This window comes from Pygocentrus nattereri, chromosome 1 (assembly GCF_015220715.1).
Source record: "Pygocentrus nattereri isolate fPygNat1 chromosome 1, fPygNat1.pri, whole genome shotgun sequence".
In the NCBI taxonomy this organism is placed as follows: Eukaryota; Metazoa; Chordata; class Actinopteri; order Characiformes; family Serrasalmidae; genus Pygocentrus; species Pygocentrus nattereri.
This window is the reverse complement of record NC_051211.1, coordinates 19,433,170-19,564,305: the sequence shown is the minus strand read 5'-3', so window position 1 is coordinate 19,564,305 and position 131,136 is coordinate 19,433,170. Positions and strand designations below refer to the sequence as shown.

Genomic DNA, 131,136 nt, shown 5'->3' with positions numbered 1-131,136 from the left:
TACAAAATGTCTTTAAAAACTGATATTTCACATTTTGGAATTAAACTCTTCAAATGAGCTTTGTTTGATGTTCCTAATACTCTTGCGTGCTGTACTTTCACTCCTTTTTTTAATGGATTTTGCTGTTCTGAAATTTTTTTTTTAATTTTGCTGTTAGACAAAGCATATGTATAAGAGTATAAGCGCGTGTTCTACACTATCATTGTTTATCAGTAAATAAATGGAATTAATAGAATAAAAATCATGTGCTTAATGTTGGTGAGCAGAGCTCCTGTCTCATGATTTCTTTTGATCAATATATCTGTAGTTTCCTGATTTCTGATTAAGGTTCCTTTGATGAATATATCCACGTTTCAATGGTTTAATGATTATTATTTAGTATACACGGTATTAGAATGGGGCCTGCTTAGAAGGTTGATTTGGAAGAAAGTGCTATTTTAACCTTGCTTGGACATCCATCTTGATTTGGACAGAGTTTCCAGGACTTATTTATTTATTTTACTTTATTTAATTTCATGGGCAATGTTCTGACATTTTTCACTAATTTGTTATTGTCAATGAACTACTACAGTTATTTGACATGAGGCTTGCCAGAAATGTTATGATTCACAGTAATTTAACTGGAACTCCCTCTGAGTGTAAATTTTCTACATATACATATTTTCTTTTTATACAGTACACAGAATTGCAAGGGTGTAAAAGATAGATTATTTTTGGGTATTCACGGGCATAGAACAATTTATAGCCATTATACATAATCACTATACTGTTCATAGTCAAAGAAAAAGAGCATAAAACAATTTTTATGAAACCTTTTATATGTAAAGTCATAACTAATAGTCATTAATAATTATCTTACTTTGTTAAGTAAGATTTAACAAAATATTCAAAGGTCAACAGAGAATGAAATACATGCCTAAATAAATAGCAATCAAATATAAGATGGTCTGAGAATTGCATGTCCAACTGCTAAGAATAATGTATTGTAATGCATTCAAATAAAGAAAATACTGAAAAAGAGATTCAATTTTACCAGTTGAATTACTTTCCAAAGCAAATTCTAAATTAGGTCAATGTTCAGTTTTGTTTATATATATATATATATATATATATATATATATATATATATATATATATATATATAAGAAGGCCAGTATACAATTTTATTCCAAATCATACCTGTATAAGGATATGTTTTTGTACATCACTTACATGTAGATGTATTTAGACATTCCCATAATTGCTGCAACACCTCCAGCTAGTCCTGAAAACACTCTAATGGACAGTTCCTGAGGACCTATGTAGTGTGCAACTATCAGCCCTGCAGCAGAGCCTACTGGAATGCCCAGGAATTTTATCCTGGCTGCACACTTATGATTAAATCCCCTGGCAGCCCAGCTTAGATTTGTAAAGGTTACTTCCCAAGCTTTTCCTGACAGCGCTCCTACTACTTCTGCAGCTAATCCTGTTAGACACCCATGACCAAAATTCATAACATCTCCAGACCTTTTATTCTGCATGTTAATGCATCCTATGGCTACAATCAGAACTAGACACACATACTGTGGCTTAATTTGCAGAACAGCCTGAACTGTTCTTTTAAAGTGTGCTGTGAATGCATGGGCATAGAGGAACATCTCTAGTGTGTAGCAGCTGTTCTCATTAGCAGACACCATGGTGTCTATCTTCTCCAGTAGCTCAGTCACCTGAGCCCTGTTTGATGGATCCTTATTGTTAAGTACATGGTATCTCCCACCACACTCTTCTACTAAGTTGGAGATCTCTCTGTGTTGTTCAATCAGCTGTTCAACCGAAGCACCTTGAACCTCGTCTCCATGTGTAAAGAGAACGATTGTGTATTTCAGGGCTTCCTTGCCAAATGTCTGTTTATATACAGTCAGCACATCTGCATCCAGCTTGGTGTAAGTGTCCAGTGTAAGAACCAAAAGCAGTGCGTGAAGTCCAGGAGAAGACGAGCGAAGTCCCTTCTCGACTTCCCCGTGAATGTCAGGGCAGGATGAATTAAAGAAATTTGGTGTATCAAATACTGTGAGTCTTCTGTTTGCAACAAAAGCAGTTTCGCCTTTACATCTGAGTGTCACGGAAGAAAAGCTTCGCGCTGACTGGAACAGGTTGTGTCCCAGTAGAGTGTTTCCAGAGGCGCTCGCTCCAGCTCCGGTTTTCCCGATGACCATCAGCCGGACCTCATGCCTATCAGCAGATTCTGTAACATGCTCCATTACTGGTCAGAGAGAGCTTTCACCTGAAACATAAACACATCCTCAATTTATGTTTGAACTCTGCAACTTTCAGAGAGTCTCTGTGAAGTGACGTCATATGGATGTAAGTATCAATTAGGAAGTTTAGAAATCTTAAGGCTTAAGTTGTCCTTCGGTGACTGGATGGACAAACGCACCTCGCCGTAGCGAGGCTTGCAGGTCTTCAGCAAAATGTCGATGGTCTTTCTTTCACTTTCACTTTCACAAGCAGAGAGCAGACGGGTGGCGTATTCACTGCTGCTCCACTGTACGGAGGTGTTCTTTAAACAGAACGGTTTTATTTTTCTGTTTTATCTTTAAATACTGCAGATGTCTTTAGTTGTTGTGCTTTTCTGGCTCGGTGCTCCATTCCTGCCAGATCACGTCATCAGATATTCGACTAACGTCCTGTCACAAATTCTGTCATAATAAAAGCCCGTAACCAAAGTAGCTGCAATCACGTTTTCAGTCTCAAATCCAAAAATTACCACAAAATGCCAAAAGAAAAAGAAATTAGCAACAGATTTCTTTCTGCTACACAAAATAGCTTTGTGCCACTGCCTTTCCACCCAATATTTAATTATTTTCATAAACCTAATATCTCTGAAATCAATCCAGATTGGGATTTTGGAAAACAAGAAAAAGATTAAAACAAAAAAAAAGAGAATATGTTACGACTCAGTGGGTCATGATATACATTATTGTGTGTTGTTCTCAGATTTTATTTACATTTTGCACAGTGTAACAACTGTTTTTTGCAAACGGGTTGTACATACACACCCCTGGGGTGGTTGCCCTGCGATGGACTGGCGACCTGTCCAGGGTGTATCCTGCCTTCCGCCCGAAGACTGCTGGGATAGGCTCCAGCTCCCCCCCGCGACCCTGACGGAGAAGCGGCTTGGAAAATGGATGGATGGATGGATGGATGGGTTGTACATACACACCCCTGGGGTGGTTCCTAGCCTACACCCCCTGCCCCCTTTCCAATCAGAGTCCAGAAGAAAACATACCCAGGGCAATACTGCTTGAGATCACATAACTCTTACATCTAAAACTAACATGGCAAAACATTTCTTAGCTAGATTTCGCTAGGTTATTTTTTAAATATTGATGTGAAAATGCGTAACTAGAGATTGCTGTTTTAAAACTAAATGTGTTAAATGTAGTCATTTGGCTCTACCTGCTTAATTAAACCAAGTGTGGTGAAATAACTTACCCCATGCTCATACAAGATGGGATCAGTTTGTGCTGAATTACTAAGGAAACACACTGTGGAATTATAAGCAGAATTATAGAATGGGTAAACAATATTTATAAGAAATGTATAGACCACAGAAAACAATGCAAAAGTGTATACAAGTAGTGCATATGAATAATCTGAACGATGATCTGTGTCACACAACAGAACCCTGAAATATCAGCCTACTCCCCACAGGTCTGTTAAGACGGCAAAATAATACAAACTCTCATTTTGCTACTAGCATATTCATATTTGGACCATCCCAACAAATTATTTCAAACTGTACAAAAAAAACCCACAAGTAAACAATGAAGCAAGACTCTAGATATTTACAAGGATTATTTTATGGTCTGTTTAAACCCAAGACATTAATTGAGATGATAATAAGTTTGCATATACACAAAACCATCATTTTTTAGCATACTTTCTATTAGGAGGTGGCTGTCCCAAACCATAACCCATAAACTTCAACATGTGGAATTAATACTCACATTTTTTTAATGTTTCAATGTTATTTTTAAAAAGATAATTTTGATTTCTTAATTCTAATTGAATTTTCTAAGTGATTAACGATTTAGATTTATTATGAGTCAATTTTTTAAATAAAAAAACTCTGTTCCTTGCTTTCTTGTCACTACAGAAGTACAGAATTTTAGTCCATAGGCGGAGCCTTATTTTAGCCACACCCCTGCATTTTAAAGCAGGAAGTGAGACTGTATCCATGTCCCTCATGGCCACATGATGAAGAGTTAGATGGCATTGTTGAAGCAAATGTGTCCCAAAGTCTGAAAAAAGAAATCTCTACTGAAACACATATTTTATGCAGTTAAATTAAACTTAAGTGAAACAAATATTGCATATAGTCTCTTAGATTCATGATATGGCTCGATATTCCCACTGTCTACAACCATCCACCTTTCCTACACTTAGTGTTGAGATTGAGATTTTCACATGCTCCAAAGAAAACATCTGTTCCTTCTCTTAGATTCAGTTTTTTTTTGACTGCACAATTATGTCTGTCTCCAATATCAGACACAGCCTTGACGGTCACTTGTTCATCATACTAGTGATCATGTAATTAAATGTAGGACAATTTCCTTCAGAAACTCTTTGCTGTCTTAGAAGAAGTGTTTTTTTAGTTATCTCAGCTATTTTCAAACGTAGTTTAGTCAAAAGCTTATTCAAAAAAGTGAATGTAGTGGAGTCCTTTTAAGCTGAAATGTTTTTTTTTAACAAGGTTACAACCTTTAATTTGCCAATAATTCCCAACCACAGGTTAGGACTTTATTAAAGCACAAACAACGCTTTCTGTCTATGAGCATCAATAACAAGTTGGAGCACAGGTCACAGTGTTCTGAGTAAATGTACCTTTTCATTCTTTCTTGCATATATTTAAATAACTCTTTAACTTGAAATTAATGGAAATATGGCACGTATGCATGTTAATATAATTTTTTTAAGCATTAGGCAGGCAAACTATACTGTTTGTATTCTTGCCTAGCTGGATGAACAAAATCTTTAGGCAAGCTGTTTTTCTATTTTACTATGCTACTATCTACAAAATATTTCATTGTAGAGTACATTATCACATATAAGTTGACTATACATGTTTTGGGAGTATAATAAATGTAAATAAACCTAACCAGGAATGGTAATTGCTGAGATCTTGTATTTGAAATGTAATTTTATAAATATATTCCATATCTGCTTGTCTATGCTACTGTTTCTCATAGAAAATAAATTCCATAAAAAAGTTTATTTTGAAAGCAGTAAAAAAAACATGTAATAAACTCTTCGGAAGTCGGCAAACTCAGAAACGGCTTGATGAAGCCTTGGTTTATTCCAAAGCCCTTGAATTTTGCTACTCTATAAATCTTTTTATGCCAGGTGTGATAATATCACACATTTTAATGGAACAGCCATAATGCATATCTTATGTCTTGTGTTTATCAAAATAAAAATGGATGCAGACTTAGGTATATTGAGAATGATATAACAGGCCTGTCTTTGATTTCTTTCTTGTAGACACCAACTGTATTTAATTCAGCATGTAGTTTCCTTAAGATGTTGTGTTTCCTCTCTCGACTACAACAGGCTACTCTCACTGACCATGAAGATAAGACACAGTTCAACTCAAACAAGCCTTTGTGTACCTCTTTCCTTTTCAGTACCAGCTTTAACATGCCTTTATCCGCTTGGCCTTACCATTTCTGCTTTGGTGTATTATTGTCGCCATCTTAAGGGCCGTTCCATTATTACATTACCTTAAGTGAAATGTGTTAGATGAGCCTTCGGATGACTAAGGGATAAAAAGAACACAAGTGGCAGACAAAGCTGTTTCAAAGCCATAGCAATAACATACTTAATATGTCAAAACCGTAACATTTGATTTGGGGGCTTTTGGTTGAAAGGATGGTAAAGCCTATATGGCTAACAGCAACAAATATAGATAATGCACCACTGTTTAAAACAAAAAACTACAGTCAGACAAAATTATCCAAAAACTTTATATGTTCACAAAAGTTAAATGCAAAGTTTGAATGGCTAGCTGATTAGCTCATTGAGGCTAACCTTGCAGAAAACAAGTTTTGACAAAAAAATCGCTTCCTCCACTTGTACTGTGAGTGTCCAATGTGTAACACGGGTGTAATGCACCTCTCAGTGGTGACTTTCTTATTCCTTCCAAAAGACAATGAAAAAAGAACCAAACAGTGAAGGTAAGAAGACACCATCTGTGCCAGGAATGGACTTTTTTGGTATAAAACAATTTCTCAGGCATCAGGCAAAGTATCTGTAAGGACTTCATGAAATAACTGTCTGTGAAGGGACATTTAGAGGCATTCAAATCTTTGAGTGTCAGGTTCCTCTCATGACCACTATAAACAATTTGGACTCAGTAAGTTTCTCTAGGACAGAGCATTTCACATGAAATACACTGTGAAAACTGCAATTTTGAAAAATCTGTGGAATTTCCCTTTAAGATATGATCTTGAGTATTGCTACGTTTACTGGTTATGTCTAACCTCAAACCTTCTCTGTACTGACTTCAGAGGTTCAGAGGGGCCGGGCATTGTCACACAACTCTCTCCCAACCCCAACCCACCTTTTGCCTGTTAAAGTTAAACGTCTAGATTTTTAGATATTATTATTATTATTATTATTATTATTATTATTATTACTACTATTATCATTGTTGTTTTTATTATTACTGTTTAAAACTAATACATTTTTCTCCACTACTTTTGGAGTTGTGTCATCACCCCTGCCTCCTTTACAGCTCCATATCACTCTTCATATTCCACAGACTGGCAAGGTTTGTAGTCGCAAAATGCATTTAGCCAATGAGCACAACTGCTGGCCGTGTCTGGAAAGTATAATGAAACTTGGCTTATTTTTTATGCCTACCCCTTGCTTTTGAGTATCACCTCATCCCTTGGAATGGACTTAAGGGGTAGTGGTTGAAATCTTTCCCTATAAAATGGGACAATACTCAGATAAAATGAACATTAATTCATTATCAATTAACTTCAGCAACCTCGCTGCTAATGTGTAATTAAATTTAGGGCATCACAGGCCTTCAAAGAGGGGGGATGCAACAATTATTTATTACTGCCCACCCCTAATTCTTCAGTGATTTGAAGCTGAATTCAGATATTCACCAACTTCTTGCTCAAATTCTCCTGTTCCACCTTAAATGGCACAGCAGCTACATTCTGGTGCTTCAGGCATCAGAACTGCTGACTGCTTTAATGTGGAACAGGAAATGAGGCTAGCTAGCTATCAAGACATCAGCAACTACTAGAAATTTTTTTTGCTTGAAATGAAGAAAAGGACCATAATACATTGAAACGACACTAAACTAAGATAATTCAATGCTCAGCGTGTTGATTGTTTCTTGGTTGCTTGTGCAGCAATCTTGCACCTCCGTTTGGAGGGCCATGTAGCTCTAACACTTCCTCCTACCCCTCTATCTCAGCAAAAATTGAGACACCCTACCCTTGGTGTGAACACCCAAAATAGAGGGGCATGGCTAAATGGTAAAAGCAAGGGGTGAAATGGGATTGGGCCTTAATAAGGCCATGGGCCACATATCAGGTAAAATCAAGGAGCGAATCAATGATTATTCATTAATTTAACTATTAGTTGTGCCCTGTCCTGTTGGTATACACTCTGTATACGTGAAAATATGCCAAAAAAAGTTTAAAAATTATATCTAAAAGTCCTGCATCAGCAGTGCAGTTATTCTCTAAGAGTGCTGAAGGGCTACTGGCAAAAAGTAAAATAAGAATAATAATGCTAACTTTCTTTATAAAACATTTTTATACCAGTGGCAAGTCCATAAAATTAAAATCATATAAGGCAACAGATCAAATTTTTAAAATTAAATACCAATGACATGTAGAATTTTAATTAAACATTAAATTAAAGAGAAACTTTTTCAATTGTTTCTTAAAGGTGCACACTAAAAAAGCACTCAAACTAGGTAATCCAAACCTAGTAGTTTCAATAGGCAGACCAGAAAGTTATAATACAGGGGTTGTCCAGCCCTGGTCCTGGAGATCTAACCCCTGGAGAATTTGAATACAAATACCTTTAATACTCCTGACAGCATTACCTAGATCAGATGTGTTAGATAGGATTGGCGCTAAACTCTTTAGTAGATAGGGTAGTAGATCACCAATACCAAGATTGGGCATCCTTTGATATAATAAGAAGTGGCAGGAGCACTCGGATACTTGCCTGATATGTTACAAGTCACTTTTCTTCACATTCTTACAGTTAACAAGACTTGAATCCTTTAAAAAATAAGGCTTGTTATTCAATTACTACAGTGAATTCAATGCAAACAGGTTGAGCTATTCTTAGGTTATAGGTTATAGGTTATAAAACCTTTGGCCCGCTGGTAAGCCGATTAGCCTAGTAAATCATTTAGGGAGCGCTGCAAAAATGAAAATCTTACAGCCAGAACATGCTAGTCCATAGAATACTGCTGATCTAAATGATTTTTTATTTAATTAAACATTTAGCCAACTATTTCTTCAATTACAAAGTCGATTGCTAGCCTAGTAAGCCTTGTTAGCACACATCAAAGACTGGCAAACTGCTTTTGATTGGTCGTACAAAGACAGCACTCACAGAAAACAAATCAAATTTCATTGTCTTAAAAAACGCAGCTCAAATATTCTTTCTGCATTTGAGGGCCTAGACCCTCTCACACTTTTGGACTGTTTGTCATTTTTCAAACTGTAATATTAAATAGAGACAAGAAAAAAACAATTTTCAACAAGAATTTAACACAGGGTGAACAGGAAAACTGCACTGTTTTATGAAACACACTGAAAGATTGTAGGTGACTTAACTGTTTGTACTTTGTGTACTTCTATTTAAAAATGAAGTATTTGAACAAGATGTGATGTAAGAACTGCAGAGAAGGTGGGACATTGGACAATTGACATTGTGCCTCACACTAATGGTCAATAATCACATGTTCATCAAAACTGCCCAATCTAAACAGAGCACTATATGGAAATATTTCAAACATAACAATGACAAATTTGTACAATATAATTTGTGTGAAGACTAAGGTTATGAAAACAGGAAAGACTTTACCACTGATGAAAAGATGTGGAAATGGTTTATAGCTTTTGCCAACTCAGATCAACAACAGAGACAACAACAGACAACAGAGGATCCAGCACTCAAGAAATATGACACAGGATGGCACTCGGCAGAACAATGAACTGTAATTACAAAGAAGGACAAACAACAAACAAAACCAGGCAACCAGATCCAAAAGTGTAAATACAAAATCAGAGAATCCAGAGAAAGTCGGAATATCACAAAATGTGGTCAGAACCCCGGCTCAGTAGTTTTCTCGAGAAGAAACAATACCTCACAAGGAAACTAGTCTAAAACCCTGAGCTTTATACTAACTACATCTAGTCATGTGACAACAAGAACAAGGGAATCAGATTAGTATTCCTGTGAGTGAGAACGGTGACTGGAGTGCTGTGGAGGGTCGGCAGGCACGTGATCTCCCAGAGGATTCTAGGAGAAGGATTTCATAGAAGCATTAGAGCTGGAGGGATGGTGTTGGTGAACAAATGAATGGGTCTTAGACTAAATCAGGCCTTATCTCTCACTCAAAGTCCAGATGAGCAAACTGAAGCTATCTTACTGTGGACATATTCTGAAAAGAACCAGTTCATTGGAAAAGACCATCATGCTTGGAAGAAGAAGAGGATGGCCAGCTATAACGTGCATGTATACAATCAGAGGAATCATGAGCCATTGAGAAGCTTGAAGACCCAAACAGAAGGAAAATTCTAGAGAAACACTGTCCATATAGTCGCAAGGAGTCGGAAACGACTTGACGGCACTTAACACTAATAATAAAAGTAATAAATTGTGTGAGTTTAGACATATACTCATGAAAAGTTCAGAAATTAAGATATAGTTTCCAAGGAGAAATTTGGAACGATTTTAACAGGAACCTGAAAAATTCTGGTACACTGAAACTAAAAACATTGACTAAAACACAGGAAGACATGCAATCGCTGTGAAATGATTTAGTTCACTGAGCTCAACTGCTTTGCAAATGTATTAGACTTCCAAACAATACTGCTTTCCTTGGATTTTGCCTTATTTCTTAAAAATCCTTTGCTTACCATAGTTGAAAACATAAGTCTGGGAGATATTGTTTGAGACTCCCTTCAACAATAATTATAACTAGATGCCGTTCTAAAAACTCTAACTGGCGATCAGTTGTGTTCTATCTGACATATACTGGTTCATGATTGCAATTTGCAGTGTAACTTATAGTCTTTCAGCTTTCAGTGGTTTCAGCAGTCCCCTGAAATCAACTTGTCCTACAAGTTTAGACTTTAATTTCACACAAAAAAGAGGAATCTGATAATCTTAGTTGCAAATAATGATAATTTACAAACATTAACCTATCATTCGAAAAACTACTGAAGAAATTATTTATGCAAAAATGAAAGAACTTCACAGCTCACAAGACTACTTCTTCGCATTTCTGAACTGTTAGTCAATAGCCACGTTTACATGCAGCCTAATAATCCGTTAATAATCCGACTAATAGCTCAGTCGGAATAAAATATGTCCATGTAAACACCTCATATATTCCGATTGAGGTGTTTACATGGACGTATTCTATTCCGATTGAGGCCATTCACAATACAATTTCTATCCGACTGACCGAGGTGGGTAAACCTCTAAATCCGTTAAATATTAGAATAATATCCGTGTAAACGCCTGAATCGGATTACACTCTGATTCTGCGCATGCGCGGCGCGTCATAGCGAAAGGTTTATACCGGTCAGCATGGCGGAGCTGAAGCTGGTCAGCAGAGGAGACGAGGTTTATACTCTGAGCTTTAAAAGACGGCGGCGGGACGGACGGCCAGCTTATGAGTCTCAGTGCACGACGTCTTCCTTTATAAGTGCACGTGAAGGACGTTTCTCTGAGTCTGACGTCAGTTTAAAGCCATTAAAAACACAAGCGCGCCAACTGGAAACTCATCTCACGCGGACTGGACCTCACGTGATGCTCGCTGTCATGGTAACGTTCACTCTCAGCGCTGCTCCGCATGCGCGGCATTCTGCATCTGATTACTTCTAGTGGGCACGTAAACGAAGATTTTCATCAGATTGTTGAGCAGAGGCAGAATAAACACCTCAGTCTCAATCTGTAATCCGAAAATCTTTGTATGAAAACACAGCCAGTGAAACATACAAGAACGGTTCAAATCACAGTTTTATTCTCACTGAGGTCTCTACAAGCTTTCTGTTCAAAAACAACAAATTCTGTGTTGCACTGCAGCAGCCAGCCTTTTAGACACCCAGGGAACACGTTGCTACCATAACTATAGAGTAGACTGCAACTGTTAAAAAAATACAAACGGTAATTTTCTTGAAACGGTTTTTGTTAATAAAGTTAAGAGTTAGAGTTAAAGAGGTTTCATTCCACTACATTTTCACACAATGAGCGCATTTACATGGATTTGTATTGATCAGGCTTTGTTAGGAACAAAAAAGCAAGATTCGGAGGCCCAAAACACACAAAAATTTATGGCAGTAAAATCCAAAATTAAATAATGATAAAAAAATTGTATCCAAGATAAAAAAAACAGTTGATTCACAGGAGAAAAGGCTCAGGATGCCAGTAAGACACTAATAATGCTTTAATAAGAGGGGAGAGTTTTAGTAAGAAAGCTGATGAGGGGGAAAGGAGATGTATACGTGATTGAATCATTGCTGAGGCAGCGGTTAATATTTAGGGGAGGAAGACAGGTCTAGTGGACAGGTTGGGAGCTACACATGACAACACAGCATTAATCCGATTTGACTCATGTGGACCCAGATTTTTCTCAGTATCTGATTACTAAAGTGCGTATAAATTAATTAAACAAATTACTGCATTTAACAGATTATAAAGTAATTTTGAGAAAGAATACAAATTAGATGTTACACAAAACCAATGGTGTCCTGTAATTAAGCAGTATCACCCCTCAGTGTACCCCCACCCCCTTTTGTGCAACCTCATGTCTAAAATCCTTGACAGTCCGCTGATCAACAGGGCCTGGTAACACAAGCTGGCTATAACAAAGAACATTGTGCTTATTAAAATTAAAAATAAATTATATTATGCACTGTTTTCACAGAACATTGTTTTGGCCAAACAGTGAGGTAGTCAATGTTTAAATAAATGAAAATGCATAATGTTAATAAGTAAGTATTAAATATAATTAATAAGCAGCATCTACTGTGCATATTTCATAATAGACTGTGTGTGTATGTAACTGGCATAGGAAGCTCACAGGAATGCATCAGTATACATGAGTGAGTGAATGCCTGAAGTGGTAGTTTAAAAAAAGTTTGTTTGTTTTTTTTTGTTTTGTTTTTGTGTTTTTCCAGTGTTTATATGATTTTTTTTCTTCAAAATAACAGCAAATAGAAAGTACAGTAACATAAGGTTTACAGTCCAGTAATATTTTAAATAAATTGTTTCATTCTCGATTCTGTTGTCTACATTCTCGTCTCTGAAGACTTTAGAGCAGAACACATTGGCCTTTTTTAACGTCTTTCTCAGGCGTTTCACTCATGCTCGATCTGGGTGTTTTTTCTCTCCGTTTAACTCGGTGCTTTTCCATCAGTTCTGATATTTCATTTTCAAAGTGGGTTTGTACATCATTAAGCAGCTCAGCCTGCTCTCTGGCTTCCTCCTCATATTTGGTCTTCAGTTCATTCATTCTTTTCTCAAACTCCTTCTTCATTTCCTCACGCTCTTTCTCCTCTTTCTCTCTTCTCGCTCTGTCCTCTGCTTCTCTCTTTCTCAGCTCCTCCTGCCATTCTCTCTCCAGCTCTAGATCCTCCAGCATTTTTCTTTCCTTTTCACTTCTTTCATCGTCTACACAGACTTTTCTCTCTTTTCCTAGTTCCTCAAACTTCTTTATCATCTGTAATTCGCTCTCCTTGTGTTCTCTCTCTCCCCTTTCTTGTTCCATGCTTTCTACCCTTTTGTACTGTTTTCTCTCCGGCTGTATTTGAATTCTGCCTTGCTCAATATTCCTTTCAAACTTTGCTATAATTTGTTTCAGATTTTCTCCTGGTTCTCTCAGTTTTTCAGAAGGTCTCAGGAAAGTACTCCTGCGTTCCTTCTCTCTACCTCTTGTCTGCTGCGTCCACTCCATTTCATGTTCTATCTGTTTTCCTTCTTCCCATTGTTCTTTTTCAAAATGTGCTTTCTCCTCTGTACTCTGTCTATATTTCTTCTCTTCTTTCATCTTATGCTCTTGTCTCAGAGATCCTTCCCTCTCCTCAAACTCTTTTTCCCTTTGACGTCGATCTTCTTCCACCTGCTCTCTTTCACTCTTCATATGTAACTCCTGCTCTTCCAGCTCTTTCTCATATTGAGTCTTCAGAGCTGCTTCTCCTTCCTGAATCTCTTTCTCCTTCTTTCTCAGTATCTCCTCTTTTTTCCGCTGTATGGTCCTCTCTGCCACCTTCAGCATATTGTTCGTAAAGTAATTGTTCCTGTCAAAGTGTATCATTTCTTCAATCTTTCTGAGTAGGCCACTCACTTGGGTGTGGTCCTGTTCGTCTTTGTTATTAAACATGTGAACTCTGCCGCCACAGTCCAGGATTAGCTTATTCATGTCTGCATGACCACTTCTTGTGATGTACTCTTCAATCGTCTCGTTTCCCAGATCATCTCCTCTGGTGAAGAGAACTATGCTGAACTCAGCAGCCTCAGGGCCAAAAATGTCCTTGATTAGATCCAAAGTGTCCATCTCCTCCTTTGTAATCCTTCCAACACTCAACACAATGATGAAAGCATGAGGCCCAGGGGTCGACAGCTTGATACACTCCACAATTTCTTGTGTTACTTCTTCACTTGAGAGTGTGGTGTCAAAGAGGCCTGGAGTATCAACCACAGAAACAGATTTTCCCAGAACTTTACCAAAAGTCTTCTGACACTTTGTGGTCACAGAGGTCATGCTAACACTGGATTTGAATTCATTTCTTCCTAAAATTGTGTTCCCTGTTGAGCTCTTCCCATTCCCAGTTTTCCCAATTAGAACTATCCTCAGACACTCAGAGCCAGAGGCTGCATCACCTAAAAAAGATATTAATGTGGTTACATGTTGCTGAAGTTACATGCCTGAAGAAATTCACTCTTACAAATGGTTATTTAAGGGTTTTTAAGTAAAGGCAGTGGTTATATACAGAACCTCAAACAGTCAAAGAACCATCTGAATGCATAAATAGTTCTGGTTAATTTGTTATTTTCTATGAAAGAAAACATGGTATATAAGTTATATATGTTACATATTAAAACTGTTCATTATAGCACTAAAAAGCATACAATTACAAGTCAAATAACCCATTTTTGGTATTATATAAAACCCTTTTTTCTAACATTGTAGAAATGAGCAAATATACAATGCACAGACAACGTCTGGACCCACCTGATTAAATGTATGTTACATCTGAAGGCTTATGCTTTAGTGCTTGAAATGTAACTCTAAGGCAGACATAAACATACAGTACTGTGCGAAGGCACATTTTCAAAATCTATTTATTTGTGTAGTATGTGTTTATTCACTGAGAAAAGTGTTTAAAAAAAAATATATATATAATGAATATACTATATATTTTGTAAATTATATATAAATTTAGTAAATTATATATTATTTTTTATATACATTTATATAATAGTGATTTTATGGATGTTAGTATGTTTGTTCAATCATTTCCAAACCTCTCCTCGAAGAAGCCCAGTATTACAGTATTATATGTAGTTAAAATGCAGGTCCTGGTTTGACCAATCAGTGCTTCAGTAAATTGAGCTCATGATGTAATTGATGATATTACCAAGTCTCTGTGGCGGCTGTGGACGGTGTCCAGGAAAAATATGGACCCAAGAAATTCTTGTTACTCTTATTGTTTTTATGTTTATTTGAATTATGAATAGGACTTTATTCTAATATATATTGTGCTAAACTCACTGCTGAGGTCAATTGTTTAAAGATTTGCTCAGATGCCTAAAACTTTGGCACAGTACTGTATAAGGGACTTTTAACCTTATATAAATATTTTTTAAATGCCCCCTCAAAAAAAAAAAAAATAAATAAAATCTGTTTGACACATTTATTATGTATAAATTTAGTTTAGAGTGGACTGACAGAAACACTTAAAAAATTAAACCTCTTTCTTAAATTACATTAAAAAGAGCATCTTAAAGCTTGTTGGTTATATCATTTTTTGGAAAAGGATAGTTTTGTCAAGTTTAGTTTTGATACTGTTATTCTAAAATGTGTAAAATAATATAATATTGTGAAATAATTAAATAAAAAGAGTTGAGTCCAAACTTTTGATGAGTGCTCTATCTTGATGATGCCTTTTCATTAGCAATTAAAATGTTTTGTTGTGAAATGTAATTGTTAACATACTAAACTTTACTAAAATTCAAATTTAAAAAGCCTCTAAATTGATTAAGTAGTCAACTTTGTTGTTTCATATTACTCACATGTTTGTTCTTTTGTTTTCAGTTTTCTGACTGTGTTCGTTTGATCTTCACATTCACCCTGTGGTCTACATCCACCTCTCTGGGCTTTGCAGGGTGAATAATACTTGCTGCTGGGTACCATCTTCACTACTTCATCAAGAAGTGCTGGCACCGATTTCAGGTTTCCATTTTTCATTTTCTCCAAAATTTTATATCGGCCTTCACACAACCTGAGAATTTGCTTTGTTTCTAAACTTTGCTCTACAAACTCAACTGCAGCTCTTTTGTCAGTGTTCCACTCGGTTGTGAACAGGACTATGGTGTGCTCGTTCACCCTTGAGCTGAAGATTCTCTGGATCTTCTCCATTTCTCCTTTGTCTTCATCAGTGAGAGGACCAACAGGAATGATGAGGAGAAAAGCATGAACTCCAGGATCACAGAGAGAGACACAGCGGTGAGTCTCTTGCATCACTTCCTCCTCTGAGAGCTGGGTGTTGTAAAGAGCCGGCATCTCCACCAGAGTGACCAGACGTCCACACACTTCTCCCTCCCTCCTCACACACACTGAGCTGGACTCTGGACTGAGCTCTCTCTGGCCAAGTTGATGTTTAGAAGTCTTTTTGTCCAGCAAGAGGTCTGATAAGGAGACCTTTACTACTCTATCCCTTCCACACAGCACAAAGTTCAGTTTCTGTGTCTTAGAAGTGGAGGCAGACACATCGGACACTAAAACATATGAACAAAAAAATAAAAAAAGAGAAATTGGAAAAAACGGACATTTAGATAAACCTGATTTTAAATTCTGATTTAAATTTCAGTTTATGTAGCACAAAGATCTTTTGTTTTCATCTTAAATGTTTTAATGCCTTAGAGAAAGCCCTTAAATAGAGGTTAGCAAAAGTTTCTTACCAGGTTTTGCTGCACACTGAGACTCCCAGATAAGGTGACTCCCTCCATTCTGTTTGACCATCTTCTGCATCATCTTCAAGAGAGCAGTACGATTATATCCTCTCTTTAAGTTGATGTGACTGTTGCTGTATTTAGCGATGGTCTCCTTTATCATTTTCTCCTGAACAGAGTCCGTGTCACTGGAGCCTGACTGCAGAGTTTGTGTTGTTAATATCAGGGTGTATTTATGAGGCTCATCAGACAGAGAGTAGAGGATGTGATACAGTCGGTCTCTGTCTGTCTCTGTGAAGTCATCTGGCTGTATAACCAGCACTATAACATGAGGTCCAGGAGCACACAGAGACATGCACTCTTTAACCTGAACTGTGAGCTGATCCAGTGAGAGACAGGGGTCAAACAGGTGTGGAGTGTTGATGAGGGTGATGTTTCTTCCCCCCACATTTTCTCTGGCCCTCTCACTGAGCTGCTCTAGTGAAGGAGGAGGAACTTTAGTATCAAACACATCTCTGCCCAGGATGAAGTTTCCCACTCTGCTGTTGAGGCCTTTCTTCCCCAGTAGAACAATCCTCAGTTCATACACTGGATATAGAATTGAAACAAAATCATTATTATAAGCTTTCATTATTTAGCTAGTATTGCTGTTTGCAAGTCAATAGTTCTTCTTTAGAGTCCAATGATTAAAACACATAGATAATTGCAATTTAATTTGCTGTTGTTTTGCACGAGATTGACCAACTATACGACTTGTTGGAGCTTTAACTCTGAAGGCCAGGCTAAAGAGACCAGGGGTGCAACTGGCTTGCGGGTGGGACTTCCCATTCTCTTCCTTTACTCCTGCTTTCCCTCTCTCCAGTCTCAGTTTCTGTGCTTGTCCTGTCTAAGGCTGTGTTTACAGTACAAGCCTTATTGCTCAAATTCGTTTTTGCTCAAATCTCTTTGATATGATTGTTCACACTCAAAAAGGGTCAGTGGAAAAAAGCACATGCATTCTAATCTGAGGCCCTGCCTCGAGACACTGGATTCTCACTCAGTCTCACCTTCAGAAGTCCAGCTGGTTACACCTGTACCTTCCAGGGATTAAGGTCCACCTCTCTGGGTCTTTTGCACTTGTTATCATGGGTTTCCCCCTGGCAGCATTTACTCATTATCACTGTCAGTTTCATCTAATTTTTTACTCATTAATCAGTGTATCAGTGCTTTAGTGTTTTTATACATATTAATTAGCCAAGTTTGCATAAAATGCATCTCATGCAATAAATAATTAGCACTTCATTAATTATTCAGCAACAGTTCATGATAACTATACACATAGAATGACATTGTTTAGTGTATTGCTGTAATAACTTACTGTTGGGGGGAGGGGTTATGCTTCTGTTCCTTGTCAAGTGTGATGGATCTGTGAGAAAAGTAAGCTGCATGTTATTGTTATGCTTTCTTATATTTCATAATGCACTGTAAGCTACACTACAGAAAAATGTCAAAAAGAAGAAAAATAAAACTTTAACTAAATGTTAAAAAAGTAAAAACAATATTGTGCTGTAAATTTCCTTAATGTCTGAAAATCAGTCAATATTTTGTTGTTTTAAGGCACTGAAGCTAGATTTCAGCAACACAAATTTAATCTGATACAGTGATAACATAAAATTAGCAATGTTTTAAAATTATTTTAAGACTACAAAGCATGTTTTGATATTTCTTCTGTCATAGTGATTAACTATTTTGTCTACAACCCAATTCCAATGCAGTTGGGACGTTGTGTAAAACATAAATAAAAACAGAATACAATGAATTGCAAATCCTTTTCAACCTATGTTCAATTGAGTACACTACAAAGACAAGATATTTAATGTTCAAACGGATAAACTTTATTGTTTTTTGCAAATATTCACTCATTTTGAATTTGATGCCTGAAACACGTTCCAAAGAAGTTGGGACAGGGGCATGTTTACCACTGTGTTACATCAATTTTCCTTTTAACAACACTCAATAAGCGTTTGGGAACTGAGGACAATAATTGTTGAAGCTTTGTAGGTGGAATTCTTTCCCATTCTTGCTTGATGTATAACTTCAGTTACTCAACAGTCCGGGGTCTCTGTCGTCGTATTTTGCACTTCATAATGCGCCACAGGTTTTCAATGGGAGACCAGTCAATGGCAGGCCAGTCTAGTACCCGCATTCTTTTAATATGAAGCCATGCTGTTGTAACACGTGCAGAATGTGGCTTGGCATTGTCTTGCTGAAATAAGCAGGATGTTCCTGATAAAAGACGTCTCTTGGATGGCAGCAGATGTTGCTCCAAAACCTGTATGTACCTTTCAGCATTAATGGTGCCTTCACCGATGTGCAGGTTACCCATGCCTTGGGCACTAACACACCCCCACACCATCAGAGATGCTGGCTTTTGAACTTTGTGCTATTAACAATCCAGACAGTCCTTTTCCTTTTTGGCCCGGAGGACATGACGTCCATGATTTCCAAAACAATTTGAAATGTGGACTCATCAGACCACAGGACACTTTCCCACTTTGCGTCAGTCCATCTCAGATGAGCTCGGGCCCAGAGAAGCCGGCGGCGTTTCTGGGTGTTGTTGATAAATGGCTTTCGCTTTGCATGGCAGAGTTTTAACTTGCACTTGTAGATGGAGCAACAAACTGTGTTCACTGACAGTGGTTTTCTGAAGTGTTCCTGAGCCCATGTGGTAATATCCGTTACAGAATGATGTCGGTTTTTAATGCATTGCCGCCTGAGGAATCGAAGTTCACAGGCATTCAATGTTGGTTTTCTGCCTTGCGGCTTACTTGCAGAGATTTCTCTAGATTCTCTGGATCTTTTGATGATATTATGTACTGTAGATGATGAAATCCCTAAATTGCAATTGCATGTTGAGTAACGTTGTTCTTAAACTGTTGGACTATTTGCTGACACAGTTGTTCACAAAGTGGTGAACCTCACCCATCCTTGCTTGTAAACGACTGAGCCTTTCAGGGAAGCTCCCTTTATACCCAATCATGACACTCACCTGTTTCCAATTAACTTGTTCACCTGTGGAATGTTCCAAACAGGTGTTTTTGAGCATTCCTCAACTTTCCCGGTCTTTGTTGCACCTGTCCCAACTTCTTTGGAACGTGTTGCAGGCATCAAATTCAAGATGAGTGAATATTTGCAAAAAACAATAAAGTTTATCTGTTTGAACATTAAATATCTTGTCTTTGTAGTGTATTCAACTGAATATGGGTTGAAAAGGATTTGCAGATCATGGTATTCTGTTTTTATTTGTTTTACACAATGTCCTAACTTCATTGGAATTGAGGTTGTAAATATGAAGTGTAGTGTAGATAAAACTTCTAAAAGCTGAATAATCTTATACATACAAATCTAGTCTAGCCTGTTAATCCTTAAAAACGCAAAATATTTTGTTAATATTCAAGAATTTCTGCAATGTATATGTCCAAAAAACTACCCAGACCAGATCCATCTGCAGAACCTAAACCTACAAAACATTCCAATAATAAAAAAAGCCTCTTAAGTAAACGCTTTAAACTGCAGATTAGACAGAAAATTCTTTTCACTCAACTATTTGGACACAGGTATGATGTCAGGGAGCCCTTATCCTGGCCCCAGTTCTTCCTGTCTCCTCTCCAGGCTTGTTTGTATAGTAGTTTCTTTCTTCTCAGGTTTAATTGCTTTGTGTATTTTTATTTGATCCTTACTTGCACTCATTCACCCATTCCTTTCCTTCTAGAAGGCCTGTCTGCTGTATGGCTGCAGTGAGTCTGATCACCAAGTCCATGAAGATAAACTTCTCACTACTGAAAGATGGGTAAATAATGGATCTACGCTTTCTTATGACACCCGCTCAATGAATATGATTGTGAACTTTGGACTTGAAGTGGTTTTATACTGCAATGTTTAAACACTTAAAGAAGCTGTCACCAGCAAATACTGTGAAAGTAGTGCACATGAGCTCTTTTCTCAAGCTGTCTTTCATAAATGTTGTCATGGAGAGTGTTCTGACAAAACACTATAATCATATATGTTCTATTCCTCATTTTAGCTTATATAATCAGAATGCCAGTAAAATTCCAATGTAGGAACTGCAATAAAGTTGGTTTCATATGAGACAGTCATTAGATATGAAATAAACTACAGTCCAGTTTCTCAAATGTTTCAACAGGTTCTTCTTGTCAATTTTGCTAAAATAATTCTTCAGAAAAGCAGAGCACTAGCATTAGCACTAAAGTGGACACAGTGGACAGTAGCTTTACCACAGATTTATTAAAAGAAGTAAAATAATGAGGAATATCACTTATAGCAGAGAAGGAAATCTTTTAAATCTTTCAATTTCTGATTCACATGCCTTATTTTAATGAATATTTATTAATATTCTGTCTTGTGGTAATTAAAATGGCTTCCAAGCATTTCAGCTGAAATACAATGTTGAATTATAACTTAAAAATGATTTAAAAATAAAAATAATCTTAAAAATTAAAGGAAGGTTAAAATCGAGCTTCCAGATCTGTTGTCATAAACATTTCCATCTAAATATATTGCACTTACATTACTGACAAAGAAGCATAGCTCAAAAACCCAGGGACCTCCAAAAAGGTGAGAATTGCAAAAAAAACAAAAAACATAAAAGGCTTCTTCTGGCATTCCTTCAAGCCTACTTCAACATACTATTAACTCTGTAACATTATATATATGGCATTATATATATCATCTGGGTGTCTATCAAACAGTACATCTGTTAACTGTAGTCACAATTATTTTTAGGACAGAATAGCTTTTTCAACTAAAACTGTCCTGTAGTCACTCTCTTTACAAATTATAGCTGTTTACCATCACATTACAACTCATTTTTCCAACTAAATAATTTTTTAAGACCAATCATAACTTATTATATCCTCATATCTGGTTGATGATGCAGCTTTAAAGCCCAGTCATTAATATATGTATTGATATGTGACAGTTTTTATATGTGAGACACTCAGTTGGTGCAAAATCCCAATAGCTGTAACTCACCTCAGCTCCATGCAGCAAAGAGGAAAGTGATATTCCTCTATATTAATTTTCCAAGTTTAATACACCCTACTATGAATTATTTTGTGATAGCCCAGTAATTAGGACTAAAACAAGAACAGCGTAGCCAGCAGATATAAATATTCAGCAGCAGCCAAACAGCACTGTGGAATACTTACAAATATCAGACTCCATTTCACTCGGGATTTTTCCACATCCAGATTAAGATGTTAAATCACTTGACCAGGTGTTTGAACAGGTATCAGGTGCTTCTCTTCAGGTTTTTGCTATGTGTCAGAACTCACTTTGAATAAAGTTCATAAATGTACAGCAGTTCAAAGATCACAGTTGCCACACCCTTCATTCCCAGCAAAGAACAAAGAGCACTTCCCTACGTCAATATTACAATATTATAAACCAAGCTTTTAAAGATAAACTTTATCAAATTTATTTTGAATCATTCCAGGTTCTTGGTTTACTCTGTTACTGTTTTGGACCCCTACCACACTCACCAGGCACCAAAGTTTTTATTCTCTTCATCAGAATAAAAGTTGTCAATTAACCCAAATGCAAAGCTATTGGACCAGGTCACCTAATACAAAACCCAAATAATCACAACTCCAGATCCTTATGAATTATAGAATTATAGCCAGTCCCTTTACAATTGGGTGGCTAGGTTAGACCTAGAGATTATACTGAGGTGGCAAAAGAAAAAATAAGAGTGGTTAATGATGTTTATCAGTGCTTCATTGTTAAAATAAGATAAAGATACATTGAATTTACTCAGCACATTTATTGCTGCAAACTGAATTGATATATTCTATTCATTCAAGAGGAAGTTATGTACACATTTGTCTTAGTTAAATTCATCACTTTTTCAGTGCATCAACAGTAGCTGCCCTCACTACAGGTTCCTCATGAGTTTAATGATAAAGCAGATAGTATATCTTTATTAGTGAATAATGTTTGGCTGGGTGACAAACCAACTTATATGATATTGGTTCAAATCCTCTGAAAAAATGTTCTGCTGCCTCATTTATCAAAATGATCAAGACCAGCATTAAGGTTTTGACCAGCACTCTCTCTGGTTTGCTCAGCAGAGAAGTTTATCACAACAAGTCTCTCACACAATCAGAATCAGGCTTTATTGGCCAGGGATGCTTAGACATACAAGGAATTTAGTTTTGGTTACAGGAGCTCACAGTGCACAGTATCAGACAAACATTTTACAGTAGTAAATAAATAAAATAAAATAAAATAAAACATGCATTCAAACCATCAGTCACACATACACACACAGTCATACCTTGTTTGTTTGTTGTGGTTTAGCTTTTCAGCACTTTGGTAAGCCCTTTGTAGTACTGTTGTGACTCGGCTGTCAATGTCCGCTGATGGGCCTTGCGTCCACCATTTCAACACCTAGCACCACATGTGAATGGCAGGGAAAATTTAATTTCCCATGTTGTGGTCCCTTAAAAAATCTAACATCCACCTGTTTTCCTATTTCAGAAATATTTACTTGCTTTTTCTACCACAGCAGGCTGTAAATGAACTACATTACTTATTCAACAAAACTTTAAAAAATGTTATGCCACTTCTACTACTACTACTACTTTTACTGCAATGTCCCCTACAGCATCCTTTCAGCCATGAGAAAATAAATCTAACACATGGACATATTTCTGCATCATATACTGATATTTATTTGTGATATAATTTGTAGATGCTCCCTAAACTCTTAAGCAGTTTACCAGTCCACATTGACCAAAGTGGAAAAGTGTCCTGTGGTCTGACGAGTCCACATTTCAAACTGTTTTTGGAAATCCTGGACATTGTGTCCTCTGGGCCAAAGAGGAAAAGGACTGTCTGGATTGTTGTTGGTATGGGGGTGTGTTAGTGCCCATGGCATGGGTAACCTGCACATCAGTGAAGGCACCATTAATGCTGAAAGGTACATACAGGTTTTGGAGCAACATATGTTGTCATCCAAGCAACGTCTTTTTCAGGGACGTCCTGCTTATTTCAGCAAGACAATGCCAAGCCACATTCTGCACGTTACAACAGCGTGGCTTCGTAGTAAAATAGTGCGGGTACTAGACTGGCCTGCCTGCAGTCCAGACCTGTCTCCCATTAAAAATGTGTGGCGCATTATGAAGCACAAAATATGACAACAGAGACCCCGGACTGTTGAGCAAATGAAGTTGTACATCAAGCAAGAATGGGAAAGAATTCCACCTACAAAGCTTCAACAATTAGTGTCCTCAGTTCCCAAACGCGTGTTGTTGTGCGTGAGTGTTGTTAAAAGGAAAGGTGATGTAACACAGTGGTAAACATGCCCCTATCCCAACTTCTTTGGAATGTGTTGCAGATATCAAATTCAAAATGAGTGAATATTTGCAAAAAACAATAAAGTTTATCTATTTAAACATCAAATATCTTGTCTTTGTAGTGTATTCAATTGAATATAGGTTGAAAAGGATTTGCAAATCATCATATTCTGTTTTTATTTGTTTTACCCAACGTCCCAATTTCATGGGGGTTGTACATTGAGCCAGTGACTCAGTCTGGTTGATTTGCTTCTTGAATCACAAAACTTTTAGTATTAGTTCCTTGTCCTTGGAATCAACGATGACAACAAGAAGTTCTGTCATCCTTGGACTTGGGCACTATTTATTTTTGAGGTAACCATTAAACGTTGTGTTTTGTTTGAATGAAACACTTAAAAATAAAAGATACGCTTACAGCTCTCACTGAGTATTATAAATACTGTGATAAAAGTGCTTACATAATTGTCAATCTGTCAGTCATAGCTTTGTAAAATTATTGTGTTCTTGCCTTGAAATGACATATTAGGACTAATGATTTTTTCTGTTTAGTTTTTTCCCAGTCCTTAAACCAGAGGATGCAGTTTCACGCTATCACAGAGTTCTTCTAGCAGTGGAAAGTGGGAAGACAAAAACAGGCATACAGATGTGTTGGTGTGAACAGGAACACCATAGTTGACACAGCACCTCTTGCTGAATTACAAATGAGGATCTAGTAAACTATGGCGCTCTTCGCTCCTCTTTCAGCAGGTGGTCAAAAAGGGGAAACACTCTATGATTTTGCTGATAGATGCAGGGCAGTCATCCAAAACCCACCTGAGTTAAAAATTAAATGTGATCAGCTGAAACAGGAGGGCAAGTTGCTGGATATTTTTAGTCGTTAGTAGTAAGACGTCAGTAGTACAGAGGGCAGCAAGGTCTTGTTAAAGGGAGCATAATACTACTTTTTCTTTTCTTTTATTTTTTTTCCAATAAAATCCACATATAAAGGTTATATATAACATTTTCCCCTCTCTGTTTATTTAGAATTAAACAAGCTGTTTTTGTTACCAAACTATTTCTGTTCTGATCTGACATATCTTCTTCTTTAAAAGGAGTTACTGACATGTTAGTGGGCTGAATGGCTGGGGCTAAATTGTCATCACAATGTAAATTTGTAACATCACAAAAACAGTGTATTTAAGAAAAGCGTTGTTCTATTTAAAACTATTCTATTAGAATTGATATTCTACTGTTATGTTTCTGAAGAAAGTCCATTTGCCTTTGCATGGATCCTTTAAGTTTTGCTTAAGTTTTACATTTTGCGTATTGTATATTTGTGTTTAAAAAGAAGATAAAGTGCTGTGTTCTTAGTTTTACTTTTTTTTTTTAAAATTCCAATATTTTTTTCTCTGTAGACTTTTGAATGTGCAAATGTTTATGCATTTTGTATTTGTGTTTGCATTGTAGAAAGTTACAAAGAAACACTGAATCAAAGAAACAGAAACATTCCCCTCTTATGTTTTTAATAAAGAAGTTGAATGCGTCCTGATTTCTGTTTGGTTTATTGAGAAAAAAACATGTCAATTGTTTATTTGAGGGGCACAAAAACAAGTAAAGAACGTTAATGTTAAACGTTAGTTCATATTATAATTAATGGAAAAGGTTGTCACTTTACTTTGAGGGACACAAAAGAAGGAATTAATGATTTAACTAAGAGGAATTTAGGAAGTAATTAATGATGTAACTAAGAGGAATTTAAGAAGGAATTAATGATTTAACTAAGAGGAATTTAAGAAGGAATTAATGATGTAACTAAGAGGAATTTAAGAAGTAATTAATGATTTAACTAAGGAATTTAGGAAGGAATTAATGATGTAACTAAGAGGAATTTAAGAAGTAATTAATGATGTAACTAAGAGGAATTTAAGAAGGAATTAATGATTTAACTAAGAGGAATTTAAGAAGTAATTAATGATTTAACTAAGAGGAATTTAAGAAGGAATTAATGATTTAACTAAGAGGAATTTAAGAAGGAATTAATGATGTAACTAAGAGGAATTTAAGAAGTAATTAATGATGTAACTAAGAGGAATTTAAGAAGGAATTAATGATTTAACTAAGAGGAATTTAAGAAGGAATTAATGATTTAACTAAGAGGAATTTAAGAAGTAATTAATGATTTAACTAAGAGGAATTTAAGAAGGAATTAATGATGTAACTAAGAGGAATTTAAGAAGGAATTAATGATGTAACTAAGAGGAATTTAAGAAGGAATTAATGATTTAACTAAGAGGAATTTAAGAAGGAATTAATGATGTAACTAAGAGGACTTTAAGAAGGAATTAATGATTTAACTAAGAGGAATTTAAGAAGGAATTAATGATGTAACTAAGAGGAATTTAAGAAGGAATTAATGATTTAACTAAGAGGAATTTAAGAAGTAATTAATGATTTAACTAAGAGGAATTTAAGAAGGAATTAATGATTTAACTAAGAGGAATTTAAGAAGGAATTAATGATGTAACTAAGAGGAATTTAAGAAGGAATTAATGATGTAACTAAGAGGAATTTAAGAAGGAATTAATGATTTGACTAAGAGGAATTTAAGAAGGAATTAATGATGTAACTAAGAGGAATTTAAGAAGGAATTAATGATTTAACTAAGAGGAATTTAAGAAGTAATTAATGATTTAACTAAGAGGAATTTAAGAAGGAATTAATGATGTAACTAAGAGGAATTTAAGAAGGAATTAATGATGTAACTAAGAGGAATTTAAGAAGGAATTAATGATGTAACTAAGAGGAATTTAAGAAGGAATTAATGATTTAACTAAGAGGAATTTAAGAAGTAATTAATGATGTAACTAAGAGGAATTTAAGAAGGAATTAATGATATAACTAAGAGGAATTTAAGAAGTAATTAATGATTTAACTAAGAGGAATTTAAGAAGTAATTAATGATTTAACTAAGAGGAATTTAAGAAGTAATTAATGATGTAACTAAGAGGAATTTAAGAAGTAATTAATGATGTAACTAAGAGGAATTTAAGAAGGAATTAATTATTTGACTAAGAGGAATTTAAGAAGGAATTAATGATGTAACTAAGAGGAATTTAAGAAGGAATTAATGATTTAACTAAGAGGAATTTAAGAAGGAATTAATGATTTAACTAAGAGGAATTTAAGAAGGAATTAATGATTTATCTAAGAGGAATTTAAGAAGGAATTAATGATTTAACTAAGAGGAATTTAAGAAGGAATTAATGATGTAACTAAGAGGAATTTAAGAAGGAATTAATGATGTAACTAAGAGGAATTTAAGAAGGAATTAATGATTTAACTAAGAGGAATTTAAGAAGGAATTAATGATTTAACTAAGAGGAATTTCAGAAGTAATTAATGATTTGACTAAGAGGAATTTAAGAAGGAATTAATGATTTAACTAAGAGGAATTTAAGAAGGAATTAATGATGTAAATAAGAGGACTTTAAGAAGTAATTAATGATTTAACTAAGAGGAATTTAAGAAGGAATTAATGATGTAACTAAAAGGAATTTAAGAAGTAATTAATGATTTAACTAAGAGGAATTTAAGAAGTACTTAATGATTTAACTAAGAGGACTTTAAGAAGTACTTAATGATTTAACTAAGAGGCTTTCAATTCAATTAAACTTTATTGTCATTATACAATACAGGGCAGTACAGTATAATGAAACACTATCGGTACTTTTCCAGTGCAGTAATAAAAGATGCATAGTAAACAGTGCAAAGACAAAAGACAGACAAAATGTGCAGTCAGTAGGTACAGGTGTCGAACGTAGACAAGATGTGCAGAGGCAAGTGTTATAGGTGTATTGGACGTATAGACAGTTAGTGCATAGTCAGGTATTCAAGTGTATCAGATAAATAGACAGAAATGTGCTGTGAACTGCAGTACAGTACAGTAAATAAATAATTTAAAAAATAAAATAATTTTAAGAAGTAATTAGTGGTCAAAATGTAAAGATCTAATGACCATTAATCATCAAAGTTGCATAAAAAAGAATGGGTTTTTTTGCCTTTTATAAGGTATGAATTGATATGAATCTAATTCATAACTATGAGTTATGAATTCATAAATATGAATCTGATTCATAACAATTTTGTACGATGTGGAAACAAGTGGAGATTTGAGCATAAATGATAAATCAGCTTCAGTGCATGAAACCAGCCTACCAGCACCTCATTTACATATCATTTAAGTTATCATTCAAGTTAACCTTTTAAAAGCACACACTAATTAATGCAGATGTTTCAGTAGCCAGCCAATAAAACGGCAGTGTTTGGCGTGAAAGCTAATGGCCATGCTCATGTGCGGAGTTTGATGTCCAGCAGTGAGCGCACTCCTCCCCTGCTGACCAAACTTGCTAGTATTAGAATGACAACAACTGGAAAAAAATAAAATGTGAAATGAACAAAATACTCTGTGTTGCTAACATTAACAGTGGAGTGATTGTTTAGTGTAATTAATTCCCTAGAATAAATGCTGTATTATTGCAGTGTATGACAACAAAAGCACAGTGTAAGGTGTCTTTAAATGGAACATGAAATAGTTGCAGCATGTGTTTATATCAGTGCACATGTAAAGTAAGTACATCCCCGTTTTGTACTGGACTGTCATGCACACAAATTAGTATTACTGATACTTTCTATTGTTCTTATTTTTGCAAGTACAGACTGTGTTGATAATAGTTTTGGTTTTAGCCACATCCAGCATTTATGCCCAAATTTACATGCACTATTAGCAGATATGAGTTAGTTTGAACAGATATGCTGAAGATGAAAGTGATGAATAACAAATCCATCAGTGAATTTGTGTGAACTCGTCTTACGGTCAGACGTGACCATAAGCATCTTTGATGAATAAGAACCAGTGCGAGAAAAGTGAAGCAACTGAATAAACGGAGGTGATGGAAATTAATTAACAGCTAATTAATGGGACTAAGGCATAAGTGCTAGTAAGTTATCATGTTACTTCTTTATATGAATAAAAATACTTACTAGTTCATTAACAATGTAATAAGCAGCAGTTAGTAGACAGATAATGAGTAAGTAAACTATAAACTACACTGTAAGAAATGGCTGTGAAATTTACATAAAAACTATGTAAAACCACAACAGAAAAATACTGTAAACTGGAAAGCATAAATGTTTTGTTTAATTCACAGTAAACCTTTGTGAACTGTCAAACATTTTTATTTTATTTTTACAAAAACAATATGTGAATATAATCAAATGTATTTGTTAAAACAAGACATGGTGATAAAAAACACAGAAAAATGTTGTAATAGCCATAACAAAGCAATTTTGTTAATATGACATTGAAATACTGGAAAAACTAAAGTTTTTGTCATTTGTTTTTGAAAATACAAAACATGTAAGTAAGTCATTTCACACTTTATGCTGTACTTTTTACATGGTTGATGGAAGAATCAAAATAGTGGTTATCAAGATATTTTCAGGAGGGGGACCTGGTATGGTATGGTAAAAACATACCTTGCTACTATTAGCATGGAGTAATATAATTTTTAATTTGAAAGTGCGCAGCTAAGGCTCCTTTCTATTGGATGATCCCACTGAGGGCGGAGGAATATGAGCTTCACTGCAGCGGCTGCTGGGTCGTGTGGAGAAGCGAAGAGGAGCGGAGAAGAAATTTTGAACTGTTTCACAAGTTTTATCGACAGATAGACACCGTTTCTTCTGGGGTCTTTGACTGTTCAGTCATAAAGTTTAACGGTAAGCTTTACATTTCCATTTTTCCCCACGAATTACTGAAAATGTTTGCTGAAACTGAAAGCACATGTTGCAAGCTAGTGCTAGTCAGCGTTTCGGACTTCTGCACCAATGCGTGGTAGTTTAGTTTAACTATAAAAATCACAGGCACACACCTATTTTCGATAAAATGATCACCTGCGTCTTTTGCACAAAGAAACTGGACACATTAAGAGGCTATGCTACATTGCAGAGTGCATAGGAATGAGCCTCATTGTCTTTTCAAGTGTGTTGGCCCTAACTGTAGTCAAACATTTACAACTTACTCTGCTTTCAAGGGCCATTTTTATCGTGTGCATAATGTACCTGCGCCACATGCTTCTGCCGATGTTGCTGATTTAAAATGCGCTGTTGCATTATGTGCCTGCCATTTTCACACAGTGAAAGAGCTAGTGTCTCACTTAAAGGATCATATTGGAGAGGGCAGGTCAGTGTCATGCCCAGTTAGAGGTTGTAAGAATGTATTTACAAAGAAGTCGTCATTTACTTCTCACATGTGTAGGAAGCATAAAGCATGCTCCCCCGATAGTATTGATGACATGTACATGGAAACTCGCCCTCAGCCCTCAAGTGCACTTGCTAGTACAGACGATTCTGAAAACACACATGAAGCCATGCAAGCAGCCAGTGGAGCTATTGACATGCTAGAGAATGATAGTGAGTCATATCTCAGAAATGTGTGTCTCTTTTACCTTAAACTACAAGGGCAGATGCTCATCCCTGCCTCTACTATACAAATAATTGTTGAGGAAATGCAAAATATTCACGAGTTAGGTCAAGCCTACAACATGTCAAAAGTAACGTCTCTATTAAAAAATATGAGCCTATCAGAGGAAGTGATCAGTCAAATTTGTGACTGCATTAGAAAGTCAGATTTGTTCTCTGCCTGTCATCAGGACAGTTATGAACAGTATACTCCAGAAACCAGACATTTACAAAAATGTTTAAATATACAGAACCCCAAAAGGTTGCTTTGGGGTTGGATGAAAATATGACACAAAAATATGCTTACTACATACCAGTGGCAGAAACTCTGAAGAGCTTCTTACAGTCTCCTTTATGGAGGAACACAAAGTCAGAAGAGTTTGGAGATGCTGGCACAGAGATTCTTCGGGATGTATATGATGGACAACATTTCAAACATCACCAGTTTTTTTCTGAAAACCCTGAAAGCCTCAAACTGATTTTGTACCAAGATTCATTTGAAATTGTGAATCCATTGGGTTCTGCTAAAAGGACACACAAAGTTCTTGCAGTCTATCTTTCAGTAGCAAATCTACCCATTCATTTGCGTTCAAACACTGATAACATGTTTTTAGTATTGTTGTGTGTTGAGAATGACCTTAAACGTTTTGGAATAAAAGTTTTCTCAGAGTTGTTGGCAGATCTGAAATCCTTGGAAACAGATGGAATAAATGTAGATGGAGAAACTGTAAAAGCGGGTCTGTACTGCATTGCTGGGGATAACTTGGGTTCTCATTGTATAGGTGGGTTTACAGAGAACTTCAGCCGCTCTCAACATTTTTGCAGGTACTGTTAAGTCACAAGAAGAGAGTTTGAGACTGATCCAAATGCCTGTGGTCCTCCACGCACTCCAGAGACGTATGACGCAGCTGTTGCTGAACTTCAGTCTAAAAACATCCCAGACGTCAGAGGAATAAAGGTAAACTCTGTCTTTAATACCCTTAAGTCCTACCATGTATCACAGCCTGGTCTGCCACCTTGTTTAGGTCATGACTGTCACGAGTGACAGGCGAATTGTCAAAAAAAAAGGGGCGATGTCTGTTTAAAGGGGACTTTTGGTTTGCCGAAACTGCCCGGAGAGTGATTAGTGGGACCAAAACAAGCGACAGCTGTGATCGCTCTAATTTCGACGACTGCACGTCCTCATTTAAGGGAGATGGAGACTCAACTAGAGCAGGGCGAGCGAAGAGAAGAACGTGGGACAAGGCATGCTAGATCTGGACACTGAAAGAGCAGAGCGATGTTACTCACTGGACAAATTTACTGTGCTGCTCAGGCCGGAAGTGGAGCGAAGCGAGGGACTGCCGATTTGATCTGTTGGCCGGGAAGGTGGACTTGGTTCTTTTTGAATCTGCGTGGCGCTGCAGGCAGGTGTGGAGGGAACCCGAGAGACCCGACGTTCGTGGCATTATCTGAAGGCGTGTGGGATAGAAGGAAGGGTGAGAACGCTCACCCTTCCCAGAGTTAAGTGTGCTGTCCCCAAACTACGAACTATTTTTACCCTTCTGCCCATCATCAGTTTTTGTTTTATTTGTAGGAAGCTTTTTAAGTATAGTTGGTTTTTAAACCACAAGTGCAGAAATTAGTCCTAGAGAATTTGGTTTTATTTATCTGGTTGCTGGTTAAATTTAATCCTGATATTTATTTTTCTGATTAGTGTGGGCGTTTTTTTTTGTTTTTTTTTTTTCCCCTTAATGTGTGAAATTTGAATGTGGGGTGGTACCGGTGTGTTGGGTGGTGTAATGGATTTTATTTGCCAGTGCTAGTGGAAGAAGGGGTGTGTGTGTGTGTGTGTGTGTGTGTGTGTGTGTGTGTGTGTGTGTGTGTGTGTGTGTGTGTGTGTGTGTGTGTGTGTGTGTGTGTGCATACACTGTAAAAAACAACCTATAGAATCTACTCAATAAATGTGAGGTAACAATTTGCACTCAGTTTGTTTGGGTAGATTTCACCCCATATATTGAATAAATATTACTTAAATGTATCAGTTATGACACACACTAAAAATAGTAAGGTAAAACCTACCCAACATTTCTCAATACCGTTTACTTAAAAAAATGGAGTAACATTAACATAATTGTTACTTTTTTTATCTACTTCATTTATTAGTTATATATTATACATTATATTCTAATATGACTAGCTAACCACTACTTGTTCAGAGAAGGTTAAATTTACTCTTTAAAAAAATGTCAGACAATTTTGAGGCCAACTTTTTTTTATTAAGTGTGCCTTCAAAAACACAAAGATACAAAAGTATTTTTTTCACTATGCACACAGTTAAAACCAAAGTTTCTTGAACATGTACATCCTCTCAAACAGTCTTATGCTTCAACACGTTTGAACTGCATCACAAAATGTTATAACACTATCAACTCATGAGTCTATTTTTCAACTTATACAGAGACCAGCCACTTCATTAACACCATTAACAGCTTCAACACATTTCTTGAACAACTGCATTACAAAACAGTAGAATACTTAGGTCTGGGGTATTTCAGATTGCTGAAATTAAAGGAACATAAACTATCACTTTTTTCAACTCATGCCTATTTGCAATTTTTTTACAGAGACCAGCCACTTCTTTTACTACACCCATTGTCTATTTGTCAGCTCCACCAAACACTTTGAAGTTCTATAATTAAAGAATGTAATCACTTATTATGAGGGTGTTCCTCAAAGTTCCTCAACTAGTTCATCAATACATGTATTAGATACATTGAAAATGCATTCCAGTTTAAGAAGAACTAACCCCAGTCTCTTAATAATTGTTTTTTTCAAGTCCTCGTCTGCCTCAAGAACAGAGTCACAGTAGTTTTCACATTCAGAAACTTCACTTTCTTCAAGCACTTGGCCATGGTTCTCACGGAAAACAGCAGTCTTAAAATCCTCCACTGAATGGGGATTGTGTTTTCTACTCTTGTGACTGTGGAATGTTGTGTATATATTTGTTTTGTAATCACATTCTTTAAAAACACAAGGCACCGTTTCAAACTTTTTTAGGTGTCCACCAAGGTGCTCAAAATATTGTCTTTCTGTGTGGAAATAACATGAATTACACACTAGGCATGTGAAAGAAAGGAGCTGGCCTGGTTTAGTAGTCTGGGGGTGATCCCTGGACAAATGTGTACGTAATGCACCCCATGTCCTAAATGAGCAAGGGCAATCCGAATGGAGACAGGGTATGGACTGGTTTCGACCAAAATGCCCATGTTGTAATCTGTAGTGTTTCAGTAGAGCCAATCGTTTTAAGGATGAGAAATTACATATTTTGCACAACCAAATCATCTGCAACAAGGCAACACTCCCATTTTAGTCAGTTTCGGGTCTTCAATAAGTGCTGAGTTTAGTCAGACACCCTCTTCACAAAAGTACAAATATTTTGTGTTCATATATCTTTTGTGAAAACTGGTATAAGGCCCACAGGAAAGAGAGTCCAAGACTTGAAGACCTTCACACAGAGAAGTCCAGGATATGCAGTTAACACTAGGAGACAGACAAGAGTCCACCTTTAGTTTCATACTGAAATTATTTTGTTTCTCAGGCTGTGTAACTGTCACACAAACTTAGACATGCAAAGTTTCACGTTCGGCCATGCTCATTGCAACACTTGGATGTTAGTCTGGAGCCCTGTAGTGAAGGCTCAATTCTTTTCTTTTACATATATTCTAAGGGTTCAGTTTCATTTATTTGTCTACAAATATAGACTAATTAGAAATGACAACACTTCAGATTAACTTACATTAATGAGTAAAGTTAGGTGAAAACTTACCTTCAGGTTGAAACGATGTGAGAGTTTGGCCTGTGAGAATGCACATTACAAACAGGGGTCACATTTTTATCAACCAACAACAAGCATACTTATCAATAATAACACATACTAATGATGTCTAATAAAGTAAACTAACAATTGAAGATAATCTGCTAATCAGCTCCTTAACTATACGGTCCCTGCTACCAAACAAGCACAGAACTCACCAACAACAAAACGGCACCTTTCGACATGCCATGAGACCGACATAAACCTTTAGCTACACCACTTAGTCAATTAACCTTAACCAATTAAACTAGCAAGCTGAGGCTAACTGATTATTAGTCAGACTTGCACATAACATTAAATGCTTGCTGTGCTTTTACCTACCATAGCTAGCTAGCTAGCGATAATTTATCCAGCCACCGCTCTCTTACACACACCGCCACCGCCGTCGCCCATACAACAAATCAAAGTCGGTATAGGCCAAATTAACTAGGTTAGCCGATTTATCCAGCTCGTCCACAGACGGAGTTAGCGCGCTAGCTAAATGTTTTAACTAGCTTAGCTTGCTACACTAGCTAGTTGGCCTAGGTTAGCTAGCTAAATAGTTTATCCAGCCTCCACCCTCTTCCACATACCGACTTAGTGTGCTAGCCATCTGCTTTAGCTAGTTAGTTAGTTTACCTGTGTAATCTAGCTAATTTATCAAGCAAAGCAACCACCTTCGTCCACAGACGGAGTTAGCGCGCTAGCCAAATGCGTCAGCTAGCTAGTTAGCTTACCTAGGCTAACTAGCTAATTTATCCAGTGACCACCCTCGTCCACATACAGTTTGTGCGCTATTAAAATGCATTAGCTAACGTTAGTTAACCTATGTTAGGAACTAATTTAACCAACTACTCTTGTTCATATACAGAGATAACTCGCTAGCAAAATGCCTTACCAGACCAGCTAAATGTGCTAGTGGGCACCATATTCGGCTGTAAGTACTGTGAAGCCCGCGCGAGGGAAATAATCACAAACGTGCCTCCTGAGTCCAGTCCAGTGGCGTTCAGACAGTCACAGCCTGCCACTACACTGCTTGTGTTCCTATCAGTGTTCACCTCATACTAATTAGGGGAAACACTGAAATCTGCAGGGGAATGGCAGCTAATCCAGGTCCGGGAGTCAGAATCACTGGTCTAATCAAAATACACCAAACAGTGCCCAAGTTGAATTGCCCTACAAAGCCTCAGCAATGTTCACTTGTACACAACACAGACTACAAATCTTGTTCAAAGGGTTTACACTTACATTAAATTTAGCGCTCAAACACAGCAACATCTTACCTTCAAAACAGCAGCGCAGCAGCTCAACTCCCTCGAGGACAAAGGCACGCGGGTCCAGTAATTTTTGAGTATGTGTTACACTATTTTTTTAAGTTGCAGTTGTTACTGTTTACAAATAGGTAGTGTAGGTAGAATTTACCCATTATATATGTTTTCACCTGCTGACTAATATATTTGAGTATTTTTTAAACAATGTGCAAGGGTTATATATACTACCCTCCAAAATATTTTTTTACAGTGTATATATAAAACCGTTCCCTAAGATGTTTCTGGCCTTTAGGTTTTTTAGCTGTTTTTAGATTGCTGTAATTCGATCTCTCGTTTGTTTGTCTTTTTGTTATTGTTTTCCTAGTGGTGATGCCGACTGGATCCCCGATTGACTGTGGACTGCTTCCTCCCCATTTTTTTAAACCAATATTCGGGGTCTGAAGGAGGGGTGTTGTGTGTGTGTGTGTGTGTGTGTGTGTGTGTGTGTGTGTGTGTGTGTGTGTGTGTGTGGTTGTTTTTTTTTTTTTTTTTTTTTTTTTTTTTTTTTTTTTTTTATTAATTTAAAATTTGTGGTTTATGGTATTTTTAAATAAAGACTGTACACTCTATACTCTACCGAGTAATTACTGTCGACTCCACTGATCCCCAAGGTGTATACAAATTTATTTTAATTGGAAAAGGGTTTTGTTGCCCATTCTTTTAAATTCAGCCGTGACATGACCTCTTTGAGGGAGTTGTCATATGATCTAGCACTGTACCTGAAGAACATTATAAAAAAGAGAAAATGGTTCACATACACACTCTTAAACAGGCGCATCAAACAGTTTAAGTATAAAGGATCTGAAGCCCTCACAAAGCCATGTGCTGTCCACCCTGATGGATCTAGATTATCAGGGCAAGCCATCCAAAACCGGAACCTTCTGAGATTGTTACCTGTTTTAATTGGTGACAAAGTCCAAAATCATGAAGATGAAGTATGGCAGTTAGCTCTTCAACTTAGACATCGTGGAGCTTATTTGTGCTCAGAATATTTCCTTGTCCCAGACAGCATATCTTGACATTTTGATCCAAGAATATTTGGATTCTAGGAAGATGTTATTTCCTGAAATTCCACTTAAACCCAAGCACCACTTTTTGCGCCATTATGAAGCACTGTTGTTGAAATTCGGTCCATTGATAAGATTGTGGACGCTTAGATTTGAAAGTAAGCATAGCTATTTTAAAAGGTGTGCCAGACACTTCAAAAACATTTGTCAAACCTTGTCAGAGGTTATCAGGCATATCTTTTAGGTGGGCAAGAATGCAGTAAAGTACTGCATGTGAAGGACAGCTGTGCGTTTTATCCCAACCTCTACAGTGACACTATTAAACATGCAGTCAGGGAGTTTCCTTTTACAGAAAGTAACACTACAGTTGCCACTGACATTCAGTACAAGGGCACTGTATATAAAAAGACAGTTTCTCGTGTGCAGAAATGAGGAGTACATAGAGTTTGGTGAACTTCTACTCATCTTGATTCAAAATAATGCATCTGTGTATGTTTTGATAGTTACCCACAAAGGCATTTTCCTCTCAGAATACCATTTGTATTCTGTGACAAAGGACAGTCTTGGGTTACAGTGTATTAACATTGATAACCTACCAGATTTCTATCTTTTGGTATCCTACATCCTTGATGGAAACCAAGTCATTCCACTGAAGCATAGTATTGTGGAAAAATAAAGTGTAATGGCTAATGCTTCTCACACTAAATATTATACACTAACATTACAAGTGTGATGAGGTGCATGTTACTGCTCAAAGCATTACATATAGTTTCTTCTGTTTTGTTTGAAGGTGACGTTTCTTCTTCAGCACAAGTATGAGTGACTCAGAGCCAACCTTCTTACATGATGCCATCATGGAAGTCCTACCAGAACTTCCAGCAGTAACCAAAAACATCTTAGAAGAGCACATGCAGTCCATTGGAGTCGAGACACATGATGATTTACGCTTCATAGAGGAGGCTGATTTGATGACCGTATTCAGACTTGTTCAAGCCAGAAAACTTCTTTCTGTTTGGAAACAAAAATGTAAGAATGCCACACAATTATGGGGTGCCAAGTGTGAAATAAAATGTAAAAACTTTTCACTAACATTTTTCATTGTTGTACTCACATTCTTAGCGTTACAATTTTTCTACTAACATTTTACTGTTATTTAGCTTGCTGTTCTTAGCTAATTTGAACTAAATAAATTTAAATGCTAAAAAAATGTATGTAAATAATAAATCCTAAATTTAAATGTGTAAATCTAATTGTGAAAGTTAAATGTTGAAGTTAGATGTTGAAGGTCACATTTAGGTATTTTGGAAAGGAATGCAGCCTTTGCTGTTGGTGCTGGGCTCATGGTATGACTTCATCATCCTGAGACAATGTCTTGTAGAGAAGCTTTAGTTGCATCGGAGGGCTAGCAGTTGCTATTGTCTCAGGATGATGACATCATATTTAAATATATTTTTTAACATTTGAATGTAACATTTAGTAAAAGTTAGCTACGTTGTAAGAACAGTGAGCTAAATAACAATAAAATTTTAGAAATTTTTTTACACTCGGTTTATGATCTAAATAATAAAAAATGTGTTAGTGAAATGTTTTCACATTTTATTTTACATTTGGTGCCCCATGCACAATGTTCTAAACAGGAATAGACATCTTGTCATATTGTACATTGTAAATCTTTTTTTTTTCCTTTGTCATTTAAAGACTAGACTCCTGAAAACAGCTCAATTTCGTCTGAAGCCTCACCTGACCAATCGCTGTCATTGATATCAGTTTCACCCCAAAGTTCATCATCCACCTCGTCCAGCAACCTACAACTTGACACACACTGGGAGGACAACTTTGAAATTCCATGGACTAAATTTCCAGAGGAACTGATGCAACCTTTGGAGAGGGGGAAAAGGCCAGGCCCAAAACTCAGGAGACAGATGGTCCGGATTGTTGTGACTGAGATGATGGAAAAATGCCCTCACGTAGGTAAAAAGCATTCAACCGATGTCGCAAAAAAAATGGTGTCAAAATACCCCAAATCTTTACAAGATATCATAGAAGGAGACATTGTACCCTTGTCAAACAGTTGCAAAACAGAATTGAAAATGTGAGACGCACTTCAACACCCAAAATAAGAAAAAGAAAACATGAGAGTAACTCAGACGACACAGATGAGATCCCATTAGAAGAGAGAGCAGCAATGCAGGACACTTACGGATGCATTAAATGGAATGTACAATTCCTGCCTCATGAAGAAACTCGAGAAAGCCAGCAGCAAAAGATGGAAAAACTCAAGGAGATGTTTCAACAGTCTGATGCCAATCCAGAGGAGGTGAAGGGTCTTATGAAGTCCACCTTTTACACACAGCGCCAACATGTCAACCAGGGTAAAAGTATCAAGTGCCTCAGAGAGGACTGGCCATTTTTGTTTGATGAAATTGGCATGTCAGTCCACTTCAAGGAACTCACTGGGATCAACCTCAAAGAGACATTTATATGCAATTTGGATTTAAAGGGGAAAAGGCTCCTCAACTACCTGACCACTGTTTGTGTCAAGAAGAATAAGAAGTTCCTTCAGACCTACGCAAGACTTCAGAGGATGCGGGGACAGCAGAGTGGCTGCTCAGAGGATGTGAAAGAGATGGTCCTGCTTCTCCTCAGCTACTTTGATGAGAAGGAGGAGTCCATATTCTTCTATGTAGATGAAACAAGTCTGGCAGAAGATGTGCAACTGGAGCAGGTGTTTCTAACACCAGCCATCATTGTCTGTGGCAAGTCTGCTTCATATCTAATTTGTTAAATTGTACTACTAATGGATTTTATCATGTGAGTGTAGCACATAATATATCTTGTTCAATGATTTTTTTATAGGACAATCATGCTATTCCTCAACAAGGTACATGCTGAGTCTCTATCAGACCCTTATCAACACAAACATCCCCTCCTTCATTTCTGCATTGTGCCTGATGTTCGGGAGCTACTACTGTTTTAACATCCATTATCCATCTGAGCTGGCTTCAACTCTGGAATTTCTTCAAAGGTGAGTAAATATGGCTTGCTTTTAATTTGTAATACTATAAAATTATTTATATTTTACTTTAAACTAAAACTTCAAAATACTTATAATCTTTTTTTTTCTTTTTTTTTTTTCAACAGGTGTTTTTTCACGATAAATCCAGAAAAGGGAACCAAAGTGGAGAATAAAAACTCAAAGCGTCGTCTCAACCTGAACCCCGTGTCCTCACCCTGATACAGGAAATCACCGATCACGAGTGGTGTGACACCTAAATAAGGACTCTCTGTGGACTCTTACTGTTCATTGAAGAGATACTGGAAGTTTTCATTTTGTGGACCGTTCGTAGGATAAAAAGTACTTGAAGTTTCTGCTTTGCAGACTGTTCATTGGAGAAATACTGCAAGGTTTTGTTTTTTGGACTGTTTTGTTGAAGAAAAGGTACTACAAGTTGTTGCTTTGTGGACTGTTTGTTGAAGTACTGCATTTTTTTTTTGCTTAAAAATCTACAATTTGTGTTACGTAATTACGGCAGTTTGGATATGTTTTTTGATTTGAAGTGTTAAGATAACTTGTGAACATTTTACATTTAATCTGCTTTCAGTTTTTTGCCTGGCACTTGAAAATTTTGTAAATTTAAAATCTTTCTGATTTAAAGAAGCTAATCTGCAGCTTTTCATTTTGGATTAAGTCATAGTCACAGAATACATTGGCCTACTGACTTGTTAACAACTGAGGAAAATAAAGTTTTCAAAAAAGTGATATGATCCTCTCATTCCATAATGTTACTTTTTGCATGGTAGTAGTAGTAGTAGTAGTACTGGTAATTATTTTTATTTACTGTTATTTAACCAGGCAAATCCCATGGAGATTTCTAGGTTTAAGAAGTAACTCTTACAGTGTAATCTTATTACTAATGATGAACAAAATACACAAAATAGCTTTTATTTTAAATACAAAATTTTACTGTGGTTTTACTAGTTTAAATTAGTTTTTTGTTTGATATTTCCCTGTTAATTTTGCCAGTTGTTGACGTAGTAAAGACATTTATTAGAGGTAAAAAATACAGGAAAGGGTATTTTTATGTAGAACACTGCTATGCAAAATTAACATTTAATTTGTGTAAACCTGACAGATTATTACTGTAATTTAGCAGTGATTTCAATCACTGTAAATTAATTTACATTTTTTTTCAGTAGAGTTATTTACTTATCGTCTGTAATTTTAACAGGAAAACTCTGGTAACCACAGCTGCCAGCGTTTTCCTGTAAAAACTACAGGGTTTTTTTTTTTACAGTGTAATGAAAAACTAACATCAATTAACAGTGTACTCAAATGCTAATTGATAAGTGCTTAATCAGTTACTAAGTAATAGGCAATGCTTAATGAAGAGTTAACAAATGACTAAACAATAGGAAATTAATAGTTGATTAATATTTAATTAATGATTAATAAGCGACCCTTAATGTAAAGTGTTACCCATACTACATCTAATTGTTCTATTTAAAAGAAATGAAGTAAGTCGATTTGCCATTGCATGGATCCTTTAAATTTAAATTAATGGTTAAATAGGAGGAATTTAAGAAGTAATTAATGGTGAAATAAGAGGAATTTAAGAAGTAATTAATGGTTAAATAAGTAGAATTTAAGAAGTAATTAATGGTGAAATAAGAGGAATTTATTAATTAATTAATGGATAAATAAGAGGAATTTAAGAAGTAATTAATGGTGAAATAAGAGGAATTTAAGAAGTAATTAATGGTGAAATAAGAAGAATTTAAGAAGTAATTAATGGTAAAATAAGATGAATTTATTAATTAATTAATGGTTAAATAAGAGGAATTTAAGAAGTAATTAATGGTTAAGTAAGAGGAATTTAAGAAGTAATTAATGTTGAAATACGAGGAATTTAAGAAGTAATTAATGGTTAAATAAGAGGAATTTATTAATTAATTAATGGTTAAATAAGAGGAATTTAAGAAGTAATTAATCGTTAAATAAGAGGAATTTAATAATTAATTAATGGTTAAATAAGAGGAATTTAAGAAGTAATTAATGGTGAAATAAGAGGAATTAATTAATTAATTAATAGTTAAATAAGAGGAATGTAAGAAGTAATTAATGGTTAAATAAGAGGAATTTAAGAAGTAATTAATGGTTAAATAAGTAGAATATAAGAAGTAATTAATGGTGAAATAAGAGGAATTTCTTAATTAATTAATGGATAAATAAGAGGAATTTAAGAAGTAATTAATGGTTAAATAAGTAGAATTTAAGAAGTAATTAATGTTGAAATAAGAGGAATTTATTAATTAATTAATGGATAAATAAGAGGAATTTATGAAGTAATTAATGGTGAAATACGAGGAATTTATGAAGTAATTAATGGTGAAATAAGATGAATTTAAGAAGTAATTAATGTTGAAATACGAGGAATTTAAGAAGTAATTAATGGTGAAATAAGAGGAATTTCTTAATTAATTAATGGATAAATAAGAGGAATTTAAGAAGTAATTAATGGTTAAATAAGTAGAATTTAAGAAGTAATTAATGTTGAAATAAGAGGAATTTATTAATTAATTAATGGATAAATAAGAGGAATTTATGAAGTAATTAATGGTGAAATACGAGGAATTTATGAAGTAATTAATGGTGAAATAAGATGAATTTAAGAAGTAATTAATGTTGAAATACGAGGAATTTAAGAAGTAATTAATGGTGAAATAAGATGAATTTAAGAAGTAATTAATCGTTAAATAAGAGGAATTTAATAATTAATCGTTAAATAAGAGGAATTTATGAAGTAATTAATGGTGAAATAAGAGGAATTTATGAAGTAATTAATGGTTGAGTAAGAGGAATTTAAAAAGTAGTTAATTGTTAAAATGTAAAGATCTAATGGCCATTAATCATCCTAGTTGTTTAAAAAAGTTTTATTTCCTTTTATAAGGTATGAACTGCTCTGCATCTGATTTATAATAATTTTGTACAATGTGGAATCCAGAGGAGATTTGAGCATAAATGATAGATCAGCTTCAGTGCATGAAATCAGCCTATCACCATCTCATTTACATATCATTTACATGAAGCACACACTAATTCATGCAAATGTTTCAGTAGCCAGTGTTTGGCATGAAAGCTAATGGGCGGAGTTTGATGTACAGCAGTGACATATCTCTGTAACTATCATAATTTTGGGGCTTTAATTGTTGTCCAATATATTTTATTTGTGATTTATCAAATTGATATGCAGTTTATTTTCATGTGTTGAAGTTGCGTTTAACAGTTTTTAACAGTGTTTGTGAGTCTTGGTTAATCAAGCTACAGAAACACACTGTTGTGTTTAAGGCTGAGACCCAGTGAGACAAATTAAAGAATTCTGGAAACTGTGGTGACGGAATGAATTCTGTATTACAGCATGAAACAAACTGTTCAGTGTTTGGTCCTACAGATTGTTGTCCTGCTGACTGTGAAGAAGAAAATTAGTAAAAATGGAACTGCTACAATTAATGCAAGTTATTATTAACACAAAAGGAGTACAAATGTAAGTGTAAGGAAACAGTGTAATATAAGTCTGCAGTAGAAAATCTCAGAACAAGCCAACCAGATTTCTTTATTTTGACAGTTGAATTTGCTTAAACATGAAGTGCTAACACTTATTATAAAGAACACACATTACTCTCTGTACTGAGTCTGCACTGGTGCACTGTGTTAAAGACTGAGTTCAGTTTGTGCTGCAATAATAGACTCACATCACCAAACCATGTCACCACACAGAAAGCTTTAAATAGTTTCATTTTGGGCAGCCCACTCTCTCTCTTTCTCCCCCCCCTCTCTCTTTCTCTCCCCCCCCCTCTCTCTCTTTCTTTCTCTCTCTCTCTCTCTCTCTCTCTCTCTCTCTCTCTGTCTATCTGTCTCTGTCTCTCTCTCTCTCTCTCTCTTTCTCTCTCTGTCTGCCTCTTTTTTTCTGCTGCATTTGTTTTACCAAAGCAACAGACTGAAATTTTAAAATGGAGAATCAACTATTTGGAAGAACATGCTTAAGAAAAACAAATAACTGTTAATCCTAAAATGTCAAACTTTGCTAAATTGCAGAATTGTAATTGTAGAGTTGTAATTTTAAACATTTATTTATGAATGTTATCATTGTTCATTCAATTCTTAGATTCAGCCTTCTAGATGAGTGTTTTCACACAATTAATTATCTCTCTCTCTCTCTCTGACAGACACACACACACACTTAAGAGGAGTGTTCTATTCTGTCTCACACACACACACTGAGGAGTTGTCATTAGGCCCAAATCCAGCGTAGAGCGGTTCAGTGAATGTGGAGTGGAATGTGTGTAGGTGTGTGAGTGTGTGTGGATCAGAGACGCTGTAGAAGGACAGAGTGCCGGCCCCCCAGTCCACATACACTCCCACTCTCTTAGATCTGATGAGCTGAGGGGGGATCACAGTGTACTTATTATTGTGCCGGACAAAGTGACCTTTATCATCAGAGCAGTACAGACACCACGACTGATTATTTTGTCCAAACCCACACTCACTGTGTCCTTTCCTCTTTATTCCTCTGTAAGTCACTGCTATATCAGCTGCTCCTCCACTCCACTCAGCCTCCCAGTAACAGCGTCCAGTTAAACTCTCCACACACAGAACCTGACACCACACATCAAATCTGTCTGGATGATCTGGATACGGCTGATGTTCTCTCACAAACAGCACCTTCCTGTTCTCCTCAGACAGAGAGAGCTGTGTGTGTGCTGTGTTTGAGTCCAGAGTGAGTTCACACACATCTAAACACACAAACACAGATTAGAACAGAACACCAACACAGACACTGTGTGTGTGTGTGTGTCTGTTTGTGTGTGTGTGTGTGTGTGTGTGTGTGTGTGTGTGTGTGTGTGTGTGTGTGTGTGAGTGTGTGTGTGTGTGATCTTACATTTCCTCAGAGTTGGTTTGATCCACATTTCCCCTTCATTCTCCACCCTGAAGAACACACACACACACACACTGAGTATATTAAACTTTTATCCTATATTCACTGAAAATCTGAAATGACACAGTGAAATAAAAGAGCTGTGGACAAATATGAGAGTAAACAGGAAGTGAAAGTTCAGTGATGTAGACTGTGATGTTAACATGATGCTGTTTTACTGCAGACAAGAAAACAGAGAGAAACACATTTAGTGATCTTCTGTCCCATAAAACACTCAGATAGACGTGTCTGATTTCTCTCTCTGTGTCTGTCTCTCTTTCTCTGACTTCTGTCTTTCTCTCTCTCTGTCTATCTCAAATCAAATCAAATCAAATATGCTTCATTGGCGTGACAGGATATGAGACCTATATTGCCAAAATTATTAATACACATTAAATTGAATTGTTATTAAAATATAAATGAATAGAAATACATGAATAAAAATAATGAAAAAACAATTAATTAAACAAAAGTGCATATGAATAAATAATGTAAGCAAGGCTATAAAGTTTATATACATACGGTAAAGCATAGAATAAATATGGAAATTCCAAAAGTAATATAATAAAATAAATGACTAGCACTACTACTATTAATAATAACATAATTTTCTCTGAGTCAGTCAGTTTGGAGAAGGAGGGGATTTTGTTAGTAAATTTTAGCAGAAAAGAGATTCTCATGGTTTTATAGTTTGAACATTAAAGAAGGAAGTGATTCTCAGTTTCTGTCTCTCCTGATGGGCAGCGGATGCAGGTCCTGCCCTCTCTGTCCATCCTGCTTTTTCTGTGCCTCCCTGTTTCAATTGCTAGTTTATGGTCACTCAGTCTATATTTCATTAGAGTTTGTCTTTGTTTGTTATCTTTGATTCTGATTAGATAATTGGCCAATGATTATTCCCGACCAAGCATTCCATAACATTTGAGTTTATTTTGTTAGTAATTAGGTTTTTCCAGCTGTAATCTGCTCTACTATTGTCTTCAGTCTCTCTCAGTGTGGGGCACTCAGCTGTGGGGTTGACCTCTACATTCTTTATCTTGGCTAGCTGGTTTAGTGGGTGGTTTGGGTCTGTCTTGTTGCTGATGATGGCTTTATAGTGAAGGGAGTTTGGATCTGACCAGGTCAGGTGGTACCAGAATTTATAGCATCTTTTCTAAATGTCCAGAATGAACGGAAACCTGCCCAGCTCTGCTCTGCTGGCCAGATTGGAGACACCTCTGTTCACCTGCAGGACATCTTTGCAGAATTCAAGATTAAATACTTCTGTGGGTGTTTTGTCCCAAATTTCATAATTTTGTGTTCTTCCTAGTCCCCAGATTTCACTGTCATATAACATGACGGTTCAATTACTGATTTAAATCGTTTTAACCAGATTGGAACGGGGGACTGAATTTGGAAATTGATTTCTAATCTTATAGTAAGATCTGCTTACTTTTTCCATCAGTAATGTATCCACTGGTTTCAAATTTCCTGCTGAATTTAATATCACACCTAAATAAGAGCAGTTGGTTGTGTGTGATATTACGGCATCTTTAAAAGTAAACTGGTATTTCTTCTCCTGTAATCTGGCTTTATTTTGAAAAATCATTCATTTAATTTTGTCCATATTCACTGTAAAAGCCCAATCTTTAGAGTAAGTCTCCAGTATGGATAGGTCTCTCTCTCTCTCTCTCTCTCTCTCTCTCTCTCGCTCGCTCTCTCTGACTCTATCTCTGCCTGTCTCTCTTTCCATGTCTGTCTGTCTCTATCACTCTCTCTGTCTGTGTCTATCACTCTGTCTCTCTAACTATTTATTTCTCTGTCTCTATCTGTCTATTTGTCTCTCTCTGTTTCTCTCTGTCTGTCTCTCTATTGCCCTTTATCGCTCTCTTTCTCTATCTATCTGTTTGTCTGTCTCTCTGTTTCTCTGTCTATCTCTCTGTCTATCTTTGCCTGTCTTTCTCTGTCTATCTCTCTGTCCATCTCTCTTTGTCTGTCTCTCTGTCTATCTGTCTGTCTCTCTCTCTCTGTCTTTATCTCCCTCTCTGTCTCTATCTCTCTCGATCTGTCTCTGTCTGTCTATCTGTCTCTCTCTCTGTCTCTCTATCTATCTTTCTCTCTGGTTATCTCTCTATCTATCGATCTTCCTATCTGTCTCTCTGTCTCTATCTATCTTTATCTATCTTTGTCTATCTATCTCTCTCTGTCTCCGTATATCTCTCTGTCTATCTCTGCCTATCTTTCTCTGTCTTTCTCTCTGGTTATCTCTCTTTGTCTGTCTGTCTCTCTGTCTCTATCTATCTCTCTCTCTCTGTCTCTATCTATCTCTCTCGATCTATCTTTGTCTATCTATCTATCTCTCTCTGTCTCTCCGTATATCTCTCTGTCTATCTCTGCCTATCTTTCTCTGTCTATCTCTCTGTCTGTCTCTCTCTCTCTGTCTCTATCTATCTCTCTGTCTCTATCTCTCTCGATCTGTCTCTGTCTATCTATCTATCTCTCTCTGTCTCTCTATCTTTCTCCCCAGTTATCTCTCTATCTATCTATCTATCTATCTATCTATCTATCTATCTATCTATCTATCTATCTATCTATCTCCCTATCTGTCTCTCTGTATATCTCTCTGTCTATCTCTATCTGTCTGTCTCTCTCTCTCTCTGTCTTTATCTATCTCTCTCGATCTGTCTCTGTCTATCTATCTATCTCTCTCTGTCTCTCTATCTTTCTCCCCGGTTATCTCTCTATCTATCTATCTCCCTATCTGTCTCTCTGTATATCTCTCTGTCTATCTCTATCGGTCTGTCTCTCTCTCTCTGTCTTTATCTATCTCTCTCGATCTGTCTCTGTCTACCTATCTCCCTTTCTGTCTCTCCATATATCTCTCTGTCTATCTCTGTGTGTCTCTCTCTCTGTCTCTATCTATCTCTCTCTCTGTCTCTATATATCTCTCGCAATCTGTCTCTGTCTATCTATCTATCTCTCTCTGTCTCTTTATCTATCTTTCTCTCTGGTTATCTCTCTATCTATCTATCTCTGGCTATCTCTCTATCTCCCTGTCTGTCTCTCTGTATATCTCTCTGTCTATCTCTATCTGTCTGTCTCTCTCTCTGTCTCTAACTCTCTCAATCTATCTTTGTCTATCTTTCTCTCTGGCTATCTCTATCTCCCTATCTGTCTCTCTGTCTATCTCTCACTCTCTCTGCCTGTCTCTCTTTCTGTGTCTGTCTCTCTCTATCACTCGCTGACTCTCTTTCTATCTCTCTGTCTCTCTCACTCTGTCTGTCTCTATCTCTATCTGTCTCTCTATCTCTCTGTTTGTCTCTCTGTCTCTCTCTATCTCTCCGTCTCTCTCTATCTCTCTATTTGTTTCTATTTCTCTATCTATCTCTGCCTGTCCCTCTGTCTCTCTCTCTGTCTGTCTCTGTCTCACTCTGTCTGTCTCTGTATCTCTCTCTATCTGTCTATTTCTCTGTCTATCTCTCTCTGCCTCTCTCTATCTGTCTGTCTCTATCTCTCTCTGGTTCTCTTGCTCTCTGCTTGTCTTTATCTGTCTGTCTGTTTCTCTCTCTCTCTCTCTCTCTCTCTCTCTCTCTCTCTCTCTCTCTCTCTCAGTTTATCAGTTCAACAGTGCTTCAATGGCATGAATGTAACAAAATACCTTGCCAAAAAAATAAAATGCCAAAGCAAACAACAAACACATGAACATAAATAAGGGAAAGATAATTTTATAGATACAATAGCACATTTGAGTGACTGTATTAAGTACAGTATTGTCAAAGTATTATAACAATACTATTATATGTATTATAACAATAATAATAACAACTCTAAAATAAAAAATGATAACTATAATTACAATTATTCTGATAGCACAAAATATATAAACTTTTTTATATCTGCCCTTTTCTGTGGCCAGACTATGGTAACTGAGCATGTACTTGGTCAAGATGTCTGTTTTTTTTTCCTTTGTCAGTCAGGAGACAATCTTTCATTTCATGTTCTGTTTTTATCTCCAGATGATATTCAAGTCTGTGTTGAGTTTTAATTTCATTTTTATAAAGTTTCCAATAATCACTCTTACTGTGTTTGATGAGCTGATTAATATTTAGTTGAGTGTAAAGGGTAAATCCGTGCTGTCATGATGCTGCTGTGTGTTATTGTTACAGGGTTAATAATCCACAGACCCAGCAAACAGAACAAACTCATTTCAGGGTTCAGTTCTTGGCTCTGAAGCAGTGTTTCTCTGAGATTTGTGTTCAAGTGCACAAAAATATAGGAAACTTTTTGCATGTTTACTGACAGAGGAAATTCCACCCTGCGTGCATTAGTTGGTCTTTTTCTTAACACTGGTAGGATCATATGACAAATTTCTGCAAGAAGGTTTTTTATTGGCTACTTGTCTCATCTAATGTAGCTGTGCTTATTGAGTGAACTCCATACCTCCATCCCATACAGTGTAATTGGCTGAATCACACTACTACAAATTGAAATGAAGTGTCAGTACTGTAAATCATCTTCCTAACTTCAGACAGTGCTCAGCCAGTTCCTTTACTGTATCTACTGCTAGTTATTGAAGTTATGAGTCTTTGGCTCCAGATGTCAGGAGTACAGCCTGAACACAGTATGAGGTTGAATAATTTAAACACTGTCCTCTGCAGCTCAGCTGTGCTGTTTTTAAGTGCTCCCAGAATTGTATTTTATAGAAACTTCAAAGATTTGATGAGTTTTATTTTTATAGCTTGCTTTATTGACTTACATAGATTTGGATTCAAAAGCAAACCACTTTTCTGTTTCTTTTCCTTTTTAATTTTGTACATTAAAAGGTTGAATGTAGCTACTTTTTGAAATATGCTCTCTCTCTCTCTCTCTCTCTCTCTCTCTCTCTCTCTCTCTCTCTCTCCTTCTCTCTCTCTCTCTCTCTCTCTCTCTCTCTCTCACTCTTTGACTCCATACCTGAGTGTGCAAGGTGCGCAGAGTGGATCAGAGAGAAGTTTCACTCCGGACTGTCCTGGCTGATTGTAGGTGAGATCCAGTTCTTTTAGTTTGGAGGGGTTTGATTTCAGAGCTGAAGCCAGAGAAGAACAGCCTTCCTCTGTTACTAAACAACCAGACAATCTGCAGAAAGGAGGACAAACAGGGAAATTATTTTTACAAGTTGCTTCGTCAAATATAAAATGTAAAGTATGACTACTATGGCTGTGAAATAATTAAAATAATTCACCAGGATTAATCACATTCTTTTGTGTAGTTAATTGTGATGTAGAACCACTAAGGTGCTCAAAAGATTATCATTCATAATGATTAATCACATTCTTTTTGCTTTTTGTCTTATTACTTCAAATTTGACCCTAAGGAAAGATTCATTTAATTTAACAGCAGGTTGTTAAAGATATACAAATACACAAAATTAGCTTTTATCAAAATGTTTTTATTACTGTCAACAATTCAATAATATTCATTTTAGTTCAATATTTTCATCACTGATGTGCACATTCCGCAGTGCACATTCCAACTCCTCTGTGATTGTAGCATCTTACATGTTTTGTCTAGTTTTCAAGGGTGTATATATATATATATATATATATATATATATATATATATATATATATAATTCCACTTTGCAAGGAGCATCACACAAGCGGAAACTCTGAGGGAATGATGAGGCAATTTTCTACATTTAAAGGCTATTTTAAAACTCCACTCAATCAATTTTTGTGCAGTAATCTCCCACTTTACCCTAGGGTAAATATTGTGTATTTATTTAGATTTGTATGTCATTTATTTGTGCTATTATGATTATTGAAAATGGCACTTACTTATTCACTCACTTCTACACTAGGTTACACTGCTGCTACTTTTCTTTAAAAAAAGGCTAAATCTTCTCTGCTTCACCTAAAAAGGGCATAAACTAAAATAATATAAATACTTTAACTTTAACTATAAAAATACTTTGTCCACAATTAATTTATTAAATTAAATTATTAAATTATTAACTTAGAGAAAATAGATAATAAAGCCACAGATAAAAGGAACCTGCCAACATGGTGACAGCTGTATATAAAATTCACACAGCTTTTCTTTACTAATATTAAATAGGATGCTGTGCTATCACAAATCACGACAAACTAGTGAGCCAGAAACCTAAGCAAATAGATTCATGGAGGAAATTATGACTATATTTGTCAAATGCACCTAAATGTGTATAATTGATTGCATGTTATTTCCCCATGTTTGAAAACCACTTCAGCAACATATTGTTCATCAACTGTTCAGAACAAATGTGCGCAGAGTGCCGTGAGCACCTGTACCTGCTGCTGTGAACCGATTTTATCAGGCAACTATTGAAAGAAACCACTATCATAGTGAAAGGAGGGTGTGCCTTAAGGTATGATCTATGATATAATTAGAAGAATAGGTTTGACTGATATTCTAAAATGAGCATAACTACATATGCTAAAAAATAATATTAAAATAAAATAAAAATATGAAAAATACAGATGCCAAAAATCTGGTGGGGCATGTACCCCTCCCCACAGCTCGAATGGGCATGGTGCCCCTGCACTTTGCTATTGCTCATGTTAACTTCTCTCCCACAGACGCTGTCTAGTGTAGTTTGGTGAATTACTGATATCGCTGCGTTACTGGAGTGTTTTGATGCATAAGTGGTGAGTTTGACTTGTAAATGATACTAAAGACATGATCTACTTTGGTCATAAACAAAATCATGGCATTGCAGTAGCTATCAGAAACACTGACACTGATAGAAACTGCATTACTACAACTGTGGAGTCATTCATAGTAACTGCGTGAAAAATACAAAAGTGCACAAGCAGCCTGGCTTCATGGTGGAATTATGAATAGTTCAAAATGTCAAACTAGGTAAATACACTAACATCCTAAAAACAACAATGGCATTATTTATCATGTTAATGCTTTTATTAATGTATTAGTTTTGACACCACTGATAGTTACATAAGTACATAATAGGTATGTAATTTACATATGATTTACATTCTGTATTGACAGGTTTAAGACAGGTTTAATTACTGCTGATGATTACTGATTTTTAAGGAAAAGTTAATAAAATTTTTGAAAGCACTGAGACGAAAAATGAAAGTGTGCATGAAACTACCAGTGTTTCCAAACGTGCATTCCTCATATTCATATATTTAAGCATGAAAGCTGCAACTCTTTTATAGATAGATTATAGAATGTTTGAGATCTTTTTGAGAACTTTATCAGAAAGGGCTCATTCTTAGGATTATGAAAATATTCATTATGTGCACAGATGTTGATTAATTGTAGGATAATAATAATAATAATAATAATAATAATAATAATAATAATAATAATAACTAGAAAAGTGCATTTCCTGAAACGTGCAGTGGTTGCACAGCAGTTACTATGGAAGTCTATAGGAGGAATGAGGGAATGAGTGTTTAATAAATATTGCATAAGCAGTATATATATATATATATATATATATATATATATATATATATATACATACACCTGATATTATGATGTCGCTATGGATGAATTATTAATTGGTCAGTACTAATTAAACAATCAATTAATTAATTGATTGATTCATTAATAAATATGTTATGGCAAGCCAAACAGGATATATTTAACAAACACGGACAAGAGCAGCTCTATGGTCAGAAACCTTTGAAGGGCTTGAGCATGGCTAACACAAATAGTTGCTGAATGAGCATTGATCTATATTTAATAAACATTGTTATATTATTAATGAACATTGATATATATGGATTGAAAATTAAAATGAACATAAATGAACAATTCCATTTTATAAAATAATCTTGATTTTTAATATTTACAGAGACTACACATCTACGATTGCATAATTTATCAGCAACCCTCAAATTCTATCCAAGGAATCATTGACTATACATACTGGCCACTTTATTCAAAACCTCTCCCTTTAAGCTCTGCCTGGTGTTTATTGATGGTCATTTGTTGACGGACAATTGTTGTTAGCCATTCTCAAGCCCTTCAGCAGTTTCTGACTACAGAACTGCTCTTGGCTGATTATATTTGAGTGATGCAACATTCTCAACCTAGCAGGCAGTGACAATGACATTTGAAAACCTCAGCATATCTGTGTTGTGTTTGTGGTCAGGACAACTTGCTGAAGTGCAGGCCGAGCATCAGAATGGGGAAGAAAGGGGATTTAAGTGACTTTGAACGTGGCGTGGTTGTTGGTGCCAGACGGGCTGGTCTGAGTATTTCAGAAACTGCTGATCTACTGGGATTTTCACGCACAACCATCTCTAGAGTTTACAGAGAACGGTCCGAAAAAGAGGAAATATCCAGTGAGCGGCAGTTGTGTGGACGAAAAGGCCTTGTTGATGTGAGAGGTCAGAGGAGAATGGGCAGACTGGTTCGAGATGATAGAAAGATGATAGAAAGGCAACAGGAACTCAAATAACCAACCAGAATCTCTTTCAACAAGGAGTTTCCAACACCTTGTTAAAAGTATGCCACAACAAATTAAGGCAGTTCTGAAGGCAAAAGGGGGTCCAACCTTTTACAAGCAAGGTGGACCTAATAAAGTGGCCGATGAGTTGTGTATGTATATACAGTGCCCTCCATAATTATTGGCACCCCTGGTTAAGATGTGTTCTTTAGCTTCTAATAAATTGAGGGTTTTTTTAAATAATATAGGACCACGATGGAAAAAAGAGCAAAATCCAACCTTTATCTCAAGTGCATTTATTCAGTAGGAAAAAAATCCCACATTAAGAAATAATTGTTTAACATCAAATAATGTGTGCCACAATTATTAGCACCCCTGATGTTAATACTTTGTACAACCCCCCTTTGCCAACAAAACAGCACCTAATCTTCTCCTATAATGTTTCACAAGATGGGAGAACACAGAAAGGTATCTTCGACCATTCCTCTTTGCACAATCTCTCTAAATCATCCAGCGACCTGGGTCCTCTCCTCTGCACTCTCCTCTTCAGCTCACCCCACAGGTTTTCAATGGGGTTAAGGTCTGGGGACTGAGATGGCCATGGGAGGAGCTTGATTCTGTGTGTGGTCAACCATTTCTGTGTAGATCTTGCCATATGTTTAGGGTCATTATCTTGCTGAAAGACCCAGTGACGACCCATCTTCAGCTTTCGGGCAGAAGCCACCAGATTTTGTTTTAAAATGTCCTGGTATTTCAAAGCATTCATGATGCCATGCACCCTAACAAGGTTCCCTGGGCCTTTGGAAGAAAAGCAGGCCCACAGCATCACTGATCCTCCCCCGTATTTCACAGTGGGCATGAGGTGCTTTTCTGCATACTCAGCTCTTGTGTTACGCCAGACCCACTTACAGCATTTGTTGCCAAAAAGCTCTATCTTTGTTTCATCTGACCAAAGCACACAGTCCCAGTTGAAGTCCCAGTACTGCTTAGCAAACTCCAAACGTTTACGTTTATGATTGTGAGTGAGAAAAGGTTTTTTCCGTGCATGCCTCCCAAACAGCTTGTTGGCGTGTAGATAGCGTCTGATGGTTGTTTTGGAGACTTCGTGACCCCAAGATGCTACCATTTGTTGCAGTTCCGTAACAGTGAGCTTTGGAGAACTTTTTATTTCTCTTATCATCCTCCTCACTGTGCGTGGTGGCAAAATAAACTTGCGTCCTCGTCCAGACTTGTTTACCACTGTTCCAGTTGTTTTAAACTTCTTAATAATTCCTCTGACAGTAGATACGGACAGGTGTAGGTGAGTGGCTATTTTCTTGTAGCCATTGCCTGACCTGTGAAGGTCAACACACATCTGCCTTACTTGAATGCTATGTTCCTTTGTCTTTCCCATGTTGAAGAGAAATGGCCTCTGTGTCACGTCATAATTATACCCCAGGGAAACAGGAAGTTGTGAATTGCTAATTAAATGTTCCTACATACTTTGATTAACTTCGTAAACTACTGTAGAAGTGACAGAAATTCTTTAATTACATTTATTTCCTAAGAATTGTTAGGGGTGCCAATAATTGTGGAACAGGTGATTTTATGAAGAAAAATTATTTCTTAGTCAGGGATTTTATTTTCCCCCTAAAACTCTACTTGAGTTAAAGGTTACATTTTTCTACAATTTTCAGTGTGACAGTATGTTTCCACAATAAAAACTGAATTTATTTTAAGGCTTTTGACACATCTTAACCAGGGGTGCCAATAATTATGGAGGGCACTGTATATATATATACATATATATATATATATATATATATATATATATATATATATATATATATATATACTTTCATACATATACACACATACACACACACATACATATATATTTTATTTATATATACATTGTATATATATATATATATATATATATATATATATATATATATTCCCATTTTAATAACTTAATAATGAATTTAACATAAGCATTTACCTGAGTATCTCCAGTTTACAGTGTGAACTCTTCAGTCCATCACAGAGCTTCTGTATGCCTGAATCCTTTAGGTCATTCACACTAAGGTCCAGTTCTCTCAGAGAAGAGTTTTCCAATTTTAAAGCTGCTGTCAGATTTTCACAAGATGCTTCCCCCAAATTACAAAGAGCTAATCTGGAAAGGGAGAAGAAAAATCATGCATTTTATCAGATACTTTCTTACTAAAATATTTACTTTAGGATTTTACCTGAATTCACTAAAAAAAATAGATTGATAATTGATTATTTATATCTGTGTATAGACGGCATCACTGACTCCCCTGTCTATTTTATTTTATTAGGGTGTTACATAAAGTGACAGAAGAAGAGAACTGAGTTCAGACATGTCTTTATTAACATCACAAATGTGTTGTGTCCCAATGAATGACAGAAAAGTAAATGTAGCAATAGGATGCACAAAAGTAAAGACTGGGCAAATTGAACACTGATATTGATGTTATCTTTAGTAGTGAAGGCTTCCATGTACTTTTCTGTTAAATATATGCTTCATTATTCTGATAAAGGAAACAAATAATTTGTATTTAATAGATGATATAAATTAAATAAACAAAAAGGTGGGTCTCTGACAGTCCTATACATAAATAAAATGTGTTTTACCATTTAATGAAGGAGTAATATAACTGAACTGTAATTGTTTTAGATCATGAATGACTTTGCAAAACGTTTACCTGAGTATCTCCAGTTTACAGTGTGAACTCTTGAGTCCGTCAGAAAGTACCTTCACACCTGAATTCTGCAGGTCATTGTGAGTGAGGTCCAGTTCTTTTAGGTGAGTGTTTTGTGTTTGTAAAGCTGGTGTGAGAAATTCACAGGACCTTTCAGTGAGATTACAGGCAACTAATCTGCAAAATAGGGAGAAAATACAGTACAGAATTTAATTTAATCAAGTCAAACAGAGACTGTAATATTGTTAAAATCTAATTTATTTGTTATATATTGTTAAATATTATTTGTTAGTTTTTACTTTAATCTGTATGGTTCAATTTTTGCATTTAATGATGAGATTTAAATGTGGAAGCTTCACGGTTCATCTTTAGGGAAGTGCTTCCCTTTGTTAGAGCTGAGTTTCTCTGGAACTTTACAGTAAAGACTTATGAAAATGTAATTTTCAGTTCTGAGGCTTACAGAGCAGAACGTCCTCTGGTGATTGCAGAAGCATAGGTTTTATACAGTTCTAGCAAGAGCACTGTGATTAGGTATGACATGAATCACAAGACCATCTAGATCATTCAACAGTGAATGTGGACTGACTGTAGACAAAAAGTTGTTCTGTGAGGACAGAGACTTCCAAATGGTTGATAAAACTATTACAATTATAATAAAGTAGTTCCTGATGTCCTGTATAAACATCATGTATCTAAATGAAATAAAGCAAAACATCTGATTAATTATAGTCTGATAATACAGAACCTACCAACTGCAGCAGATCTTTTTTGTCCCACTCCCTCTCTGAATACAAACCTGCTTGTGTGTATTTGAATTATAAATGAGATGCTCAGGTACTGCTGTACCTTAAAGGTCCTGCTGAAGAGTATTGTTGTAAATTCTGGACACGTTTTGTTGATTTTTTAATTAAAAAGAAGTAAAAAACATCTTATTTTGTACGCCTTCTGGTGTTGCAGAAACAGAATCTGTCTAGAATCTGTAACTGTAATTCTTCAGAATATTAGATTAGAATTAGTAGATTCCTCTGACAAATTTGAGTATGTACAATAAATAGGTGCTTAAAAAACTGTCAATTCAATATAAAGTTCTTACACAATGTTGTATGATGACTTTGGTAGAAGTAGTTTTAGGGTTTCACTGTTATTGAAACATTTCACAATATTTTTGTTTTTATATAGCTTTATTTACCTGTTAAGAAAAATGATTGTATTAATTTAAATGACTTTATATTAAGAGTTGCCTCACAGATCTTTTTTAAAAGGCATGCATTCCCATGTGAAATACTGTGGTTACAACAAGTGGTCAGACAGTGGCACTGGACTGAAGTGGACATCACACAAGAAAAAAAGTGGTCACGTTCAGGCTCTGAATCGGCGATAGCTGAGATGGGGCTCTTTTTTTGCAAACTACGCCACATGCACCGTGGATCAGAGCAGGGTGCAAATCCACAGATACATTCTCCTCAGTATTGGAACTGCAAGGCCAGCTCTTTTGTTTTATCTGTAGACTGAAGACATTTGAGTTTAAGAACAAAAGATGAATATGAGACGATAAATCAGACTTTCACATTTTATTTCCTGATATTTATATCCAGATGTGTTAAACATCTTAAAACATGGCACCTTTGATGTAAATTAAATGACACTTAATACTTGGTTGACTATCACTTGTGCACAGTAAGTGCATAAAATTGAATTGGCTGACAGAATGTTTCTGTAAAATCCTGAATTCATTCTCCTGCTACTATCATGAGTTACATCATCAATAAAGATAAATGAGCCCATTCCAGAAGCAGGTATGCTTGACCAATGAACTTGACCAAGGAACCAATACATTTTAGATCATGAGCCGATTTTTCCTCTCTCCATACTTTGGCCTTTCTATCCCTTTGGCAGAGGTTTATCTCAGCCTCATCAGTCCATAAAACTCACAAACATAAAACTTTTGTGGCATATCTCTGTATTATTCCAACTCTGCTTATTCTAATCTGACTGTCTGATTCTTTCTGCTGATAATGGTCTGTATCTAGTGGTATGACCTGCATATTTCTGCTCTCAAAGGCTTCTTCTAACTGTATATTGTGAAATCTTCATCTCTGCAATGTGGAGGTTGTTGATGATGTCAACTGTTTTTCTTGGGATTTTCTTCACAGCCTCACAATGTTTGTCATCAACTGTTGTTATTTTCCTTGGCCAGCCTGCTGAATACCTGGCTGTTGGTACATCTATTTCTTTTTCAGGACATTCTTAATTGTTGTATAGGCTATGACCAATGCTTATGTAACAGCTCTGAACAATTTTCTCTCTTTTCTCAGCTTCAAATTGGCCAGGTCTGACAGACAGCTCTCTGGTCCTCATGTTTATTTATGGTTCCTAAGAACAACAGCACTCTCCGCAGGTGAATCACAGGACTCAAACCAAGATTAGACATTCAGAGCTATTAACTATTTAAACAATCTATCTAACCGAGCACACCTGGGCAACAAGAAAAACCTGTGAGTCACATGTTTCAGTATTTTTGCTCACTTGAAAAATGGGAGGGTTCAAACAAAAGATGGCAAGTTGTGTAACACATGTAAATGTACTAATCAAGAAATAAAAGCTTACATTCTGATTTATTGTCTCATTTTCATAGTTTGATCTTAAACCCAAATTTCTTCAGTGTATAGAAAAAACAAAAGAGCTGGCTATGCTGTAACAATACTTCAGAGAAGACTGAACTCTCTGAGCTCTCAAAACCTGTGCATGAAATTTCTGTATTATCTCCTCACTGTGCCTGTGTAATTCAGCTCTGAATACGGCCCTCTGTTTGTAATTTAGCCCATTCCTGAGAGACATTTAATGGTGTAAGTTTTCTCAGAGAGACATACTTACTCTACAGAGACAGAAAGAGAGCAGAGTTATGGTTCCAATTCAAATCAATTCCTTGATTACAGTAAAGGGGCTGGAACAGCATAAGACGGCTCAGTCAGCATGAATGTCATCTCTCCAACTAAGGAATACATTCATAGAACACTTACCTGAGAACCTCCAGTTTACAGTGTGAACTCTTCAGTCCACTAGAGAGCTGATTCACGCCTGGATCCCCCAAATTATTTTTACTGAGGTCCAGTTCTTTCAGAATGGACTTCTCTGATTCTAAAACTGACCTCAGTGTATAACAGGATTGATTACAAAGTTTACACAAAGCAAGTCTGCAAAAGGAGAATAATCGCAATAAATATTACTAAACACCCAAAAGAAGATTTAAGTACATTTAATTTATGCACATTTTCACATGTTTCTAATGTGTCAGTATAATATTCCAAAATTAAGTCAAATAAACACTAATACTAGCCTGAGTATCTCCAGTTTACAGTGTGAACTCTTCAGTCCATCTGAGAGCTTCTCCAGCCCTGAGTCCTCCAGGTCATTATAACTGAGGTCTAGTTCTCTCAGGGAGGAGTTTTCTGATTGCAGAGCTGCATTAACAGTTATGATGGACAGTTCAGAGAGATTACAGCAAGCAAATCTACAAAAAGGGAAGAAAGAAATCAATTAAAACATTCCAAAACATTTGCTCCTGAAAAATGAAAATATGGAAAAAAAATGCAATCCATTCCCTTTTTCCAACTCCATGTACAGCTAATTCACAGTCACACAGTCATTATAACAGATAATGTCTGATTTTGAAGCATTTGTAAAAAAAAAAAAAAAGTTCAGCTTTTATATCAGCACATATCTTATTCCTTGTAAATCAGGGTTATGTGGGAATGTGAATATTTTAGAATTTGAATTTGAATTTAGAAGAAAAATACATTTTGAAAATAATCTTCTTTCGGCTGCTCCCTTTAGGGGTCGCCACAGCGAATCATCTGCCTCCATCTTGCCCTATCCATTGCCTCCTCTACTTTCACACAACCATCTCCATGTCCACCATCACTACATCCATAAACCTTCTCTGAGGTCTACCTCTTCTCCTTCTACCCGGCAGCTCCATCTCCAACATTCTTTGCCCAATATATCCACTATTCCTCCTCAACACATGTCCAAACCATCTCAACCTGGCCTCTCTGGCTTTATCTCCAAACTGCTCCACCTTCACTGTCCCTCTGATCTGCTCATTTCTAATCTTGTCCATCCTTGTCACTCCCAACGAAAATCTCAGCATCTTCATCTCCGCCACCTCCAGCTCAGCCTCCTGTCTTTTAGACAGAGCCACAGTCTCCAAACCATACATTTTGAAAATAATAAAAATTATATATTAAATTAGAAAATCATGCAAATAGAAGCAATATAACTAGTCGTCCCAGATTTTTGGACCCCTCTGTATATCCAGTGACAGTTTTTTTGGCGTTTATTCTTAAATTCTTAAAATACCTAACACAACTCATAATGGGCATTTTAATGTTGGTTGTTGGATTGCTCTCCAGAGTTACTACACCCCCAATTCCAATGAAGTTGGGACATTGTGTAAAACATAAATAAAAACAGAATACGATGATTTGCAAATCCTTTTAAACCTATATTCAATTGAATACACTACAAAGACAAGAAATGTAATGTTCAAATGGATAAACTTTATTGTTCTTTGCAAATATTCACTCATTTTGAATTTGATGTATGAAACACATTCCAAAGAAGTTGGGACAGGGGTATGTTTACCACTGTGTTACATCACCTTTCCTTTTAACAACACTCAATAAGCGTTTGGGAGGCTTACAAGCTTTGTAGGTGGAATTCTTTCCCATTCTTGCTTGATGTACAACTTCAGTTGTTCAACAGTCCGGGGTCTCTGTCGTCGTATTTTGCACTTCATAATGCACCACAGGTTTTCAATGGGAGACAGGTCTGGACCTCAGGCAGGCCAGTCTAGTAATCGCACTCTTTTACTACGAAGCCACACTGTTGTAACATGTGCAGAATGTGGCTTGGCATTGTCTTGCTGAAATAAGCAGGACGTCCCTGAAAAAGACGTTGCTTGGATGGCAGCAGATGTTGCTCCAAAACCTGTTTGTACCTTTCAGCATTAATGGTGCCTTCACAGATGTGCAAGTTACCCATGCCACTGGCACTAACACACCCCATACCATCAGAGATGCTGGCTTTTGAACTTTGCACTGGTAACAATCCAGACAGTCCTTTACCTCTTTGGCCCAGAGGACACAACGTCCATGATTTCCCAGAACAATTTGAAATGTGGACTCGTCAGACCACAGGACACTTTTCCACTTTGCGTCAGTCCATCTCAGATGAGCTTGGGCCCTGAGAAGCCGGTGGCGTTTCTGGGTGTTGTTGATATATGGCTTTTGCTTTGCATGGCAGAGTTTTAACTTGCACTTGTAGATGGAGCCAGGGGCGTTGCCTGGGTATGTAAAGATCCGGGGCTCTGCCCAATTATATATATATATATATATATATATATATATATATATATATATATTTATTTATTATTATTATTTTTTTTTTTTTTTTACAATACGTACCCTGATATATAATGTTTAACACTATAATATGGAGTTATATTTTTTTATTCAACAGATTTAAAATTGAACAAAGGGTGCACAAATTCTGCAGAATGACTGTTGGTGACCTAAAGATAGTGAGCTTTTACTAAAGGATCTAACTAATTCCGAAGCTGACTAGTGACAAGCTGCATTTTATTAAGCACACAGTGGGTTTGATCTGTGTGTTTTGATTCGGAGACGTGTGTTTTTAACCAGCTATCAGATAGCTCCACAAACAATGTCATCACAGTTTACATAGTTAACTACCGTTACCTTTCTCCTTGAAAAAACGCCATATATCCATTTTCTTTCACCGTCAGCTACCTGCAACCTGCTGCCAAAAATGGCTAGAGCACATGTGCGCTCCCCCACGGGGGTGGGGGTGGGCTCTCCTCCGCGCCCGCAAAACCAGCAAGCTGATTGGCTGTTTCTCCTGAAAGGCAGAACTTTATCCTTGAAGCGGCACTATGATTGGCGTTAAGAGATTTCCTATTCTCACAGCAGCATTGGCCTCCTCATTAATAGTACAGCTGAGCGAAAAGGTTCGGGGCTACTGGATAATCATTCAAGCCCACCCCAGGCGACGCCCCTGGATGGAGCGACGAACTGTGTTCACTGACAATGGTTTTCTGAAGTGTTCCTGAGCCCATGTGGGAATATCCGTTACAGAATGATGTCGGTTTTTAATGTAGTGCCATTTGAGGGATCGAAGGTCATGGGCGTCCAATGTTGGTTTTCTGCCTTGCCGCTTGCTTGCAGAGATTTCTCCAGATTCTCTGAATCTTTTGATGATATTATGGACTGTAGATTATGATAATCCCTAAATTCCTTGCAATTGCACATTGAGAAACATTGTTCTTAAACTGTTGGACTATTTGCTCACGCAGTTGTTCACAAAGTGGTGAACCTCGCCTCATCCTTGCTTGTGAATGGCTCCCTTTATACCCAATCATTACACTCACCTGTTTCCAATTAACCTTTTCACCTGTGGAATGTTCCAAACAGGTGTTTTTTGAGCATTCCTCAACTTTCCCAGACTTTTGTTGCCCCTGTCCCAACTTCTTTGGAACGTGTTACAGTTTATCCATTTGAACATTAAATATCTTGTCTTTGTAGTGTATTCAATTGAATGTAGGTTGAAAAGGATTTGCAAATCATCGTATTCTGTTTTTATTTATGTTTTATACAACTCCCCAACTTCATTGGAATTGGAGTTGTACCTTTGTAACATGAAATTAATGGAAATATGGCACGTATGAATGTTAATATATTTTTTTAAGTGATAGGCAAAATCCTGGTAAAGATCCTGGCAAAATGTGTAACCCAGAATTTCTAAATACTTCCATAAGACTGCGCAAAATTGCCTGAAACTAGCCTGTTGAAGTACAAATCCAGTACCTAAACAGCTGAGACAAAATTAATGCAAATAAATACAGAAAGCAGGGATTTGCTAATTTTAGACCTGGGTTCAATTTAAAATGATACATAGGATTCAGCTAATTAACCTCATAGTTTTTTGTTTAACTTTGTGGTCTTCTGGGCTTTTCTGGTGTTTCTGAACTTAGCAGTCTGTTCTTTCATTTTTAGAATGTACGAAAAAGTGGATTTGTCCACATCTAATGTTTTTGCTATCACTCTGATGAGTTTTTTTTTTGGACTTTGTATTGCATGATACACTATATGGACAGAAGTATCGAGACACCTACACATTATGCTCACAAGAGCTTTTATGACACCTCATTCTAAATCCATAGGCATTAATATGGAGTTGGTCCCCCCTTTGCTGTAACAGCTTTCATTCTTTTGTGAAGCTTCCTGTGTGATTTTGGAGTCTGTCTGTGGGAATTTTTGCCCATTCCTCCAGAAGAGCATTTGTGAGATCAGACACTGATTTTGTATGAGAGAGCCTGGCTCACAATCTCTGTTCTAGTTCATTCCAAAGGTGTTTGATGGCAGGGCTCTGTGAGGGCCAGTCAAGTTCATGAAGTTTCTGATATTCACCAGTGTTTCCTTATTTGGATTTGTTCTTAGGTACGAACAGAATCTACACACTCAAGAATTGTGAACAATTCAGTTGTTTAGGAACACATCATGTATCTGACGTAGACTTTTTCTTAGGACCTTTCTCAAGAACATGTTTAAGAACAAACTTAGAAAGATATTGGTGAATGAGGTCCATTGCTTTTTTATACTAGAGGAGACTCTTTAAATGTACAGGGTGAGTCACAGGACACCGTTTTATCTTATTTTATTTTTTATTATACTATCAACTTTTATCTCTGGGGTCATCTCAAACAAATTGTGTATGCTGAGGAAATCCGCAACAAACACTACCTTCAGCACAGTGGCGCAAAAAGGGGGTATGCAGCGTATGCGGCGCATATGGGCGCTGCACTAGAGGGGCGCCAAAACGATGCCGGAAAATTATTTCTAGTCTGCATTTTCTGTAAGAGCTGTTTGTTCAAGTATGATAATACACATCAAAAAACAGCACAGCACTAATCAGGCGCCCATCCACTCCGTCCCCTACTCTCCTGTCATTTGCTCCCAAACACAGGCACTTGAGAACGCGCCCCATAGGGAACGCTTCAAGGCGTGTGTTTTTTTTGTTTTTTTTTTTCAAAACAGAAAACAAAACAGAAAACGGAAGAGGGAGAGAGAAAAAGATGTTGTAGGGATGAAGAAAAGCTTCTCAAAGTGGTTGAAAGACAGCAGGCTGGTCAGTTTATATGCTTTATTCACCTACGTCACCTTTGTCTACCAAAATGTGACGAAAGTACGAAAGTAGCGTTGGACCACTGGGTTCTAGCAAAGCTGCCTCACTGCTGCGTTCCCAAATGCACTTATTCAAAAATAAAGGAATCTAATAGAGGTCAAACCTTTCATAGTTTCCCCAAAGATCCCGGACTTCACCGTGAATAGATTCACACAATCAGAAGAGATCGCCTTTTCAATTTAAGATGTATGTTACTGTGCTAGCTAAGGCTAGCCATATTAATATTGTAGTGTAGATGGATTAAAATCATTTAGCTTACTTTAAATTGTGTTTAATATTGTTAGTGGAGTTACTTTTGTGCCATTGGCTAGGCTGTTTCTGTGTTCAGTTGTTTTGCGAGTCATGCGCAGCCGCAGTAGGAGAACAGTAGTCTAAGTTTGGTTTATGAAGAAGGCAGCTCGTAGCTCACCGCATGGACGAAAACAATAGCGTTCTGTGCCCGAGCAAGAGTTCCTCAACACCTGTAGCCAGACCGTAACCACACAGAGACTGTAACAGCGTCCCATTGATTTTGAGACTGTGGTGAGTGTTGGTTATTTCATTGCCCTGTACTGCCGAAGATTCTCAGTAAACAACTCGGCTAACTACCTTCAAGTGTCTTTGTCGCGGCTTGCTTCTACACCCACGCAAGTAAACTCCATAAACATCGAGACCATAAAAACGCGACAACTGGTGTCAGAACTGGGACATTTTGTGCTTGGAGTGTGACGATAACATTTAAAGTGCCACTTTTTGGGAGAAAACGAAGCGTTGAGCAAAACGCTACACATTGGCGGCTTACGATAGCTCTACGTTCTCTGCACAGCGCTGCGCATAAAAAAAAAAAACAAAGACGCCACAAGTTTGCGCAGAAACGTATTACAAGCGTCAAAGGTGCCACAAAAACGCGCAGGAAGACATTGTAAGCGCTCCACACGCCACTAAAATGTGCATACAGCTCCACAAACGCTAAGAAAAAAAAAAAAAACGAACAAAAAATAAAAATGTCAGAAGAAGACATTAGATGAGCTGTTGCTTCTGACTCTGAGCAGCCACCTACATGGCTGAAGGCTGTGTTGGAAAACCAAAGCAAAAGCAATCAGCAACTGCAAATGATGCTCACCCCAATTCTGCAGCAGATGACAGAATTTAGCCGTGTTGCTCCACCAAGTCAGCATGCTGAAAGGCCACCAGAGAGACACTCTCACCCAGCTGTCCTTCAGCCTGCCCCGTTGGAGACTGCACACAGGTCCAATGTTGCAAATACTGGTCCCTTTGCTGCAGAGCTGGATGTGATACAACAGTGAGCACGGAGCGCAGGCCCCAATAGAGCAATTCTAAATGCAGATCCTGATGTGAGACAGTGAACGGGCCCTCCAACGACCAACACCAAGTCATCCTGGCGATTACAGGCCTCGTGACACTAGTCAACAAACCCAGCATGCTGTGACTGAAGGCTATAAGGTGAAATTAGTCCTATTTGATGGAAATGAAGATTGGGAATCATTTCTCTTGCCATTTGAGAGGCTAGCCAGGAGGTATGGCTGGACCAGCACCCAGCGAGTAGACAGACTACACGAGTGCTTGCGTGGCGCTGCTATTAAGTATGTCTGCTCTCTACCTGAACACATTCGGGAAGACTATACTCTGTTAAAAGAGCAGCTTACACAGCGGTTTGGGCAGCAAGATCCCCCAACTATAGCGAGAAGGAAATTGGGAGAATTGAGACAGCTTAAGGGGTCAGCAGCTGAGTTTGCAGAGGAAATTAGACGGTTGGTCACTGTTGCATATCCTGGTGTAGACCTAGAGCTCCAGGATAAACTTGCAGTAGATGCATTCCTAAAAGGCCTAAAAAACCAGAAAGTCGCCTATGAAGTCATGAATCGAGAACCTCACTCACTGTTAGAAGCTCAAAAACTTGCTGAAGCGCATGAACAAAATTATCGTGCTACTGTGGGCAGAGAAGTTGATATCAGAGGTCGGGCTAGACGTATCAGCTGGGCTGACGAGGAAAACACATATGATGACCTGCATGTTGCATCTCGTAGAGTTCAAAGCCCAAGTTATGCTACTGCAGATAAATTTGCTACATTAGCTGAAAAAACTGCATGTCTGGCTGACTCACTGGAGAAGATCAAGTGCAACTACGTAACAGTAGATCAGCTCCAAGTCCTGATAAATAAGTTGGACCAGATCGAAGCCAAACTCGCTCAGCCTACAGCCCAAAGCCAAACAGACAAGCATGTGCACCATCATGGGAGGAGGCAAGGGCAGCAAGCCACCCCACTAGGAGACCAACCCAGAGTTCACTCTTTAAGCCCAAACCGAGCTACAGCGACATTGTGCTATAGATGTGGTGAAGTAGGGACATTTCCAACGAGAGTGTCAAAGGTCTCCAAGTCCAACGGTTCAACCTAACTCTAGTGTCAAAGAGTTTAGCCCAGCTACTTCCACAGGAAGGTGTATTCGCCAGAGAAGTCAGTCCCCAACCCCAAGGGTTAGCCGTGCCACATCCAGGGGCCCAAGCCTTATAATATCTCTTACAGTTAATAACATCCCTGTTCAAGCTGTAGTTGACACTGGTGCTGAAGCAACTGTAATTTCAGACAGTTTGTATCAACGTTTCCATCCCAGTGAACAGACTGCATCAAAAAAGACATGTCTTCGGAATGCTGAGTCTGGAAAGGAAATGATTGCTATGGGAGGACAGCGGGTCGACTTCCAGTTAGGCACTCGGAACTTTACATGGGAAGTTTATGTTGCCCCTATCCGTGATCACGTCCTTCTTGGCCTGGACCTGTTAAGAGCTGTAAATGTAACAATCTATGCCAGTGGGAAAGCGTTTATCGAAAATGAGTTGTTACCAGCTAAGATAGTTGGGGGGGAGGGGCCAGACTATCATATGGCTCGAGTACTCCTAGAGAAGGACACAACCCTGCCACCTGAATGTGAATGCTTGGTGTGGGGAGAAGTTGACCAACCCCATCCAGGGGTATGTGCTGTCCTAGAGCCCCTAAACGTCTCTGAGGCCGTCGCTTCAGGCAGCATTGCCACCATGATGGAAAAGCGAGTTCCAGTCAGGCTATACAATCTTTCAAGACACAAAGATGCTCTACCAAAAGGAGCTTGTCTTGGTCTCTTGGTAGAAACATATCCAGAAGATTCCCCTGAGACATCCCACAGTCTAGAAGTGCAACATAGTTCGCAATGGCCAGAGATAAGAAGGATAGAGACTGCAACAGAACTGCCTGAACATCTGCAAGAACTGTTTGCTCTATCCAGTGAAGTTCTCAGTGATGCACAGCAACAGAGACTCATTGCACTCTTACTGAAGTATCAGACACTTTTCTCAGCCAGTGACTCTGACCTGGGCTATCTAGCGTCTGTTACCCACAAAATCAATACAGGAACAGCTAGGCCAATCCGACAGCCAGTCCGAAGAACACCCCTTGGCTTCCAGAAAGAGGAAGAGAAGCATCTCCAAACTATGTTAGAGGCTGACGTCGTTGTACCTTCATCCTCTGAATGGGCATCACCAGTGGTGCTGGTACGGAAAAAGGATGGTGGAGTTCGCTGGTGCATTGACTACAGGCGCCTTAACAATGTCACTGTGAAGGACGCCTACCCCCTTCCCAAGATAGAAGAGTGTCTGGATGTTCTGGGAGGAGCTAATGTTTTCTCAACCCTCGATCTTCAGTCTGGATATTGGCAAATTGCTGTTGATGAGAAAGACTGTGAGAAAACAGCATTCATCACCCGATATGGCCTGTATGAGTATACACGCATGCCTTTCGGGCTGTGTAATGCTCCAAGCACCTTTCAGAGGGCAATGGAACTAGTGCTGCGTGGATTTCAGTGGGACACGCTGCTCATATACCTGGACGATGTTATCATCCTGGGCAAAGGGGTAGACGAAAGCCTTGATCGTTTGGAGGATGTCTTCCAACGTCTGAGCAGTTATGGATTAAAGTTGAAACCATCCAAGTGCCATCTTCTCAAAGAGCAAGTACTTTTCCTTGGACACGTAGTCAGTGGTGAAGGTATCAGTCCCAATCCAGCCCTTATCAAAGATGTGAAAAACTGGCAGCCTCCATGCTCTGTTCAAGACGTTCAAGCCTTCTTAGGGTTGTGCAACTATTATCGCAAGTTTGTCCCAGGCTTTGCAGAACTAGCTAGCCCATTAACCAGCTTAATGAAGAAAGGTACCTCATTTTCATGGGGGGCGAAACAGCAATGCGCCTTTGAGCAGCTCAAGGACAAACTTGTCTCATCTCCTGTCTTATCATGTCCCAGGGCAGAGGGAAAGTACATCCTAGATACAGATGCCTCTAACCACAGTATTGGAGCGGTTTTGTCACAGCTCCAATGGGAAGAAGAGAGGGTGATCACCTATGCCAGTGCTCACCTCACACCAACACAGAAAAGGTATTGTGTTACCAGACGAGAGTTATTGGCCGCTGTCCGCTACACTCGGCAATTCCGCCACTACCTGCTTGGTCAAAAGTTTGTGCTACGAACTGACCACCACAGCCTCACCTGGTTGTTCCGATTTAAACATCCTGAGGGACAACTGGCTCGTTTGCTGGAAGAACTGAGCCAGTATGACTTTGATATTGAGCACAGGGCAGGTAAACAACACTGTAATGCTGATGCCATGTCCAGACGAGATGGAGGAAGCTGGGATGAGTGCAACTGTTACCAAGCAGGCAAGGAACTGGCTGACCTACCTTGCAAAGGGTGTAAGCATTGCCAAAGACTCCATGACTTGTGGGAGAGATTTGGGGAGGATGTTGACTATGTAGTTCCCTTGGCATTAAGAAGCATAGAACAGGGACATGAGTATGGAGAGGATGTAAACAGTGGGAGTGAAGTGGCAGAAGGACACCCAAGTGCCCCACCAGAAACACCATCTACAAACTGGTTACAGCCCCTCTCCAGAGAGCAGCTGACACAAGAGCAGAAATCAGATCCGGTCCTGTCTATCTTATACAGGTGGAAGGAATGTGGCAGTCTTCCAAGGAAGGAGGAAGTGGCTCTGGAGAGCCCAGCTGTTCGTAAGTACTGGCTATGCTGGCCCCAAGTAGAACTGCAGCATGGAGTACTGTACTAACGCTGGGAGAGACCCGGGAACAAAAACCCATCCTTCCTGCTGCTGGTCCCTGCCTCACTGCGGGCGGAGGTTTTGAAGGCCTGCCATGATCCACCTCAGTCAGGTCACTTAGGGGAAGGAAAAACTCTGGAGTGTCTCCGTCAGAACTATCACTGGTATGGTATGGGAGAAGATGTCCACTTGTTCGTTCGGAGATGCAAGTACTGTAATGAGTGCAAGATGGTAGGTCGCACCAGACGTGCTAAATTGCAGCCCTACCAGGCTGGAGCGCCTTTGGACCGTGTACACCTGGATATCCTGGGCCCATTCCCAGTGTCTGGTTCTGGAAACAGGTACATCCTTGTCATTATGGACCAGTTCACCCGCTGGGTTGAAGCCTTACCAGTTCCAGATCAAGGAGCTGAAACTACTGCCAAGAAACTGGTGCATGAGTTTGTAGCCCGGTTCGGCGCTCCACTAGAGCTTCACACAGATCAAGGTAGCAATTTTGAAAGCTTGCTCTTCAAGAATGTGTGCAAACTACTACAAGTCTCAAAGACAAGAACAACACCCTACCATCCAGCATCTAATGGCCAAGCCGAGAGATTTAACAGGACATTGCTACAGATGATAAGGTGCTATGTTGATAGGAACCAGAAAAACTGGGACGAGCATCTACCACTCCTAACCGCAGCCTACCGTAGCTCCGTGCATGTCACAACGAAGCATACACCAAACAGACTCATGTTAGGAAGGGAAGCACACCAACCTCAAGACCTCTGGACTGGTGTGGCAGAGTTGCAAGATAGTGGCCTGGAAGTCCCAGAGTTCCTTTACAGACTGGAAGAAGGAATGAAAGAGACGCATAACATAGCAAGAGAGAACCTTAGAGCTGCTCAACGAAAACAAAAGAAAGTGTATGACCTGAGAGCACAAGAGAAGTCTTTCAGTGTGGGAGATCTTGTGTACATGAGAGACACCACCAAACGTATAGGTCACAGCCCAAAACTGCAGCCTCCTTGGAAGGGACCATTCGTGGTTTCGGCATGCTATGGCCCAGTGCTCTATGAAATCCAGGGGGTGCGACACAGAAAGATCATGCATCATGATAGACTCATGCCTTATGACAGCAAGGTCATACCAGCTTGGATTCAACGTCAGCGAAATCGGGTCCTGCAAGATAGTGCTACTCACCCGGATCCGGACACTCACCTTGGTTCTCCAGGCTACACTGAACAACTGCCTGTCAGCAGTGCTGAGACTTCAGACATAACGGAACCAACCCAGAAAGAAACATACACAGAGGAACTGGACATTGAGAGAAACACAGAACAACACAAGGAATGTCCGAAAACACAAAGAGGTCGAGAGATCCGAAGACCTGCAAGATATAACAGTTAAAAAGAGTTCCAAGGACATTCTAGAGTTAACAGTTACACATAAATAATTGTTCACATGTTTAATATTCCAGTAGGTACTGAAGGGACTCAGTACTCCAGAGAGGGGGGTGGTGTAGTGTAGATGGATTAAAATCATTTAGCTTACTTTAAATTGTGTTTAATATTGTTAGTGGAGTTACTTTTGTGCCATTGGCTAGGCTGTTTCTGTGTTCAGTTGTTTTGCAAGTCATGCGCAGCCGCAGTAGGAGAACAGTAGTCTAAGTTTGGTTTATGAAGAAGGCAGCTCGTAGCTCACCGCATGGACGAAAACAATAGCGTTCTGTGCCCGAGCAAGAGTTCCTCAACACCTGTAGCCAGACCGTAACCACACAGAGACTGTAACAGCGTCCCATTGATTTTGAGACTGTGGTGAGTGTTGGTTATTTCATTGCCCTGTACTGCCGAAGATTCTCAGTAAACAACTCGGGTAACTACCTTCAAGTGTCTTTGTCGCGGCTTGCTTCTACACCCACGCAAGTAAACTCCATAAACATCGAGACCATAAAAACGCGACAATATTACCCAGCCAGCCAGATGAATGATAGCAGTGAGGCAGCAAGCTAACGTTAAAGCTAAACTTGGTTCTCCAGCTACGACCTGATTAACCCTGAACTGGTTATTTTCTCGGTTTAACTTCAAAACGAGTGACATTAGTCAAGCCATAGCTCTTTATGGTAGCCTGTTTAGCTAGCTAACCTAGCTAGTCAACATTCTAGTTAATATCCTAACCGTGATAGCCTGGTCTAAAGCTCAGCTCGCTGGTGTCACTAAATCATCTTAAACTCTTAGTTTCTAGCCACATTCAGACACATTCAGCCTGTAACTGTTTTAGTTGAGTTTTCCTTTACATTTTTATTTATTTTGTCCTTTTATTTATTTAATTTTCTGTTTTACCTTTTTATTTATTTTATTCCATACTTTTCACCTTGTACCTTTTTATTTCATTTATTTCTTCCTTTTATTTATTCTGTCTTCTGTTTTACTGTTTATTTTATTTCCATAATTTACTTTTTTATATAAACTAGGTGTTTTAACCTTTTTTCTTTGTGCTTATATTTTATTATTCTAATTATAAATCTCTATTTTATTGCGTTACATTTTAGCCTGTCCACTTATCAGTTTATTCTGAATTATTTTATTTCTTCTTAATTAAATCCTCATTGCTTGTTTTTTGCTCTTACCATTTAATTTGTATTCTGTTTATAAAGTTCCTTATTTTAGCTTGCCTGCTTAAATATTTTATTTTAATTTTAATTTTTTTCAGTCACTTTAAGTTAAGGGGCGGGGTTTGGGGGGGGGGCGCCGATAATATGTTTACATCCACCTCAGAAAGTACTTTGCACCCCTGCTTCAGCACCACATCGTGGAGGCTTGTGACAGCATAAAAATAAAATAAACGGTGTCCTGTGATTTTTGAGTCACCCTGTAGAGTCTACAGGCTGCCAGAGAACTGCATGTCCAATGGAGAAGTAAGAAATAAAGGTTTAAAAGAAACCTCCTCCAGTGAGCAGCTGCGCTGTAATCATGTTTCAGCATCATCACCCCAACTGACCAGTAACATGGGTTGCTTCATGGTCTTTACAGTACTTCTCAGGTACTTATTCAGGACATGGTGCCTTTACACAGACATCCACATAAGAAGGTCTAACACCAGTGACACATCAGTACATCCGCCAAAACGACGCGATGCCATTTAATTATTATTCATATTATTTTAATGTAATTTGTATTTTAATTATATATTTTGGCAGTGGAGAATATCTGCAATAATAAATTCAGACAGTATTATGTTCAACATGACACTGAATTTATGAAGTGATAGTTTAGCATAACTTGAAACAGAGCTGTAGACTACTGACATTGTTTTATTCAGTGTACAGTAGATCAGTAGATCATTAAATCTCCATGTACATAATCCAGGTAGAATATGTTTTCTGAGACAGATGATCTGTTTAGACAGGACTCTGAACAAAGCCATAATGACAGTTTAGCTAACTAAGGATTTTATGCATTGAAATAAAAACATTAAGAAGTTCAATATCATGAGTTTCTGTTTTTTCTTTTCTTTTAATGTCCAAAGTCAGAGGTAAAGCAAAAGATATTTACCTGTCACGCATGTTTTAATAATATAATATGCTCATTGTTATTCTTCCATCTGTCTGTTTAATAATCTTTAGATGAAATACTCACTGAGCCTCTCTGCAGTTTGTGCTGGCTGGGATGAGTCTCTTGTAACCCTCTTCTGATGTGTTGTATTTCTTCAGGTTTAGTTCTTTCCTCACCTTCTCTGAATGGAGACGCATGTAGGCTATGGCTGAGCACTGTGCAGGAGTGAGATCCTTTTTAGAGAATTTATCTGGAATTAGAGAGAAACAATGAAAGACTTTCAGACTCTGCTGACATTCGGTGACTAACTTTCTTAATAAACGACCCTCTGAATGGACCTTAAAGTGAACAACAGTGGTCAGTGGTTCACTTTTATAGTAGATTCATAGTAAACTTTCATGAATATTAGTTTATGAGATTCTGATGTAAGAAATTACAATCACAAGTTTTTGGATAATGAAAGGAGGAGCTTGCTTTTAATAGCAAATCAGAATATTTGTTATTACTCCTTATTAAAGCAGTATTCTCTGTCTTTTTGTCTTCTTGTGTGTATTCAGTGCAGCGGCCATTTTCAGAGTAACCGCCTCCTTTTCTTTGACAAATTTAATGACATATAATGATCACATGATCACAATCACATGCCTTTGAACCTGCAGCTGATTGGTGATCATGTGTATGTAAAATCAGCTTTGAGTGCTTTTGCTCATATAAGTTGCATTATTGCCACTGCACACCGTTAGTAAATCTGGCCTGGAGTTTGTCTCACAGACAGCTGGACAGCATCATCACAGAAAACACAGAGCCCAGCTGCTCACTGCACCACCAGCTCTACTGACTAATAGAGCCCCTCAGATTAAAGCCCAGTGACATGCAGTATAATCACTCTAATAAATAATAGTTTTGTAGTCTGATCTTTGTCTCAGTGTACTTGTCTCATTCTCAGTGTAAGGTGAACTCAGAAATTGTTCTCGAAACCAGCCAAATGTGAGGTCTCAATCTGAGTGAATTAGAAGCTGAAAATCAAGAAAATCAGAATAAATGGATTAAAATAGTCCTTTCTCTGCAACTGGGCTTACATTAATGCAGATATGTAAAGTGCAATACAGTGCATGCCATATTTCTTTAATTTTCAGGAAACACTTTTTACTTATTCAATACAAATGTACCTTTTAAGATCCAAGCTGTAAATATTATTGATGCAATGGCAAAAACTGAAATGCAGATGATGGCAATCTTCCAGGCATGAAAACCTTTTCCTGAAATACAAAGCAGATAAAGTTTTACAGCAGGTTTTTCACTTTAAGCTTAACTTAATCATCCTTTATTAAGAATAATTTATTTACATTTTATGCTTAAATCAATTTATGACAGTGTATATATGACTTTTCCTGTAGGCTAGTGCTCTTGTAAATGAGCAAATTTCAAAGCCATGTCTAGAGCCAAAAAAAACAAGGCATTTGACCAGGGATGCTCAAGTCTGTGCATATAACTGTATAGAAGGCTGTGGGAAACCAACCAAAGTATATTTCTTTAAGTTAACAACTTATCTGAACTATCAGGACATTTATGCTGTACAGAAAATGAACATTGCTTCATGATATTTCTACTGCATTATTTAAAATCTCAGCTAGTTGCTAAATAAAGTTGTATTCCTACATATACTACATTTACTTCATGTACATAACATTTGTGATAAATTTGTGACTGAAAACGTGCATTAATGAGATCCTGCATTATCCATTTTCCTCCAAGCCATGCTGTGCTGGAGTATCTTAACTTTAAATGTCTCTGAATCTGCATAAGTTTACTTTACAGAGGAAATGCAGCATCTACATGAATTTCCTTTACAATGACGTTTGGTGAATTGAATATTTCAAGACAGAACTGTAATTCATCTAAGAATAAATTATTTTATAAGAATTATAATAAATATACATATTACGATAGCGCTTACCTTTGACTTCAACATAAATGGTTACATCATCCAAGTCAAATGACTGAATTACACATCTGTAAACCCCCTCATCAGAAGGTTGGACTGCTGAGAGTTTCAGTGAGGCGTTTCCTTTCTGCAGCTCTCCTTTAAACAGACCTGTCCTCCCTCTGTAAGACTCCATCTGCTGCTCATTGTTGTCTTTAAAACCTTCATACAGATGCACAAGTGTGTTCAACTGAGCCAGTTCCACTCTAATCCACTCTACTGTCATAGCCTCAGCACTGACTATGGGTTGTAGAGAACAGGGCAGAACCAGATCATCACCAGCTTCAGCAACAAGAGGAGCTTGTGGACCAACCACTTTTAAATGCACTGGAATAAGAAACAATATGGCCAGTAAGTATAAATATCAATATATCAAATCTATCAGAATCAGGTCTTCACCAGCTTCAACAACAAGAGGGGCATCTGGACCAATGACCTTCAAGCTTTCTGCGATGAAAAACAATCAAAAATACAATATAATTATCATCATATTGCAATGAATGTTAGCCAGCTCTTGGTCCATTCTTCTTCCAATCTGTTTCAGTGTAATAAGCTTCTCCCTGTTGTATAATATATTATTAAAGGGATGCTTTGATATGTTCACAATATTAATATACTAATATGAGCCTTCTATACTCTTGGTCTTCCGTTCACTACAGAACCTGGCCCCCCCTTACTTGTCCTCTTTATTTTCACGATACTGTCCTGCTCGCTCTCTCCGTTCCGCTGATGCTCACCTGTTGGTTGTTCCTCCAGTTCGACTACAAGGGTTCGGTGAACGAGCCTTCAGCGTTGTTGGCCCAAAGTTATGGAACTCGCTCCCCATTTCCCTGCGTTCCTGCACATCACTCAAGACTTTTAAATCTGAACTGAAAACACACCTGTTTCGGACTGCTTTTAATAACTCCTAATTGTTTTATATTATTTTTTGCTTTATCTGACCCTTTTTCCCATTTTATTTGTACAGTGTCCTTGGGTGTTTGAAAGGTGCTTTAAAATAAAATGTATTATTATTATTATTATTATTATTATTATAATACAGTGCCCTCCACAAATACTGGCAAGATCAAAATTAAAAACATTGCTTATTCTTTTGAACTTTCATTCAAATAATCCAGGTTTCTGTCAGTTGTCAGAAATAGAAAACAGTGGCAGCAGCTCAGTAGTGTTGGGGGACCACTGTGTTTGGTGTTAAACTTTAAACAATAACAGGAGTGTAAAATGCCACAAAGCATTAATGATGTATAACACTGTCCACTGCAGTTGTTCTTTTTAACACTATTCAGCGTCACATTAACACTGAAAGTTTAACACTGTAAACAGTGTGATTTTTACTCTCTGTAGAGACCATTTACGCTTCAAACTAATAATGAAATGAACTCATTAGGTGTTGAATTAACACTGCTGATCTTACACTCACAGTGAAATGCTCAATAACAGTGAAGGTAAAACAGGAATTTGTCATGATTTGTAGTTTACAATAAAGGATCACAGGTTTTTAATTATATATATTTTCCTTCTACATAAGTTATATAGCATATATGGAGCATTGTATCAAACTGGCTTACAGTCAGAGCTAAAAACAGATTTCAGACTTTTAAGTGACTTGGACTTTAGACTTAAACCTTTTTGCTTTGAATGTGGACATGAGGATCAAGGATGCAGTCACACTTCCTGCTCTAAAATTCAGGGGTGTGGCTAAAATAAGGCTACACCACTGAACTAAAAACCTTTTGTATTTTGGAAGTGACATAAAAAAGTTGGACAGTTAGGGTGAAGCATTGGTTTTACTCGTGCCATGTCGTTCTGTCAAGAAATTATCCATTTTCCACTGCACTGGAGGTTTTAAAAGAAAAAACAAAACTTTATTTCCACGTTTCCCACAGGTACAATTATGAAACAAAACGCTGGCCACGGGCAGAAAACCGAGTGCTTCCACAGCTGATGGCTACCCCACTGCTGTTCCTTTCAAGCTCTCCCTAATCTATGGCTTTCCCCCAAAACAGCGTTTCTCTTAAAGAGACAGTACCCATTTATATTGAGACTGCAGTACCACAAAGTGAACTAACAAATAATAAAGCGAATTTATTTAGTTTAATCTAAATATTACACAAACTGCAAACTGTCTCATTAAATAAAAATAGCTTAAACCAATAGACAAAAAAGTAAATAACTGGAAATAAACATAGCATCTTAGAACAGCTTTGGTACTTGGCCCATACACAGCTCATGGTTTCATACGAAGCTTTTAGTTGAAGTCATTGGTGTGATCAACTTTATTCTTAAGTAACTGTGAAAAAAAGAATACAAATGGATTAAATGGCATGTGTTGGTGGATATTCCATGATTGATTGATTGTGGTTTGATGCTCTGTAGCAGCCATTTTATAAAATGCATTTTTCATTAAAAATGTCACTGGTGTTACCTTTCTTATGTGTAACACCAATGAGGATCAGTAACACCAGTGACAAATACAGAGAGAGAGAAAAGTGGACATTGCTGTAGAATGACCCATAAATATTTAGCTTAAAATTATTTGAACTAATGCAGTGGAATGGTTCAATATGGAGAATGCCTCCTCTTTAGCCAGGAGCAGATTTTATGATTCTAGGACTCTAAACAATAGACAGAAATTTTGAAAGAGGTTATTTATTAACACATACAGTATATCGAATTTGTATTTTCACTGGACCCTTGGATCATGTGGGCCCTAGGTGGCTACCTACCTTTCCTATTGCAAAGGTCATCCCTAACTTCAGAGGCAAATTTGAAGCAATTTGAAAAATAAATAAATATAACAATCAGGTATTTATAAAGAACATGATATGAGTAAATAAAAAGAAATCATTAACAATAAATAAAACCTGTAAATAGAACATCTTCCCTTTTCTCTCTTTGTCTCACACACACACACACATACACACACGGGAACTGTGGACACGTACCTGCTGAAGTCTCCATTAAAGCAGAGAAAATAAGAAGTGTCACTCTGAGAAACTCCATCCCTGAAATAGAACAGAACCATGTCTGATCAGCTGAACACACCCTAAAATCCAGCCCTGGAGATCAACCACCCTGCAGGGTTTAGTTTCATCACAACAGACTGTAACATTCAGAGTTTTTTGAAAGCTTTCATTAACTAGAAGTATTCATTCTGTACTTTTGAGTGCACTCTTCCAGTAGCAGTGGAAGCCACTGTGTGTTGAGTGATTGATTTACTCTATGAAGAAATACACTGATCATTTATTCATCTAAGTCTGGACAGCCATTGATTTGAGCCTGAGTAGCCTTTGGCCTTACTGAATCTGAGGAGCCACTGAACATACAAAGCCAAAGGAACCAGTGACTCTACTGAGTCTAAGAAGCCACTAAACCAGGTAAATGTAAAAAGCCCTTGATCCTACTGAGTCTGAGGACCCACTGAATCTACTACATCTGAGAAACCATTAATGACTCTTAGAATGAACCACTGACCCAACTGACTCTGACAAACCAGTTGCTCTTCTGAGTTAGAAATATTGACTCAAGAATCTACAGAATAATTAACAATACTGAGTCTGAGCAACGCCTGGTGCTACAAAACCTAAAAACCATTGACTCTACTAAATCATCATATAATAATAATAATAATGAATTAATAATGCAAAACATCAACTAACAGGTGTTTTTGTGTGTGTGTGTGTGTGTGTGTGTGTGTGTGTGTGTGTGTTCATGTTTTGCAGTAAAGCAATGTGCTACCACCTTGGCTAACAGCTCTCACCAGAGGCGGCAAATTCAGGCCCAGAAAGTTAAAGTCCTGTCCAGAATTTTGTTCCAACTGTCTGGACATTTCTGCTGCTGGTCAGTTTCATCCTGATTTTAATTTTCTGGACCTGAATTTATCACCTCTGCAAACCACAGAGAGCATGTTCAGTCTACAGAGTGTAAGCTGGAGTTTTCTCTCAGCTCTACTAAAACCAGTCTGCTGTTACAGTGATCTATGATTGGGGTGTGAAGGAGCTCAGCAATGTGTTCTGATACGTCATTTAAAAACATACAGATCCAGGCTTCACACACTAAACAGATGAACAAATGTCAATATTGAACCAGCTCCACATGTTAGTTGATATAAGCCTTCACTAACACACAAAATGAAATTTCAGACAACATCCATAATATTTTGCCCCAGAATCTCTTATAAATGATTTACATGAACACAATACATCTAATAATTCATCAATCACAGCATAGCCTAGCTTAGCCCAGCATCAAAACAGGCATCAAGCACATTGTACATAGATAGCTAGATGGACAAATGATCACATGATTCACTGAACTGAAAGCTCCCCTCTTTCATTCAGACAGTGTGTTGAATATTCAGAAGCAGTAAGAATGTAAGAATGTAAGAGCTGAGAGCAGCGTTACCTGTTTCTGCAGTCAGTCTTCAAAGTCTTCAGTTATATCAGTTTAATCAGGAGATCCAGAGCTGCAGCACAGAACACACACATCAGCTCACACTCGCATCTCTATTTCAGCACTGCAGCTTCTCACTGTACATCACTTTACTGTATTACACACCTGTACACACTCTCTGCTTCTCCACTGCCATCGAGACTGAATGATCATCTGCTGTACTTTCCTTTTCATTACAAATACAAAACCAGCCTAAACTGGTTTACCTCACTTTATATCAGTAGTGCATCTGAAGGCATATCAGATTACCTTCCGTGTGTGTGTGTGTGTGTGTGTGTGTGTGACAAGAGAGAGAGAGTTTGTAGTGTTTATAAATTGTTTCACTCAAGTTAAAGCCTAAACCTGTTTGTCTGTCTGAAGCTGAGCTACATTTCATCAGAACAACATCAGATTCCACAGAACAACAAGCCACATTCCACACACAGGAGTGTCTGAGCTCATTTTTATTGAGAGTGTATTATCAGGGATGGGATAGTTACTGAAAAATGAGTAGTTAGCTACTTTCTAGCTACTTTCCCCAACTGTGTAACTAGCTACAATTCAGCTACATTTCCAGAAAAAGCAGTGGCTACTTTTTAGCTACTTTCAAAGCGCAACTGTCAGAATGTTTGTGAATCTCCACCTGACACACCAAACTAGCCCAACTGATAGTGAGAACAAGACACTGCATTTTCCAGGTTTTCCCTAACAAAAATAAACAAATATAACTGAATACAAACTAAAGAATTTGGTGCAACATGTTGTGAACTGTTGAAATAAAACCGCTCCAATTTAAACATTTCAGCAAGACACACTGATCCAGCACAACATTATGACCACATCTTTGTTTTGATGCTCATTGTCCATTTTATGAGCTCCACTTACTCTATAGGTGCACTTTGTAGCTCTACCATTACAGACTGTCCCTCTGTTTCTCTGCATACTTTGTTAGCCCCCTTTTACCCTGTTTTTCAGTGGTCAGGACGCCTATGGTGAGCAGGTACTATTTTGATAGTAGCTCATTCTCAGCACTGCAGTAACACTGACATTGTCGTGGTGTGTTGTGCTGGTACAAGTGGATCAGACCCAGCAGTGCAACTGGAATTTTTAAACACCTCAGTCTCACTGCTGCACTGAGAATAGTCCAGCAACCAAAAATATCCAGTCAACAGCGTCCTGTGACCACTGATGAAGGACTAGAGGGTGACCAATACAAATTATGCAGCAGCAGATGAGCTATCGTCTCTGACTTTATGTCTACACGCTGAACCATCAATGTGGGTGCATCTAATAAAGTGGACAATGAGTGGACACAGTGTTTAAAAACTCCAGCAACACTGCTGTGTCTGATCCACTCAAACCAGCACAACACAACACACCATCATGTCAGTGTTACTGCAGTGCTGAGAATGATCCACCACCCAAATTGTACCTGCTCTGTGAGGGTTTATGGGGGTCCTAACCACTGAAGAACAGGGTAAAAGGGGGTAACAAAGTATCAGACAAACAGATGGACTACAGTCTGTAATAGTAGAACTACAAAGTTCACCTATACGGTAAGTTGAGCTGATAAAATGGGCAATGAGTTTCAAAACAAGGAAGTGGTCATGATTTTATGACAGCAGAGGCAACAGACAGTGGTAGAGATGATGAAGGGCCTTGAAGTACACCAGGCTTTGTTTACAAAGACAAAATATCAGAGCAATAATGCAGTAAAAGGCAGTTTCATAGTGGCAGAAGAAATCAGCTGAATCAGGCTGACCTTTTACTGAGAGTGTTCAGAAATAAGGCAACCTAATGCAAACGTGAGTCTTAACATAAACGTAGTGGCTGATCAAGTGGATGAGTTAGCCACAAATTTCTAACATTTCAAGCATTCATGTAACACTTCAAGGTCTACACCATGGCCAGTTCTGGTTAAAGCAATATGTTATTTTAGAATGAAATAAAACCACAGTCATGGCTCTTGGATTTGATGAGATTTTTTAATATTTCCCCTTTTGTGGTTGAAGTTGATACCCATGATCTACAGCATATGCTATTGTAAATTATTTTGAGGTTGTTGAAAGTAACAAACTCTTTTTGCTCTAATGTAAGCCTGTATCTTTGCTGTCCATAAATGCAAGGCTTACACAACTAATTTTGACCCTATTTCACTGGGGAATACACACACTGACTCTGTGGCCTTGGTCACTACACTGCACTCTGTCTCCGCCACTCCAGATGTTGTTGTCCTGTGATGCTGAACAGACTGACTGCTCTGATTTCTCTCTCTCTCTCTCTCTCTCTCTCTCTCTCTCTCTCTCTCTCTCTCTCTCTCTCTCTCTCTCTCTCTAAAGAGCTTAAGTTAATTGGAGCAGGGAGCAGGACTGCAGACTACAGAGATCTTGTATTAAGGACCCGTCTACATGGCTGTAGTTTGATTCTGATGGACTCTGATGGAATTTTTTACATTTAGATAACAGGATGTATAGGCAGGGGAAAAAAGTCGTTAATAGGCTTGCCAGTGAGTGCCAGTGAAAATTTTATCAGATAATGGCACAGATTTTGTAAACAAACTGATTCAGCAACATTCTTATACTTTGAATCTGTGCACTGAAGTCTGCAGGGGCTGTGGAACATCTGAATCAGACCATTAAGTAAAACATGTTGAAGCTATTGGCTGACACAGGTCTAAATTGTGTGCAAGCTCTTCTAATTATTCTGGTGTATATTAGGGCACTAACCTCACTGGAATTTGTCTTAGCAAGTGTTGCTGACCACTCGTTCTGCTGTTGGAGTTGCTCAGAGAGACATTTGGATTCACTGCTCACATTGCAGGAAAGTGACTGTCCAGACAACTTTGTGTTAATGATGCAATCAATTGTACATACATAACTGTAGCACGGCCTCTGCTACCCTGTGATCAGGAAGGATGCTCGAGGCAGGGTGCATATGCTTTAAGAAGACTGATTGTATGAGAGACTGAGGGCAGAGGGGTGAGGGAGGGTTTGCTGGGCAATGTTCTAGTTTAGTTCAGCTGTAGTAGAGCCAGAGAGAATTATCTTATAGACTAAGATTAAGAGACCCTTATTAGTCCCACAATGGGGAAATTCCACCTCCGCATTTAACCCATCCGTGAAGTGAAACACCACATACACTCTAGTGAGCACACACACACTAGGGGGCAGTGAGCACACTTGCCTGGAGTGGTGGTATACATATGTATATGTGTGACTGCCTACAGTATATACTCTTTAGTGTAGCTGGTCTGGACGGTCCAACTAATAGCATACGCAGCTGTCACTGTGTCTTAAGATGTCATGACAGTGTTTATAAGATGTCTTGAGACAGAGCAGACCTGAAATGAAAATCCTAAAATTTCATCACAGGAACTACAGCAGGCTCTTGTTACTGTCGATGTGAAAGTGCATGACTCAACTATCAGAAAGAGACTACACAAGTTTAATTTTCATGGGAGGTGTGCAAGGAGGAAACCTTTGCTCTCTAGAAAAACATTAAGGCCAGACTGAAGTTTGCCAGAGAGAATGCAGACAAAGACCATGACTTCTGGAATAATGTTTTTTGGACAGATTTTGTCTAAAATTGAATTATTTGGACACCAGACATGTTTGGCGTAACCAAATACAGCATTCCCAGAAAAGAACCTCATCCCAACTGTGAAGCATGGAGGTGGAAGTGTCATGGTTTGGGGATGCTTTGCTGCAGCAGGACCTGGCCAGCTCACCATCATAGAATCCACTATGAATTCTATTGTGTATCAGAGGGTGCTTGAGGAACATGTGAAACCATCTGTAAAAAAATTAAAGCTGAAGCAGAACTGGACCCTGCAACATTAGAATGACCCAAAACATACCAGTAAATCCACCAAGGACTGGCTGAAAACTAAGAAGTGGAGAGTCCTGGAATGGCCAAGTCAAAGTCCGGAACTTAATCCCATTGTGATGCTGTGGAGTGACTTAAAATGGGCTGTATATGCAAGAAACCCCTCAAACATCTCACAGCTGAAAGAATTCTGCGTTGAGGAGTGGGGCAAACTTTCTTCAGATCGATGTCAGAGATTGGTAGATGGCTACAAGAAGCATCTCACTGAAGTTATTTCAGCCAAAGTGGGCAACACTAGTTTTTAGAAGGTAGGGTGTCCTAACATTTTCCTCCAGTATAATACGCATTTTTGTTCATATCACTGATTTCATGAGTAAAACAATGTTAATTTTTGTCGTTTAATTGCAATTAAATCAATTTCTTTTCCAAAAAACTATTTCTTAATAAAGAGCTGACTATTTAATGGGGTGTTCTAAGATTTTCACATGACTGTATATTAATAATCTACTTTTCCTCTGCTACATTTTAGTCAGTCATGTATAATGACCAGTTTGTTTTAAGTTCATTGTTATGCTTTTCTGTTATTGTTTTGCTGTATTTACCTCATGTGTCTGTTTTGTTTTAGATGTTTCTCATCAGAAATCATCTGAAGCTGAGCAACTGGTGAGACCCAAGTTTTAATTTTTTAAATAAAACTATAGGAATGTCAGACAGATGTTTAGTTTTGGCGTGTAACGGTGCAACCTCCAAAAGAAGAGACACCGGGATTTACGCACGGCCAAATTGGCGCTATGGGCGTGGGTGTGGACACGAGGAGGCGAGACTCCAAGTTCAAATGCACACGTGCTTATTTTATTACACTGAAAACAAAAGAAAAACTGAATTAAACAGAAATAAAACGAAAGATAAACTTGAGGCTTTGCTGCAAGGCTAATCCTCATCACAGGTTATTCCCAAACTGTTACAAGCAGCTAACAGCCTCATACCGGGATTAAACCACTCCTCCCACAGGTAGCTGAGAAGCCCCCCTTTGAAAGGGCATCGAGCGTTCTTATTGTCGAAGCCCCGCCCCGACTAAACTAATAATTTGCTTTAAGGGACGATGTCCCAGGGCTCTAATCTACATACACACACAAACATATATACACACCCATCTATACAGCTACTGACTAGTCGTGACTACTATATACATATTACCGGTAAGTATTCCTTAGTTAACTAATTCATTCCTTTGCAGGTTTTTCCCTTTAGAACACTGAGGCCCCTTTCCTTCCCTGAAGGTGGATCCGCCCAACAGGGACAAGAAGCCTCGGTCCACTTTACCTCCCATTTGCCCTCATCCCCTTCTACACAGGACATCAAGGTAGGTACATACAATATTCCTATTAATCTCGGTGATGGGCATACACTGCACCATCACATGGCGGGTATTTCAAACAAATATATTTCATAAACTATTTATGGTAATACAGAAGACCAGAATGTTTACGTAAAGCTGGGTTACTGTACACAAATATCTGCGCTTTATTCATTCAATTTATTAATATGTTATTTGCCATTACAGCTGTGTTAATATCCATATGACAATATCACCAACATTGTATTAATATTTATAAATTTACTTCTTCATGTTGCTTTAATGTGTAATACTGCAAGTGTCAGAGCCCTACAATTTGTAGCATACAGCATGTGGTAAAACACGTAATAGAGTTTAAAGTGCCACTGTGAACAACTCTGACTCTGAAGTTTTTCCACAATCGAACATTTTGTATCAAATACTTTTTTGCATTTTAATGATGGAATTATGCTTAAAAATGGTGGAATTCTCCTTTAACACAGCTTTTAACAGATACAGAAATCAGTACTAGCTCAACAGCAGATTATCATTTCTGTCATGTGTTGACTGAGGCATGCTAGAGGATGAAAACAATAGAATTGTGAATAATCTGATCAACTTTGTTTTCAATCCTTCCAAAGGAACATCCTCTCGTTAGGCCTCATCCAGTGTGGTGGCAGTCCATATCATTTTCAACACTCAACTGTGCTCTTACCCAAGTGGCCTCATCCTGATGCTTCTTTCATCAGCTATGCACGTGAGTTGGGTGCCACGCTGGAGTTCATGCATTGGTATTATTTAAAGCCTTGTCACATTTATTTGTGCACTAAATACCTGAATTGATTTTAGATGAGTATAAGTATGTATACTGTACATCATATTCTACTTATAAAGGGAATATATAATGCTTTCCCTTTCATTTAGTGTGTTATGTAGCTTTTTGTGCATGTAACCATAACACAATCCTTCTTGCCCACCTACCAGCGAGCTCGGCATGCCGTCACGCAATGCAATGCAATGCAATGCTTTGCTTCGCATCTACCGGAGGCCGCGTATTGGTGGAACCACTCTGGCGCTTAACCAGTCAGAACCAAGTGAGCGAGTTGACTGTTAGGACCCCATGGTTAAGCCTAGGGGAAAAGGGGCCAGTAACATATGGTTTCGATGTGATGTTTGTAGCACGAACCGGGAAGGAACAAGACACAACACGTTCAGCGTCTTTTGTGCTGTTTATTTCACACTGCACCGGATACGAGTGAGTGAGACCCTCCTCATAACAACAACCACCACTATTTACAATATTTACATCTGTCAAAATAAACACTAAATGGACTTCTGGACCCGGACGGCGCCAAAGGAGAGAAATAATCAAAACCAACGAAAAATAAAACTAGTTCGTTGCGTCAGTTACCTAGTGAAAAACAAAACACTGACTGCACTAGTCTCCCCAACACAAAACCGAAATACACGGGTTGGCGCCCGCCCCTTACCTATACATTGGGCCGATACGTGATGTAATATGTATGAGCGCGCCCCTCTACCCTGTCCAGAACCCCAAGAAAACACAGCAGCAGCAGCAGCGAGAGAGAGAGAGAGAGGGAGAGGGAGAGGGGGGGGGGGGGGTTGTAACGCAGGAAAGCCAGCAGACTATCAGTGCAAGGCACTTAAACTTGAACTGGGCCACATAAATAACCCAACACACACACACACACACACACACAACACAGTCCCGTGAAAACAGCGGAGCAGTAAGGAAAGAACGGAATCAGCTTAGAGCCCAGGGGTAACGCCAGCTTCCTCAAGCTTCGCCGGTCTTCTTTTACAATCCAAGTCCCTCCTCCAGGGCCTGAACTCTGGATGATGATTGGCCGCAGTGGGGTACAGGTCCTCTGACGATGACTGACACTGCAGCCAACCTGTAATAGAGATAGGGAACAAACGAGGGAGGGGACATACCAGCGAGCATGCAAGAAAGGGAGAGAGAATAGAAAAGAGAAAGAAAATAACACCAGCCAGAAAAGCCCCCGCCCCTTTCCAGGCCCGACACGTAACACTGACTAATCAGAGCTGGGCTCATCAGGAGGGAGGGACTTAAAGACACAGGAGCTCTTCAGACAGAGGGTGAGTAGAGATCTGCAGTATGAGAAAAAGAATGTGTTTCTGGAACACTGAAGCATGTAAATATAATATAGTAGATCCCAAAAATATAATTATGAACATTGGAATTGCTGATGCATAACAGGTCACCTTTAAATTCAGTCTGCTTGTGTATGCAGTACAACCTAGAAATACTGCTACAATATGCTTTTCTTAATCTGCGCTCTCACTTTAAATGTTACATTGCATTACAGCAAACCAAGTACCCATCAGCCCCTCCCCTGACCCCCTCTGACATCACACTGAGCATGAAGTTACTGTGGAGTGAAAGCCTGGAGAGGCGAGATAGTTGGGTGCTGTCATTGTTATTTGTTCCCTCACTGGGTCTAACATGAAGTGTTAGAAACCTTCACTCTGTAATATCACTACACTACACTAATGCTAATTTCTGCCAGCATTCTATTGGATATGCTGTGCTGAGTTAGTGCCAAGCTAAAGTAAACATCTCAGTGATTTAGAGGTTAAATAATTCTCTCCGACCTCTTTATAAACAGTGTTTCTGTAGCTGTCTTGTTCCAGCACTTCACCGCAGTTCACCGTCAGACACACTCACTGCTGTAAAGCCATTTCGTGTAGCTGAAGTTTAATACGTGCAGCTCATAAACAGCAAAATGTCGACTGCTCACTCTTTTACTTTCCCTTTGTAGCTCACAGCTCTATATTACACAGAAGCCACTGGACATGCCCCTGTAGCCTCGACTATCTTTATCACGACTTATCAGTGTGTACAGATTGTGTGTCATGTGTGGTGAGTAATGAGGATGTAAGCACCAGCAAACTTTAATAAACCAAACAAACTAGCAGAAGCACTGAGATGATAAAAATAAACTACAAAGCTTTAAATCAAGAAACACACTGAGTAAACCAAACACAGGGCAGGTACATAACCACTATATGTAATAAAGTAATGTAAAGTAACATAACATAAAGCAGATTAGACAACCAGCTACTGAAACAAAGGGATTGATAAAGGCTAGAAAGAATAGGAAACACCTGGGAGAGGGAGGAGACAGGAACTACAAACAGGTGTGAATCCTAATAGGGAAGGTGGGAAAAGGGCAGAGCAAAGGAAACAAGACAAAAACAAAAAGACATCACAAAACTCACATGGCTACAACTCAGGGGAAGAAACAGGCACACTCAGAAGGACAGTGGGTAAACTATGACATTCTGCTTCAGTCTCTTACTATGTGTTCACATAATCTGCTGCATGGAAACTACAACACTTTACATTTTATGAATAGCAGCACCTACTGTGCAGTTGCCTATTGTGAAAATGTGTGTGTTGGAAATCGGCTAATGAAGCAAGAAAAATAACCAACACAAGTAAGATCCAAATAGTAACATAAGGTCCAAAATCCAGTTAATAATATTCTGAAATAAATATTTTCAGTAGGATATTTTGACATATAAGACTCAGAAACTGAAGAAGGATCCATGTGGAGATGTAATAGTAAAAGGGGTAATCCAAAACTCCAAAACAGTCTGTCCGAAAACCAGTCATCCAAAACACAGGGGCAAAAGGCAAAGGCAAAAATCCAGGCAGAGAGTCAGAAATACAAGACAGGTAGTTACGCCAAAACGCTGAGTATGCAAACACAAGTGAACTGGCGATACTTCGCACTGCCTGGCTGAAAGGAAGGGGTATTTAAGCAGGTGCTGATTACTGAAATTGGGTATAAGTGGTTTGGTGGGAAGGAGGGCCTGGGTTCGATTCCCCAGCCGGGCGACCAGGGTCCTCTCTGTGTGGAGTTTGCATGTTCTCCCCGTGTCTGCGTGGGTTTCCTCCGGGTTCTCCGGTTTCCTCCCACAGTCCAAAGACATGCAGGCAGGCCAATTGGACATGCTAAATTGCCCCTGGGTGTGAGCGTGTGAGTGACTGTCTGTGTCTGTCTGTCTGCCCTGCGATGGACTGGCGACCTGTCCAGGGTGTATCCTGCCTTCCGCCCGAAGACTGCTGGGATAGGCTCCAGCATCCCCCCTGACGGAGAAGCGGCTTAGAAAATGGATGGATGGATGGATGGTTTGGTGGGAACAGGGCTAGTACTCCGGGGAGTGAGACCTCTGGTGGCCATACAACGTAATCGCTGAAAGAAATAAGATTAAGAAATAAGATTAGTCCTGTTTCATTCTCTAAGCTCTCCTCTCTGTCATATTTGCACATTCTCTTCTTTAAGGCATTTAGAGTAAAACACATCAACCTTTCTCATCATCCTTTTAGGTGTTCCACTCATCTTGGGTCTTGATGGTTTCCTTTTCCCTTTATCTCGGTGCGTTTTCATCAGTTTTGATATTTCATTTCAAAATGCTGAAATGATTTCAGTGTCTTCCTCCTCATATCTGGTCTACAGTTCATTCACTCTTTTCTCATACTCCTTCTTTTTTCCTCACCTTCTTTGTCTCTTCTCGCTCTGCCCTCTGCTTCTTTCTCACCATTCTCTCTCGCTTTTAGTTCTCCAGCATTTTTCTCTCCTTTTCACTTCCCTCATCATCTTCACCGACCTTTCTCTCTTTTCCTAGTTCCTAATACTCTTTTGTGTCATTTGTAATTCACTCTCTGAAAGGACCGGCCGTTTTTGGTCCGTTCATGAAGAGGAACCAGAGAGTGGATCACCTGTCCTGTGGAAAGCCTCAGTTGCAGCGGGAGCGCTCGGTGCAGGAAGACAGAACGACTCTCTTAATCAATCAAAGAGTTCTGCACAAAGAAAGAAGGGCACTCCTTCTTTTATACAAACACGTCCTGCCCTGTTGCGTACAAGCAAACAGGGTGGACCCAAATAAGTTGTCTAACAGTCATGAAATGCTAAGCTGACACTCACGGACCACCGGAACTGCCCAAAGGAGGGGGGCTTCTGCTCTGTGTACGATAATCTTACCTACGAAAGAGAACAAATGGTTCTGGACAGAATGTTGTCCCGATAAGAGGAGCAAGTTGTTTGTGCAAAACTGCCAAGGACAGTAGCTATGCTTGCTGCAAAGTCTGCTTAGAGCAGAGTTAGAGCAGAGTTAACCCTTTCATTCCCCTCTTTTATGCCTCACCAACTGGTGAGGCATAACAGGCGAGTTACAGTGGTGCGTGAGAACACACATACATATGGTTGGTGCTGGAGATGAGAGGCTGGTATACGGGCCGCGGGGGTCGCATCGCAGAGGCCAGCGCGTAGACCCTTTCCATGAGGCATCTGGAAAAACAAGGACCCAAACACAACAACAGCAAAACCATACAGATAATGGGGACAGCCATGGCAAAATAAGGAGTAAGTAGTTAATAAGGAGTTAGTAAGGAGTTAGTAAGGACATATTTAAGAATGTACTGCAAACATGTAGCAAAATCTGTAGTGTTGCGAGTTTTAGAACAAAAATCCTGTGATAAAGAAAGAGAATAATTAATGTGAGGGTAATCATAATGAGTAACATTCAAACAGTCAGGAGACAGACAGGTGTGTGCTACAGCCTGCAGAGTAGCAGAGAGATCCTGAGGGGCCGTGACCATGGAGTGCTTGTTCACACTGGAGGGCATCAGGTGACACACGTAGCAGGAGTCATTGGTGTACTGCTTGGCTGTCCAGTTAGCATACTGCCAGAAAACGTTATCCATGGGGGATCCGCCAGCACGTTCCACCAGGCACAAGATTAATATTAGCTGCAACATACTTCTGTAACACAGGACAGGTTAGAGATAGGAAACAAAAATAGTTAGACGTCTAACATGTATATACATCACTGTGGGGCTGACTGACATCTGGAGGCATGAATCCACTGTGGAAAAAGATCAGTTAATACCCCCGTGCGTGTGACAGCGAGTACAGTAGTGGGTTCAGAGAAAGGGGAGTCTGAAAAACCCTTTCTCTCAAATTTCTTGACCAATACCTGATCGCCTGGCTTAAAAGCATGGGTTGGGACCTTGGGAGGGTCTGTGATAGTTTGGTTGACCCTCTCCCAGTATTCATTCAGAACAGTTAACAACCCTGCGGTGTACTCGCTGCGACGCACATCCAAGTCCGCCGTTCCCCCCAGAGCCGTTTTCTGACGCCATGGGAGGGGGAACGGACGTCCCATGACAATTTCATACGGCGACAGACCACCCAGAGTGTCTGTGCGCGCCATCCGCAGTTTGGCCAAAACTACAGGTAAAACCTTCACCCAATTAGTAGTGTTCTGCGTCTGCATGGCCTTTCATAACCGCCCTTTTATAGTCCGATTAACCCTTTCGACCATACCCGAGGATTGAGGGTGATAGGGGATGTGGAAAGCCCAGTCTATGCTCAGGTGCTTCGCGAGCATCTGTGTGACTTTGGAGGTGAACGGTGTGCCTTTGTCGGAGTCTATTCCTAAGGGGACACCGTAACGCGGTATGATTTCTTGGCATAGTTTTGTCACAACTGTATTTGCATTTTCTTTATTGCATGGGAACGCCTCTGTCCAACGAAAAATTTATCTACTAAGACCAGTAAATATTTGTGAGGCCCTACAGTCGTCATGTGTGTGAAATCGATTTGCCATTCTTGAAAAGGTGTTTCCGGTTTAGGAAGAACTTGGTGCGGTCCGGCCGGTTTTGGGTTATTCTGTGCACATGTAAGACAACGGTCTAATATGCGATCAACGGCAGAGTTCAAATTGTGAATGCAAAACAATTCGGACATGTCACGCTTTACCCCTCTTCGTTCCCGATGCGAAATACCATGAAAATCGGGAACGAGGAACAGAACACAATGTGCGGGCGTCGCACAGCGGTTTGACGGCTGGATCGTAGCCCGATGACAGCCAATGCTTGATATCAGAGTCCGAGGCGGTGGCCTGAATACAGTCAAGATCACGACCAGGAAGTAAGTCAACCGTGAGTGCAGCACAGGAGAAGGAAGCCGGATTCATAAAAGGGCAAGTGGGGCCATGAAGAGCTCCGCGTTTTGCGGCAGAGTCGGAGGTATTGTTACCAACAGAGTCAGGGTCGCTACTACGCTGGTGAGCGCGAACTTTAACAACGGCCAGTCGGGAGGGCAGGAAGCTAGCCCTGATCAGGTCCTCGATAAGCGACGCATGGGAAATGGGTTTGTTATCAGTAGTAACGAAACCGCGTTGATGCCAGATTCCCCCAAAATCATGAACTACGGCGAAAGCCTAACGGTGTAGAACAGTTATTTAGGAGCTGACAGACCTGATGAGAGGTGTGTAAGGTCAAGTCATGACCTAGAACGATTTTTTCAGCATCCTGTACCATTAGTGCGCACGCCGCGACCGCTCGGAGACAGGACGGAAGGCCTCGGGCCGTAACGTCCAATGTTTTAGAATAATATGCGCAAGGGCGCAAACCTCCCCCGTGGGGCTGAGCCAGAACCGCAGCAGCAGTGCCCCCCGACTCCGACACCCACAGGTGAAATGGCAGAGCGTAGTTGGGCAGGCCCAAGGCTGGTGCAGACTGCAGTGAGGACAGTAGAGCAGAATATACACATTTCATGGCTGTAGTCCATGTGAGGCGATGAGTCATGGCCTGTTCGTGAGTGAAGGAGGCACGCAGTGTTTTGTCATGCGCGGAGCAGTCAGGAATCCACTGTCTGCAGTAATTGATGAGGCCGAGGAAAGACATCATAGCCTGCTTGGTGGCGGGCTTGGGAAGCTGCGTGATGCATGACACTCGGTCAGCGGAGAGGAGGCGTTGACCTTGAGATAGTTCATGACCCAGATATTGGACCCGGGGTAGGCAGAACTGCAGTTTCTTTAGTGAAACCTTGAAGCCCAGGGTAGCCAAGCGCATGAGGACCAGTTTAGATGCCTCAGTGCACGTGGAGCTGTCAGGGGCCGAAATCAGAAGGTCATCTGCATACTGCAGGAGCACAGCACCCCCGGGGAGGGAAAGGTCAGAAATGAGGTCTCGAAGCGACGCGGCGAACGCCGCAGGCGAGTCGCAGAAACCTTGCGGCAAACGAGACCACGTGTATTGGCGTTGGCGATGAGTGAAAGTGAAAATCGTCTGGGTGTCAGGTTCAACAGGAATGCTGAAAAAAAAAACAGAACTAACGTCTAAAACAGTAAAAAATGCGTGTTGACACGGAATGGAGGTCAATATCGAAGAGACATCAGGCACAATTGGGGCGATAGGCACGATGGCGTCATTAAGGCGGCGAAAATCTTGAGTGAATCGCCAAGAACCGTCCGGCTTGGGGACTGGGTTAATCGGTGTGTTATACGCACTTTGACATGGGACGACCACACCTAAAGAGAGAAGTTTCTGTAGAATAGAGTCTATACCACACAGTTTGTGCTCGGGCAAAGGGTATTGTATAACATAAACAGGAGTGGGGCTTTTTAGAGTAGCCTCATATGGTTTACAATCAACCCTGCCAACATCATCCTTATGTGCAGCCCAAACAGTGTGTGGTATGGAACGCAGAGGCTCAGGAACCTCTGTGGCGTGTGAGACAGACAGCAGAGCAGACACAGGTGATTTAAAGGATTTATTGGCGATGTTGAGATTGCGATTGAAATCTCCCGTGGACACGGTCATGCGCGAACCAGAAAAGGACAGGGATAGACCAAGTTTACTCATTAAATCCCGCCCCATAAGGTTAAAGGGACAATCTGGCATGAACACGAAAGAATGAGTAAATCGCACTGTGTCGCATACAAACTGAAGTGGGGGCGTATACGGAGATGAGAAGGACTGTCCTGTAATACCCACAGAGCTAGTGTTTCTAGATGATAAAGGCCCCTCATAGCGAAGAGAGCGTGGCGCCGGTATCAATGAGAAAATTATAATCAACACCAGATACATTGAGAGACACAACAGGAAGGTCATGATTCAGATGGTTGGCAAGGGGAAGAGCACATTTTGGTAACAAAAAGTGCAGCTGTCCTGTCATTTATCTGTCTCTTCTTAAACCTAACTTGCCTGGCACTGCTGTGGATTGAAGTCCACATTTCAAAAAATACACAGTAGTGATCACACAATGCAACATCCTTAATAGAGGCTGAAATGTTAAGACCCTTTGAGATAACCACATCCAAAGTGTGACCATGGCAATGTGTGCTTCCAGTCACATGCTGAGAAAGTTCAAAAGATTCAAGTACATCATAGAGTTCTTTGGCGTAATTATCCTTGTGATTATCAATATGAATGTTAAAATCACCAGCAATAACAAAATGATCAAATTCAGTAGAAATAAAAGATAACATATATGTGAAGTCATCAATAAAATTAGCATTGTACCTTGGAGGTCTGTAGACAGTTACTAATAATATTCTTTGTGCCCCCTTTAAAATCGCATCTAAATATTCAAAAGATGTGAAATCACCAAGTGGTAACTGCTTGCATTGGAAAGTATCATTAAACAGCATTGCTACACTTCCGCCTTTCTTGCCGGTGCGTGAAATGTTTAAAAAGTTAAAGTTTGGTGGAGCCGTCTCAGTTAACACAATATCAGCACTATATGAGTTTAATGTCTCTGTTAAAAGCATGAAATCAAGCCTGTGAGTTGTAATTAAATCATTAATTATATAAGACTTATTTGTAAGAGATCTGATATTCAGTAGAGCTAACTTAATAACCTGTGCACTTTGTTTCAAAGACTGTGAGTTACCTCCAACATACTGCAGGTTGAATGTATTCACAGTATCTGACCTAAACTCCTTGTTCTTTCTGCTTCTGATACGAACTGGAATGGGAAAGATAATTTGGACACAGGGTCCATGCTTGTTTTGGAAACAAGTACCGCTGATATCATCACTGTAGCAGCACAGATCCAAAAGAGAGAATGCAGAAAGGCTGAGCGCAGATGGCATAAAACCAAACTTCACACACATAAAGAGAGTTTATTCGGTTCACCCCACACCTTTTTCACGTCATACCACGATTTATAGCTTTCATTCATGTAAGATAGGTCTCATCCAGGATCCCCTATGCCCTCATTAATCATGCGATGTGCGGAACCCAAATAGCCCACATCGAAAGTGCCCTCCCTGGGGTATGCGGGTATTTGCGGATTACCTTCGGTCCAACCAGCTAGGTTGGACAAACCCAAATTACATCTACGCATCCATGCAGCCGGTGTCTCTTCCGGCTCTGGTTGGAACGACGTGCCCAGTATGGAAAAATACAGTGAGAGCTGTACTGAGAGTTTCCACTATAGGACGTTCCCTGTCTCCCACTAAGCGCTTAGGTTTAAATGTACCCTCTCTACTCTCACTCTCGTACTCCCGCCCACCTGACAGGGCTGGGTCGGTTCGCTCTGAACACCCAGGTGATCTCGACAACCAGGTAGAGGTCCAAAAACGATTAATTGGACTTACCTGGGTGAAGAGAACACGTCGGAGGTCACCATTTGAAAGGACCGGCCGTTTTTGGTCCGTTCATGAAGAGGAACCAGAGAGTGGATCACCTGTCCTGTGGAAAGCCTCAGTTGCAGCGGGAGCGCTCGGTGCAGGAAGACAGAACGACTCTCTTAATCAATCAAAGAGTTTATTAAGTCTTCTGCACAAAGAAAGAAGGGCACTCCTTCTTTTATACAAACACGTCCTGCCCTGTTGCGTACAAGCAAACAGGGTGGACCCAAATAAGTTGTCTAACAGTCATGAAATGCTAAGCTGACACTCACGGACCACCGGAACTGCCCAAAGGAGGGGGGCTTCTGCTCTGTGTACGATAATCTTACCTACGAAAGAGAACAAATGGTTCTGGACAGAATGTTGTCCCGATAAGAGGAGCAAGTTGTTTGTGCAAAACTGCCAAGGACAGTAGCTATGCTTGCTGCAAAGTCTGCTTAGAGCAGAGTTAGAGCAGAGTTAACCCTTTCACTCTCCTTGCGTTTTCTCTCTCTCTCTGTTTTCTCTCTCTCCTTTCTACCCATTTCCACTGTTTTCTCTCTGGCTGTGTTTGGATTCTGTCTTGCTCTAAATTCTTTCAAACTTCGAGATAATTTGCTACACGTTTCCTCCTGGTTTTTCAGCAGGTTTCATATATTATTTGACTAGTGAACCAGATCTAGGTTCAGTGTAGAAGTGGTCATATTTAATAAGTTGTTTGACTGAGACCAAGGCTTAAATAAACACATTTAATTAAGATAATATTTGAAATGCAATTAAACTTTACAATTTGCAAGAAACAAAATGAAAATAAATAAATAAAAAACAATATAGAGTTGAAGAATTCTTTAGTGTGTGTGTGTGTGTGTGTGTGTGTGTGTGTGTGTGTGTGTGTATCCCTTCAGTTTCAGTCCTGCCAATGAAGTGCTGGGTAAGTATTATTTGTTAAGTGCTGATGTTCGATCTTTGATCTTCTGCCTGCATTTATCTTTTCCCTTTTCATAGGTTGGATTGCCACTCCTTACCTGAGCAATCAAGATCATCCAAGTTCACAGAAGTTTGTGTAGCGAATGCTGGCCGAAGCTTGATTTCAAGTGTGTTTACCTAACTTATCAACAAAGTGAAGTTAGGGGCCTTTTGGCTCCAGCGAGTCTGGAATAAAAAAGTTGTAAATCTGTCGACTTAACACCTCAAACCTTTTACACAACGCCTCTCAGGAATTCACTATATGACCCTCAGAGTTTCATGAACCACTCTCTCTCTAAGTGACAGAAAGTACATTTCTAAAGTATATATCCACTCCAAACGGCAACCATCCGTTAGAACTCTTTAACTAAAAGATACATACCAAGAAAGGAGCATTTACGAGAAACGGACCGAAACTCAATTTATCTGTGTTCCCTGAGGATCTTAAGCATGAACTCACAGCACCCCACAGAGGTGAAAAGGAGAATTACCACAGCACCACCGTAAGAATTGACAGTCACCCAAGAACTCCTGGAAAACTCATTTTTCTATGCATGTAAGGGTTACTTATAGGAGTCTGTCTTTCTTTTACCATAGCATTTTCAGGTAATGTGGATAAAACTGCATATTGACACAAATGTTAGGTTTGTCTTTTTATGGATTTTTAGAACTTAATGAAATGCTCCCAAAAGTCCAATCGAATTCAAACATTTTAAATCTTTTGAAACAAAAAAAGGAGGTTCCCTGGGAAAGCGCCCACAGAATGTTCTCCTCACCTAGTAACCGCCACCAATCAGAATCGAGAACTAGGAATAGCTAATTACTCTTTAGGGAGAAGGACCTCTCAACATCTTCGCATTTTTAGTTTAACCCCAACCTTAGAGAGGAACGTGATGATTTCTTTACATGGCCAAGTGAAGAGCTGCTGGTTAGTTAATTTAGAGTAGCAGCCTCGAAGTTTGACTGCACCCATTCCAGCCTACCGCGAGGCGATGTAGTCCCACGACACCAAGGACCAAGCCTTCCTCCGAGGATCACCCCCAACCTGCACGCAGATTGGCAATGGAGGGCTGCCTTGCTGCAAGCTCCACTCTCATGCAGCCCAAGGAGAAACCTCGAGCCACTGAGTCTGCCTCCATGCCACGCATCGATCACCGACTCCTCGTCAGAAGGCTTCCCAGCTCCCAAGCTTCATCCTCGTGTAGGCGAGAGACCGAAGCCCATCGTCGCCTGCGACGCATCACCTGTTTGAAGCCTCATCAAGACACCAGGGACAGCCACTGAAAGCCCAGCTTGTGAGCTCCCACTGGTTCTCAAGCCAGGTTCCCTTCTCCAGGATTCGAAGTCCGAAGGCTGGCTATCTGTCATTTATGCAGTCAAGGTTCGACGCTATTTTTTTCAATAGGAATTCTTCTTTAGATATATTAGTTTAGGTTAAGTTCCCCATAGACTCTTTTACCCTTATGTTTTCATTGCTTTTCCAGGGAGCGCCCTAACTCACCTTTCCATACCTTTTAAACGGAGTATTAAGTTACGTTACCTGAGCCATTCCTTTGTTTGGTTTATTTCTTTTCTTTGTTTATTAATAAAGTTATCCAAATGTACTATCACATTGTCAATAAAGTACTCTTTTGATTCAAGCATCCTCTGTGCGAGTGTTTTGTCTCCATCTTGCATTGCTCTGTAAACGTGAAACTAAATCCAAGTTTCTCTGACTTCCTCTTTGAGTTTAACCAATAATAATCATATTCATAATCAGATTAAAGTTACAATAACTGCTACATTTGAAAGGGGTTCCGCAGTCTGAGGTGTTTAGATGACTTCATGATCCAATAAAATCAAAGCTCTTCTATGATACACTCCACAATTTCTTGTGTTACTTCTTCACTTGAGAGTGTGGTGTCAAAGAGGCCTGGAGTATCAACAACAGCAGCAGATTTTCCCAGAACTTTACCAAAACTCAAAGAGGTCATGTTAACACTGGGCTTAAACTTATTTCTTTCTTCCTGTTTGCTGTTGAGCTCTTCCCATTCCTGGTTTTCCCAGTTAGAACTATCCTCAGACACTGAGAGCCAGAAGCTTCATCACCTACAAAAGATACTGATGTGTTTACATATTGCTGAGGATACATGCCTGAAGGCAAAGATTATATATAGAACCTCAATTACTCAAAGAACCATCTAAATGCATAAATAGTTCTTAGTGTGGTTAATTTGTTATATATGTTACATATTTTAAAACTCTTCATTATAGCACCAAAAGGTGTTCCACTATTGCTGCAAGTCAAATAATCTTTTTTTGGTACTATATGAAACATGAGCAAATGTACAATGCACAGACAAAGTCTGGACCCACCTGATTAAATGTATGTTTGATCCGAAGGTTTATGCTTCAGTGCTTGACATGTATTTATAAGGCAAACACAAATATGTAAGTTTACGTATTAACAGAAATGTTACATATTAGAAATATTTTATAATAATAAAGAAAAAGTGTGAGTCCAATTTTTTGGACTGAATTTTTTTTGTACTATACATTGGTGCCTTCTTAGTAATTAATCATGTTAATGTTTAACACACAAAAGAACCTGGTTTATTGTGAAATGTAATTGGTAATATTGTTACTAAAAGTCTAATTTAAACAATCTTTTAATCGATTCATTAAGTAAAATTGTTGATTCATATCACTTACATGTTTGTTGATAAGGAGGCCTTTACTGCTCTGTCCCTCCCACACAGCACAAAGATCCATTGCTGCGTCTTAGAGGTGGAGGCAGATACAGGTGACAAAAAGAGAGGTGAAAAAAAAGAAAGAAAAAAATTAATAGTAAAAATGAACATTTAGATAAATGTGATATCACCATAAAGATGCAAGGCAATTAAAGTTCAGTATATGTAGCTCTTGTAGGTCTTTTGTTTTCATCTTAAAGGTTTTAATGAGACAAATATATTAATGCATCAGATAAAGCCCTCGAACAGAGGTTAGCAAAAGCTTCTTACCCTGTTTCCCTGCACACTGAGACTCCTAGATAAGGTGACTCCTTCCATTCAGTTTGACCATCTTCTGCATCATCTTCAAGAGATCAGCATGACTATATTCTCTCTTTAAGTCTGTCTCTGCCCAGGATGAAGTTTCCCACTCTGCTTTTGAGGTCTTTCTTCCCCAGCAGAACAATCCTCAGTTCACAAACTGGATAAAGAATTGAAACAACATAAGCTTCTTTAGGGTCCAACAATAAAAACACATAGATAGAAATTTAAGCTACAGACTTTATTTTAAATTAATGTACTCCATGCAATTTAATTAGCAGGTGCTATAATGGTCAGAAAAATCACCATGAGATATTTTACCCAAATAGTTCAGCCCTAGCTCAGAGGATCTCAGAGTGGCCGGGTCGAGGCACCAATCAAGGCCATAGAGAATGGCCAGTTAGAGGCCTCAAATATAGCAGTGCTCCTTCCAGAGTCCACTTTCAAGCATGAACAAGACTCGAAGCTTTAACCCTGTAGGCCAGGCTGAAGTGATCAGGGGAGCAACTGGTTTGGGGCCGACGCTTCCCACTCTCTTCCTTCACTACTGCTTTCTCTCTCTCTAGTCACTGTTTCTGTGCTTGTCATCATTCCTGTCTCAGGTCCAGACCTGGCTTTAAGACCTATTGCTCAGTCTAACCTTCAGAAGTCCAGCTGGTTACACCTGTACCTTCCAGGGATTAGGGCCCACCTCTCAGGTCTCATGCACTTGTTATCATGGGTTTTTCCAACCCGGTCTCACTCCCTATGCGTATGAAATCGTGCGCAAAACTAAACACTGGGATGCGTACTCATGCGTACGCAGAGAGCTGCGTACAAATGTTACGCCGCTATCAAATACATGTAAATACTCGCCGATTCCCGACAAATCGATCCCTAGGCTATATTTAGGTGTCCAAACTGATCGTAGTATCTACTCTGTACAGTATATTAAAGCAAACGCTAAAAAAAGATGAGACATTTGACGTTTTACGAGTTGAGAGAGAGAGACATAGAGAGAGATGCACTTACTGAGCGAATGCCCAGAATACAGTGGGATTCGGTCAGAATTCTTCACTAAAAAGACCAACATAATCGCTTTATTAAAACCCTTCCTGAGCAATGATGTCTGAGGTAAATATAAGCGTGCTATACACTGGAGCACAGTATGTTCAGGCCTGCCACAGAGTAAGGGACGGGGATACACACCAATGAGCACACACGTTATTATTAATTAATAATAATAATAGTATTAATATTAGTAATTAATATATTATTCATAATTCTGTTATTAATTAATAAACTATGAGAGTTTAATAGTTTCATAGTTTAGGGTTTGTTCGGTTTGTTTTTGGCTACTTTTTTCTGATGTGTGGAGACAAACGTAATTTTCACCTAAACGTATTCCTTCTTTTATTCTCTGTTTCTTCTTCTCAGGTTCTGATATGCCTAAATGAACTGATTAGTATCCAAGCTCAAATAATGATGGATTTTACATCTTCAGAAGTGATGTGCGAGGTTGCCAATTTAACAAAGGAATTTACTTTTAGTCATTCTTGTTCGTTTTAGTTAACCTCACTTGTAACAGGAATTCATTCATAATAGACCACGTATGGAAACATCCCAATATATGTATGTATTTAGTTAACAAGTATGTGCTCAGACAAAGACTCTTACTGTGAAGTTCTGGTTGCATTGGTAAGGTTGCTATCCAATTTGAGCGCGATTGCGACCATCGATATCAAGGTTTTGAAGCAAAGATCGTTTAAGGGAGGGTCTAAGTTAGGGCACTACATTTCATACAGCCTCATTTATGAAAGCTAATGCATTGAAGTGAAAGTGAGCGCCCCCCATCTTTCGGACTGTGTGCACTTCCGCCCGATCCTCTGGACACGGAACCACAGCTCGCTTTTCCCTCCACACGGTGAGTGTGTAAGCAGTCCGGTGCTTAACTTGACTTCGTTTTAATAACAGACACATGCAATTCTGAATACATTAACAGTTTTTTTTCATTAATATAAACTTAAATAAAATGCAATATTAAGTAGGAGCTCAGTTTAACATCCCAAGAGTATAAGACAAATGTGCACAGTCTGGTCATGCTGCTAGCTAAACTAGTAAACTAGCTTAGATTAGCTAGCATGCCTTTAATAAACTTGAGATTTTAATCACTCTTCCTTTTGTAAGTATCGCAATTTCTATAAAGTTATGTTGCCCTGTGCACCATGTAGTAGTTTACTTTTGACATGCTAAGAATGCGTGTCGGTGTTTAACAGGTGAAAATGTTCTTTGCTAGCTAGCATTAGAGCTGGCCTAATTAGAGCATGTGCCTAATATGTATACCTAAATAATCCACAGGTCTACACTAGCATTACTCAAACTGTATGTCCATTAATGAATGATATAGAAATGACATTACAGCTAGAGCTGGTTGATATGTGAATTGTGAAAACATGAGTAAGAAGTTTTCATGATACGTGGTAGTATTTAATAAATAAGTTAAAATATTTTCAGAGTATAAACGCACAATGATATTTTTTTTAAACATTTCCCACACTGTGCTCTACCAAATCTAGTTGGAGAGGCCTAATTACTTTTATTACTGACAGTATCTGCAATATGCTCCGAAAAATTATATGGTAACATTAAATGTTTTGACATCTTTTTTTTTTCTTTTCACAGACCTTTCAGATCCCTCCTCACATCCATCTATCTCTCTATCCTTTATAGCGACCCAACGGCACTTTTAAGAGCCACTCGTCTGTCTGTCTATCCATACATCCGTTTATAATCTGATTATAGATAATCAATTTGTCTATCTACCTATCTGTTTGTCTATCTATATATCTATCTGTCTATCTCTCTATCTACTTACCTACCTACCTCTCTGTCGTTCTACCTTTTTGGCTTTCTTTCTGGCTGTTCATCTGTCTGTCTGCCTGACTGGATACCATGCCAGGTTCAACCCAAAAGACCTGCCAGTCATGCAAGGCACAAATAAATGTTGGCTGTAAACACTGCAAGCTGTGTGGGGCTTCTCAGCCCCAGAAAGTGAAATTGCAGCAGGCCAAAGACAAAGCATCAAAGGAATGGGCCCAAAAAATGTTGAATGGAAGAAACACCTCAAAGCTGATAAATTCCACCAATCTTCTAGTAAGTTAACTAATAATAACTAATCACATATACTGTTTACATACATGGGTTTTGTAATACTACTAATATGTACTTATTGTTAACTTACAGCTCCACAAGTTTCACATGTTGGGTTATTACCCCCTTCTTCTTCTTGGGAGGAGGAAGACGAGGCAGGCCACAAATTTTAGGGCAGATGTTTTTTATCCTCAGCAGTTTTCTTCAGAAATGGAGAGGACATCAATTTCTACAATTCGTTTGCTGTATGAAGGTCTTCTAAAAGGCATGTTGAAATTAAGTGCATTGAGTATTTCACTCATTCATTTTCTGTGTCTCTCATATCTGCTTATCAAATCAGGAGGAATGAATGTTAATATGTCCTTCAAAGGACTGTAATTACTATAACATTACATTATAATAGTGTGGTATTATAATAACATTATAGTAATGTTTTTCTTCACGTAGTGGCTCTTAATCCAGAAGCCAACCCCAACTCTTCAAATGCTCCTGAGACCAACACCAGCTCTGCCCATACTCCTGAGACCAACACCAGCTTTTCACATGCTCCTGAGACCAACTTCAGCTGTTCAGATGGTCCTACAGAGAACCCCAGCTCTTCAGTTGCTCCCCTTCATACTGAACCTACATACACCTTAATTCTTACTCCTGTTACATCTGAAAAGGAAAATTCCACAGGTGAGACCCTTGCAAGCAAAGAAAACAAAAGTTCCTGTCAGATGGTAATATTCACTATTATTACTCTTTCAGTTTATTACATTGAACTGTTAATGGTGTATCACTACGCTCATAAATGTGTTTTATATTTGTGTATTTACACAGTCATTTATACATTGTTTATAGATACATACAGATTAGTCACAAATTTAAGCAATAAACAATAAAAATGTTCATTTGTAAGGTGATCCCAAGCTGCTAGAAAAGTTTATTGCCCCTTGGCATAGATGCAACCACCTTTATAATCCAGTGATTATTCTGGTCAAAATGCATCATACATGTATGTCTCTTAACTAAAATCAGTCCTTCTGAGAGTGAAAGCAAGTACCAAAAAATAATGCTTAACATTCACTGAATGTGTTTGCGGGTCCAGACTTCTATTTCTCACTCATATAACATAATTTATTAAGGTTTCTATAAAGTAACTGAGTTAGAACATTGATGTTCGTGAAGGCTACATTAACTGGACTTTTTATCTTACGCACTTACTATATGGGCAATAGGCCGACACAATTAATTTTTTATCTTTGTTGGTCCAGTATTGTTCCCTTTCTGTTAATGGAAATAGAAGAGGTTTGCTGATAAATTGTGCAGCACAATCTACACAACGGTCAATTACTGTAAACTTGTAAAATATATTGGCGATGTACTTGGCACCATGAATGAAACACGAGAGGTTTGTATTATCGGTCATGCATTCTGTGGAACTGTAGTTAATAAAATATTTTCCTCAACTTAGTGGTTCTTAATCTGGAAGTCAACCCCAGCTCTTCAGATGATCCTGAGACCAGCCCCATCTGTTCAGATGCTCCTGAGACCAGCCCCTTCTCTTCAGATGGTCCTGAGGCTAGCCCCAGCTTTTCAGCTCCTCGTGAGCCCCGCAGCAGCTCTTTAGATGAACTCAATCCAATTCTCTCCCCTGTTACATCTGGAAATGGGAATTCCACAGACAAGTACCCCTGCAAGAAAAGAACACAAGAAGTAACACCAAATGGTAAATTATTAGCTTCACTATACTTTTTAAGGTTATTGCATTGAACTGTAATCAGTCATTATGCAATAATACGACAGACAAAACAATCTAAGATTACATTTTCACTTTCAGCAGAGAGTTAGCAAAAACAGCTAGCCTCTTGTTTACCATGAAAACTTGATAGTCTGTTTAGTTGTTGAACAATGGCACCCATGCCCATCATTTGCCTATTAAGCAACTGACACCCGCAATGCAGACCTAGCCGTGTTTAAATATCCCATAAACTAGTAAAGTAGATGAATGAAACGTTTGTCAAATCGTCAAACAATTAGCACCCACATCGGTACAGTTAATAAAACTATTGTATCATTGGAAACAAATCTAACCTTTATTAGATTCGTATTTGTGTAATCATAATTTTATGTATGTATCTGTAATGTATATGTATATTCAAATAATAATTCTGATGAAGAAATAATGTTGTTATATTTGTCATTGTTTCAGATCACTCTTACTGAACTGCGAATGAAAATAAGTATTAGATTCCTTAACATTCACTGAAGGAACCAGCAGGTTCAGACTTGTAGTCTTCCCTCCTTAAACTTTATAATACCTTGGTTGTTTTGCATTGTTTTCTATGTAGCAACTGAACAACAATGACAGTGCAAGTGAGACAGTAGTTTCTCCAGGTTGGAACCACATGGGTGACCATGTGGTTTATTTGAGACATGAATAGAACACTGAGATGAAATGTGTTTATATGGCCTACTTGTTTTGAACTCATATGAAGCAGAAATAAAATGCAGGGTAACAATACATGTAAAAAAAATATTTAACACTACTATTTAGACTAATTTTATGTGTAGTTATATAGATGCATAGTTATATAGTCTGCCTGTTTACTTCTAAATAAGAGTTGTGTTGATGTCTTCACTCAGCCAGAATGCACTGATGTCACAACTCAGCCAGCTTGTGCTGCAGCGAAAATTTCGATGTCACAGCTCTAACTACTAATATGTTTTCTTTCATCTAGTGTCCAGCTCGACATTTAATCGTACTTTTCCCTGCAAGAAAAGAAGAATAAAGATCAACCCAAGTGGTAAAATCATATTCTCACAATCTGGGGTTCTATTGGGTTCATCTATTTAATTGAATTGATGTATAACTGAAATTGTAATTATTTTTACCTAGACTAGTTTATTTGATTATATTAAGAAGAATGTAATATTTCAGAAATATTTTCTCAGGTGCCTGAAACATTTGCATAGTACCAAATACTGGTGCATGCAGCTCAAAAATTATAATTTCATCAAAAAGTTCATTTATTTCAGTAATTCAGTTCAAAAAGTGAAACTTATATATTGTATAGATACATGACAAACATAGTGATCTATTTCAAGTGTTTTTCTTTTAATGTTGGTAATTCTGGCTTACAGTCAATGAAAACCCAAAAGTCATTACCTTAAAAAATTAGAATATTATATAAGACCAATTTTTAAAAAGATTTTTAATACAGAAATGACTACTGAAAAGTATGTACAGTATATGCACTCAACACTTGGTCAGGGCTCTTTTTGCATGAATTACTGCATCAGTGCGGCGTGTCATGGAGGCGATCAGTCTGTGGCACTGCTGAAGTGTTATGGAAGACCAGGTTGCTTTGATGGCTGCCCAAACCATCACTGATTGTGGAAACTTCACACTAGACCTCAAGCAGCTTGGATTGTATGCCTCTACACTCTTCCTCCAGACTCTGGGACCTTGATTTCCAAATGAAATGCAACATTTAGTTTTAGCTGAAAACAAGACCTTGGAACACTGAGCAGCAGTCCAGTCCTTTTTGTCTGTGAACAGCCAGCTTCTTTAGCAATGACCTTTTGTGGCTTACCCATCCTTGTGGAGGGTGTCAACGACTGCCTTCTGGACATCTGTCAAGTCAGCAGTCTTTCCCATGCTAGTGTAGCCTATTGAACCAGACTAAGGGACCACTTTAAAGGCTTAGAAAACCTTAATTTTCTGAGATAATAACGTTTGGGTTTTCATTGACTGTAAGCCATGAACATCAACATTAAAAGAAATAAACGCCTGAAATAGATCACTACGTTTGTCTATCTATACAATATATGGCTTACACTTTTTGAATTGAATTACTGAAATAAATCAACTTTATGATGAAATTCTAATTTATTGAGATGCACCTGTACATTACGAACACTGGATATCTGGTAGGTTTACAGCAAAAAGGTTGGCCCTGAGTACTAGAACCACTGCATTATAGGACATTGCTTTAATTAATCTAAATATATGACTACATACATTAACAAAGCTGGTCATAATGAAATTTGTACTGTTTGTACTTTAGAATGCCCTGTCCACACTATGGCTGACACCTACCCAGTCCAAAAAATTTTATCACAGAGGGTATCAAAAGAGGTGAGTGATCATTGTTTCAGTGTATAAGATAAGATAAGATAACACTTTATTAATCCTGAAGGAAATTGCAGATCCTGAAGGAAATTCATCTTTTGAATGCAAACTGAGATAAAGGGTCCTATTTTTATGATGTGTTAGGATAAACACATGCACAGTGGGAAAAAATATAGGCTATATTCCAAAATGAATGTCTCATCGTCACAAATCATCTACGTATCCAATCCAAGAACACATTAAAAGTAATTCAGCTCTGACTTAAGACTCAGTTCTACCCTGGTATAAACATGTTTAAAGCTACAGGTGTTCTCTGAATGTCTGGTACACCAAACACCCTGATGAGGTAAAATATTATGACCACATGCCTTATATGCTGTTGACCATATGCCGCATGCCACCACAGTAGCTCCAACATGCTGAGGCAAGGCCTCTGAAGGTGCTCCGTGGTATACGGTACCCAGACATTAACTGCAAATCCTTTGCATCCTGTAAGTTGCAAAGTAGAGCTGCTGGATAGGACCTGCTGTTGCAGTACATCACAAATGCTTAACGTGATGTCACAAATGATTAAGCACAGATGCTTAATCTGCTTAAGATCTGGATGTCAGGGAACTCTTTTGCATGTTCCTCAAACTGTTCCCAAACGGTGTGCAGTGTGGCAGGATGCATTATTAGGAGTCATCCTGAAAGATATCACTGCCATCAGGGAACCTGTACCTGACCCATAACAATGTTTAGGGAGGTGGAATGTGTCAAATTGAGCAACCCTCAGACAACCTTCTTTCATTGTTCCAAGGTATGATTCTCATGACGCATTGTGGGCGCATGGGACAAGCCTGGACACTCTGACAGGACTTTAGCTACAGCTAAACAGCCACATATAAGATAAGATAGCCTTTTATTATCCCACAGGGGTAAATTTGCAGCAAGGTGCAATACATTGTGTAGCTAGTATTAAATGTTTTTTTTTTTTATTATTATTTGTGACCCAGTAGCCCAGACAATATAGCCTTCATTGTCTCATCAATGAGCTTTGAGCACCCAACACCTTCTTGCAGGTTTGTGATTTGCCATTTCTGAGATGCTCCAGATGCCCAGGCTTCTGATGATTTGGTCACTCAGGTCTTCAATCTTGCCGATTTCTCCCTAGAACCAACATGCTGACTATGAGAAGCAACTGTTCAGTTGTAATGTATCACAAACCTTGACATGCGTCACTGTCATAATATCGGTGTTTGCTTCATCTGTGAGTGGTCATAATGTTTTTTACTTTGAGGTGTATAAATCTTGTGATTTTATGATGAGTATTATCTTGAAACTGATGCTGTTTATTGTTCTGTCTTTGAGATGACAATATTTGTAGCCAAGTCCTAGACTGAATGAAACCACTGTGGTATTGTGTGTCGATTCAGCATAATGTCTTAGAAGATGTTGTGGTGTATTTGTAGCGAGACCAGGTCAGTAACACTGTAATTGGACTGTGGAGTGTAATGAATAATTTATATTTCATCATAGGGCACAAAAGAGGTCAAAGTCCGTTGGCAGCAGTGTTCTGGGTGGTATGTGAACTTTGTCATTTGTGATTTAATTCTGAAATTAAAATGTGAAAGTTTATGTACTTACATAAGCAAGTCACTGCGGAGGATAGAGAGGATTACAAGGCTCATTTCTATTCACACTCCGATTTATAAGAATGTATTTTACGTAATGTGATGCCTTATATTTTGTTTTCTTTTTTTGCAGTGGCATCAAGTGGAAAGACACATGGGAGCCTTTCAACGAGATATTCCCGTAGTAATGATTTGAAATAATACTCTAAATTATTCATTTTGGAATTTTGATGTTTAGCATAACTATTTCTAGGTGATGTGTTATTTATTCATCATTACCCTTGTCATTCATAAGGTTATTATTGTTCAATAAAGATATTGTGCAACATCTTAAAACAATACTTGTATGTGGAATTAAAGTGTTTACCCCACACACCTTTTCTTTACCTACATATAACTTAAAATTGATATAATATTGTAAAACTTCATGTTGTATTTCTAATTGTTCTTAACTTGTAGCACCACATTCTCAGAATCAGTCATGTTCGCAATTTCAGTGATACACTATATTGTCTGTTTTGCCAAAAGTAACAATCAAAACTTTTGGTCATACAATTACCTGCAGAAAGCTCTGGGGCATTGTTGGGTCATTATCACTTATTTTATTGATTAGTCAGTCACATGCTTACACCAACATTAGATTTGTAATGATTTTCACTTATTCTAAAACATCATTATACTTTAAAATTAATGGTTGGGTTATTTTTGTACCATGAAGTGTATTGCGCAGGTTTATAGACATGGCCCTGTTCTACACTGGCTGTGTACTTCAACATAAACGATAAAGTTGTGTAATGATAAAAACAGATCAGTAACACGATTGGATATAAAAGAGCATCCCAGAGTTTCAGAAGTAAATAAGGAAATCATGGACATGGATCATCATCCGGGCTAGAGGAGGAGAGGGACCATCTGGTTTGTCATCGGAACACAAATGCCAGCATGCATGGTGGTATGTGGTAGAGGGCTAAGTGGATAAGTGCATATGGCATTTGGCATTGTGCACAGTTTGGCAACGACAAATGACATTTGATGCATTGTGAAAGGAAAAATAGGACAAAGGACACCCCAAACCATTCATGTATATACCTGTGCCCTTGTAATTCAGGGTGTGAGTTTGAAGAGGATTGGAGAAAGTCAAAAATTTGGTCCAAAGGGTTTTTTTGGACCAAAATTTTAACTTTCTCCAATCCTCTTCAAACTCACACTCTGACTTAGGGAGACCCAAACTTGGACTGTGCTGGTCTTATTTTCAATGTAGGTCACTCCAAAGCAGAGATCTCATAATCCCAATTCCAATCTACTCAAGTCACCAAAATAGGTGGGTTTTGTACAGTAGAATTTTACAACTCTGAAGACATATATGGCTTCAGTGAAACATGTACTATGTTAATTAATGCTTAGTTTGTGAGTTTTAAGCTCATTTCTTAAAATAAACTAGCATCCCATTTCTTGATCCCACTTCACATCTATATGACATAGTTCAAATAGGTGTGAATTTGCATCCCAATTGACATTATTTGACACAGTTCATATAGATGTGAATTTGCATCCCACTCACAAAGAATGTTCATGTGGGCAGGCCCTTGTTGCTAGGTGCTTGTAACAATGGACTAACCATGTATATATAGTGAAGAGTAACACTCTATGAGGGGGTGCAGCTACCTCCATCCATTGGCCCGCACCACCCAAATCCATATTACATTATGATATATGATGTAATATATGTATGTATGTATCTAATATGATGTATCTAAATTTTGGTTCAGCTGCGGTCAGCGGTTGGCCCTGTCTGGCCCTGTCTCCGCCCTTTGACCTAGGGGTCCGTGCTTGCAGTATGTTCATCTAGGGGGACTTTACAATGCGTCCATGCAGCAGCATGTGACTGCATTCATGCGTTGGGCCGCAGAAGCATGTTATATGCCTGATTTTGCCCCTATAGTGCTCTATATAGTATAGCCCATAAGGGCACCTTGAAAGGTTTGCCACGTGTCTGCCCTTTGATCTAGGTGTCCGTGCTTGCAATATGTTCATGTGGGGGTCCTATGCAATGCGTCCCCGAGGCAGAAACTGTTGAGCATTCTGTTTTTATTTACATTTTTAGGGTCATAAATCATGTCACATAATTCAATATGTGACATAATTCATCAGCATGATAAAACATTTTTTTATAAACTTGATATTTTCATATAAGCTTGAAAGGTGCCTCCTACTTTATTTCTTATATAAATAATCAATGTATGAAATTTCACATTTATATGTGAATTAGTTGCTGAATTAGAGTTTTTTAAAGTGTGCAAATTTTTGTTATTCCTGGGGGTGTTGCTGGACCTCCAGGGGTCAAATTGCATTAAGAACTGTATATATGACTCTTCTATCATGCAGAACAACCTAGGCAGAGATACTGGGAGTCTGATACCAAAAAATGTTCCCTTCTTCCCAGTTCTTATGTTATTGCTTCTAGTGGCAGTTTGGAGTTGCACAGGCACAAGGTCACCAGGCACAGCGCTGTATTCATATGCAGGCTTTGCAATGCGCAGCGCTGGACTGGTGAAACCTGTGGAAATAAATAAGGGAGACAAGACACCAAACCCAACGAGGACTAGGTGTTTTGGATTAATACTCAGGTGATTGGGAATTGGGTAGGGATGGTGTAAAGTGTGCTCCCCTAGAGGTGGAGGCAGGAATGGAGGGAGTAGTCGTGTCCCCAGAGCTGGGACGCCGACCCCCTGTGACACCGTGCAAACACACAGTGGGGCTGCCGAGTGCTGAAGCATGTAAAAAATACCTATGTCCTCTGTTGCATGATATTCCAGGCGGTTGCTAGGGAGTTACTATGTCATTGCTAGGGTGTTGCTAAGTAGTTGCTAGGGTGTTACCTGGCAGTTGCTATGATATTCCAGGTGGTTACTAGAGTTTTACTATGTTGTTGCTAGGGTATCCCAGGTGGCTGCTAGGGTGTTACCAAGTGGTTGCTATAGAGTCCTAACTATGTGTGTATGTGTGTGCATGCATGTTAGTGTATATGTGTATTTAGCAGAAGTGTCATGAGTGTGAGGGAGAGGGACCCTGCGTGTCTGTGAGACTGAGTGGCCTACTGCTGCATCATCGGTTTAAAAAACTGCCCCATTCATTCCTATGGGGATTTTAAAATTTTTAAACTTAAATTTATTAAAAACTATAAATCCTATTGGCTCCAAAAATACACAGCACAGGTCTCGTCATGATTATCTATGTAACGGTGTTTGCACAATTTTCCATCTGTGTTGGTGACCTACTTTTCCTGCACAGCATGTTTGCCCATTAATATAACTTGAAGATTAATGTAATGTATAGTGCATTTTCATGGTGAATAAAAAAAGACCAAGTTCTCTACCATAAAGATTCAGATACAGTACCATTTATTCACAATGTAAAGCATTTTTTTTCTTGACAATTGTCCATATTAACATTAGACTAAGGATAAATGCACAGAATAATACCAATTCAGCAGTATCCATTATGTGCACTGGAAAGTGTACAGCGCGTTTCATGATAGTATGCAAATTTAACTGTATATGCACAATGAAGACTATATACAAGCTTCAGGGGTCTTGTCTCCTGTGCAAAAACTGCCTCCTCAATTATATAATTACACACATACACACAGATATAACAATGAAATTAATTCAGGCTATTCTCAGGCCTGTGATACATATATAGTAATTCAGCACAGCTCGAATAAGACGTGAATGAGTAGGTGTCCTTTGTAATTTTTGTGATCAAAAGAACAGATTATAAAATTTAATAATAAAAAGTGTTTTTCACTCCCAGAGATGTCTTCTCCACCCAACACAGAATTGGCCAAAGCAATTACAGGTAGTTCTCGACTTACGACGACGACTGGTTCCAACAAACCCGTTGTAAAGCTGATTGGACGTAACTCGAGTAGGCTATATGTACAGTACTGTGTAATGATGTTATGAAAATCTTTAAATCATATTTTATCATCATTTTCCTTATTATTGTTATATGTCATACTTTTCTTTGTTCATTTTATGTCATTTGAAGCGTCTATTAATACACTTTCTTTTTTTTTTACAGTTAATTTAAAGTAAAACACTAATTGCAATTCAGAACATAACATATCTTCCGGGATGATGGTCAACCCCTTGTTATTCCGAGTGCCGATCGTGATTGTTTTTTTCCAGTGTCAATCAAAATACTCTTCTCTTCCATTGTGCGCTCTTTAGCTGAATCTCAAACCGCGTACTACAACACTAGAAAGCAAGCCTAAGTAGTGCACTACGCCAACGGCCGCTACTATTTAGGCAAGTCTCGGTTGTAATTCGGCTGTTGATTCGCTTTTCATTTGAGAAAAAGAACTAAGCACGAATTATAAGTTAAATTCTTAATTCTTAAATTCGTAGCTCACCTTTCATAAAACGGTCGTAAAGTCGAATGGACGTAAGTCGAGAACTACCTGTAAATGATGTGGTGATAATGCACCACATCATGCACCATAAGCTGTTTTGAAGCCCAAAGAACTAGACATGGGTATTTAATAATCTCAATGTACTTATGAAGAATCAATGTCATTGTCATCATCAGATGTGTCCTCCACATCTGACACTTGTTCCTCCCTGTCCTCAGACAGCATATCTTGGGATGTCATTTCTCCATGAAGAGCCAAGCTGAATGATGCTTTTGTGTGATGTACTTGGGCATTCACAACACTCAATCTCCTCCTCAACATGCTGTGATATCCACAGTGTGCGCCATTGCCTAAGAATTGGATGAAAAAGCAGATTAACAATGCCCCCCACACCAGGTTTTGCTGAAGCACAAATAGTCCTTCAATCAAGTTGCATACTCTTGACTACATACTACAAAAATGCTATTAACTGCAATGATGAAAAACTTACTTTGGTCCAGCAGTAAGGTTTTTAGACTCCCAGCAACACCTATGAGGGAGTTCAAGTGCCTCCTCATCTCCTGAACTACAATTTGCTCCTCCTCTTGCATTCTCCTGATCACCATCACCTGGTCAAAGATGGCCTTCTTTGTTCTGAGATCAGCTGTTCATAGAAAGAAATAGAAATATGTAAGCTTACAGCAAGTCAGACCTGCCAACCTGGGAATTCTTTTTGAGTAGCAACTTCTTGCGGTGGGGTGGCACAGCACATCACAGCAAGGCACGGCACAAGGTCAGGTACATTTGCACTCGGGCAACAGGTATCAGTGAATGCATGCATAAAAAACAAAAACATCTCAATCCAATACTCGAACATTTCACAAACATTTCACTCGAGCACAGAAAGCAGTCGAAGGTGACACATGGCGTGCGAAGACAATCGAGAATGAAAAAGGCGGTTTGAGCGCAACATGATGATAAACACGCACGCAGGACTTCTTGCTGTGCTCACGAGTTTCACATTCATGCTCGCAGGGGGATATTTACACAAGCGAAATGCTAAAACTTAAAAAAAAAAAAAGTTTATATTTTGCATCTTGTTTTTGAGTTGCCTAGTTTTGACATTGACAATTCACAATTCCCATATCCTGCCAGTTACCTCTGAAACTGTTTAGTACAGTCCTCCCTTTAAAACCAGTCACAGTATGAAGATGGACTGAGAGGGATGAAAACTAAATTCGTTACTTTCGTTTTGACGGCTCTCCGCTTGTAGCCTGTTTGAAGAGTTTAAAACTACCACTATGATTGGTCAAAGTCTTCCCAACTGGTTGCTGCCCAATGCAGTTACACCCATAGACAACCTGCCCAGTGCGCAAATGCACAGACAGTTGAACTCAAAGCCATCGATGGCTTTTCTCGTATTTTGAAGTGACAAATCGTAGCAGCGTAGTTTGATGTCTAAATGCGTATCTGCTACGCAAAATGCGTAAAGGTTGGCAGGTCTGGCAAGTGCTGGCTCTACCTATTAAGCAACACAAGCAGTTATTTAGGATGTATTTAGTATGCAAAAGCTACATTTGAGCTCTGTATTGTACATGTTCTTACTGGGTCCAAGATAAGTCCAGGACCACACAAAATTTTCAGTCAAGAGAAGCTCATCAACAGCAGGCAGAATGATGTCCGTCTGTTCACGTAGCTCTTCAATAGCAGAAGATAAAGCTGCCTTTTCCTCTGCAATTTTCTGGCGCAACTTATGTCGTCTCTTGTTGCTGTCTGCGGAAGAAAATATCAGTCTACTTATTCAAAGTTTACTTAATCAATATCACTATTCACTTTCACTTCACTGGAGAAATAGGCTGACAGTATTTTGTTGTACTGTACAATCCTATATAGGCATAATGACAATAAAGTTGACCTGAATTGAATATAAAGACCTGAATAACATGCACAACAATATTTACATAATTTACATGATGTTATGTTTAGTACATTACAAAAGAAAGAAACAATCAGTTGGCTGAAAGAAAAATTGCTAAATAATGAGGAATCATACCTGTCTGACGGTAAAGGCGATGTTTCCTCTGCATGACACTAAGGTACAGTCCTTCAATTTTCTTCTTCAGAATGACCTCCCTTGAGGCTTCACCCTCCAAACTAGAATTTGCTATTAGGAAAAAGTGACTTTAGAATAAAATATTACTGAATAAGGACACAAGATCAATATTTACTTCAGTATATTACCTTCAGGCCAGTGTTGCACCTCAGTGACCCACTGTTGGATAACAGCATCATCAATCCTTAACTCAGCTTTGAGCTCCTCCAGCTTAAGCTTATCATCTGCCACTCTCTGGACGGCCTTTAATATTACCAAATCATATCACCAAACATTTTTCAGTATTCAGTAACATTTTAAAAGCGTTAAGAACAGTTCCAGTCAGTTAAATGGGGTACCTTAGCATAACTTTGGGCCAATATTTTGTCCATGTTACTCATTTTCTTTTTGTTCCACCCCATTGCCAGAACTGTGAGCATGTCTGTTCTTCCTGTAAACAAAAAGTTTGAAACATTTAACTTCATTGTAATTTCAATGGCTGTGTATCACAAATACATGTGATGGGTTTATTGTATACCAAAAAATACTTACCACCTTTAGACATGTATTTTGTGGAGATAGCAGCCCTGGACAGGAAGCTATTTACCTAACATAGATATAAATGTCAGTAATTTTTCATTATCATGCTCGAACTATCAAGTCTCATTACAACTTCTACACTTCAACAGCTACATAGTGCTTTAAATTATCTTTACCTGCTCCACTTCCTCACCAATGGTATTGCCAGCGCCTTCTTGATTGCATCCACCCCATTTCAACTGTAACACAGTTTTTGAGAAATCTTGGGAATAGTTTTCAAATTGATTTAAAATTCATATTTTGGTTTGTTTAGCCAACAGTTTTCACATAGCTGTTGAGATTTTATACAACCTTTGCTTACCTCACATGTCCAGGAGTGTGCTTTGGCATGCATCACTGAAAGAAGTGGATGCATCTCCAATAGTCCCTGCAGTTCAGAGCACTTATTGGAGACCTTTTCCAAATACGGATAATACTTGCATGCCACATCTGAACAGAAAAAGGAAACATTTGAGGGGGACAGTTCCTTCTGCAGATACAGAGGGTAAGCATAAATCTCCCCTCTGAACATATTCAGTGCTCTCAAAAGCACCCCATGCCGGCACACAGCGATTTCCAGCCCCTCCTCATCAATTTTTGAGGCAGATTTCCCAGAATGCTCTTTTGCAGCTGTCCATTGTGATGATCCGCACATTCCTTTCCCAGGAGTCTATAATTAAATAAAACAGCACAAAAATGCAAGGATTAGAAAAGAAAAACGATTGTGTTACACAAATAAGTAATTAATTTAAACAGATCAATGAACACAAAATATAAATTCTTAAAAAAAAAAAAACATTAGTATACATTTACATGTTTGGTTGCCTGCTGGATTTGAGCAACAAAACTTGACACCTCCTCATCTCTGGCCAGGAAGGTGCCATCAAAAAGTCCCTTTGTGGCACTTCTGCACAATAGAAAAAGCTAGATTTCTGTAATGCTACAAACATGAACAGCTTTTGAAACAACATGTGTTCTGTTTGAAAAAATAAGTATTCTGAACACAACTTCATACCCTGATGCATTCTTAAATCGGTATAATTTTCTATTTCCATCCACTGATACAGCATGCATTTGTGGTGAACATGCTGTACACCGGAAGGGCTCAACTTCCAACAGTTTGTCCACCTCATGCTGCGCGTAGCACCACTCCAGAATTGACCGCTGGAATGTGTCACCACATATTTTTCCGGTCTTGCAAAATAACAGAAAAAACACAAAGGTGATGAACTAATTGTACACATACATTTCTTCATTACATGTAATTAAAAAATACTTCAACACATTGTGTACCACAAATTATACACCACACTGACGGCCAGAGTACAGCACAGTAAAGTAATTAGCTGATGAGTTAAACCAGGGGTGCTTGAGCAGGAATAAAATTACCAAACTGTGCAAAACTATCAGGGCATCCAGGTCCAGAGTTCCTTACCTCAAAATATAACAAGAACCACCAACACATTTTAACCTGTAAATGGGCATGTAAAAACCTCATGTGGGCATTTTTCACCCCAACCAAGGTCGCATACCTTCTATGTACAAATTAGAGAATAATGTAAAATAGATAAATGTATTCTACAGCACCTTTAAACAAATAGAAATAGGTTCTGCTTGATTGGAAAGACCATCTGCAGCCACAGTGACCCTTTGTGGATAAGACTGGCCCTGATCTACAACAAAGAAATATGATGCACGCTTACTCTGCCAAAATACTTTGTTCTTTCATCAAGCATTCCAATAAATGCTTGACGAGAAAGCCCAGGAGCCAGCTGCTTCAGATCCTGGAAAGACTGGAACAGGTCTACATGGAAGATGGTCTGGTGGTTGATGGTAGCAGGCCAATATCCACATTGTACTAGTTCATCAAGTCCAGTGGTCCAGCTTTTCATGCACTGAGAACAGCTCAATGTTGGCAAATTTAGTTGGTACCGTCCTGAAATCAAAAAGACCTGTGTAAGCAGCATGAATTCAGTCGTTTGCATTTAATTGAACTGAACCAAGTACTTACCATTAATTCCAACAAGGATGACCTCGTTGCCACAGGTCAGCTTTAGCTGACTGGGAGAACAGGTACACTGTTGAGGTAGACGAACCGGCAACAGTCGAACTAAAACACAGAAGAAAAAAATTAATGGCAACAAAATTAATCAGAGCTGAAAAAACAGATGGCAAACACATTGCACAACTATTTAAAAGAATTTAAAACCTTCATGCTTTATCTGGTGTGACCCATCATTTTGAAGTTGAATGATCATGTTTGGGGCTAAGGGTTGATAGAATCCCTCAAACATGGCTTCTCGGTTATGGAGGATGTGCTGATGTATCTGTGTATCGCAGGAACTGCACAGGAACTGTCTTGGCAAACAATCTCTGCACCTCACAACAGATGTGTTTTGCAGGCAGATGTCACAGATATAGGTGTCTGTGTGCTCTGCGAGAAATATGTTTTTAACCATGGCTGATCTAGAAGCATTCCACTTCTCTGAGCTTTGAGCTTGCCGTTCAGCCCAGCTTAGTGGCACAGTGCCCTTCTCTTGTGGAGGAATGTCCCTGAGAATGTCTTGCAGTGCATTAAGTTCTTGAGCACTATCTGTAAATGTAAGACAAAAAATATTACTAAATTATTAAATGTGTGACTAACAGTTAGGTATGTATAATCTGTGTAACAGATTTCTACTGACCATAAGGTGTTGGCTCAGGCTGCTGAAATACTGGTTCAGCCACTTCAGAACTGCTCCTTTTACCTGAGTTTGGAACAAAAAGCAATGTGAGACCAAGGTACATTTTCATTATTAAACTATCAGAAGACCTGTACAATTCAAATTTAGAGACCAAAAAGAACATTTATTACGTGTAGTCGAGTTATAAGTCTTTGGGGGAAATTTTGGAATAATTTGTCCTGAATTATCCCTCTGTCTCCAACTAACAACACCAGATACGGGTTTTGCCGACCTTCTTTTCTTTGCCTATGATTGTAAAATAAAAATTAGTACACATATCCAGGCTCATTAAACTGCTTCAGTAAATATCCATAATAAAGATCATGCCATGCTCATACTGTTACCACAACATGTAAAAAGAAAAAAAAACACAGTATTACCAATTTTGGATTGAGCTCTGCTGCAAGTCTCTGTGCTTCCTGAAGAAGCTTGTGGAATTTATTACCAGAGTCTCCTTCAGAGTCCATGGTGTAAATGAAGGCAAAAATATGACACCTACAGATACACAGACAGACAACAGATGCACACACACAGACAATGCAGACAGATAAACAGGTAGACAGATAAACACCAAGACAGACAGACAGATATATGGATGGATGAATGGATGTATGGATAGACAGACAGACGAGTGGCTCTTAAAAGTGCCGTTGGGTCGCTATAAAGGATAGAGAGATAGATGGATGTGAGGAGGGATCTGAAAGGTCTGTGAAAAGAAAAAAAAAAGATGTCAAAACATTTAATGTTACCCTATAATTTTTCGGAGCATATTGCAGATACTGTCAGTAATAAAAGTAATTAGGCCTCTCCAACTAGATTTGGTAGAGCACAGTGTGTGAAATGTTTAAAAAAAATATCATTGTGCGTTTATACTCTGAAAACATTTTAACTCATTTATTAAATACTACCACGTATCATGAAAACTTCTTACTCATGTTTTCACAATTCACATATCAACCAGCTCTAGCTGTAATGTCATTTCTATATCATTCATTAATGGACATACAGTTTGAGTAATGCTAGTGTAGACCTGTGGATTATTTAGGTATACATATTAGGCACATGCTCTAATTAGGCCAGCTCTAATGCTAGCTAGCAAAGAACATTTTCACCTGTTAAACACCGACACGCATTCTTAGCATGTCAAAAGTAAACTACTACATGGTGCACAGGGCAACATAACTTTATAGAAATTGCGATACTTACAAAAGGAAGAGTGATTAAAATCTCAAGTTTATTAAAGGCATGCTAGCTAATCTAAGCTAGTTTACTAGTTTAGCTAGCAGCATGACCAGACTGTGCACATTTGTCTTATACTCTTGGGATGTTAAACTGAGCTCCTACTTAATATTGCATTTTATTTAAGTTTATATTAATGAAAAAAAACTGTTAATGTATTCAGAATTGCATGTGTCTGTTATTAAAACGAAGTCAAGTTAAGCACCGGACTGCTTACACACTCACCGTGTGGAGGGAAAAGCGAGCTGTGGTTCCGTGTCCAGAGGATCGGGCGGAAGTGCACACAGTCCGAAAGATGGGGGGCGCTCACTTTCACTTCAATGCATTAGCTTTCATAAATGAGGCTGTATGAAATGTAGTGCCCTAACTTAGACCCTCCCTTAAACGATCTTTGCTTCAAAACCTTGATATCGATGGTCGCAATCGCGCTCAAATTGGATAGCAACCTTACCAATGCAACCAGAACTTCACAGTAAGAGTCTTTGTCTGAGCACATTCTTGTTAACTAAATACATACATATATTGGGATGTTTCCATACGTGGTCTATTATGAATGAATTCCTGTTACAAGTGAGGTTAACTAAAACGAACAAGAATGACTAAAAGTAAATTCCTTTGTTAAATTGGCAACCTCGCACATCACTTCTGAAGATGTAAAATCCATCATTATTTGAGCTTGGATACTAATCAGTTCATTTAGGCATATCAGAACCTGAGAAGAACCAGAAACAGGGAATAAAAGAAGGAATACGTTTAGGTGAAAATTACGTTTGTCTCCACACATCAGAAAAAAGTAGCCAAAAACAAACCGAACAAACCCTAAACTATGAAACTATTAAACTCTCATAGTTTATTAATTAATAACAGAATTATTAATAATATATTCATTACTAATATTAATACTATTATTATTATTAATTAATAATAACGTGTGTTATTCTGCCCTCGCTGTACTTGGATGTCCAGTTATGCAGATAGATAACAGTTCTTCAAAATAAGAGGCAAAACTTTTCCACCATCGTAGTAGGGTTTATTTGACTCTCTAATGAAGGCACTGTAAAACTACAAACATAAGAAAGAACATAGTACAACACGCATATAGTCACATAATATATATATTTCACGATCTAAATTAAAGCTCCACTGTCTTAAACTGCAGCTGGCATAGCCCCCATAAAAGATAAACAATAGGTAGTATGCATCCCGCTAGCTCGATGCTAACATATAATGGGTTTTCCCATAGACAAGCTAACGCGATTAGCATTGATGAGCGCGACTGCGTAATAACATAAACAAGACTACAAACTACATTACATCACTCTACATGAACTTAGAATGCACTCATACTTACAGGCATATATTTCCCATGCTCTGTGTGAAAAATAACTGAGAACAACAACCTGCGGGACGCCACCAGTTCAGACTCTCTCAACTTGCCTTCCCATTCAACCGCAGAAACTCGGGTCAACCCGCCCACCTGCTCCCCCAGTGGGCCGGTGGCGCTACTGCTCTCCAGCAGTGGCAGCACACTCCCCGCCTGGTATTTTACACCACTATACATTTTTTGCATGGAACAGTAAAATCAACTCTGAAATAGGACGCAAATACACTCTAGGAATGTCATGTTTGACTACTTTAACCTCCACCTTACGCACTGTATTATCTCGACTAGGAAAGGTTTTAACCACAAGTCCAGTAGGCCACTCAGTTCTTTTCATTTGTGAGTCCTTCAGCAGCACCACATCTCCTACTTGCAGGTTGGGCTTCTCCATATTCCATTTTCCCTTTGTTTGAAGCGTCGTCAGATACTCCTGCCTCCACCTTTTCCAAAAGGCATCAGCAAGGGCTTGGACTCTCCTCCAGTGTTTGTTGGAAAGATCGTTAACATCAAAATCCCCAGAAGGTGCAGCCAATGTATCCTTTTTATGTGTCAACAACATTGATGGGGTAAGAACTGCTGGCGCTTCTGGGTCAGAGGACACTGAGACCAATGGTCTTGAGTTCATAATGGCAGTGACTTCCGCCATCAGAGTGACTAGTATCTCATGTGTGAGATACGATGGATTCAGCTTGAGGAGAAGAGCATCCAAAATCCGTCGAGCAATGCCGATCATCCTCTCCCACACTCCGCCCATGTGGGAAGAGTGGGGAGGGTTGAATATCCATGTGCTCTTGTTGTCTTTAAGGTATGTCTTCAACTCAGGATCAGTTGTGTTGAGTTTGAGTTCTTTACAGGCTCCAATGAAATTTGTGCCCTGGTCTGATCGAATTGTTTTAATGGGCCCTCTAATGGCACTGAAACGTCTGAGTCCATTGATGAAGCTTGCAGTGGTCATCGTCTCTATGACCTCGATGTGCACCGCTCTAGTGCTCAGACAAGTGAATATGACGGCCCATCGTATACTTTCAGCATGCCCTCCTCTTGTCCTACGGGCAGTCACCATCCAAGGTCCGAAAACATCCAAACCAACATGAGTGAATGGTGGCTCTGGTGACACTCTGTCAGGTGGCAAGTCTGACATCTTCTGGACCTGCATTTTACCTCTCAGTCTTTTGCAAGTTACACATTTGTGTATCGCACTTGACACAAGTCGTTTCCCTCCAATTAGCCAAAGTCCTGCTAATCTAATAGCTCCTTCCGTGAAATGTCGTCCTTGGTGTGCAGACTGCTCATGATATTTTCTCACCAGCAATGTAGCAATGTGCAGCTTGGGAATAATCAGAGGGTGTCTGTCCTCAAACGACATATCAGTTGCAGACATACGGCCACCGACTCTCAATAATCCATCTTTGTCCAGAAAGGGTGTCAGCTTCCGAAGTGGACTTTGTTTGGAGATTTGATCTCCCTTGGCAAGACACAGAAACTCCATTTTGTAAGCATCTTGTTGCGTGGTTCTAATGATTATTGTCACCGCCTGTGCCTCCTCATCTCCTGTGTTACCACCATGTGTTTTTGCAACACTTCTTGCCTTCTTGATTAGTGTGGAGAGTGCACGAGTCAAAGACTTCCAAGTGGAGAACCTATGAAACCTCTGGACTCCAAGTCCACCTTCTTTCACAACTGTGTTACAGGTTGTCACTTCGGGGCAAACTTCTAGATCCATATCTGGATCCAGCAGTTCGAAGACATCTGTCTGAGAACTGTGGCTCTTGGGGTTTTGATAGGAATGAAGGTCCAGTAAACCAGTTGGTGCTTTTGAGGGTTGTAGCAGTTGTTGGTCGAGTTCCATGATCCGCTGGGTTTTCTTCAGTGCAGATGTAATGCCACTGATCTGGATGTGAAGACTTTCTGATTCGGGTTATCCTGTTTGCCACATAGACATAAAACCTGCGTGAAGTGTTATGAATATAACCCAGGACTATTTTACTGTCAGTATAGTACATCACAGAATGAATGTCAATGTCCAGTTCGTCCTGAATAAAGTCTGCCAACTCGATCGCCAGGACCGCTGCGCAAAGTTCAAGTCGAGGAACAGTATGTGCCGGGCGTGGAGCAAGTTTTGCCTTTGCCATGATGAATCCCACATGGCACTGTCCTGTTGTAGAAACTGTCTTCAAGTAAGCCACAGCAGCTATGGCTATGACTGACGCATCTGAAAACACACACAACTCTCTGCGCTGTGTCTGCATCGATAAAGAAACTGGAACATAAGGTCTTGGAATCTGGAGCTGTTCTAGGTCTTTCATAGAGTCTTTCCAGAGAGTCCAATGTTCCTGCTTGGATGCTGGCAGTGGTGTGTCCCAGTCATACTGTTCCACAGATAGGTTCCTCACCAAGTTTCTTCCTCCCACTGTGACTGGTACCACAAAGCCTAAGGGGTCAAACAAACTGTTCACTGCAGACAAAATGCCTCTTTTTGTCAAAGGTTTCTCCTCCTTTGAAACACAGAACATGAAGTTGTCTGTCTCAAGGTTCCAAACTAAACCCAGACTCCTCTGAAGAGGTAGTGATTCCACTCCTAAATCAAGGTTTTTCAAATCTTTGGCCAGGTCTTCGGGTGAGAATGCCTGCATGACACTGCTACTGTTGGATGCGATTTTATGTAGCTTGATGTTCGATTTAGCTAGCATCTTTTGGGAAGTCTGCAGGACACTAATGGCTTCTGTTTCACTAGGAAATGATGCAAGTCTGTCGTCCACATAAAAATTGCGTGTGATGAACTCTTTTGCACAAGCAGTGGAGTCGGCTGTTTCCAATGCAGCTCGCCTGAAGCAGTAAATAGCAACTGCTGGTGATGGACTGTTGCCAAACACGTGTACTGTCATTCGGAACTCTTTCACTGGCTTTTGCAGATCATTGTTTTCATACCACAGGAACCTCAGAAAGTTTCGATGCTTCTCGCAGACTTTAAAGCAGTAAAACATCTGCTGAACATCCGCAGTGACTGCTATTGGTTCTCTACGGAACCGAATGAGAACTCCAAGAAGAGCATTGTTCAGATCAGGTCCACTCAGAAGCACGTCATTGAGGGAAATTCCTTCGTGTCTCGCGCTTGAATCGAATACCACTCTTATTTGGTCAGGTTTCTGTGGGTGATATACTCCAAATATAGGTAGATACCAACTTTCCTCGCCTTCTTTTAATGGTGGTGCTGGCTCTGCTTGTTTCTCTTCCAGCATCCTTTGCATGAAATCAATGAACTGTTTTCTCATTTGCGTTTTTTTGTTTAGCATTCGGCGAAGGGATGAAAGACGCTTTAAAGCTTGAGGTCGGTTGTTGGGAAGACGGTTTCGTGGTGACCGAAAAGGTAATGGAGCAACCCAAGTGTTGAAACCATCTTTGTAGACTTGTTCTTCTAGCGTATTCAAGAAACATTCATCATCGACTGACATAGCGGGGGTGTCGTCTTGTCGTGTCCTATGAAACACCTGACTGCCAAGATCATTTATCTTTCTACCCAGGTGCTGTTCGGAGCTTTGAACACTCAGGTTTAGCATGTGACAACTAAGCTTTTCTTTGACTCGTACGTTGTTTGGACATGAACTCAAGAGTGAAGCTCGTCCACTTAGCAGAATGTTGGTCCTGTATACGCTAACATTGGCTGCCTTGTGCACCTGCCCTAGACACACTTCACCCACGATTACCCAACCAAGGTCGAGCCGTTGAGCATATGGCTCGTTATGGAGTCCGTTATGCTGTTCTCTTACCTTGTGCACACACAAAATGTCTCTGCCCAGGAGGAGAAGGATTTCCGCACCTGGATCAATTTCTGGAATTTTACCTTGGACTGGTTTCAGGTGTGGGTAATAGGAAGTAACTTCGGGTGACGGGATTTCAGTCCTATCATCAGGTATCATATCACACTCAATGAGATTGGGCAAGGGAAGCTGAGTCATACCATCAAGCAACTCTACTATGAAGTGGCTGGCTCGTCTCCCTGCTACTTCTCTGACGCCTGCACACGTTTTCAATGTGTATGGTTCTGGTTGTCCTTGAATGTTAAAGATGTCAAAAAAGTATGTTTTAGCCAAGGAGCGGTTGCTTTGTTCATCCAGAACAGCATACATGCTAACCGCTTTCTCTGGTTGTTTGGCAGGAAACACTTTAACCAAACATATCTTGGAGCATGATCTTGAGCCGATCAAACCTCCACATACTTCTGTGCATTTTGATGTCACATCAGCTGCAGCTGATTCTCTTTCCTCCCCGCCATGCTCATCCGTGGTCACTGAGCTCTCCGATCTACGGGGAAGGGGATCAGGGTGTAGTGCAGTGATATGCCTTCCACTACCACACTCTGTGCACTGTACTGCCTTCAAACAATCTTTGGCTATGTGATTAACAGAAGAGCAACACTTAAAACAAATTTGTTTGTTTTTCAAGAAAGTCTTTCTTTCCTCCAAAGTCTTACTTCTGAAGAGACGGCATTTTCTCAGCGGGTGAGGCTTACTGTGTAGCGGACATTGTTTATCGGGGTCTATGTTGTTCTTGTCAGTAGGAGTGTTTGAGCTGGCTCCCCCAACACTTGAAATCTCTGTCTTCTTAACAGACAAAGGGGGTTGATAGTTATGCCTTACCGTTCTCTCTGTTTTCAGATTGCTGGCACTGGCAGAGGTGACGCAGGAAAAACTTGGGTCATTGCGAATTCTGGCTTCTTCATTCACTACACCAACAAAAAATGAAAATGGAGGATAGGATACTGCATTATCTCTTTTGAACCTTGAGGCGGCTGTTACCCATTTCTCCTGAAGGTGATATGGAAGCTTTTCCAGAATTGGGTTGACTCCGTGTGCTGTGTCAAGATGTGAAAGACCAGGAAGATGGCCACTTGTTTTTGCAGCATGTAGTTCGAGTAGAAGATCCCCCAGTTCTCTTAAGCGTTGGTTGTCTCTATTCATCAGCTTAGGAAAATCCTCAACTTTCTTTAGAAGTGCATGCTCAATCACCTCTGGTGCTCCAAAACACTCCTCCAGTCTCTGCCACACCATCTGTAGGCCTGCTGTAGGATTGTTTATATATGCAGCTCTGACTCTCCTGGCCTGTGCAGCTGAGTGTGGGCCAAGCCATTTGGAAAGCAGGTCTAGCTCTTCTTGAGGTGATATACTCAGATCTTGAATTGCACTTAGAAAGGAAGTCTTCCACGCCCAGTAGTTCTCTGGTCGATCATCGAATTTCAGCAGACCAGAGCTGATCATCTCTTTCCGTATGAGATATTTTGTTAGATCTGAAGTGTCACCGGGACTGCCCCTTGTCGGTGTGGGTGTCACTAGCTTGGGCTGGGGATGGTGAAATCCATCATTCGTCGTCTGTCCTCCGTAACTCCAGTTGTACGATTCTTTCTTTGGACTCACGGCACAGTAGGATTGCAAAGGTGCAAACTCTTGACTGTTGTACACACTAGGCTGACAGGTACTCGATTCCTTGTATGCTTTTACTGTTGCCGCAATGGAGATATCTGGCTGTGTAACTGGAGGAAGTGGGATTCCAGGAGAATTTACCTCTGAAGTCTGCAGATTAACGCTGAGTTCTGACTGTTGTTGCACATACTCTTGTACTCGTTCTTTGGCGTTGATTGGTGGCATATTGTCCAGCTGGGGCTGTTGTGGGTGCTCGCTTTCCTGTGCGGACGCTTCCCATGCTTGAGCCTCAGCTAGCGCTGCTGCCGCTGCCTTCTGTGATTTCAGTATGTGCAGCTCTGCGTCCAAATCAGCTTTCTTCTTAAGCTGTTCAGCTTGTTGTTTCAGGATGTTAGCTTCCTGCTCTGCAAAGGAGAGCTGGACACGGGCAGCTTCTGCTTTTGCTCTTGCTCTGGCGGCAGCAGTAGATGATGATGTAAGCCGGCTGGAGCGTAAGGAACTAAACGCTTTTGACCTTGTTTCCAGCGTATCATCCATTCTTTCTTTTCCCAGAACTCACTATGCTTGATGAGAATGATGCCTTTTTACTATTCTGCCCTCGCTGTACTTGGATGTCCAGTTATGCAGATAGATAACAGTTCTTCAAAATAAGAGGCAAAAGTTTTCCACCATCGTAGTAGGGTTTATTTGACTCTCTAATGAAGGCACTGTAAAACTACAAACATAAGAAAGAACATAGTACAACACGCATATAGTCACATAATATATATATTTCACGATCTAAATTAAAGCTCCACTGTCTTAAACTGCAGCTGGCATAGCCCCCATAAAAGATAAACAATAGGTAGTATGCATCCCGCTAGCTCGATGCTAACATATAATGGGTTTTCCCATAGACAAGCTAACGCGATTAGCATTGATGAGCGCGACTGCGTAATAACATAAACAAGACTACAAACTACATTACATCACTCTACATGAACTTAGAATGCACTCATACTTACAGGCATATATTTCCCATGCTCTGTGTGAAAAATAACTGAGAACAACAACCTGCGGGACGCCACCAGTTCAGACTCTCTCAACTTGCCTTCCCATTCAACCGCAGAAACTCGGGTCAACCCGCCCACCTGCTCCCCCTAGTGGGCCGGTGGCGCTACTGCTCTCCAGCAGTGGCAGCACATGTGTGCTCATTGGTGTGTATCTCCGTCCCTTACTCTGTGGCAGGCCTGAACATACTGTGCTCCAGTGTATAGCACGCTTATATTTACCTCAGACATCATTGCTCAGGAAGGGTTTTAATAAAGCGATTATGTTGGTCTTTTTAGTGAAGAATTCTGACCGAATCCCACTGTATTCTGGGCATTCGCTCAGTAAGTGCATCTCTCTCTATGTCTCTCTCTCTCTCAACTCGTAAAACGTCAAATGTCTCATCTTTTTTTAGCGTTTGCGTTAATATACTGTACAGAGTAGATACTACGATCAGTTTGGACACCTAAATATAGCCTAGGGATCGATTTTGTAGGGAATCGGCGAGTATTTACATGTATTTGATAGCGGCGTAACATTTGTACGCAGCTCTCTGCGTACGCATGAGTACGCATCCCAGTGTTTAGTTTTGCGTACGATTTCATACGCATAGGGAGTGAGACCGGGTTGTCGCTCCTTATGCCAGATACCTAATGCTAATACACTACTTCAGTAATCTGTGACAGTTGGCCAGGTTTCCATTTAGAAATATGAATCAATAATAGTAATACCCAGTTTTACAGTGATCACACTACTGAAGGGTTGCAATATATATATATATATATATATATATATATATATATATATATATATATGTAAATTACATTTTATTCATCATTTTGACACCATTATTGAATAATGAATATTAAATATCACTGCTTTTCAGAACAAAACCATTTTTGGAGATTTTTCAGTTTTTGACAATTGAAATGTCATTATTACTGTACTAAATGGCAAATCGGATTGCATATTTAAAAAAAAAATCATTCTGCAGCATACATGCTAAAACTTTAAAATGATCTACATAGCTAATATAGCCCCATGATGCATCAGTAAATGCAAATTATTCTTTATTTCTTATATTTACATTGATATAGCTTGATTGACATATACATTGAGCCAGTGACTCAGTCTGGTTGATTTGCTTCTTGAATGACAAAACTTTTAGTATTAGTTCCTTGTCCTTGTAATCAATGATGACAACAAGAGGTTCTGTCATCCTTGGACTTGGGCACTATTTATTTTTGAGGTAACCATTAAACGTTGTGTTTTGTTTGAATGAAACACTTAAAAATAAAAGATACGCTTACAGCTCTTACTTAGTATTATAAATACCATAATTTGTGCTTACATAATAATGTGCTTATATAATTGTCAATCTGTCAGTCATAGCTTTGTAAAATTATTGTGTTCTTGCCTTGAAATGACATATTAGGAATAATGTTTTTTTGGTTTTTTTCCCCAAGGCCTTAAACCAGAGGATGCAGTTTCACGCTATCACAGTTCTTCTAGCAGTGGAAAGTGGGAAACAAAAACAGAGGCATACAGATGTGTTGGTGTGAACAGGAACACCATAGTTGACACAGCACCTCTTGCTGAATTACAAATGATGGATCTAGTAACCTATGGCGCTCTTCACTCCTCTTTCAGCAGGGGGTCGAAAAGGGGAAACACTCTATGATTTTGCTGATAGATGCAGGGCAGTCATCCAAAACCCACCTGAGTTAAAAATTAAATGTGATCAGCTGAAACAGGAGGGCAAGTTGCTGGATATTTTTAGTCGTTAGATGATGAAGATGTCAGTAGTACAGAGGGCAGCAAGGTCTTGTTAAAGGGCCCATAATACTACTTTTTCTTTTCTTTTATTTTGTTCCAATAAAATCCACATGTAAAGGTTATATATAACATTTTCCCCTCTCTGTTTATTTTAGAATTAAACAAGCCGGTTTTGTTACCAAACGATTTCTGTTCTGATTGGCTGTCCTGCATATGTTCTTCTTTAAAAGGAGTCATTTACTTGTTAGTGGGCTGAATGGGTGGGGCTAAATAGTCAGATATTTGTAAATATGTTGGTTTTTATAGCATCAAGAAAACAGCATATTTAAACTGTTCTATTTAAAAGAAATGAAGTAAGTCGATTTGCCATTGCATGGATCCTTTAAATTTTGCATGAGTTTACATTTTGTGTATTGTGTATTTGTGTTTAGAAAGAAGATAAAAGTGTTGTGCTCCAATATTTTTAGAAATCGAACAGTTCTTGACTTCTGTTTGGTTTATTCAGAATAAATTCATCAATTGAAAAAGTATGTGTGTTTTCCACTTTACATTGAAGAAGTAACAAATGATTAAGAGGAATTTAAGAAGGAATTAATAATTAATTAAGAGGAATATTAAGAAGTAATTAATGATTGAGGAAGAGGAATTTATGAAGTCATTAATAATTAACTAAGGAATTTATGAAGTCATTAATAATTAACTAAGAGGAATTTAAGAAGTAATTAATGGTTAAATAAGAGGAATTTATGAAGTAATTAATGGTTAAATGTGTCACGGTTGGCCCCTCCCAGTCCTGTCCATGTGCTCGTGTTTTGGTTTTGTAACTCCGCCCCTGATTGTATTCACCTGTCCCTCATTGTTACATGTATTTAAGCCCTGTGTTTGCCCTTTGCGTTTGCCAGTCTTTGTATCCTCGTATCTGTGTAACTGGTCTTTGTTTGTGTGGGTTCTGATCTTTATGTCATACCCCAAATCTGTACGTGTCGGCTCACTGACCCTGGACTGTTTTGACCACGACCCTGGATTTGCCCGTAATAAATCTTGCTTATCTCAGCGTGTGCGTCCGCCTCCTCGCTCCCCCTTACAGAAAGACTGGCCTACACAGGATGCAGCAGGTAAGCGAGACTCCGGCATGTGGTTGTTCCGTTGGGACGAAACTCCGGCTGTTTCTAAGCAGCCCGAGTTCGCCGTGTCCCAATGCCACCAAGCCGGAGACAGCAAATCCCCTGGCGCTGAGGGACACGAGCGTCTCGTCGGTCCCGCAAGAAAGCGGAGGACCTTCCCGCCTTGTGTCCGGGAGGCGAGAGCTCAGGTAAGCGCCTTGGGTCTGCACGTCTTGAGCGCCACTGCAGGGAGGAGCGACCTGCAGTGCAAGACGGGGTCAGACAGAAGGAGCATTCAGATGACCCGTTTTATGGTACTCGGCTCGTTCGCAAGCGTCACTGCGAGCTGCCAATCGCTCGAGTGAGCTTTGGGAACGGCCGAGTGGGTCCAGTATCTGTGTGTTCCTCCAGGTTGGAGCAGAGGTCCCCAGCCCGAAAGCCCGATCCCGTGGCCGCACCCCGCCGCCAGTCGCCGCGCCTCCGGACCCGCCGCCAGTCGCCGCGCCTCCGGACCCGCCGCCAGTCGCCGCGCCTCCGGACCCGCCGCCAGTCGCCGCGCCTCCGGACCCGCCGCCAGTCGCCGCGCCTCCGGACCCGCCGCCAGTCGCCGCGCCTCCGGACCCGCCGCCAGTCGCCGCGCCTCCGGACCCGCCCTTCATGCATCAGAGCAGTCTCACACTACAAGAGACTCTCCAGTGGATGCGTAGATTGCTGTCTCCTGTACAAGAGACGGACGTCGTAGCAGGCCCGCCTGCCTCCGTGGACGTCGTAGCAGGCCCGCCTGCCTCCGTGGACGTCGTAGCAGGCCCGCCTGCCTCCGTGGACGTCGTAGCAGGCCCGCCTGCCTCCGTGGACGTCGTAGCAGGCCCGCCTGCCTCCGTGGACGTCGTAGCAGGCCCGCCTGCCTCCGTGGACATTACATCCCCTTTGTTCCCACCCATCCCGCCCTCGTCTGTGTCTGTTCCCCCTGGGCCTTCCGTTTCTGTCTCTGTTCCCCGTGGTCCTTCTGTGCCTTCTGTGTCTGTTTCCGTTCCTTTGTTTCTGCCCTGTTCGGTCCCTGGTTTTGTCCTGTTCCCTACTGTTGTGTCTGTCTCGGTTCCCGTTCCTGTTGTGGTTCCCGTTCCTGTGTCTCCTTTTGTTTCTGTTCCTGTTTCTGTACCCGTTTCCGTTCCTGTGTCTGTCTTGGTGCCTGTTCCCCTGTCTTTTGCGTGATCTGTTGTTCGTTCTTGTTTTCCTCGTCCTGCGTCTCCGGTCGTCTCTCATTCGGCGTCGTTTTGTGTTGTGCCTCCTCGTCCTCCCTCCGTTTTTTTTGTCCTCGTTCTGTTTCGTCTGTTCCTGTGTCTGGTGTGTCTCCATCTGTGTCTGGTGTGTCTCCGTCTGTTTCTTGTGGTTCTTCCTCTGTGCCTGTTTCTGCCTCTTGTGGTTCTGCGTCTGTCGGTTTCTTGTTCTGCCTCTGTGCCCGTTTCTGGTTCTGCTCTGGCTTCGGTGTTGGTGCCTGTTGTCTAGTTTGGTTGTGTCTTTTTCTGGGTTTTGCTTTCTTCTGTGTTCGGTTCTGTGTGGCACGCCTCAGTGTGCGTGCCTTTGGGGGGGGTACTGTCACGGTTGGCCCCTCCCAGTCCTGTCCATGTGCTCCTGTTTTGGTTTTGTAACTCCGCCCCTGATTGTATTCACCTGTCCCTCATTGTTACATGTATTTAAGCCCTGTGTTTGCCCTTTGCGTTTGCCAGTCTTTGTATCCTCGTATCTGTGTAACTGGTCTTTGTTTGTGTGGGTTCTGATCTTTGTCATACCCCAAATCTGTACGTGTCGGCTCACTGACCCTGGACTGTTTTGACCACGACCCTGGATTTGCCCCTAATAAATCTCGCTTATCTCAGCGTGTGCGTCCGCCTCCTCGCTCCCCCTTACAAAATGAGATGAATTTATGAAGTAATTAATGGTTAAATAAGAGGAATTTAAAAAGTAGTTAATTGGTAAAATGTAAAGATCTAATGGCCATTAATCATCCTAGTTGTTTTAAAAAGTTTTATTTCCTTTTATAAGGTATGAACTGCTCTGCATCTGATTTATAATAATTTTGTACAATGTGGAATCCAGAGGAGATTTGAGCATAAATGATAGATCAG

The 131,136-nt window shown here is 39.1% G+C and overlaps 7 protein-coding genes and 1 long non-coding RNA gene across 15 annotated transcripts; 2 read left to right on the top strand and 6 right to left on the bottom strand.

Moving 5' to 3' along the window:
* Positions 1–1,136: 1,136 nt before the first annotated feature.
* Positions 1,137–2,643, bottom strand: zgc:165583 (uncharacterized protein LOC100073338 homolog). The gene is made up of 2 exons (XM_017685215.2): positions 2,417–2,643; positions 1,137–2,263 (listed from the first exon to the last, which is right to left on the bottom strand). The coding sequence occupies exon 2, from the start codon at positions 2,238–2,240 to the stop codon at positions 1,209–1,211; it is 1,032 nt and encodes a 343-aa protein (XP_017540704.1). The 5' UTR covers positions 2,241–2,263; positions 2,417–2,643; the 3' UTR covers positions 1,137–1,208.
* An 8,127-nt stretch (positions 2,644–10,770) lies between these two features.
* Positions 10,771–21,750, bottom strand: LOC108412959 (GTPase IMAP family member 8-like). The gene is made up of 5 exons (XM_037540394.1): positions 21,636–21,750; positions 17,786–17,833; positions 16,438–17,016; positions 15,550–16,254; positions 10,771–14,136 (listed from the first exon to the last, which is right to left on the bottom strand). The coding sequence occupies exons 1-5, from the start codon at positions 21,649–21,651 to the stop codon at positions 12,569–12,571; spliced, it is 2,916 nt and encodes a 971-aa protein (XP_037396291.1). The 5' UTR covers positions 21,652–21,750; the 3' UTR covers positions 10,771–12,568.
* Positions 21,751–29,412: 7,662 nt separating this feature from the next.
* LOC108412963 lies at positions 29,413–40,190 on the top strand. Of its 3 annotated transcripts, XM_037540461.1 has the most exons (7): positions 29,413–29,537; positions 31,104–31,236; positions 31,594–31,756; positions 37,221–37,456; positions 38,129–39,186; positions 39,287–39,455; positions 39,572–40,190. In XM_037540461.1, the coding sequence occupies exons 5-7, from the start codon at positions 38,616–38,618 to the stop codon at positions 39,663–39,665; spliced, it is 834 nt and encodes a 277-aa protein (XP_037396358.1). In that variant the 5' UTR covers positions 29,413–29,537; positions 31,104–31,236; positions 31,594–31,756; positions 37,221–37,456; positions 38,129–38,615; the 3' UTR covers positions 39,666–40,190. The 3 variants fall into 3 exon arrangements, with proteins under 3 accessions (XP_037396358.1, XP_017540711.1, XP_017540709.1); XM_017685222.2 differs by lacking the exon at positions 31,594–31,756; XM_017685220.2 differs by lacking the exons at positions 29,413–29,537; positions 31,104–31,236; positions 31,594–31,756 and having other exon boundaries at positions 35,932–37,456.
* LOC119263857 lies at positions 32,515–35,630 on the bottom strand. The gene is made up of 3 exons (XR_005130559.1): positions 35,012–35,630; positions 34,087–34,116; positions 32,515–33,800 (listed from the first exon to the last, which is right to left on the bottom strand). It is a non-coding gene; the product is annotated as an uncharacterized LOC119263857 (long non-coding RNA).
* A 3,349-nt stretch (positions 40,191–43,539) lies between the features above and the next one.
* On the bottom strand, positions 43,540–79,001 carry LOC108412962 (ribonuclease inhibitor-like). 3 transcript variants are annotated; one of them, XM_037540422.1, is made up of 13 exons: positions 78,938–79,001; positions 78,785–78,845; positions 77,326–77,385; positions 74,354–74,707; positions 73,566–73,655; positions 72,484–72,649; positions 58,862–59,035; positions 58,545–58,718; positions 55,528–55,701; positions 54,801–54,974; positions 49,333–49,494; positions 44,368–44,414; positions 43,540–44,221 (listed from the first exon to the last, which is right to left on the bottom strand). In XM_037540422.1, the coding sequence occupies exons 3-13, from the start codon at positions 77,381–77,383 to the stop codon at positions 43,683–43,685; spliced, it is 2,112 nt and encodes a 703-aa protein (XP_037396319.1). In that variant the 5' UTR covers positions 77,384–77,385; positions 78,785–78,845; positions 78,938–79,001; the 3' UTR covers positions 43,540–43,682. The 3 variants fall into 3 exon arrangements, with proteins under 3 accessions (XP_037396319.1, XP_037396320.1, XP_017540706.1); XM_037540423.1 differs by having other exon boundaries at positions 74,354–74,542; XM_017685217.1 differs by lacking the exon at positions 54,801–54,974.
* Positions 79,002–100,939: 21,938 nt separating this feature from the next.
* Positions 100,940–107,611, top strand: LOC119264348 (putative uncharacterized protein DDB_G0290521). The gene is made up of 8 exons (XM_037542830.1): positions 100,940–101,551; positions 101,642–101,813; positions 101,996–102,226; positions 103,005–103,259; positions 104,272–104,337; positions 105,601–105,671; positions 107,184–107,227; positions 107,412–107,611. The coding sequence occupies exons 1-8, from the start codon at positions 101,351–101,353 to the stop codon at positions 107,461–107,463; spliced, it is 1,092 nt and encodes a 363-aa protein (XP_037398727.1). The 5' UTR covers positions 100,940–101,350; the 3' UTR covers positions 107,464–107,611.
* A 3,047-nt stretch (positions 107,612–110,658) lies between these two features.
* On the bottom strand, positions 110,659–119,728 carry LOC119263847. 4 transcript variants are annotated; one of them, XM_037540411.1, is made up of 18 exons: positions 119,656–119,728; positions 117,446–119,016; positions 117,197–117,311; positions 117,027–117,089; positions 116,552–116,935; positions 116,354–116,452; positions 116,046–116,278; positions 115,358–115,536; positions 115,150–115,249; positions 114,665–115,012; positions 114,480–114,542; positions 114,316–114,370; positions 114,123–114,214; positions 113,913–114,027; positions 113,725–113,835; positions 113,277–113,444; positions 112,183–112,335; positions 110,659–112,042 (listed from the first exon to the last, which is right to left on the bottom strand). In XM_037540411.1, exons 2-18 carry the CDS (start codon positions 117,530–117,532, stop codon positions 111,837–111,839), a joined length of 2,571 nt encoding a protein of 856 aa, XP_037396308.1. In that variant the 5' UTR covers positions 117,533–119,016; positions 119,656–119,728; the 3' UTR covers positions 110,659–111,836. The 4 variants fall into 4 exon arrangements, with proteins under 4 accessions (XP_037396308.1, XP_037396309.1, XP_037396306.1 ...); XM_037540412.1 differs by lacking the exon at positions 119,656–119,728 and having other exon boundaries at positions 117,446–117,771; positions 118,530–119,182; XM_037540409.1 differs by lacking the exon at positions 119,656–119,728 and having other exon boundaries at positions 117,446–119,182.
* Positions 119,729–119,857: 129 nt separating this feature from the next.
* Positions 119,858–120,841, bottom strand: LOC119264299. The gene has a single exon (XM_037542756.1). It carries the CDS (start codon positions 120,839–120,841, stop codon positions 119,858–119,860), a length of 984 nt encoding a protein of 327 aa, XP_037398653.1.
* Between the last annotated feature and the right edge of the window lie 10,295 nt (positions 120,842–131,136).

What these genes read in the sequence shown, in the direction of transcription:
- LOC119263847 (XM_037540411.1), bottom strand. Translation starts at nt 117,532, where the DNA reads ATGGACTCTGAAGGAGACTCTGGTAATAAATTCCACAAGCTTCTTCAG. An exon ending in CAGAGCTCAATCCAAAATTG is followed by an intron (nt 117,312 to 117,445) that starts GTAATACTGTGT and finishes TTACAATCATAG; the next exon opens with GCAAAGAAAAGAAGGTCGGC. An exon ending in TCGCCTTTACCGTCAGACAG is followed by an intron (nt 113,445 to 113,724) that starts GTATGATTCCTC and finishes TTTCTTCCGCAG; the next exon opens with ACAGCAACAAGAGACGACAT.
- LOC108412959 (XM_037540394.1), bottom strand. An exon ending in CATAACCCCTCCCCCCAACA is followed by an intron (nt 17,017 to 17,785) that starts GTAAGTTATTAC and finishes TTCTATATCCAG; the next exon opens with TGTATGAACTGAGGATTGTT. An exon ending in GAAAACAAAAGAACAAACAT is followed by an intron (nt 14,137 to 15,549) that starts GTGAGTAATATG and finishes TATCTTTTTTAG; the next exon opens with GTGATGCAGCCTCTGGCTCT.
- LOC119264348 (XM_037542830.1), top strand. Translation starts at nt 101,351, where the DNA reads ATGCCAGGTTCAACCCAAAAGACCTGCCAGTCATGCAAGGCACAAATA. An exon ending in TAAATTCCACCAATCTTCTA is followed by an intron (nt 101,552 to 101,641) that starts GTAAGTTAACTA and finishes GTTAACTTACAG; the next exon opens with CTCCACAAGTTTCACATGTT. An exon ending in GTATGAAGGTCTTCTAAAAG is followed by an intron (nt 101,814 to 101,995) that starts GCATGTTGAAAT and finishes TTCTTCACGTAG; the next exon opens with TGGCTCTTAATCCAGAAGCC.
- LOC108412962 (XM_037540422.1), bottom strand. Translation starts at nt 77,383, where the DNA reads ATGGAGTTTCTCAGAGTGACACTTCTTATTTTCTCTGCTTTAATGGAG. An exon ending in CATTTATGTTGAAGTCAAAG is followed by an intron (nt 73,656 to 74,353) that starts GTAAGCGCTATC and finishes TTTGTATTTCAG; the next exon opens with GAAAAGGTTTTCATGCCTGG. An exon ending in TGTAAACTGGAGGTTCTCAG is followed by an intron (nt 55,702 to 58,544) that starts GTAAGTGTTCTA and finishes CCTATTTTGCAG; the next exon opens with ATTAGTTGCCTGTAATCTCA.
- zgc:165583 (XM_017685215.2), bottom strand. Translation starts at nt 2,240, where the DNA reads ATGGAGCATGTTACAGAATCTGCTGATAGGCATGAGGTCCGGCTGATG.
- LOC108412963 (XM_017685222.2), top strand. Translation starts at nt 38,616, where the DNA reads ATGCAGGACACTTACGGATGCATTAAATGGAATGTACAATTCCTGCCT. An exon ending in ACCAGCCATCATTGTCTGTG is followed by an intron (nt 39,187 to 39,286) that starts GCAAGTCTGCTT and finishes ATTTTTTTATAG; the next exon opens with GACAATCATGCTATTCCTCA. An exon ending in ACTCTGGAATTTCTTCAAAG is followed by an intron (nt 39,456 to 39,571) that starts GTGAGTAAATAT and finishes TTTTTTCAACAG; the next exon opens with GTGTTTTTTCACGATAAATC.
- LOC119264299 (XM_037542756.1), bottom strand. Translation starts at nt 120,841, where the DNA reads ATGCAGGTCCAGAAGATGTCAGACTTGCCACCTGACAGAGTGTCACCA.